We start from the raw sequence: 144,179 nt of genomic DNA on the forward strand, positions 1-144,179 counted from the left end.
TCATTCTCTTGATCCTCTGCATCACTCTCTTGAGCCTCTGCATCATTCTCTTGAGCCTCTGCATCCCTCACCTAAACCTCTACATCATTCTCTTGAGCCTCTGCATCCCTCTCTTGAGCCTCTGCATCACTCTCAAATGCCTCTGCATCTTTCTCTTGTGCCTCTGCATCACTCATTTTAGCCTCTGCATCCCTCTCTTGAGCCTCTGCATCACTCTCGTGATCCTCTGCATCACTCTTTTGAGCCTTAGCATCATTCTCTTGAGCCTCTGCATCCCTCTCTTAAGCCTCTGCATCACTCTCTTAAGGCTCTGCATCACTCTAGTAAGCCTCTAAATCACTCTCTTGAGCCTCTGCATCACTCTCTTGAGATTCCGCATCACTTTCTTGAGCCTCTACATCCCTCTCTTGAGCCTCTGCATCCCTCTCTTAAGCGTCTTCATTACTCTCTTCAGCCTCTGCATAACTCTCTTCAGCCTCTGCATCCCTCTCTTGAGCCTCTGCATCCCTCTCTTAAGCCGCTGCAACACTCTCTTCAGCCTCTGCATCACTCCCTTAAGCCTCTGCATCCCTCTCTTGATCATCTGCATCACTCTCGTAAGCCTCCGCATCACTCTCCTGAGCCTCTGCATAACTCTCTTGAGCCTCTGCATCACTCTCTAGAACCTCTGCATTACTCTCTTTAGCCTCTGCAACACTCTCTTCCGCCTCTGCATCACTCTCTTAAGCCTCTGAATCCCTCTCTTGAGGCCTCTGCATCACTCTTTCGAGCTTCTGCATCACTCTCTTGATCCTCTGCATCACTCTCTTGATCCTCTGCATCACTCTCTTGAGCCTCTGCATCACTCTCCTGATCCTCTGCATCACTCTTTTGAGCCTCTGCATCGCTCTCTTGAAGTCCTGCATCTCTCTCATGAGCCTCTGCATCCCTCTCTTCAGCCTCTGCATCACTCTAAAGAGCCTCTGCAACCCTCTCTTGTGCCTCTGCAGCACTCTAAAGAGCCTCTGCATTCTTCTCTTGTGCCTCTTCATCCCTCACTTGAGCCTCTGCATACCTCTCTTGAGCCTCTGCATCCCTCTCTTGAGCCTCTGCATCACTCTAAAGAGCCTCTGCATCCCTCTCTTGTGCCTCTGCATCCCTCACTCGAGCCTCTGCATCCCTCTCTTGAGCCTCGGCATCTCTCTCTTGGGCCACTGCATCCCTCTCTTGAGCCTCCGCATCTCTCTTTTAAGCCTCTGCATCACTCTGTTAAACCTCTGCATCACTCTCTTGAGCCTCTGTATAACTCTCTTGAGCCCCTGCATCCCTCTCTCAAATCTTTGCATCACTCTCTTGAGCCTCTGCATCACCCTCTTAAGCCTCTGCATTACTCTCATGAGCCTCTGCATCCCTCTCCTAAGCTTCTGCCTCACTCTCTTACGCCTCTGCATCACTCTCGTGAGCCCCTGCATCCCTCTCTTGATCCTCTGCATCAATCTTTTCATCCTCTTCATCCCTCTCTTGAGCCTCCGCAACACTCTCTTCAGCCTCTGCATCACTCTCGTAAGCCTCTGAATCACTCTCTCGAGCCGCTGAATCACTCTCTTGATCCTCTGCATCACTCTCTTGAGCCTCTTCATCACTCTCTAGATCCTCTGCATCACTCTCTTCAGCCTCTGCATCTCTCTCTTAAGCCTCTGCTTCCCTCTCTTGATCCTCTGCATCACTCTCCTAAGCCTCTGCATCACTCTCTTAAGCCTCTGCATCACTCTCGTAAACCTCTGAATCACTCTCTTGAGCCTCTCTATCACTCTCTTGAGCCCCTACATCCCTCTATTGAGCCTCTACCTCACTCTCTAGAGCCTCTGCATCACTCTCTTCAGCCTCTGCATCACTCTCGTAAGCCTCTGAATCACTCTCTCGAGCCCCTGATTCACTCTCTTGATCCTCTGCATCACTCTCTTGAGCCTCTTCATCACTCTCTAGATCCTCTGCATCACTCTCTTCAGCCTCTGCATCTCTCTCTTAAGCCTCTGCTTCCCTCTCTTGATCCTCTGCATCACTCTCCTAAGCCTCTGCATCACTCTCTTAAGCCTCTGCATCACTCTCGTAAGCCTCTGAATCACTCTCTTGAGCCTCTGCATTACTCTCCTGAGCCCCTGCATCCCTCTCTTGAGCCTCTTCATCACTCTCTTGAGCCTCTGCATCACCCTTTTAAGCCTCTGCATCCCTCTTTTGAGCCTCTGCATCACTTTCTTAAGCCTCTCTCCTGAGCCTCTGCATCACTCTCTTGAGCCTCTGCATTACTCTCTTAATCCTCTGCATCCCTCTCTTGATCCTCTGCATCACTCTCGTGAGCCTCTGCATTACTCTCTTGAGCCTCTGCATCACTGTCTAAAGCCTCTGCATCTCTCTCTTCAGCCTCTGCATCCCCTCTATTAAGCCTCTGCATCACTCTCTTAAACCTCTGCATCACTCTATTGAGCTTCTGCATCATTCTCTTGAGCCTCTGCATCCCTCTCTTAAGCCTCTACATCATTCTCTTGATCCTCTGCATCACTCTCTTGAGCCTCTGCATCATTCTCTTGAATCTCTGCATCCCTCACCTAAACCTCTACATCATTCTCTTGAGCCTCTGCATCCCTCTCTTGAGCCTCTGCATCACTCTCAAGTGCCTCTGCATCTTTCTCTTGTGCCTCTGCATCATTCACTTTAGCCTCTGCATCCCTCTCTTGAGCGTCTGCATCACTCTCGTGATCCTCTACACCACTCTTTTGAGCCTCTGCATCATTCTTTTGAGCCTTTGCATCCCTCTCTTAAGCCTATGCATCACACTCGTAAGCCTCTGAATCACTCTCTTGAGCCTCTCCATCCCTCTCTTCAGCCTCTGCATCACTCTCTTAAGCCTCTGCATCACTTTCGTAAGCCTCTGAATCACTCTCCTGAGCCTCTGCATCCCTCTCTTGAGCCTCTGCATCACTCTCTTGAGCCTCTGCATCCCTCTCTTGAGCCTCTGCATCACTCTCTTGAGATTCTGCATCACTTTCTTGAGCCTCTACATCCCTCTCTTGAGCCTCTGCATCCCTCTCTTAAGCCTCTGCATCACTCTCTTGAGCCTCTCTATCCCTCTCTTAAGCCGCTGCAACACTCTCTTCAGCCTCGGCATCACTCCCTTAAGCCTCTGCATCCCTCTCTTCATCATCTGCATCACTCTCGTAAGCCTCCGCATCACTCTCTTCAACCTCTGCATAACTCTCTTGAGCCTCTGCATCACTCTAAAGAGCCTCTGCATCCCTCTCTTGTGCCTCTGCATCCCTCACTCGAGCCTCTGCATCACTCTATTGAGCCTCTGAATCACTCACTTAAGCCTCTGCATCTCTCACATCAGCCTCTGCATCACACTCTTGAGCCACTAAATCACTCTCTTGAGCCTCTGCATCCCTCTCCTGAGCCTCTGCATCACTCTCTTCAGCCTCTGCATCCCTCTCTTGAGCCTCTGCATCATTCTCCTACGCCTCTGCATCACTCTCTTGAGCCTCTGCATCACTCTCTTGAGCCTCTCCATCCCTCTCTTGAGCCTCTGCATCACTCTCTTGATCCTCGGCATCCCTCTCTTAAGCCTCTGCATCACTATCTTGAGACTCTGCATCAATCTCTTAAGCCTCTGCATCCCTCTCTTGAGCCTCTGAATCCCTCTCTTGAGCCTCTGCATCACTCTCTCGAGCCTCTGCATCCCTCTCTTGAGCCTCTGCATTATTCTCCTAGGCCTCTGCATCACTCTCTTGAGCCTCTGCACCACTCTCTTGAGCCTCAGCATAACTCTCTTGAGTCTCTGCATCACTCTCTTGAGCCTCTGCATCCCTCTCTTGAGGCTCTGCATCACTCTCTTGAGCCTCTGCATCACCCTCTTAAGCCTCTGCATCCCAATTTTGAGCCTCTGCATCACTTTCTTAAGCCGCTGCGTCCCTTTCTTGAGGCTCTGCATCCCTCTCTTGAACTCCTGCATCCCTCTCATGAGCCTCTACATCCCTCTCTTGAGCCTTTGCATCACTCTCTTAAGCCTCTGCATCCCTCTCTTGAGCCTCTGCGTTACTCTCGTAAGCCTCTGCATCACTCTCTTGAGTCTCTGCAAAACTCTCTTGAGTCTCTGAATTACTCTCTTGAGCCTCTGCATCGCTGTCTTAAGCCTCTGCAACACTCTCTTCAGCCTTTGCATTACTCTCTTAAGCCTCTGAATCCCTCTCTTGAGCCTCTGAATCCCTCTTGAGGCTTAAGAGAGGGATGCAGAGGCTGAATAGAGTGATGCAGAGGCAGAGGAAAATGATGCATATGGTTAAAAGAGTGATGCAGAGGCTCAGGAGAGTGATGCAGAGGCTCAAGAGAGTGATGCAGAGGCTGAAAAGAATGATGCAGAGGCTTAAGTGAGTGATGCAGAGGATCAAGAGAGTGATGCAGAGGCTTAAGAGAGTGGTGCAGAGTCTTAATAGAGGGGATGCAGAGGCTCAAGAGAGTGATGCAGAGGCTGAAGAGAGTGATGCAGAGGCTTAAGAGAGGGACGCAGAGGTTCAAAAGAGGGATGCAGAGGCTCAAGAGAGGGATGTAGAGCCTCAAGAGAGTAATGCAGAGGCTCAAGAAAGTGATGCAGAGACCTAGGAGAATGATGCAGAGGTTCAAGAGAGTGATGCAGCGGCTCAAGAGAGGGATGCAGAGGCTCAAGAGAGTGATTTAGAGGCTGACGAGAGTGATGCAGAGGCTTAAGAGAGTGATGCAGAGGCTTAAGAGAGGGATTCAGGGGCTCAAGAGAAGGATGCAGAGGCTCAAGAGAGTGATGCAGAGGCGGAAGTGAAAGATGCAGAGGCTTAAAAAAGTGATGCAAAGGCTCAAAATGAGGATGCAGAGGCTTAAGAGGGTGATGCAGTGGCTCAAGAGAATGATGCAGAGGCTCAAGAGAGGGATGCAGAGGCTGAAGCGAGTGATGCAGAGGCTCAAGAGAGTGATGCAGAGGATGAAGAGAGGGTTGCAGAGGCTGAAGAGAGTGATGCAGAGACTCAAGAGAGTGATGCAGAGGCTCAAGAGAATGATGCATAGGCTCGAGAGAGGGATGCAGAGGCTCAAGAGAATGATGCAGAGGATGAAGAGAGTGATGCAGAGGCTTAAGAGAGTAATGCAGAGGCTCGAGAGAGTGATGCAGAGGATGAAGTAAGGGATTCAGAGGCTTAAGAGAGTAATGCAGAGGCTCTTGAGAGTGATGCAGAGGATGAAAAGAGGGCTGCAGAGGCTCAAGAGAATGATGCAGAAGGTCAAGAGAGTGATGCAGAGGGTGAAGAGAGGGATGCAGAGTTTCAAGAGAGTAATGCAGAGGCTCAAGAGAGTGATGCAGAGGATGAAGAGATGGATGCAGAGGATGAAGAGATGGATGCAGAGGATTAAGAGAGTAATGCAGAGGATTAAGAGAGTAATGCAGAGACTCAAGAGACGGATGCAGAGGCTCAAGCTAGGGATAAACAGGATCAGGAGAGTGATGCAGAGGCTCAAGAGAGTAATGCAGAGGCTCAAGAGAGTGATGCAGAGGATCAAGAGAGTGATGCAGAGGCTAAAGGGAGTGATGCAGAGTTTTAAGAGTGATGTAGAGGATCAAGAGAGTGATGCAGAGGCTCGAGAAATTGACGCAGAGGCTCATGAGAGGGATTCAGAGGCTCAGGAGAGGGATTCAGAGGCTTAAGAGAGTGATGCAGAGGCTGAAGAGAGTGTTGCAGAGGCTCAAGAGAGGGATGCAGAGGCTCAAGAGAGTGATGCAGAGGCTCAAGAGAGGGATTCAGAGGCACAGGACAGAGATGCAGATGCTTACGAGAGTGATGCAGAGGCTGAAGAGAGTGTTGAAAAGGCTGAAGAGAGGGATGCAGAGGCTCAAGAGAGTGATGCAGAGACTCAAGAGAGTTATGCAGAGGCTCAAGTGAGTGATGCAGAGGCTTACGAGACTGATGCAGAGGCTCAAGAGAGGGATTCAGAGGCTCAGGAGAGGTATGTAGCGGCTTACGAGAGTGATGCAGAGGCTGAAGAGAGTGTTGCAGAGGCTCAAGAGAGGGATGCAGAGGCTCAAGAGAGTGATGCAGAAGCTCAAAAGAGTGATGTAGAGGCTTAAGAGAGAGGTGCAGAGTCTTATTAGAGGGGATGCAGAGGCTCTAAAGAGTGATGCAGAGGCTGAAGAGAGTGATGCAGAGGCTTAAGAGAGGGATGCAGAGGTTCAAAAGAGGGATGCAGAGGCTCAAGAGAGGGATGCAGGGGCTCAGGAGAGGGATGCAGAGGCTCAAGAGAGGGATGCAGAGGCTCTTGAGAGTGATGCAGAGGCTCAAGAGAGGGATTCAGTGGCTTGAGAGAGTGTTGCAAAGGCTCAAGAGAGGGATGCAGAGGCTCAGAGAGAGGGATGCAGGAGTTCACGAGAGGGATGCAGAGGCTCAAGAGAGTGATGCAGAGGCTTAAGAGAGGGATGCAGAGGCTCAAGAGAGTGATGCAGAGGCTTAAGAGAGGAATGCAGAGGCTGAAGAGAATGATGCAGAGGCTGAAAAGAATGATGCAGAGGCTTAAGAGAATGATGCAGAGGCTTAAGAGAGTGATGCAGAGGCTGAAGAGAATGATGCAGAGGCTGAATTTTTGAGCCAAGTTCTGGCTGTCTGCACGTATTCGCAGTTTGAAATTACGACTTTTTATACCGAAAAAATGCCAATTACTGAGAGCGGCGATGGATCACATTTTGCCCAAACCCTCCCTGCAGTTTTCAAAATATCCAAAACATGCAAAAGTCGACGCTTGAGTCATATTTTGAAGCCAAATTCTGGCTCTCTGCACGAATTCGCAGTTTCAAATTACGACTTTTTATCCCGAAAATATGCTAATTACTGAAAGCGGCTATGGATCACATTCTGCCCAAAACCTAACTGCAGTTTTCAAAATATCCCAAACATAACAAATTCGACGCTTGAGCAATATTTTTTAGCCAAATTCAGGCTCTCTGCACGTATTCGCAGTTTGAAATTACGACTTTTTATACCGAAAATATGCCAATTGCTGAAAGCTGCGATGGATCACATTTTGCCCAAACACTCCCTGCAGTTTTTAAAATATCCCAAACATCCCAAATTCGACGCTTGAGTCATATTTTGGAGCCAAATTCTGGCACTCTGCACGAATTCGCTGTTTTAAAATACGAATTTTATACCGAAAACATTGCAATTACTGAAAATGCGATGGATCACATTTTGCCCAAACCCTCCCTGTAGTTTGCCAAATATCCCAATCATCCCAAATTCAACCCTTGATCCTAATTTTGTAGCCAAATTCTGACTCTCTACACGTATTCGCAGTTTGAAATTACGAATTTTTATCCTTAAAATATGCCAATAACTGAAAGCAGCGATAGGTCACATTTTGCCCAAACCCCCCTGCAGTTTTCAAAATATCCCAAACATCCCAAATTCGACCCTTGAGCTATATTTTGTAGCCAAATTGTGGCTCTCTGCACGCATTCGCTGTTTGAAATTACGAATTTTTATACCGAAGATATGCCAATTATTGAGCGCGGCGATGGATCACATTTTGGCCAAACCCTCCTTGCAATTTTCAAAATATCCAAAACATCCCAAATTCGACGCTTGAGCCATATTTTGGAGCCATATTCTGGCTCTCTGCACGTATTCGCAGTTTGATATTACGACTTTTTATACCGAAAATATGCCTATTACTGAAAGCGGCGATGGAATACATTCTGCCCAAACCCTCCCTGCAGTTTTCAAAATATCCCAAACATCCCAAATTAGACGCTTGAGCCATATTTTGGAGCCAAATTCTGGCTCTATGCACGTATTCGCAGTTTGAAATTACGACTTTTTATACTGAAAATATGACAATTACTGAAAGCAGCGATGGATCACATTTTGCCCAAACCCCCCTGCAGTTTTCAAAATATCCAAAACATACTAAATTCCACGCATGAGCTATATTTTTGAGCCAAATTCTGGCTTTCTGCACGTATTCGCAGTTTGAACTAACGAATTTTTATACCGAAAATATGTCAATTACTGAAAGCGGCGATGTTTCACATTTTGCCCAAACCGTCCCTGCAGTTTTAAAAATTTCCCAAACATCCCAAATTCGACACTTGAGCCATATTTTGGAGCCAAATTCTGGCTCTCTGCACGTATTCGCAGTTTGAAATTACGACTTTTTATACCGAAAATATGCCAATTACTGAGAGCGACGGTGGATCACATTTTGCCAAAACCCTCCCTGCAGTTTTCAAAATATCCCAAACATCCCAAATTCGACACTTAAGAATTATTTTGGAGCCAAATTCTGGCTCTCTGCACGTATTCGCAGTTTGAAATTACGACTTTTTATACTGAAAATATGCTATGACTGAAGCAGAGATGGGTCACATTTTGCCCAAACCCTCCCTGCAGTTTTCAAAATGTACCCAACATCCCAAATTCGACCCTTGAGAAATATTTTGGGGCCAAATTCTGGCTCTTTGCACATATTCGCAGGTTGAAATTACGACATTTTATACCGAAAATATGCAAATTACTGATAGCAGCGATGGGTCATATTTAGCCCAAACCACCCCCCCCCCCCTGCAGTTTTCAAAATATCCCAAACATCCCAAATTCGACGCTTGAGACATATTTTGAAGCCAAATTCTGGCTCTGCACGAATTCGCAGTTTCAAATTACGACTTTTTATACCGAAAATATGCTAATTACTGAAAGCGGCTATGGATCACATTCTGCCCAAAACCTAACTGCAGTTTTCAAAATATCCCAAACATAACAAATTCGACGCTTGAGCAATATTTTTTAGCCAAATTCAGGCTCTCTGCACGTATTCGCAGTTTGAAATTACGACTTTTTATACCGAAAATATGCCAATTACTGAAAGCTGCGATGGATCACATTTTGTCCAAACACTCCCTGCAGTTTTTAAAATATCCCAAACATCCCAAATTCGACGCTTGAGTCATATTTTGGAGCCAAATTCTGGCACTCTGCACGTATTCGCTGTTTGAAAATACGAATTTTATACCGAAAACATTCCAATTACTGAGAACGGCGATGGATCACATTTTGCCCAAATCCTCCCTGCAGTTTTCAAAATATCCCAAACATCCCAAATTCGACTCTTGAGCCTAATTTTGGAGCCAAATTCTGGCTCTCTGCACGTATTCGCAGTTTGAAATTACGACTTTTTTTGCTGTAAATATGCCAATTACTGAAAGCAACGATGGATCACATTTTGCCCAAACCATCCCTGCAGTTTTCAAAATATCCCAAACATCCCAAATTCGACACTTAAGAATTATTTTGGAGCCAAATTCTGGCTCTCTGCACGTATTCGCAGTTTGAAATTACGATTTTTATACTGAAAATATGCCAATTACTGAAGCAGCGATGGATCACATTTTGCCCAAACCCTCCCTGCAGTTTTCAAAATATCCCCAACATCCCAAATTCGACCCTTGAGAAATATTTTGGAGCCAAATTCTGGCTCTCTGCACATATTCGCAGGTTGAAATTACGACATTTTATACCGAAAATATGCACATTACTGATAGCAGCGATGGGTCATAATTAGCTCAAACCCCCCCCCCCCTGCAGTTTTCAAAATATCCCAAACATCCCCAATTGGACGCTTGAGACATATTTTGGAGCCAAATCGAGTTCTGTGCACGTATTCGCAGTTTGAAATAATTTCATTTTATAACGACAATATGCCAATTACTGAAATCAACGATGGGTCACATTTTGCCAAAACCCTCCATGCAGCTGCAAAATATCCCAAACTTCCCAAATTCGAACCATGAGCTGTATTTTGGAGCCAAATTTTGGCTGTCTGCTCGTATTCGCAGTTTGAAATTACGACTTTTTATACCGAAAAAATGCCATTTACTGAGAGCCGCGTTGGATCACATTTTGCCCAAACCCTCCCCCTGCAGTTTTCAAATTCTGGTTCTCTGCACGTATTCGCAGTTTGAAATTACGACTTTTTATACTGAAAATACGACAATTACTGAAAGCAGCGATGGGTCACATTTTGCCCAAATCCCCCTGCAGTTTTCAAAATATCCCAAACATAATAAATTCCACGCGTGAGCCATATTTTGGATCCAAATTCTGGCTTTCTGCGCGTATTCGCAGTTTGAACTCACGAATTTTTATACCGAAAATATGCCAATTACTGAAAGCGGCGATGTTTCACATTTTGCCCAAACCGTCCCTGGAGTTTTAAAAATATCCCAAATATCCCCAATTCGACACTTGAGCCATATTTTGGAGCCATATTCTGGCTCTCTGCACGTATTCGCAGTTTGAAATTACGACTTTTTATACCGAAAATAAGCCAATTACTGAGAGCGACGGTGGATCACATTTTGCCAAAACCATCCCTGCAGTTTTCAAAATATCCCAAACATCCCAAATTCGACCCTTGAGCCTAATTTTGGAGCCAAATTCTGGCTCTCTGCACGTATTCGCAGTTTGAAATTACGACTTTTTATACTGAAAATATGCCAATTACTGAAAGCAGCGATGGGTCACATTTTGCCCAAACCCCCCTGCAGTTTGCAAAATATCCCAAACATCCAAAAATCGACCTTTGAGTTATATTTTGAAACCAAATTCTTGCTTTCAGCACGTATTCGCAGATTGAAATTACGAATTTTTATACCGAACATATGACAATTACTGAAAGCGGCGATGTTTCACATTTTGCCCAAACCGTCCCTGCAGTTTTAAAAATATCCCAAACATCCAAAATTCGACCCTTAAGAATTATTTTGGAGCCAAATTCTGGCTCTCTGCACGTATTCGCAGTTTGAAATTACGACTTTTTATACTGAAAATATGCCAATTACTGAAGCAGCGATGGGTCACATTTTGCCTAAACCCTCCCTGCAGTTTTCAAAATATCCCCAACATCCCAAATTTGACCCTTGAGAAATATTTTGGAGCCAAATTCTGGCTCTCTGCACATATTCGCAGGTTGAAATTACGATATTTTATACCGAAAATATGCAAATTTCTGATAGCAGCGATGGGTCATATTTTGCCCAAACCCTCTCCCCCCTGCAGTTTTCAAAATATCCCAAACATCCCCAATTCGACGCTTGAGTCATATTTTGGAGCCAAAATCGGGTTCTGTGCACGTATTCGCAGTTTGAAATAATTTCATTTTATAACGATAATATGCCAATTACTGAAAGCAACGATGGGTCACATTTTGCCAAAACCCTCCCTGCAGCTGCAAAATATCCCAAACTTGCCAAATTCGACCCATGAGCTATATTTTGGAGCCAAATTCTGGCTGTCTGCACGTATTCGCAGTTTGAAATTACGACTTTTTATACCGAAAAAATGCCATTTACTGAGAGCGACGATGGATCACATTTTGTCCAAACCCTCCCTGCACTTTTCAAAATATCCAAAACATCCAAAAGTCGACCCTTGAGCCATATTTTGAAGCCAAATTCTGGCTCTCTGCACGTATTCGCAAATTGAAATTACGACTTTTTATATCGAAAAATATGCCAATTACTGAGAGCGGCGATGGATCACATTTTGCCCAAATCTTCCCTGCAGTTTTCAAAATATCCCAAACATCCCAAATTCGACCCTAGAGCCTAATTTTGGAGCCAAATTCTGACTCTCTGCACGTATTCGCAGTTAGAAATTACGACTTTTTATACTGAAAATATGCCAATTACTGAAAGCAGCGAAAGGTCACATTTTGCCCAAACCACCCTACAGTTTTCAAAATATCCCAACCATCCCAAATTCGACCCTTGAGCTATATTTTGGAGCCAAATTCTGGCTCTCTGCACTTATTCCCAGTTTGAAATGACGAATTTTTATACCAAAAATATGCCAATTACTGAGAGCGTCAATGGACCACATTTTGCCTAATCTCTCCCTGCAGTTTTCAAAATATCCCAAATATCCTAAATTCGACCTTTCAGCCTAATTTTGGAGGCAAATTCTGGCTCTCTGCACGTATTCGCAGTTTGAAATTACGACTTTTTATACTGAAAATATGCCAATCACTGAAAGCAGGGATGGGTCACATTTTGCCCAAACCCCCGTGCAGTTTTCAAAATATCCCAAATATCCCAAATTCGACCCTTGAGCCATATTTTGGAGTCAAATTCTGGCTCTCTGCACGTATTCGCAGTTTGAAATTACGACTTTTTATACCGAAAATATGCTAATTACTGAGAGCGGCGATGGATCACATTTTGCCCAAACACTATATAACATAAAGGAAAAGGTGATGATAAACGTCAACATATTTCTAAATTCAATGATTTTTAGTACAAAACAAAACTCAAGAAAACTTGCTTAAAAATGCAAAATTTGCGAAATTCTGAGATTTGAAGGCCAAATCACATATCGTGAGAAAACATGAAGTAGTATCGAAATATTGGTAAAAAGGAATACATTTACGTAATGTCACACTACATGAAAAACGTGAAAAAAAATCGTTATTTTACCAAATTTGAGGATTTTAACTTCAAATCATAAAGTGAGGTTTCGTATTATTTAGATTCTAGAAAAGACATATAAAGATGTTGTTTCCAATAGAAATGATAAAAATCAATGTGTTTTTATTAAAATACTCTAAAATGTTCCTGATTTTCCGTTTATATTACCGATTTAAGATGTATAAGTAAAACCGCTCTAATCCGGCTGAAACGTCGATATTTGCAATATATACATAACTTCTCGCCTTTTCAATATTTTTCTCAGTTTTTTTAACGAGAAAAAAATAGTTGATTGAAAATGAAGTATTTAATGTTAATTTCTAATCAATTATGTGTTTGCATCATTTTTATCGTATATATAATAAATTATTAACAATAAACTGAAAATTCACAAAAACGAGGAAAAACGGAAAAATATTGCCTAATTCGATGATATTTTGTTTATATCACATAAAGGAAAAGGGGATGATAAACGTCAAAATATTGCTATATTCGATAATTTTTAGTACGAAACAAAATGCAAGAAAACTTGCTTAAAATGCAATATTATGCGAAATTCTGATATTTAAAGGCCAAATCACATATCGTGATACTACATAAAATAGTATAGAAATATTTGTAAAAACGAATATATTCACGTGAGTCACACTACATAAAAAACGTGAACAAAATCGCTCTATTACCTTATTTAAGGATTTTAACTTCAAATCACAAAGCGAGGTTTCGTATTATTTAGATCCTAGAAAAGACATATAAAAATTGTTGTTTCCAATACAAATGATAAAAATCAATGTGTTTTTATTGGAATTAACTAAAATGTTCCTGATTTTCCGTTTATATTACTGATGGAAGATGTACAAGTAAAACCGCTCTAATCCCACTGAAACGTCGATATATTCAATAAAAACAGAACTTCTCCCCTTTTCAATATCTTACTCAGTATTTTAACGAGAAACAAATAGTTGATTGAAGATGAAGTATTTAAGTTTTTTTCTAATCAATTATGTGTTTGCATCATTTTTATCGTATATTTAATGAATTATTAACAATAAACTGAAAATTCACAAAAACGTGGAAAATCGGCAAAATATTGCCTAATTCGATGGCATTTTGTTTAAATCACATAAAGGAAAAGAGGATTATAAAAGTCAAAATATTGCTAAATTCAATGATTTTTAGTACGAAACAAAACGCAAGAAAACTTGCTTAAAAAATGCAAAATTTGCTAAATTCTGAGATTTGAAGGCCAAATCACATATCGTGAGAAAACATGAAGTAGTATCGAAATATTGGAAAAAAACGAATATATATACGTAATGTCACACTTCATGAAAAACGTGAAAAAAATCGCTATATTACCAAATTTGAGGATTTTAACTTCAAATCATAGAGCGAGGTTTCATATTATTTAGATCCTAGAAAAGACATATAAAGATATTGTTTCCAATACAAATGATAAAAATCAATGTGTTTTCATTACCTCACTTAAGGTAATCACATTATCTCACTTGAGGTAATTACCTCACTTTCATCCCTCACTTGAGCCTCTGCATCCCTCTCTTGAGCCTCTGCATCACTCTCTTGAACTTCTGCATCCCTCTCATGAGCCTCTGCATCCCTCTCTTGAGCCTCTGCATCCCTCTCTTAAGCCTCTGCATCACTCTCTTAAGCCTCTGCATCACTCTCGTAAGCCTCTGAATCACTCTCTTAAGCCTCTGCATCACTCTCGTTAACCTCTGAATCACTCTCTTGAGCCTCTCTATCACTCTCTTGAGCCTCTCTATCACTCTCTTGAGCCCCTGCATCCCTCTATTGAGTCTCTGCCTCACTCTCTAGAGCCTCTGCATCCCTCTCTTCAGCCTCTGCATCACTCTCTTAAGCCTCTGCATCACTCTTGTAAGCCTCTGAATCACTCTCTTGAGTCTCTGCATTACTCTCTTGAGCCCCTGCATCCCTCTCTTGAGCCTCTGCATCCCTCTCTTGAGCCTCTGAATCCCTCTCTTGAGCCTATGCATCCCTCTCTTAAGCCTCTGCATCACTCTCTTAAGCCTCTGCATCACTCTCGTAAGCCTCTGAATCACTCTGTTGAGCCTCTGCATCATTCTCCTACGCCTCTGCATCACTCTCTTCAGCCTCTGCATCACTTTCTTGATCCTCTGCATCCCCTGTATTAAGACTCTGCACCATTCTTTTAAGCCTCTGCATCACTCTCTTGATCCTCTGCACCACTCTTTTAAGCCTCTGCATCATTCTCTTCAGCCTCTGCATCACTCTCTTCAGCCTCTGCATCCCTCTCTTATGCATCTGCATCATTCTCTTCAGCCTCTGCATCCCTTTCTTAAGCCTCTGCATCATTCTCTTCAGCCTCTGCATCACTCTCTTAAGCCTCTGCATCCCCTCGCAGAGGCTTAAGAGAGGGATGCAGAGGCACAAGAGAATGATGCAGAGGCTCAAAAGAGTGATGCAGAGGATCACGAGAGTGATGCAGAGGCACAAGAGAAAGATGCAGAGGCACTTGAGAGTGATGCAGAGGCTCAAGAGAGGGATGCAGAGGCTCAAGAGAATGATGTAGAGGCTTAGGAGAGGGATGCAGAGGCTCAAGAGAATGATTCAGAGGCTCAAGTGAGTGATGCAGAGGATCAAGAGAGTGATGCAGAGGCTGAAGAGAGAGATGCAGAGGCTTAAGAGAGTGATGCAGAGGCTCAAGAGAGTGATGCAGGGGCTCAAGAGAGGGATGCAGAGGCTCAAGAGAGTGACGCTGAGGATCAAGAGAGGGAAGCAGAGGCTGAAGAGAATGATGCAGAGGCTTACGAGAGAGATGCAGAGGCTGAAGAGAATGATGCAGAGGCCTAAGAGAGGGATGCAGAGGCTTAAGAGAGTGATGGAGAGGCTCAAGAGAGTGATGCAGAGGCTCAACAGAGTTATTCAGATGCTTACGAGAGTGATGCAGATGATCAGGAGAGGGATGCAGAGGCTTAAGAGAGTGATGCAGAGGCTGAAGAGAGTGATCAAGAGAGGGATGTAGAGGTTCAAGAGAGTGATGCAGAGTCTCAAGAGAGTGATGCAGAGGCTCAAGAGAGTGATTCAGAGGCTTACGAGAGTGATGCAGAGGCTTAAGAAAGAAATGCAGAGGCTTAAGAGAGGGATGCAGAGGCACAAGAGAGGGAGGCAGGGGCTCAAGAGAGGGATGCAGATGCTCAAGTGTGGGATGCAGATTCTCAAGTGAGGGATGCAGAGGCTCAAAAGAGGGATGCAGAGGCTTAAGCGAGTGATGCAAAGGCTCAAGAGAGGGATGCAGAGGCTCATGAGAGCGATGCAGGGGCTCAAGAGAGTGATAGAGAGGCTTAAGAGAGTGATGCAGAGGCTTAACAGAGTGATTCAGAGGTTTAAGAGTGGGATGCAGACGCTCAAGCGAGGGATGCAGAGGCTCAAGAGAAAGATGCAGGGGCTCAAGAGAGGGATGCAGAGGCTCAAGTGAGGGATGCAAAGGCACAAGAGAGGAATGCAGAGGCTCAAGAGAGGGATGCAGGGGCTTAAGAGAGGGATGCAGAGGCTCAAGTGAATGAAGCAGAGGCACAAGAGAGGGATGCAGAGGCTCTTGAGAGTGACGTAGAGGCTCAAGAGAGGGATGCAGAGGCTTAGGAGAGTGTTGCAAAGGCTCAAGTGAGGGATGCAGAGGCTCATGAGAGAGATGCAGGAGTTCAAGAAAGTGATGCAGAGGCTCAGGAGAGGGATGCAGAGGCTCAAGAGAGTGATTCAGAGGCTTACGAGAGTGATGCAAAGGCTTAAGAGAGTGATGCAAAGGCTTAAGAAAGTGATGCAGAGGCTCAAAAGAGGGATGCAGAGGCTTAAAAGGGTGATGCAGAGGCTCAAGAGAGTGATGCAGAGGCTCAAGAGAGGGATGCAGGGGCTCAAGAGAGTGATGCAGAGGCTCAAGAGAGTGATTCAGAGGCTTACGAGAGTGATGCAGAGGCTTAAGAGAGTGATAAAGAGGCTCATGAGAGTGATGCAGAGGATCAAGAGAGGGAAGCAGAGGCTTAAAAGAGTGATGCAGAGGCTGAAGGGAGTGATGCAGAGGCTCTAGAGAGTGATGCAGAGGCTCAAGAGAGTGATACAGAGGTTCAAGAGAGTGATGCAGAGGAACAAGAGAGTGATGCAGAGGCTCGAGAGAGTGATTCACAGGCTTACGGGAGTGATGCAAAGAATCAAGAGAGTGATGCAGAGGCTCGAGAGGGTTATGCAGAGGCCTCAAGAGACGGATTCAGAGGCTTAAGAGAGTGATGCAGAGGCTGAAGAGAGTGTTGCAGACGCTCAAGAGAGGAATGAAGAGACTGCAGAGAGTGATGCAGAGGCTCAAGAGAGGGATACAGAGGCTCAAGAGAGTGAGGCAGAGGCTTAGGTGAGGGATGCAGATGCTCGAGAGAGTAATGCAGAGGCTCAAGAGAGGGATGCAGAGGCCCAAGAGAGTGATGCAGAGGCTTAAGAGAGTCATGCAGAGGCTTTAGAGAGAGATGCAGAGGCTCAAGAGAGGGATGCAGAGGCCCAAGAGAGGGATGCAGAGGCTTAAGAGAGGGGTGCAGAGGCTCAGAAGAGTGATGCAGAGGCTTGAGAGAGGAACATTCTAATGAAAACACATTGATTTTTATCATTTGTATTGGAAACAACATTGTCATATGTCTTTTCTTTAATCTAAATAAAACGAAACCTCGCTTTATGATTCAAAGTTAAAATCCTTAAATTTGGTTTAATAGTGACTTTTTTCACGTTTTTCATGTAATTTGATATTACGTAAATATATTGATTTTTACCAATATTTCGATACTGTTTCATGTAGTATCACGATATGTGATTTGGCCTACATATCTCAGATTTTCGCATAATATTGCATTTTAAGCAAGTTTTCTTGCATTTTGTTTCGTACTAAACATCACCGAATTCAGCAATATTATGGCGTTTATCATCCCCTTTTCTTTTATGTGATTTAAACAAAATATCATCGAATTAGGCAATATTTTGCCGTTTTTCAACGTTTATGTGAATTTCCAGTTTTTTGGTATTAATTCATTAAATATGCCATAAAAATGGTACAAACACATAATTGGTTAGATAATAACCTTAAATACTTCATTTTCAATCATCTATTTGTTTCTCGTTGAAATACTGAGTAAGATATTGAAAAGGGGAGAAGTTCGGTTTTTATTGCATATATCGACGTTTCAGCCGGAATAGAGCGGTTTTACGTGTACATCTTCCATCGGAAATGTAAACGGAAAATCAGGAACATTTTAGTTCATTCTAATGAAAACACATTGATTTTTATCATTTGTATTGGAAGCAACATTGTCATATGTCTTTTCTTTGATCTAAATAATAGGAAACCTCGCTTTATGATTCGAAGTTAAAATCCTTAAATTTGGTTTAATTGTGGCTTTTTTCACGTTTTTCATGTAGTTTGATATTACGTAAATATATTAATTTTACCAATATTTCGATACTATTTCATGTAGTATCACTATATGTGATTTGGCCATTAAATCTCAGAATTTCGCATAATATTGCATTTTAAGCGAGTTTTCTTGCATTTTCTTCCATACTAAACATTATCGAATTAAGTAATATTTTGACGTTTATCATCTCCCTTTTCCTTTATGTGATATAAACAAAATATCATCGAATTAGGCAATATTTTGCTGTTTTTCCACGTTTTTGTGAATTTCCAGTTTATTGGTATTAATTCATTAAAAATACGATAAAAATGGTACAAACACATAATTGATTAGATAATAACCTTGAATACTTCATTTTCAATCATCTGTTTGGTTCTCGATGAAGTACTGAGTATGATATTGAAAAGAGGAGAAGTTCGGTTTTTATTGCATATATCGACGTTTCAGCCGGAATTGTGCGGTTTTACGTGTACATCTTCCGTCGGTAATATAAACGGAATATCAGGAACATTTTAGTTCATTCTAATGAAAACACATTGATTTTTATCATTTGTATTGGAAACAACATTGTCATATGTCTTTTCTTGGATCTAAATAATACGAAACTTCGCTTTATGGTTCGAAGTTAAAATCCTTAAATTTGGTTTAATAGTGACTTTTTTCACGTTTTTCATGTAGTTTGATATTACGTAAATATATTCATTTTTACCAATATTTTGATACTATTTCATGTAATATCACGATATGTGATTTGGCCTTCATATCTCAGATTTTCGCATAATATTGCATTTTAAGCAAGTTTTCTTGCATTTTGTTTCGTACTAAACATCACCGAATTTAGCAATATCAACCACCTTTTCCTTTATGTGATATAAACAAAATATCATCGAATTAGGCAATAATTTGCTGTTTTTCAACGGTTTTGTGAATTTCCAGTTTATTGATATTAATTCGTTAAATAAACGAAAAATGATACAAACACATAATTGATTAGATAATAACCTTAAATACTTCATTTTCAATCATCTATTTGTTTCTCGTTGAAATACTGAGTAAGATATTGAAAAGGGGAGAAGTTCGGTTTTTATTACATATATTGACGTTTCAGCCGGAATTGTGCGGTTTTACGTGTCCATGTTTCATCGGTAATAGAAACGGAAAATCAGGAACATTTTAGTTCATTCTAATGAAAACACATCGATTTTTATCATTTGTATTGGCAACATCATTGTCATATGTGTTTTCTTTGATCTAAATAATACGAAACCTCGCTTTATGATTCGACGTTAAAATCCTTAAATTTGGTTTAATAGTTACTTTTTTCACGTTTTTCATGTAGTTTGATATTACGTAAATATATTCATTTTTACCAATATTTCGATACTGTTTCATGTAGTATCACGATATGTGATTTGGCCTACATATCTCAGATTTTCGCATAATATTGCATTTTAAGCAAGTTTTCTTGCATTTTGTTTCGTACTAAACATCACCGAATTCAGCAATATTATGACGTTCATCATCCCCTTTTCTTTTATGTGATTTAAACAAAATATCATCGAATTAGGCAATATTTTGCCGTTTTTCAACGTTTATGTGAATTTCCAGTTTGTTGGTATTAATTCATTAAATATGCCATAAAAATGGTACAAACACATAATTGGTTAGATAATAACCTTAAATACTTCATTTTCAATCATCTATTTGTTTCTCGTTGAAATACTGAGTAAGATATTGAAAAGGGGAGAAGTTCGGTTTTTATTGCATATATCGACGTTTCAGCCGGAATAGAGCGGTTTTACGTGTACATCTTCCATCGGAAATGTAAACGGAAAATCAGGAACATTTTAGTTCATTCTAATGAAAACACATTGATTTTTATCATTTGTATTGGAAGCAACATTGTCATATGTCTTTTCTTTGATCTAAATAATAGGAAACCTCGCTTTATGATTCGAAGTTAAAATCCTTAAATTTGGTTTAATAGTGGCTTTTTTCACGTTTTTCATGTAGTTTGATATTACGTAAATATATTAATTTTACCAATATTTCGATACTATTTCATGTAGTGTCACTATATGTGATTTGGCCATCAAATCTCAGAATTTCGCATAATATTGCATTTTAAGCGAGTTTTCTTGCATTTTCTTCCATACTAAACATTATCGAATTAAGTAATATTTTGACGTTTATCATCTCCCTTTTCCTTTATCTGATATAAACAAAATATCATCGAATTAGGCAATATTTTGCTGTTTTTCCACGTTTTTGTGAATTTCCAGTTTATTGGTATTAATTCATTAAAAATACGATAAAAATGGTACAAACACATAATTGATTAGATAATAACCTTGAATACTTCATTTTCAATCATCTGTTTGGTTCTCGATGAAGTACTGAGTATGATATTGAAAAGAGGAGAAGTTCGGTTTTTATTGCATATATCGACGTTTCAGCCGGAATTGTGCGGTTTTACGTGTACATCTTCCGTCGGTAATATAAACGGAATATCAGGAACATTTTAGTTCATTCTAATGAAAACACATTGATTTTTATCATTTGTATTGGAAACAACATTGTCATTTGTCTTTTCTTGGATCAAAATAATACGAAACTTCGCTTTATGGTTCGAAGTTAAAATCCTTAAATTTTGTTTAATAGTGACTTTTTTCACGTTTTTCATGTAGTTTGATATTACGTAAATATATTCATTTTTACCAATATTTTGATACTATTTCATGTAATATCACGATATGTGATTTGGCCTTCATATCTCAGATTTTCGCATAATATTGCATTTTAAGCAAGTTTTCTTGCATTTTGTTTCGTACTAAACATCACCGAATTTAGCAATATCAACTACCTTTTCCTTTATGTGATATAAACAAAATATCATCGAATTAGGCAATAATTTGCTGTTTTTCAACGGTTTTGTGAATTTCCAGTTTATTGATATTAATTCGTTAAATAAACGATAAAAATGATACAAACACATAATTGATTAGATAATAACCTTAAATACTTCATTTTCAATCATCTATTTGTTTCTCGTTGAAATACTGAGTAAGATATTGAAAAGGGGAGAAGTTCGGTTTTTATTACATATATTGACGTTTCAGCCGGAATTGTGCGGTTTTACGTGTCCATGTTTCATCGGTAATAGAAACGGAAAATCAGGAACATTTTAGTTCATTCTAATGAAAACACATCGATTTTTATCATTTGTATTGGCAACATCATTGTCATATGTGTTTTCTTTGATCTAAATAATACGAAACCTCGCTTTATGATTCGACGTTAAAATCCTTAAATTTGGTTTAATAGTTACTTTTTTCACGTTTTTCATGTAGTTTGATATTACGTAAATATATTCATTTTTACCAATATTTCGATACTGTTTCATGTAGTATCACGATATGTGATTTGGCCTACATATCTCAGATTTTCGCATAATATTGCATTTTAAGCGAGTTTTCTTGCGTTTTGTTTCGTACTAAACATCACCGAATTCAGCAACATTATGACGTTTATCATCCCCTTTTCTTTTATGTGATTTAAACAAAATTTCATCGAATTAGGCAATATTTTGCCGTTTTTCAACGTTTTTGTGAATTTCCTGTTTTTTGGTATTAATTCATTAAATATGCGATAAAAATGGTACAAACACATAATTGGTTAGATAATAACCTTAAATACTTCATTTTCAATCATCTATTTGTTTCTCGTTGAAATACTGAGTAAGATATTGAAAAGGGGAGAAGTTCGGTTTTTATTGCATATATCGACGTTTCAGCCGGAATAGAGCGGTTTTACGTGTACATCTTCCATCGGTAATATAAACGGAATGCCAGGAACATTCTAATGAAAAGTTCATTCTAATGAAAACACATTGATTTTTATCATTTGTATTGGAAACATCATTGTCATATGTCTTTTCTTGGATCTATATAATACGAAACCTCGCTTTATGATTCAAAGTTAAAATCCTTAAATTTGGTTTAATAGTGACTTTTTTCACGTTTTTCATGTAGTTTGATATTACGTAAATATATTCATTTTTACCAATATTTCGATACTATTTCATGTAGTATCACGATATGTGATTTGGCCTTCATATCTCAGATTTTCGCATATTATTGCATTTTAATCAGGTTTTCTTGCATTTTGTTTCGTACTAAACATCACCGAATTATCAGTATTTTGACGTTTATCATCCTCCTTTTCCTTTATGTGATATAAACAAAATATCATCGAATTAGGCAATATTTTGCAGTTTTTCCACGTTTTTTGAGTTTCCAGTTTATTGGTATTAATTCAATAAATATACGATAAAAATGATACAAACACAAAATTGATTATATAATAACCTTAAATACTTTATTTTCAATCATCTATTTGTTTCTCGTTGAAATACTGAGTAAGATATTGAAAAGGGGAGAAGTTCGGTTCTTATTGCATATATCGACGTTTCAGCCGGAATACAGCGGTTTTACGTGTACATCTTCCATCGGTAATATAAACGAAAAATCAGGTACATTTTAGTTAATTCTAATGAAAACAAATTGATTTTTATCATTTGTATTGGAAACAACATTGTCAAATGTCTTTTCTTGGATCTAAATAATACGAAACCTCGCTCTATAATTCGACGTTAAAATCCTCAAATTTGGAATAATATTGACTTTTTTCACGTTTTTCATGTAGTTTGATATTACGTAACTATATTCATTTTAACCAATATTTTGATACTATTTCATGTAGTATCACGATATGTGATTTGGCCTTCATATCTCAGATTTTCGAATAAACTTGCATTTTAAGCAAATTTCTTGCATTTTGTTTCGTACTAAACATCACCGAATTATCAGTATTTTGACGTTTATCATCCTCCTTTTCCTTTATGTGATATAAACAAAATATCATCGAATTAGGCAATATTTTGTTGTTTTTCCATGTTTTTGTGAATTTCCAGTTTATTGGTATAAATTCATTTAATATACGATAAAAATGATACAAACACATAATTGATTAGATAATAACCTTAAATACTTCATTTTCAATCATCTATTTGTTTCTCGTTGAAATACTGAGTATGATATTGAAAAGAGGAGAAGTTCGGTTTTTATTGCATATATCGACGTTTCAGCCGGAATTGTGCGGTTTTACGTGTACACCTTCCATCGGTAGTATAAACGGAAAATCAGGAACATTTTAGTTCATTTGAATGAAAACACATTGATTTTTATCATTTGTATTGGAAACAACATTTTCATATGTCTTTTCTTTGATCTAAATAATACGAAACCTCGCTTTATGATTCGAAGTTAAAATCCTTAAATTTGGTTTAATAGTGACTTTTTTCACGTTTTTCATGTAGTTTGATATTACGTAAATATATTCATTTTTACCAATATTTCGATACTATTTCATGTAGTATCACGATATGTGATTTGGCCTTCAAATCTCAGAATTTCGCATAATATTGCATTTTAAGCAAGTTTTCTTGCATTTTCTTCCGTACTAAAAATCATCGAATTTAGTAATATTTTGACGTTTATCATCTCCCTATTCCTTTATGTGATATAAACAAAATATCATCGAATTAGGCAATATTTTGCTGTTTTTCCACGTTTTTGTGAATTTCCAGTTTATTGGTATTAATTCATTAAATATACGATAAAAATGATACAAACACATAATTGATTAGATAATAACCTTAAATACTTCATTTTCAATCATCTATTTGTTTCTCGTTGAAGTACTGAGTAAGATATTGAAAAGAGGAGAAGTTCGGTTTTTATTGCATATATCGACGTTACAGCCGGAGTTGTGCGATTTTACGTGTACATCTTCCATCGGTAATATAAACGGAATATCAGGAACATTTTAGTTCATTCTAATGAAAACACATTGATTTTTATCATTTGTATTGGAAACAACATTGTCATATGTCTTTTTTTGGATCTAAATAATACGAAACCTCGCTTTATGGTTCGAAGTTAAAATCCTTAAATTTGGTTTAATAGTGACTTTTTTCACGTTTTTCATGTAGTTTGATATTACGTAAATATATTCATTTTTACCAATATTTCGATACTATTTCATGTAGTGTCACGATATGTGATTTGGCCTTCATATCTCAGATTTTCGCATAATATTGCATTTTAAGCAAGTTTTCTTGCATTTTCTTTTGTACTGAAAATCATCGAATTTAGTAATACTTTGACGTTTATCATCTCCCTTTTCCTTTATGTGATATAAACAAAATATCATCGAATTAGGCAATATTTTGCAGTTTTTCCACGTTTTTTGAGTTTCCAGTTTATTGGTATTAATTCAATAAATATACGATAAAAATGATACAAACACAAAATTGATTATATAATAACTTAAATACTTTATTTTCAATCATCTATTTGTTTCTCGTTGAAATACTGAGTAAGATATTGAAAAGGGGAGAAGTTCGGTTCTTATTGCATATATCGACGTTTCAGCCGGAATACAGCGGTTTTACGTGTACATCTTCCATCGGTAATATAAACGAAAAATCAGGTACATTTTAGTTAATTCTAATGAAAACAAATTGATTTTTATCATTTGTATTGGAAACAACATTGTCAAATGTCTTTTCTTGGATCTAAATAATACGAAACCTCGCTCTATAATTCGACGTTAAAATCCTCAAATTTGGAATAATATTGACTTTTTTCACGTTTTTCATGTAGTTTGATATAACTTAAATATATTCATTTTTACCAATATTTTGATACTATTTCATGTAGTATCACGATATGTGATTTGTACTTCATATCTCAGATTTTCGCATAATATTGCATTTTAAGCAAGTTTTCTTGCATTTTGTTTCGTACTAAACATCACCGAATTTAGCAATATTTTGACGTTCATCAACCCCTTTTTCCTTTATGTGATATAAACAAAATATCATCGAATTAGGCAATATTTTGCTGTTTTTCAACGGTTTTGTGAATTTCCAGTTTATTGTTATTAATTCGTTAAATAAACGATAAAAATTATACAAACACATAATTGATTAGATACCTCAAATACTTCATTTTCAATCATCTATTTGTTTCTCGTTGAAATACTGAGTAAGATATTGAAAAGGGGAGAAGTTCGGTTTTTATTGCATATATCGACGTTTCAGCCGGAATTGTGCGGTTTTACGTGTACATCTTCCATCGGTAATATAAACGGAAAATCAGGAACATTTTAGTTCATTTGAATGAAAACACATTGATTTTTATCATTTGTATTGGAAACAACATTTTCATATGTCTTTTCTTTGATCTAAATAATACGAAACCTCGCTTTATGATTCGAAGTTAAAATCCTTAAATTTGGTTTAATAGTGACGTTTTTCACGTTTTTCATGTAGTTTGATATTACGTAAATATATTCATTTTTACCAATATTTCGATACTATTTCATGTAGTATCACGATATGTGATTTGGCCTTCAAATCTCAGAATTTCGCATAATATTGCATTTTAAGCAAGTTTTCTTGCATTTTCTTCCGTACTAAAAATCATCGAATTTAGTAATATTTTGACGTTTATCATCTCCCTATTCCTTTATGTGATATAAGCAAAATATCATCGAATTAGGCAATATTTTGCTGTTTTTCCGCGTTTTTGTGAATTTCCAGCTTATTGGTATTAATTCATTAAATATACGATAAAAATGATACAAACACATAATTGATTAGATAATAACCTTAAATACTTCATTTTCAATCATCTATTTGTTTCTCGTTGAAGTACTGAGTAAGATATTGAAAAGGGGAGAAGTTCGGTTTTTATTGCATTTATCGACGTTTCTGCCTGAATAGAGCGGTTTTACGTGTACATCTTCCGTCGGTAATATAAACGAAAAATCAGGAACATTTTAATTAATTCTAATGAAAACACATTGATTTTTATCATTTGTATTGGAAACAGCATTGTAAAATGTCTTTTCTTTGATCTTAATAATACGAAACCTGGCTCTATGATTCGACGTTAAAATCCTGAAATTTGGAATAATATTTATTTTTTTCACGTTTTTCATGTAGTTTGATATTACGTAAATATATTCATTTTTACCAATATTTCGATACTATTTCATGTAGTATCACGATATGTGATTTGGCCTTCATATCTCAGATTTTCGAATAATATTGCATTTTAATCAAGTTTTCTTGCGTTTTCTTCCGTACTAAAAATCGTTGAATTTAGTAATATTTTGACGTTTATCATCTCCCTTTTCCCTTTATGTGATATAAACAAAATATCATCGAATTAGGCAATATTTTGCTGTTTTTCCACGTTTTTGTGAATTTCCAGTTTATTGGTATTAATTCATTAAAAATACGATAAAAATGGTACAAACACATAATTGATAAGATAATAATCTTGAATACTTCATTTCAATCATCTATTTGTTTCTCGATGAAGTACTGAGTAAGATATTGAAAAGAGGAGTAGTTCGGTTTTTATTGCATATATCGACGTTTCAGCCGGAATTGTGCGGTTTTACGTGTACATCTTCCATCGGTAATATAAACGGAATGCCAGGAACATTCTAATGAAAAGTTCATTCTAATGAAAACACATTGATTTTTATCATTTGTATTGGAAACATCATTGTCATATGTCTTTTCTTGGATCTAAATAATACGAAACCTCGCTTTATGATTCAAAGTTAAAATCCTTAAATTTAGTTTAATAATGACTTTTTTCACGTTTTTTATGTAGTTTGATATTACGTAAATATATTCATTTTTACCAATATTTCGATACTATTTCATGTATTATCACGATATGTGATTTGGCCTTCGTTGACGATAGTATCACGATATGTGATTTGGCCTTCAAGAGATTGATGCAGAGGCTCAAGAGAGTGATGAAGAGGCTCAAGAGAGTGTTGCAGAGGATCAAGAGAGTGATGCAGAGGCTCGAGAGAGTGATGCAGAGGCCTCAAGAGAGGGATTCAGAGGCTTAAGAGAGTGATGCAGAGGCGAAAGAGAGTGTTGCAGAGGCTCAAGAGAGGGATGCAGAGGCTCTAGAGAGTCATGCAGAGGCTCAAGAGAGTTATGCAGAGGATGAAGAGAGTGATGCGGAGGCTTACGAGAGTGATGCAGATGATCAAGAGAGCGATGCAGAGGCTTAAGGGAGTGATGCAGAAGCTGAAGAGAGTGTTGAAGAGGCTTAAGAGAGGGATGCAGAGGCTCAAGAGAGTGATGCAGAGGCCTAAGAGAGGGATGCAGAGGCTCAAGAGAGGGATGTAGAGGCTCAAAAAAGTGATGCAGAATCTCAAGAGAGTGATGCAGAGGCTCAAGAGATTCTGCATCACTCTCTTGAGCTTCTACATCTTTCTCTTGAGCCTCTGCATCCCTCTCTTAAGCCTCTGCATCACTCTCTTGAGCCTCTGCATCCCTCTCTTAAGCCTCTGCAACACTCTCTTCAGCTTCTGCATCACTCCCTTAAGCCTCTGCATCCCTCTCTTGATAATCCCCTTTTCTTTTATGTGATTTAAACAAAATATCATCGAATTAGGCAATATTTTGCCGTTTTTCAACGTTTTTGTGAATTTCCAGTTTTTTGGAATTAATTCATTAAATATGCGATAAAAATGGTACAAACACATAATTGGTTAGATAATAACCTTAAATACTTCATTTTCAATCATCTATTTGTTTCTCGTTGAAATACTGAGTAAGATATTGAAAAGGGGAGAAGTTCGGTTTTTATTGCATATATCGACGTTTCAGCCGGAATAGAGCGGTTTTACGTGTACATCTTCCATCGGTAATGTAAACGGAAAATCAGGAACATTTTAGTTCATTCTAATATAAACACATTGATTTTTATCATTTGTATTGGAAACAACATTGTCATATGTCTTTTCTTTGATCTAAATAATACGAAACCTCGCTTTATGATTCGAAGTTAAAATCCTTAAATTTGGTTTAATAGTGACTTTTTTCACTTTTTCATGTAGTTTGATATTACGTAAATATATTCATTTTTACCAATATTTTGATACTATTTCATGTAATATCATGATATGTGATTTGGCCTTCATATCTCAGATTTTCGCATAATATTGCATTTTAAGCAAGTTTTCTTGCATTTTGTTTCGTACTAAACATCACCGAATTTAGCAATATTTTGACGTTTATCAACCCCCTTTTCCTTTATGTGATATAAACAAAATATCATCGAATTAGGCAATATTTTGCTGTTTTTCAACGGTTTTGTAAATTTCCAGTTTATTGTTATTAATTCGTTAAATAAACGTTAAAAATGATACAAACACATAATTGATTAGATAATAACCTTAAATACTTCATTTTCAATCATCTATTTGTTTCTCGTAGAAATACTGAGTAAGATATTGAAAAGGGGAGAATTACGGTTTTTATTGCATATATCGACGTTTCAGCCGGAATTGTGCGGTTTTATATGTACATGTTCCATCGGTAATAGAAACGGAAAATCAGGAACATTTTAGTTCATTCTAATGAAAACACATCGATTTTTATCATTTGTATTGCCAACAACATTTGTCATATGTCTTTTCTTGAATCTAAATAATACGAAACCTCGCTTTATGATTCGAAGTTAAAATCCTTAAATTTGGTTTAATAGTGACTTTTTTCACGTTTTTCATGTAGTTTGATATTACGTAAATATATTCATTTTTACCAATATTTCGATACTATTTATGTAGTATCACGATATGTGATTTGGCCTTCAAATCTCAGAATTTAGCATAATATTGCATTTTAAGCAAGTTTTCTTGCATTTTCTTCCGTACTAAAAATCATCGAATTTAGTAATATTTTGACGTTTATCATATCCCTTTTCCTTTATGTGATATAAACAAAATATCATCGAATTAGGCAATATTTTGCTGTTTTTCCACGTTTTTGTGAATTTCCAGTTTATTGGTATTAATTCATTAAATATACGATAAAAATGATACAAACACATAATTGATTAGATAATAACCTTAAATTCTTCATTTTCAATCATCTATTTGTTTCTTGTTGAAGTACTGAGTAAGATATTGAAAAGAGGAGAAGTTCGGTTTTTATTGCATATATCGACGTTTTAGCCGGAGATGTGCGGTTTTACGTGTACATCTTCCATCGGTAATATAAACGGAATATCACGAACATTTTAGTTCATTCTAATGAAAACACATTGATTTTTATCATTTGTATTGGAAACAACATTGTCATATGTCTTTTCTATGATCTACATAATACGAAACCTCGCTTTATGATTCGAAGTTAAAATCCTTAAATTTGGTTTAATAGTGACTTTTTTCACGTTTTTCATGTAGTTTGATATTACGTAAATATATTCATTTTTACTAATATTTCGATACTTTTTCATGTAGTATCACGATATATGATTTCGCTTTCAAATCTCAGAATTTCGCATAATATTGCATTTTAAGCAAGTTTTCTTGCATTTTGTTTCGTACTATAAATCATCGAATTTAGTAATATTTTGACGTTTATCATCCCCCTTTTCCTTTATGTGATTTAAACAAAATATCTTCGAATTAGTCAATATTTTGCTGTTTTTCCACGTTTTCATGAATTTCCAGTTTATTGTTATTAATTCATTAAATATACGATTAAAATGATACAAACACATAATTAATTAGATAATAACCATAAATACTTCATTTTTAATCATCTATTTGTTTCTCGTTGAAATACTGAGTAAGATATTGAAAAGGGGAGAAGTTCGGTTTTTATTGCATATATCAACGTTTCAGCCGGAATAGAGCGGTTTTACGTGTACATCTTCCATCGGTAATATAAACGGAAAATCAGGAACATTTTAGTTAATTCTAATGAAAACACATTGATTTTTATCATTTGTATTGGAAACAACATTGTCATGTCTTTTCTTGGATCTAAATAATACGAAACCTCGCTTTATGATTCGAAGTTAAAATCCACAAATTTGGAATAATAGTGACTTTTTCACGTTTTTCATGTAGTTTGATTTTACGTAAATATATTCATTTTTACCAATATTTCGATACCATTTCATGTAGTATCACGATATGTGATTTGGCCTTCATATCTCAGATTTTCGCATAATATTGCATTTTAAGCAAGTTTTCTTGCATTTTGTTTCATACTAAACATCATCGAATTTAGTAATATTTTGACGTTTATCATCCCCTTTTTCATTTATGTGATATAAACAAAATATCATCGAATTAGGCAATATTTTGCCGTTTTTCAACGTTTTTGTGAATTTTCAGTTTATTGTTATTAATACATTAAATATACGATAAAAATGATGCAAACACGTAATTGATTAGAAATTAATCTTAAATACGTCATTTTCAATCAACTATTTGTTTCTCGTTAAAATACTGAGTAAGATATTGAAAAGGGGAGAAGTTCGGTTTTTATTGCATATATCGACGTTTCAGCTGGAATTGAACGATTTTACGTGTACATCTTCCGTCGGTAATATAAACGGAAAATCAGGAACATTTTAGGTAATTCTAACGAAAACACATTGATTTTTATAACTTGTATTGGAAACAACATTGTCATATGTCTTTTCTTGGATCTAAATAATACGAAACCTCGCTTTATGATTCCAAGTTAAAATCCTTAAATTTGGTTTAATAGTGACTTTTTTCACGTTTTTCATGTAGTTTGATATTAAGTAAATATATTCATTTTTATCAATATTTCGATACTTTTTCATGTAGTATCACGATATGTGATTTCGCCTTCAAATCTCAGAATTTGGCATAATATTGCATTTTAAGCAAGTTTTCTTGCATTTTGTTTCGTACTATAAATCATCGAATTTAGTAATATTTTGACGTTTATCATCCCCCTTTTCCTTTATGTGATTTAAACAAAATATCTTCGAATTAGGCATATATTTTGCTGTTTTTCCACGTTTTCGTGAATTTCCAGTTTATTGTTATCGTCATTAAATATACGATTAAAATGATACAAACACATAATTGATTAGATAATAACCATAAATACTTCATTTTCAATCATCTATTTGTTTCTCGTTGAAATACTGAGTAAGATATTGAAAAGGGGAGAAGTTCGGTTTTTATTGCATATATCAACGTTTCAGCCGGAATAGAGCGGTTTTACGTGTACATCTTCCATCGGTAATATAAACGGAAAATCAGGAACATTTTAGTTAATTCTAATGAAAACACATTGATTTTTATAATTTGTATTGGAAACAACATTGTCATATGTCTTTTCTATGATCTACATAATACGAAACCTCGCTTTATGATTCGAAGTTAAAATCCTTAAATTTGGTTGAATAGTGACTTTTTTCACGTTTTTCATGTAGTTTGATATTACGTAAATATATTCATTTTTACTAATATATCGATACTTTTTCATGTAGTATAACGATATATGATTTCGCTTTCAAATCTCAGAATTTCGCATAATATTGCATTTTAAGCAAGTTTTCTTGCATTTTGTTTCGTACTATAAATCATCGAATTTAGTAATATTTTGACGTTTATCATCCCCCTTTTCCTTTATGTGATATAAACAAAATATCATCGAATTAGGCAATATTTTGCTGTTTTTCCACGTTTTCGTGAATTTCCAGTTTATTGTTATTTATTCATTAAATATACGATAAAAATGATACAAACACATGATTGATTAGATAATAACCTTAAATACTTCCTTTTCAATCATCTATTTGTTTCTCGCTGAAATACTGAGTAAGATATTGAAAAGGGGAGAAGTTCGGTTTTAATATTGCATATATCAAGGTTTCAGTCGGAATAGAGCGGTTTTACGTGCACATCTTCCATCGGTAATATAAACGGAAAATCGGGAACATTTTAGTTAATTCTAATGAAAACACATTAATGTTTATCATTTGTATTGGAAACAACGTTGACATATGTCTTTCCTTGGATCTAAATAATGCGAAACCTCGCTTTGTGATTCGTAGTTAAAATCCACAAATTTGGAATAATAGTGACTTTTTCACGTTTTTCATGTAGTTTGATATTACGTAAATATATTCATTTTTACGAATATTTCGATACTATTTCATGTAGTATCACGATATGTGATTTGGCCTTCATATATCAGATTCTCGCGTAATATTGCATTTTAAGCAAGTTTTGTTGCATTTTGTTTCATACTAAACATCATCGAATTTAGTAATATTTTGACGTTTATCATCCCCTTTTTCCTTTATGTGATATAAACAAAATATCATCGAATTAGGCAATATTTTGCCGTTTTTCAACGTTTTTGTGAATTTTCAGTTTATTGTTATTAATACATTAAATATACGATAAAAATGATGCAAACACGTAATTGATTAGAAATTAATCTTAAATACGTCATTTTCAATCAACTATTTGTTTCTCGTTAAAACACTGAGTAAGATATTGAAAAGGGGAGAAGGTCGGTTTTTATTGCATATATCGACGTTTCAGCTGGAATTTAACGGTTTTACGTGTAAATCTTCCGTCGGTAATATAATCGGAAAATCAGGAACATTTTAGGTAATTCTAACGAAAACACATTGATTTTTATCACTTGTATTGGAAACAACATTGTCATATGTCTTTTCTTGGATCTAAATAATACGAAACCTCGCTTTATGATTCGAAGTTAAAATCCTTAAATTTGGTTTAATAGTGACTTTTTTCACGTTTTTCATGTAGTTTGATATTACGTAAATATATTCATTTTTACCAATATTTCGATACTTTTTCATGTAGTATCACGATATTTGATTTCGCCTTCAAATCTCAGAATTTCGCATAATATTGCATTTTAAGCAAGTTTTCTTGCATATTGTTTCGTACTATAAATCATCGAATTTAGTTATATTTTCACGTTTATCACCCCCCTTTTCCTTTATGTGATATATACAAAATATCATCGAATTAGGCAAAATTTTGCCGTATTTCCAAGTTTTTGTGAATATCCAGTTTATTGTTATTAATTCATTAAATATACGATAAAAATGATACAAACACATAATTGATTAGATAATAACCTTAAATACTTCCTTTTCAATCATCTATTTGTTTCTCGTTGAAATACTGAGTAAGATATTGAAAAGGGGAGAAGTTCGGTTTTTATTGCATATATCGAAGTTTCAACCGGAATTGTGCGGTTTTACGTGTACATCTTCCATCGGTAATATAAACAGAAAATCAGGAACATTTTAGTTCATTCTAATGAAAACACATTGATTTTTATCATTTGTATTGGAAACAACATTGTCATATGTCTTTTCTTGGGTTTAAATAATACGAAACCTCGCTTTATGATTCGAAGTTAAAATCCTTAAATTTGGTTTAATAGTGACTTTTTTCACGTTTTTCATGTAGTTTGATATTACGTAAATATATTAATTTTTAATAATATTTCGATACTTTTTCATGTAGTATCACGATATATGATTTCGCTTTCAAATCTCAGAATTTCGCATAATATTGCATTTTAAGCAAGTTTTCTTGCATTTTGTCTCGCACTATAAATCATCGAATTTAGTAATATTTTGACGTTTATCATCCCCCTTTTCCTTTGTGATATAAACAAAATATCAGTGAATTAGGCAATATTTTGCTGTTTTTCCACGTTATCGTGAATTTCCAGTTTATTGTTATTAATTCATTAAATATACGATAAAAATGATACAAACACATAATTGATTAGATAATAACCTTAAATACTTCCTTTTCAATCATCTATTTGTTTCTCGTTGAAATACTGAGTAAGATATTGAAAAGGGGAGAAGTTCGGTTTATATTGCATATATCGACGTTTTAGCTGGGATTTAACGGTTTTACGTGTACATGTTCCGTTGGTAATATAAACGGAAAATCAGGAACATTTTAGGTAATTCTAATGAAAACACATTGATTTTTATCATTTGTATTGAAAACAACATTGTCATATGTCTTTTCGTGGATCTAAATAATGCGAAACCTCGCTTTATGATTCGAAGTTAAAATCCACAAATTTGGAATAATAGTGACTTTTTTACGTTTTTCATGTAGTTTGATTATACGTAAATATATTAATTTTTACCAATATTTCGATACTATTTCATGTAGTATCACGATATGTGATTTGGCCTTCATATCTCAGATTGTCGCATAATATTGCATTTTAAGCAAGTTTTCTTGCATTTTGTTTCATACGAAAAATCATCGAATTTAGTAATATTTTGACGTTTATCATCCCCGTTTTCCTTTATGTGATATAAACAAAATATCATCGAATTAGACAATATTTTGCTGTTTTTCCACGTTTTCGTGAATTTCCAGTTTATTGTTATTAATTCATTAAATATACGATAAAAATGCTACAAACATATAATTGATTAGATAATAACCTTAAATACGTCATTTTCAATCATCTATTTGTTTCTCGTTGAAATACTGAGTAAGATATTGAAAAGGGGAGAAGTTTGGTTTTTATAGCATATATCGACGTTTCAGCCGGAATAGAGCGGTTTTACGTGTACATCTTCCATCGGTAATATAAACGGAAAATCAGGAACATTTTAGTTAATTCTAATGAAAACACATTGATTTTTATCATTTGTATTGGAAACAACATTGTCATATGTCTTTTCTATGATCTACATAATACGAAACCTCGCTTTATGATTCGAAGTTAAAATCCTTAAATTTGGTTTAATAGTGACTTTTTTCACGTTTTTCATGTAGTTTAATATTACGTAAATATATTCATTTTTACTAATATTTCGATACTTTTTCATGTAGTATCACGATATATGATTTCGCTTTCAAATCTCAGAATTTCGCATAATATTGCATTTTAAGCAAGTTTTCTTGCATTTTGTTTCGTACTATAAATCATCGAATTAAGTAATATTTTGACGTTTATCATCCCCCTTTTCCTTTATGTGATATAAACAAAATATCATCGAATTAGGCAATATTTTGCCGTTTTTCAACGTTTTTGTGAATTTTCAGTTTATTGTTATTAATACATTAAATATACGATAAAAATTATGCAAACACGTAATTGATTAGAAATTAATCTTAAATACGTCATTTTCAATCAACTATTTGTTTCTCGTTAAAATACTGAGTAAGATATTGAAAATGGGAGAAGTTCGGTTTTTATTGCATATATCGACGTTTTAGCTTGGATTTAACTGTTTTACGTGTACATGTTCCGTTGGTAATATAAACGGAAAATCAGGAACATTTTAGGTAATTCTAATGAAAACACATTGATTTTTATCATTTGTATTGAAAACAACATTGTCATATGTCTTTTCTTGGATCTAAATAATACGAAACCTCGCTTTATGATTCGAAGTTAAAATCCTTAAATTTGGTTTAATAGTGACTTTTTTCACGTTTTTCATGTATTTTGATATTACATAAATATATTCATTTCTACTAATATTTCGATACTTTTTTTTGTAGTGTCACGATATATGATTTCGCTTACAAATCTCAGAATTTCGCATAATATTGCATTTTCAAGCAAGTTTTCTTGCATTTTGTTTCGTACTATAAATCATCGAATTTAGTAATATTTTGACGTTTATCATCCCCCTTTTCCTTTATGTGATTTAAACAAAATATCTTCGAATTAGGCAAGATTTTGCTGTTTTTCCACGTTTTCATGAATTTCCAGTTTATTGTTATTAATTCATTAAATATACGATTAAAATGATACAAACACATAATTAATTAGATAATAACCATAAATACTTCATTTTCAATCATCTATTTGTTTCTCGTTGAAATACTGAGTAAGATATTGAAAAGGGGAGAAGTTCGGTTTTTATTGCATATATCAACGTTTCAGCCGGAATAGAGCAGTTTTACGTGTACATCTTCCATCGGTAATATAAACGGAAAATCAGGAACATTTTAGTTAATTCTAATGAAAACACATTGATTTTTATCATTTGTATTGGAAACAACATTGTCATATGTCTTTTCTTGGATCTAAATAATACGAAACCTCGCTTTATGATTCGAAGTTAAAATCCACAAATTTGGAATAATAGTGACTTTTTCACGTTTTTCATGTAGTTTGATTTTACGTAAATATATTCATTTTTACCAATATTTCGATACCATTTCATGTAGTATCACGATATGTGATTTGGCCTTCTTATCTCAGATTTTCGCATAATATTGCATTTTAAGCAAGTTTTCTTGCATTTTGTTTCATACTAAACATCATCGAATTTAGTAATATTTTGACGTTTATCATCCCCTTTTTCCTTTATGTGATATAAACAAAATATCATCGAATTAGGCAATATTTTGCCGTTTTTCAACGTTTTTGTGAATTTTCAGTTTATTGTTATTAATACATTAAATATACGATAAAAATGATGCAAACACGTAATTGATTAGAAATTAATCTTAAATACGTCATTTTCAATCAACTATTTGTTTCTCGTTAAAATACTGAGTAAGATATTGAAAAGGGGAGAAGTTCGGTTTTTATTGCATATATCGACGTTTCAGCTGGAATTGAACGGTTTTACGTGTACATCTTCCGTCGGTAATATATACGGAAAATCAGGAACATTTTAGGTAATTCTAACGAAAACACATTGATTTTTATAACTTGTATTGGAAACAACATTGTCATATGTCTTTTCTTGGATCTAAATAATACGAAACCTCGCTTTATGATTCCAAGTTAAAATCCTTAAATTTGGTTTAATAGTGACTTTTTTCACGTTTTTCATGTAGTTTGATATTACGTAAATATATTCATTTTTACCAATATTTCGATACTTTTTCATGTAGTATCACGATATGTGATTTCGCCTTCAAATCTCAGAATTTGGCATAATATTGCATTTTAAGCAAGTTTTCTTGCATTTTGTTTCGTACTATAAATCATCGAATTTAGTAATATTTTGACGTTTATCATCCCCCTTTTCCTTTATGTGATTTAAACAAAATATCTTCGAATTAGGCATATATTTTGCTGTTTTTCCACGTTTTCGTGAATTTCCAGTTTATTGTTATCGTCATTAAATATACGATTAAAATGATACAAACACATAATTGATTAGATAATAACCATAAATACTTCATTTTCAATCATCTATTTGTTTCTCGTTGAAATACTGAGTAAGATATTGAAAAGGGGAGAAGTTCGGTTTTTATTGCATATATCAACGTTTCAGCCGGAATAGAGCGGTTTTACGTGTACATCTTCCATCGGTAATATAAACGGAAAATCAGGAACATTTTAGTTAATTCTAATGAAAACACATTGATTTTTATCATTTGTATTGGAAACAACATTGTCATATGTCTTTTCTATGATCTACATAATACGAAACCTCGCTTTATGATTCGAAGTTAAAATCCTTAAATTTGGTTTAATAGTGACTTTTTTCACGTTTTTCATGTAGTTTGATATTACGTAAATATATTCATTTTTACTAATATATCGATACTTTTTCATGTAGTATAACGATATATGATTTCGCTTTCAAATCTCAGAATTTCGCATAATATTGCATTTTAAGCAAGTTTTCTTGCATTTTGTTTCGTACTATAAATCATCGAATTTAGTAATATTTTGACGTTTATCATCCCCCTTTTCCTTTATGTGATATAAACAAAATATCATCGAATTAGGCAATATTTTGCTGTTTTTCCACGTTTTCGTGAATTTCCAGTTTATTGTTATTTATTCATTAAATATACGATAAAAATGATACAAACACATGATTGATTAGATAATAACCTTAAATACTTCCTTTTCAATCATCTATTTGTTTCTCGCTGAAATACTGAGTAAGATATTGAAAAGGGGAGAAGTTCGGTTTTAATATTGCATATATCAAGGTTTCAGTCGGAATAGAGCGGTTTTACGTGCACATCTTCCATCGGTAATATAAACGGAAAATCGGGAACATTTTAGTTAATTCTAATGAAAACACATTAATGTTTATCATTTGTATTGGAAACAACGTTGACATATGTCTTTCCTTGGATCTAAATAATGCGAAACCTCGCTTTGTGATTCGTAGTTAAAATCCACAAATTTGGAATAATAGTGACTTTTTCACGTTTTTCATGTAGTTTGATATTACGTAAATATATTCATTTTTACGAATATTTCGATACTATTTCATGTAGTATCACGATATGTGATTTGGCCTTCATATATCAGATTCTCGCGTAATATTGCATTTTAAGCAAGTTTTGTTGCATTTTGTTTCATACTAAACATCATCGAATTTAGTAATATTTTGACGTTTATCATCCCCTTTTTCCTTTATGTGATATAAACAAAATATCATCGAATTAGGCAATATTTTGCCGTTTTTCAACGTTTTTGTGAATTTTCAGTTTATTGTTATTAATACATTAAATATACGATAAAAATGATGCAAACACGTAATTGATTAGAAATTAATCTTAAATACGTCATTTTCAATCAACTATTTGTTTCTCGTTAAAACACTGAGTAAGATATTGAAAAGGGGAGAAGGTCGGTTTTTATTGCATATATCGACGTTTCAGCTGGAATTTAACGGTTTTACGTGTAAATCTTCCGTCGGTAATATAATCGGAAAATCAGGAACATTTTAGGTAATTCTAACGAAAACACATTGATTTTTATCACTTGTATTGGAAACAACATTGTCATATGTCTTTTCTTGGATCTAAATAATACGAAACCTCGCTTTATGATTCGAAGTTAAAATCCTTAAATTTGGTTTAATAGTGACTTTTTTCACGTTTTTCATGTAGTTTGATATTACGTAAATATATTCATTTTTACCAATATTTCGATACTTTTTCATGTAGTATCACGATATTTGATTTCGCCTTCAAATCTCAGAATTTCGCATAATATTGCATTTTAAGCAAGTTTTCTTGCATATTGTTTCGTACTATAAATCATCGAATTTAGTTATATTTTGACGTTTATCACCCCCCTTTTCCTTTATGTGATATATACAAAATATCATCGAATTAGGCAAAATTTTGCCGTATTTCCAAGTTTTTGTGAATATCCAGTTTATTGTTATTAATTCATTAAATATACGATAAAAATGATACAAACACATAATTGATTAGATAATAACCTTAAATACTTCCTTTTCAATCATCTATTTGTTTCTCGTTGAAATACTGAGTAAGATATTGAAAAGGGGAGAAGTTCGGTTTTAATATTGCATATATCAAGGTTTCAGCCGGAATAGAGCGGTTTTACGTGCACATCTTCCATCGGTAATATAAACGGAAAATCGGGAACATTTTAGTTAATTCTAATGAAAACACATTAATGTTTATCATTTGTAATGGAAACAACGTTGACATATGTCTTTCCTTGGATCTAAATAATGCGAAACCTCGCTTTGTGATTCGTAGTTAAAATCCACAAATTTGGAATAATAGTGACTTTTTCACGTTTTTCATGTAGTTTGATATTACGTAAATATATTCATTTTTACGAATATTTCGATACTATTTCATGTAGTATCACGATATGTGATTTGGCCTTCATATATCAGATTCTCGCATAATATTGCATTTTAAGCAAGTTTTGTTGCATTTTGTTTCATACTAAACATCATCGAATTTAGTAATATTTTGACGTTTATCATCCCCTTTTTCCTTTATGTGATATAAACAAAATATCATCGAATTAGGCAATATTTTGCCATTTTTCAACGTTTTTGTGAATTTTCAGTTTATTGTTATTAATACATTAAATATACGATAAAAATGATGCAAACACGTAATTGATTAGAAATTAATCTTAAATACGTCATTTTCAATCAACTATTTGTTTCTCGTTAAAACACTGAGTAAGATATTGAAAAGGGGAGAAGGTCGGTTTTTATTGCATATATCGACGTTTCAGCTGGAATTTAACGGTTTTACGTGTACATCTTCCGTCGGTAATATAAACGGAAAATCAGGAACATTTTAGGTAATTCTAACGAAAACACATTGATTTTTATCACTTGTATTGGAAACAACATTGTCATATGTCTTTTCTTGGATCTAAATAATACGAAACCTCGCTTTATGATTCGAAGTTAAAATCCTTTTCATGTAGTTTGATATTACGTAAATATATTCATTTTTACTAATATATCGATACTTTTTCAAGTAGTATCACGATATATGATTTCGCTTTCAAATCTCAGAATTTCGCATAATATTGTATTTTAAGCAAGTTTTCTTGCATTTTGTTTCGTACTATAAATCATCGAATTTAGTAATATTTTGACGTTTATCATCCCCCTTTTCCTTTACCTTTACTTAAACCTAAGTCCTTTACGTTAAAAAAATTAAAGAATCTAATTTATATAAAACAATTTAAATGATAACGCAACTAACGCGCAGCACTCGTGATGGATTAATAAAGAATATTTACTGTACTTGAATACTAAGCGCGCTTGAAGTGAGCAGCGTGGCCACTGATGACTGATGGAGCGGGACCAGCTGCGCTGAAAAAACTAAGTCCCGCGCTTTTTCGCTTAAACGCTGAAAAATCAAAATTTTTGTTCTGAAGGAAAATAACTAGTTTTACGTTAATAAACCGCTCTAGCGATTAATATAGACACCCAGGATATACATATGCTTATCAAAAATTGAATTTCTATAAAAAACTGCGTTTTTACTCAATTGCTAGACTCTGCCAATTTTCCTGACTCCGAGGGAAAAATATTCTATCACCCCAAATATCACAAAACTCGTTTAATTCACAAAAAATTTGGGTTTCTCGTTTCCAGATATAAATACGTTATTATTTACTACTGACGTTGTATACAGAACAATACTAACACTTCGGGCGGTTTCAACACTCACTAATTCGAATTTTCGTCAAAATCAGAGATTTTCACCTCAAATGGACTCTGACAAAATTACGACACGATTTTCTCGAAAAATAACTAAATTCGGCAAAAATGTAATTATCACTGTTTAATGTTTTACGAACAGAATTACGTCCCTTGCGCGCACTAGAGAGTAATACTGACCCCAGAATATACACGAAACATGAAAATTAGAATTTCCGCCAAAAAGTCAGATTCTAGCCCAAGCTGGACTTAGAAAATTTTCCACCTACGTTTCTACTGAAAACAGAATTCTAAGTCTACAAACACAATTCTACCGTCTTACTGGTAAAAACTAGAAAATATCACTCGCATCGACTGGGGAATCCTAATGATACCCAGATCATACACGTGACCCATGAATACAAATTAATTACAGTTAACGACTTTCCGACATCGACTTAGCCGAAAACTTATCCCAAAATACTTAGAAATATTCCCCGGACTCTATTAAGCATTTACACGCAACTTACTATCCCTTAAACCCTTCACTTACTATAGTGACCGACCAATAGCCCTAAGTCCAGAGGATTAACTACACTCTAGCAACAACGCCTCTGACTTAGACTAATACAACAGGGAATAACAAAACTTAACGTACGCACTTAGCCTAATATGCAAGAAAACGCTAAACACTTGGGAAAATTTTTAACCGGGGATTGAATTTAGGGGAAAAAAAAATAATCTCTAGAACAACGAAAATAAACGGAAATTACTTTATAAATTGAAGTATACTTAATTCAAAAATGCACTCGACTTAATCTTATAATTGCTCCTACCGGCTCGCCGTACCACACCTAGCCTAGGGGCCACACCCTCTAGGTTCCAACAGAGCGACACGCAGCTTTCAGCAACAATTATGACTAGGGACGACTCAACCTCCACTAAGTGTGCGATCACTTAGTTGTTGAATCGCTGCTAGGTAGGTTACTAGTCCGTCCCTCGGAGGCCGCAACGCCCTTCACGGATTACGTTTTTCCTAGCGTTTTGGGTCGTCTAATAACGCCCTCGGACTATCTACTGGCGTCCCATAGATATATCCGCCCCCGACAGCCCTCAAGGAACTGCTGTTGAGAGTATGGCGGCTCCCAACACCTCTGAATTAATTGCAATGGGTCGAGTATGGTACCCAGTCCAATCAACTCGGAGCGGTCTCCTTTTCAATAAATCTATTTTAACAGCCTAATCTTACTAACTAAACCTTAATCATATCAGCCCGCATGACCCAAGATTCGCCAATCCCCACTCAAACGCACTTGTGGGGCGCACTGCTAATCCTGGCCCGCGGCTGTCTCCTTAGCATCCGCGCACGTGTTCGAACGGCTAGACGCGTGAGCCTTTCAACAATTTCAAACAAAATTGTTGAAACCACCGCTGTGCACCATTGTAACACGGGTTTGGGTTCCTCTCTCTTTACTTCTCTACCTTCTACTCCCTCTACCCGTATTCTTACTTTTTATTCTCTACCAAGGGACTCCAAAACTTTTACCAAAGCTAACTCCACGCCACGTGGTCCTAAGACGATTGACCGACTTAGGATTCTACACCCAGTATGACGTGACCTAGGCTTTGAACAAAACTCTAGAGTCGCCTCTACGCTGCCACCACCAGACCAGTAAAAAGAAGAGCAATGATCGAGGTCTGGATCGATCACGCTAATTAATCAACCTAGGGGCTTGATCCCCACTATATACGATGACCTTGAGTGTGGAATAAATTACACGGTAATGATAATTCCGATTCGATGTTAGAATCGGCGCCCAATACAACTCTGCCTCGTGTGGACCACGTGACCAGGACAAGTATACACATAACCAAATGGAAACAATGAAATGCAAAATATTAACAAATTTAATTTATTAAAAGAAAACTAAAACAAAATCTAAAAATGTTCACTCCCTATCACTTTAACACTCCCTACTTGACCTGAGTGGCAAATGAGACTATTTCTATACATAACCATAGCAACTATACCTCTATATTTTCCAGCTAAGATGTTGGGCTGGTCTCGGGGAGAGGTAAGATGTTTGACCTCTCCCAGCTGCTTCCGTGACCACACTGATTTTTTCCTTGTCTGGACTACCCCAGACAGAGTATTGTATCCTTCCGCCTAGTCAAAGTCCTACCCAGTTACTAGCAAGGTTTAAGTTATAACAATTAACCTCTGTTTGTACTGAATTGATCCAGACTGGTTGAATTATTTTACTGAAATAAATTACACAAGCCTCTAACGGCAGAGCTGTTCCCGATCCCCAAAATGGTTAATTGAACTTTGAGAAATACTAGACATGTCAACCCTGTTGACCTATGACCGCCGGTCACTCCGCCTTAAAAGTTAGATCTGATTCGTGACGTCACTGATGGTGACTTAAACTCAATAATTAGAATACTCTTGATATTGTATCCAGTACTATTATACAATACAATTTTAATGCAAAATGAATAAAGGCTAATTTTCTCTAAATTACTGAATACTATAGGATGATACATTATACGCAGCTATGAACAAAGCGTCGGTTATTTCCACCGCGAATCCCCCTGGGGGTCAGGTCATCATGCGGCTCAGCTTCCCATTCTCTTTTGTCGATAAACCACTCTGGATAATTCTTACAACAGCCTAGTTTGTTACATTGTGTTTGTATCATTTTTATCGTATATTTAATGAATTAATACCAATAAACTGGAAATTCACAAAAACGTTGAAAAACAGCAAAATATTGCCTAATTCGATGATATTTTGTTTATATCACATAAAGGAAAAGAGGGATGATAAACGTCAAAATACTGCTAAATTCGGTGATGTTTAGTACGAAACAAAATTGAAGAAAACTTGCTTAAAATGCAATATTATGCGAAATTCTGAGATTTGAAGGCCAAATCACATATCGTGATAATACATGAAATAGTATCAAAATATTGGTATAAATGAATATAGTTACGTAATATCAAACTACATGAAAAACGTGAAAAAAGTCACAATCAAACCAAATTTAAGGATTTTAACTTCGAATCATAAAGCGAGGTTTCGTATTATTTAGATTAAAGAAAAGACATATGACAATGTTGTTTCCAATACAAATGATAAAAATCAATGTGTTTTCATTAGAATGAACTAAAATGTTCTTGATTTTCCGTTTATATTACCGATGGAAGATGTACACGTAAAACCGCACAATTCCGGCTGAAACGTCGATATATGCAATAAAAACCGAACTTCTCCTCTTTTCAATATCTTACTCAGTATTTCAACGAGAAACAAATAGATGATTGAAAATGAAGTATTCAAGGTTATTATCTAATCAATTTTGTGTTTGTATCATTTTTATCGTATATTTAATGAATTAATACCAATAAACTGGAAATTCACAAAAACGTGTAAAAACAGCAAAATATTGCCTAATTCGATGATATTTTGTTTATATCACATAAAGAAAAAGGGAGATGATAAACGTCAAAATATTACTAAATTCGATGATTTTTAGTACGGAAGCAAATGCAAGAAAGCTTGCTTAAAATGCAATATTATGCAAAATTCTGAGATTTGAAGGCCAAATCACATATCGTGATACTACATGAAATAGTATCGAAATATTGTAAAAATGAATATATTTACGCAATATCAAACTACATGAAAAACGTGAAAAAAGTAACTATTAAACCAAATTTAAGGATTTTAGCTTCGAATCATAAAGCGAGGTTTCGTATTATTTAGATCAAAGAAAAGACATATGGCAATGTTGTTTCCAATACAAATGATAAAAATCAGTGTTTTCATTAGAATGAACTAAAATGTTCCTGATTTTCCGTTTATATTACCGATGGAAGGTGTGCACGTAAAACCGCACAATTCCGGCTGAAACGTCGATATATGCATTAAAAACCGAACTTTTCCTCTTTTCAATATCTTAGTATTTCAATGAGAAACAAATAAATGATTGTAAATGAAGTATTTAAGGTTATTATCTAATCAATTATGTGTTTGTATCATTTTTATCGTATATTTAATGAATTAATACCAATAAACTGGAAATTCACAAAAACGTGGAAAAACAGCAAAATATAGCCTAATTCGATGATATTTTGTTTATATCACATAAAGGAAAAGGGGGATGATAAACGTCAAAATACTGCTAAATTCGGTGATGTTTAGTACGAAACAAAATGCAAGAAAACTTGCGTAAAATCCAATATTATGCGAAAATCTGAGATATGAAGGCTAAATCACATATCGTGATACTACATGAAATAGTATCGAAATATTGGTAAAAATTAATATATTTACGTAATATCAAACTACATGAAAAACGTGAAAAAAGTCACTATTAAACCAAATTTAAGGATTTTAACTTCGAACCATAAAGCGAGGTTTCGTATTATTTAGATCCAAGAAAAGACATATGACAATGTTGTTTCCAATACAAATGATAAAAATCAATGTGTTTTCATTGGAATGAACTGAAATGTTCCTGATATTACCGATGGAAGATTGACACGTAAAACCGCACAATTCCGCCTGAAACGTCGATATATGCAATAAAAACCGAACTTTTCCTCTTTTCAATATCTTAATCAGTTCTTCAACGAGAAACAAATAGATGATTGAAAATGAATTTTTTCAGGTTATTATCTAATCAATTATGTGTTTGTATCATTTTTATCGTATATCTAATGAATTAGTACCAATAAACTTGAAATTCACAAAAACGTGTAAAACAGCAAAATATTGCCTAATTCGATGATATTTTGTTTATATCACATAAAGAAAAAGGGAGATGATAAACGTCAAAATATTACTAAATTCGATGATTTTTAGTACGGAAGAAAATGCAAGAAAACTTGCTTAAAATGCAATATTATGAGAAAATCTGAGATGTGAAGGCCAAATCACATATCGTGATACTACATGAAATAGTATCGAAATATTGGTAAAAATGAATATATTTATGTAATATCAAACTACGTGAAAAACGTGAAAAAAGTCACTACTAAACCAAATTTAAGGATTTTAACTTCGAATCATAGAGCGAGGTTTCGTATTATTTAGATAAAAGAAAAGACATATGACAATGTTGTTTCCAATACAAATGATAAAAATCAATGTGTTTTCATTAGAATGAACTAAAATGTTCTTGATTTTCCGTTTATATTACCGACGGAAGATGTACACGTAAAACCGCACAATTCCGGCTGAAACGTCGATATATGCAATAAAAACCGAACTTTTCCTCTTTTCAAAATCTTACTCAGTATTTCAACGAGAAACAAATAGATGATTGAAAATGAAGTATTTAAGGTTATTATCTAATCAATTTTGTGTTTGTATCATTTTTATCGTATATTTAATGAATTAATACCAATAAACTGGAAATTCACAAAAACGTGGAAAAACAGCAAAATATTGCCTAATTCGATGATATTTTGTTAATATCACATAAAGGAAAAGGGGGATGATAAACGTCAAAATACTGCTAAATTCGGTGATGTTTAGTACGAAACAAAATGCAAGAAAACTTGCTTAAAATGCAATATTTTGCGAAATTCTGAGATTTGAAGGCCAAATCACATATCGTGATACTACATGAAATAGTATCGAAATATTGGTAAAAATGAATATATTTACGTAATATCAAAGTACATGAGAAACTTGAAAAAAGTCACTATTAAACCAAATTTAAGGATTTTAACTTCGAACCATAAAGCGAGGTTTCGTATTATTTAGATCCAAGAAAAGACATATGACAATGTTGTTTCCAATACAAATGATAAAAATCAATGTGTTTTCATTAGAATGAACTAAAATGTTCCTGATATTCCGTTTATATTACCGATGGAAGATGTACACGTAAAACCGCACAATTCCGGCTGAAACGTCGATATATGCAATAAAAACCGAACTTCTCCCCTTTTCAATACCTTACTCAGTATTTCAACGAGAAACAAATAGATGATTGAAAATGAAGTATTTAAGGTTATTATCTAATCAATTTTGTGTTTGTATCATTTTATCGTATATTTAATGAATTAATACCAATAAACTGGAAATTCACAAAAACGTGGAAAAACAGCGAAATATTGCCTAATTCGATGATATTTTGTTTATATCACATAAAGGAAAAGGGGGATGATAAACGTCAAAATATTACTAAATTCGATGATTTTTAGTACGGAAGAAAATGCAAGAAAACTTGCTTAAAATGCAATATTATGCGAAAACCTGAGATATGAAGGCCAAATCACATATCGTGATACTACATGAAATAGTATCGAAATATTGGTAAAAATGAATATATTTATGTAATATCAAACTACGTGAAAAACGTGAAAAACGTGAAAAAAGTCACTACTAAACCAAATTTAAGGATTTTAACTTCGAATCATAGAGCGAGGTTTCCTATTATTTAGATAAAAGAAAAGACATATGACAATGTTGTTTCCAATAAAAATGATAAAAATCAATGTGTTTTCATTAGAATGAACTAAAATGTTCCTGATATTACCGATGGAAGATTGACATGTAAAACCGCACAATTCCGGCTGAAACGTCGATATATGCAATAAAAACCGAACTTTTCCTTTTTTCAATATTTTACTCAGTATTTCAACGAGAAACAAATAGATGATTGAAAATGAAGTATTTAAGGTTATTATCTAATCAATTTTGTGTTTGTATTATTTTTATCGTATATTTAATGAATTAATACCAATAAACTGGAAATTCACAAAAACGTGGAAAAACAGCAAAATATTGCCTAATTCGATGATATTTTGTTTATATCACATAAAGTAAAAGGGGGATGATAAACGTCAAAATACTGCTAAATTCGGTGATGTTTAGTACGAAACAAAATTGAAGAAAACTTGCTTAAAATGCAATATTATGCGAAATTCTGAGATTTGAAGGCCAAATCACATATCGTGATAATACATGAAATAGTATCAAAATATTGGTATAAATGAATATAGTTACGTAATATCAAACTACATGAAAAACGTGAAAAAAGTCACTATAAAACCAAATTTAAGGATTTTAACTTCGAATCATAAAGCGAGGTTTCGTATTATTTAGATTAAAGAAAAGACATATGACAATGTTGTTTCCAATACAAATAATAAAAATCAATTTGTTTTCATTAGAAATAACTAAAATGTTCCTGATATTTCGTTTATGTTACCGATGGAAGATGTACACGTAAAACCGCTCTATTCCGGCTGAAACGTCGATATATGCAATAAAAACCGAACTTCTCCCCTTTTCAATACCTTACTCAGTATTTCAACGAGAAACAAATAGATGATTGAAAATGAAGTATTTAAGGTTATTATCTAATCAATTATGTGTTTGTATCATTTTTATCGTATATTTAATGAGTTTTTACCAATAAACTGGAAATTCACAAAAACGTGGAAAAACAGCAAAAAATTGCCTAATTCGATGATATTTTGTTTATATCACATAAAGGAAAAGGGGGATGATAAACGTCAAAATATTACTAAATTCAATGATTTTTAGTACGGAAGAAAATGCAAGAAAACTTGCTTAAAATGCAAAATTATGCGAAAATCTGAGATATGAAGGCCAAATCACATATCGTGATACTACATGAAATAGTATCGAAATATTGGTAAAAATGAATATATTTATGTAATATCAAACTACGTGAAAAACGTGAAAAAAGTCACTACTAAACCAAATTTTAGGATTTTAACTTCGAATCATAGAGCGAGGTTTCGTATTATTTAGATAAAAGAAAAGACATATGACAATGTTGTTTCCAATACAAATGATAAAAATCAATGTGTTTTCATTAGAATGAACTAAAATGTTCTTGATTTTCCGTTTATATTACCGACGGAAGATGTACACGTAAAACCGCACAATTCCGGCTGAAACGTCGATATATGCAATAAAAACCGAACTTCTCCTCTTTTCAATGTTTCTCAGTATTTCAACGAGAAACAAATAGATGATTGAAAATGAAGTATTTAAGGTTATTATCTAATCAATTTTGTGTTTGTATCATTTTTATCGTATATTTAATGAATTAATACCAATAAACTGGAAATTCACAAAAACGTGGAAAAACAGCAAAATATTGCCTAATTCGATGATATTTTGTTTATATCACATAAAGGAAAAGGGGGATGATAAACGTCAAAATACTGCTAAATTCGGTGATGTTTAGTACGAAACAAAATTGAAGAAAACTTGCTTAAAATGCAATATTATGCGAAATTCTGAGATTTGAAGGCCAAATCACATATCGTGATAATACATGAAATAGTATCAAAATATTGGTATAAATGAATATAGTTACGTAATATCAAACTACATGAAAAACGTGAAAAAAGTCACTATCAAACCAAATTTAAGGATTTTAACTTCGAATCATAAAGCGAAGTTTCGTATTATTTAGATTAAAGAAAAGACATATGACAATGTTGTTTCCAATACAAATAATAAAAATCAATTTGTTTTCATTAGAAATAACTAAAATGTTCCTGATATTTCGTTTATGTTACCGATGGAAGATGTACACGTAAAACCGCTCTATTCCGGCTGAAACGTCGATATATGCAATAAAAACCGAACTTCTCCCCTTTTCAATACCTTACTCAGTATTTCAACGAGAAACAAATAGATGATTGAAAATGAAGTATTTAAGGTTATTATCTAATCAATTATGTGTTTGTATCATTTTTATCGTATATTTAATGAGTTTTTACCAATAAACTGGAAATTCACAAAAACGTGGAAAAACAGCAAAATATTGCCTAATTCGATGATATTTTGTTTATATCACATAAAGGAAAAGGGGGATGATAAACGTCAAAATATTACTAAATTCGATGATTTTTAGTACGGAAGAAAATGCAAGAAAACTTGCTTAAGATGCAAAATTATGCGAAAATCTGAGATATGAAGGCCAAATCACATATCGTGATACTACATGAAATAGTATCGAAATATTGGTAAAATGAATATATTTATGTAATATCAAACTACGTGAAAAACGTGAAAAAAGTCACTACTAAACCAAATTTTAGGATTTTAACTTCGAATCATAGAGCGAGGTTTCGTATTATTTATATAAAAGAAAAGACATATGACAATGTTGTTTCCAATACAAATGATAAAAATCAATGTGTTTTCATTAGAATGAACTAAAATGTTCTTGATTTTCCGTTTATATTACCGACGGAAGATGTACACGTAAAACCGCACAATTCCGGCTGAAACGTCGATATATGCAATAAAAACCGAACTTCTCCTCTTTTCAATGTTTCTCAGTATTTCAACGAGAAACAAATAGATGATTGAAAATGAAGTATTTAAGGTTATTATCTAATCAATTTTGTGTTTGTATAATTTTTATCGTATATTTAATGAATTAATACCAATAAACTGGAAATTCACAAAAACGTGGAAAAACAGCAAAATATTGCCTAATTCAATATTTTGTTTATATCACATAGAGTCAATATATTAATATATTATTCAATATTTTGTTAATATCACATAAAGGAAAAGGGGGATGATAAACGTCAAAATACTGCTAAATTCGGTGATGTTTAGTACGAACAAAATGGAAGAAAACTTGCTAAAAATGCAATATTATGCGAAATTCTGAGATTTGAAGGCCAAATCACATATCGTGACACTACATGAAATAGTATCGAAATAATGGTAAAAATGAATATATTTACGTAATATCAAACTACATGAAAAACGTGAAAAAAGTCACTATTAAACCAAATTTAAGGATTTTAACTTCGAACCATAAAGCGAGGTTTCGTATTATTTAGATCCAAGAAAAGACATATGACAATGTTGTTTCCAATACAAATGTTAAAAATCAATGTGTTTTCATTAGAATGAACTAAAATGTTCCTGATATTACCGATGGAAGATTGACACGTAAAACCGCACAATTCCGGCTGAAACGTCGATATATGCAATAAAAACCGAACTTTTCCTCTTTTCAATATCTTAATCAGTACTTACAGAGAAACAATAAGATGATTGTAAATGAATTTTTTCAGGTTATTATCTAATCAATTATGTGTTTGTATCATTTTTATCGTATATCTAATGAATTAATACCAATAAACTGGAAATTCACAAAAACGTGTAAAAACAGCAAAATATTGCCTAATTCGATGATATTTTGTTTATATCACATAAAGAAAAAGGGAGATGATAAACGTCAAAATATTACTAAATTCGATGATTTTTAGTACGGAAGAAAATGCAAGAAAACTTGCTTAAAATGCAATATTATGCGAAAATCTGAGATATGAAGGCCAAATCACATATCGTGATACTACATGAAATAGTATCGAAATATTGGTAAAAATGAATATATTTATGTAATATCAAACTACGTGAAAAACGTGAAAAATTCACTACTAAACCAAATTTAAGGATTTTAACTTCGAATCATAGAGCGAGGTTTCGTATTATTTAGATAAAAGAAAAGACATATGACAATGTTGTTTCCAATACAAATGATAAAAATCAATGTGTTTTCATTAGAATGAACTAAAATGTTCTTGATTTTCCGTTTATATTACCGACGGAAGATGTACACGTAAAACCGCACAATTCCGGCTGAAACGTCGATATATGCAATAAAAACCGAACTTCTCCTCTTTTCAAAATCTTACTCAGTATTTCAACGAGAAACAAATAGATGATTGAAAATGAAGTATTTAAGGTTATTATCTAATCAATTATGTGTTTGTATCATTTTTATCGTATATTTAATGAGTTTTTACCAATAAACTGGAAATTCACAAAAACGTGGAAAAACAGCAAATTATTGCCTAATTCGATGATATTTTGTTTATATCACATAAAGGAAAAGGGAGATGATAAACGTCAAAATATTACTAAATTCGATGATTTTTAGTACGGGAGAAAATGCAAGAAAACTTGCTTAAAATGCTATATTATGCGAAATTCTGAGATTTGAAGGCCAAATCACATATCGTGATACTACATGAAATAGTATCGAAATATTGGTAAAAATGAATATATTTACGTAATATCAAACTACATGAAAAACGTGAAAAAAGTCACTATTAAACCAAATTTAAGGATTTTAACTTCGAAACATAAAGCGAGGTTTCGTATTATTTAGATCCAAGAAAAGACATATGACAATGTTGTTTCCAATACAAATGATAAAAATCAATGTGTTTTCATTAGAATGAACTAAAATGTTCCTGATATTACCGATGGAAGATTGACACGTAAAACCGCACAATTCCGGCTGAAACGTCGATATATGCAATAAAAACCGAACTTTTCCTCTTTTCAATATCTTAATCAGTACTTACAGAGAAACAAATAGATGATTGTAAATGAATTTTTTCAGGTTATTATCCAATCAATTATGTGTTTGTATCATTTTTATCGTATATCTAATGAATTAATACCAATAAACTGGAAATTCACAAAAACGTGTAAAAACTGCAAAATATTGCCTAATTCGATGATATTTTGTTTATATCACATAAAGAAAAAGGGAGATGATAAACGTCAAAATATTATTAAATTCGATGATTTTTAGTACGGAAGAAAATGCAAGAAAACTTGCTTAAAATGCAATATTATGCGAAAATCTGAGATATGAAGGCCAAATCACATATCGTGATACTACATGAAATAGTATCGAAATATTGGTAAAAATGAATATATTTATGTAATATCAAACTACGTGAAAAACGTGAAAAAAGTCACTACTAAACCAAATTTATGGATTTTAACTTCGAATCATAGAGCGAGGTTTCGTATTATTTAGATAAAAGAAAAGAAATATGACAATGTTGTTTCCAATACAAATGATAAAAATCAATGTGTTTTCATTAGAATGAACTAAAATGTTCTTGATTTTCCGTTTATATTACCGACGGAAGATGTACACGTAAAACCGCACAATTCCGGCTGAAACGTCGATATATGCAATAAAAACCGAACTTTTCCTCTTTTCAAAATCTTACTCAGTATTTCAACGAGAAACAAATAGATGATTGAAAATGAAGTATTTAAGGTTATTATCTAATCAATTTTGTGTTTGTATCATTTTTATCGTATATTTAATGAATTAATACCAATAAACTGGAAATTCACAAAAACGTGGAAAAAAAGGAAAATATTGCCTAATTCGATGATATTTTGTTTATATCACATAAAGGAAAAGGGGGATGATAAACGTCAAAATACTGCTAAATTCGGTGATGTTTAGTACGAAACAAAATGCAAGAAAACTTGCTTTAAATGCAATATTTTGCGAAATTCTGAGATTTGAAGGCCAAATCACATATCGTGATACTACATGAAATAGTATCGAAATATTGGTAAAAATGAATATATTTACGTAATATCAAACTACATGAAAAACGTGAAAAAAGTCACTATTAAACCAAATTTAAGGATTTTAACTTCGAACCATAAAGCGAGGTTTCGTATTATTTAGATCCAAGAAAAGACATATGACAATGTTGTTTCCAATACAAATGATAAAAATCAATGTGTTTTCATTAGAATGAACTAAAATGTTCCTGATATTACCGATGGAAGAAAAAACACGTAAAACCGCACAATTCCGGCTGAAACGTCGATATATGCAATAAAAACCGAACTTTTCCACTTTTCAATATCTTAATCAGTACTTACAGAGAAACAAATAGATGATTGTAAATGAATTTTTTCAGGTTATTATCCAATCAATTATGTGTTTGTATCATTTTTATCGTATATCTAATGAATTAATACCAATAAACTGGAAATTCACAAAAACGTGTAAAAACAGCAAAATATTGCCTAATTCGATGATATTTTGTTTATATCACATAAAGAAAAAGGGAGATGATAAACGTCAAAATATTACTAAATTCGATGATTTTTAGTACAGAAGAAAATGCAAGAAAACTTGCTTAAAATGCAATATTATGCGAAAATCTGAGATTTGAAGGCCAAATCACATATCGTGATACTACATGAAATAGTATCGAAATATTGGTAAAAATGAATATATTTATGTAATATCAAACTACGTGAAAAACGTGAAAAATTCACTACTAAACCAAATTTAAGGATTTTAACTTCGAATCATAGAGCGAGGTTTCGTATTATTTAGGTAAAAGAAAAGACATATGACAATGTTGTTTCCAATACAAATGATAAAAATCAATGTGTTTTCATTAGAATGAACTAAAATGTTCTTGATTTTCCGTTTATATTACCGACGGAAGATGTACACGTAAAACCGCACAATTCCGGCTGAAACGTCGATATATGCAATAAAAACCGAACTTCTCCTCTTTTCAAAATCTTACTCAGTATTTCAACGAGAAACAAATAGATGATTGAAAATGAAGTATTTAAGGTTATTATCTAATCAATTATGTGTTTGTATCATTTTTATCGTATATTTAATGAGTTTTTACCAATAAACTGGAAATTCACAAAAACATGGAAAAACAGCAAAATATTGCCTAATTCGATGATATTTTGTTTATATCACATAAAGGAAAAGGGGGATGATAAACGTCAAAATACTGCTAAATTCGGTGATGTTTAGTACGAAACAAAATGCAAGAAAACTTGCTTTAAATGCAATATTTTGCGAAATTCTGAGATTTGAAGGCCAAATCACATATCGTGATACTACATGAAATAGTATCGAAATATTGGTAAAAATGAATATATTTACGTAATATCAAACTACATGAAAAACGTGAAAAAAGTCACTATTAAACCAAATTTAAGGATTTTAACTTCGAACCATAAAGCGAGGTTTCGTATTGTTTAGATCCAAGAAAAGACATATGACAATGTTGTTTCCAATACAAATGATAAAAATCAATGTGTTTTCATTAGAATGAACTAAAATGTTCCTGATATTCCGTTTATATTACCGATGGAAGATGTACACGTAAAACCGCACAATTCCGGCTGAAACGTCGATATATGCAATAAAAACCGAACTTCTCCTCATTTCAATATCTTACTCAGTACTTCAACGAGAAACAAATAGATGATTGAAAATGAAGTATTTAAGGTTATTATCTAATCAATTATGTGTTTGTATCATTTTTATCGTATATTTAATGAGTTTTTACCAATAAAGTGGAAATTCACAAAAACGTGGAAAAACAGCAAATTATTGCCTAATTCGATGATATTTTGTTTATATCACATAAAGGAAAAGGGAGATGATAAACGTCAAAATATTACTAAATTCGATGATTTTTAGTACGGGAGAAAATGCAAGAAAACTTGCTTAAAATGCTATATTATGCGAAATTCTGAGATTTGAAGGCCAAATCACATATCGTGATACTACATGAAATAGTATCGAAATATTGGTAAAAATGAATATATTTACGTAATATCAAACTACATGAAAAACGTGAAAAAAGTCACTATTAAACCAAATTTAAGGATTTTAACTTCGAAACATAAAGCGAGGTTTCGTATTATTTAGATCCAAGAAAAGACATATGACAATGTTGTTTCCAATACAAATGATAAAAATCAATGTGTTTTCATTAGAATGAACTAAAATGTTCCTGATATTACCGATGGAAGATTGACACGTAAAACCGCCCAATTCCGGCTGAAACGTCGATATATGCAATAAAAACCGAACTTTTCCTCTTTTCAATATCTTAATCAGTACTTACAGAGAAACAAATAGATGATTGTAAATGAATTTTTTCAGGTTATTGTCCAATCAATTATGTGTTTGTATCATTTTTATCGTATATCTAATGAATTAATACCAATAAACTGGAAATTCACAAAAACGTGTAAAAACAGCAAAATATTGCCTAATTCGATGATATTTTGTTTATATCACATAAAGGAAAAGGGAGATGACAAACGTCAAAATATTACTAAATTCGATGATTTTTAGTACGGAAGAAAATGCAAGAAAACTTGCTTAAAATGCAATATTATGCGAAATTCTGAGATTTGAAGGCCAAATCACAAATCGTGATACTACATGAAATAGTATCGAAATATTGGTAAAAATGAATATATTTACGTAATATCAAACTACATGAAAAACGTGAAAAAAGTCACTATTAAACCAAATTTAAGGATTTTAACTTCGAAACATAAAGCGAGGTTTCGTATTATTTAGATCCAAGAAAAGACATATGACAATGTTGTCTCCAATACAAATGATAAAAATCAATGTGTTTTCATTAGAATGAACTAAAATGTTCCTGATATTACCGATGGAAGATTGACACGTAAAACCGCACTATTCCGGCTGAAACGTCGATATATGCAATAAAAACCGAACTTTTCCTCTTTTCAATATCTTAATCAGTACTTACAGAGAAACAAATAGATGATTGTAAATGAATTTTTTCAGGTTATTGTCCAATCAATTATGTGTTTGTATCATTTTTATCGTATATCTAATGAATTAATACCAATAAACTGGAAATTCACAAAAACGTGTAAAAACAGCAAAATATTGCCTAATTCGATGATATTTTGTTTATATCACATAAAGAAAAAGGGAGATGATAAACGTCAAAATATTACTAAATTCGATGATTTTTAGTACGGAAGAAAATGCAAGAAAACTTGCTTAAAATGCAATATTATGCGAAAATCTGAGATATGAAGGCCAAATCACATATCGTGATACTACATGAAATAGTATCGAAATATTGGTAAAAATGAATATATTTATGTAATATCAAACTACGTGAAAAACGTGAAAAATTCACTACTAAACCAAATTTAAGGATTTTAACTTCGAATCATAGAGCGAGGTTTCGTATTATTTAGATAAAAGAAAAGACATATGACAATGTTGTTTCCAATACAAATGATAAAAATCAATGTGTTTTCATTAGAATGAACTAAAATGTTCTTGATTTTCCGTTTATATTACCGACGGAAGATGTACACGTAAAACCGCAAAATTCCGGCTGAAACGTCGATATATGCAATAAAAACCGAACTTCTCCTCTTTTCAATATCTTACTCAGTATTTCAACGAGAAACAAATAGATGATTGAAAATGAAGTATTTAAGGTTATTATCTAATCAATTTTGTGTTTGTATAATTTTTATCGTATATTTAATGAATTAATACCAATAAACTGGAAATTCACAAAAACGTGGAAAAACAGCAAAATATTGCCTAATTCAATATTTTGTTTATATCACATAAAGTCAATTTAATAATATATTATTCAATATTTTGTTAATATCACATAAAGGAAAAGGGGGATGATAAACGTCAAAATACTGCTAAATTCGGTGATGTTTAGTACGAACAAAATGGAAGAAAACTTGCTAAAAATGCAATATTATGCGAAATTCTGAGATTTGAAGGCCAAATCACATATCGTGATAATACATGAAATAGTATCAAAATATTGGTATAAATGAATATAGTTACGTAATATCAGACTACATGAAAAACGTGAAAAAAGTCATTATCAAACCAAATTTAAGGATTTTAACTTCGAATCATTAGGCGAGGTTTCGTATTATTTAGATTAAAGAAAAGACATATGACAATGTTGTTTCCAATACAAATGATAAAAATCAATTTGTTTTCATTAGAAATAACTAAAATGTTCCTGATATTTCGTTTATATTACCGATGGAAGATGTACACGTAAAACCGCTCTATTCCGGCTGAAACGTCGGTATATGCAATAAAAACCGAACTTCTCCCCTTTTCAATACCTTTCTTAGTATTTCAACGAGAAACAAATAGATGATTGAAAATGAAGTATTTAAGGTTATTATCTAATCAATTATGTGTTTGTATCATTTTTATCGTATATTTAATGAGTTTTTACCAATTAACTGGAAATTCACAAAAACGTGGAAAAATAGCAAAATATTGCCTAATTCGATGATATTTTGTTTATATCACATAAAGGAAAAGGGGGATGATAAACGTCAAAATACTGCTAAATTCGGTGATGTTTAGTACGAAACAAAATGCAAGAAAACTTGCTTAAAATGCAATATTTTGCGAAATTCTGAGATTTGAAGGCCAAATCACATATCGTGATACTACATGAAATAGTATCGAAATATTGGTAAAAATGAATATATTTACGTAATATCAAACTACATGAAAAACGTGAAAAAAGTCACTATTAAACCAAATTTAAGGATTTTAACTTCGAACCATAAAGCGAGGTTTCGTATTATTTAGATCCAAGAAAAGTCATATGACAATGTTGTTTCCAATACAAATGATAAAAATCAATGTGTTTTCATTAGAATGAACTAAAATGTTCCTGATATTCTGTTTATATTACCGATGGAAGATGTACACGTAAAACCGCACAATTCCGGCTGAAACGTCGATATATGCAATAAAAACTGAACTTCTCCTCATTTCAATATCTTACTCAGTACTTCAACGAGAAACAAATAGATGATTGAAAATGAAGTACTTAAGGTTATTATCTAATCAATTATGTGTTTGTATCATTTTTATCGTATATTGAATGAATTAATACCAATAAACTGGAAATTCACAAAACGTGGAAAAACAGCAAAATATTGCCTAATTATATGATATTTTGTTTATATCACATAAAGGAAAAGGGAGATGACAAACGTCAAAATATTACTAAATTCGATGATTTTTAGTACGGAAGAAAATGCAAGAAAACTTGCTTAAAATGCAATATTATGCGAAATTCTGAGATTTGAAGGCCAAATCACATATCGTGACACTACATGAAATAGTATCGAAATAATGGTAAAAATGAATATATTTACGTAATATCAAACTACATGAAAAACGTGAAAAAAGTCACTATTAAACCAAATTTAAGGATTTTAACTTCGAACCATAAAGCGAGGTTTCGTATTATTTAGATCCAAGAAAAGACATATGACAATGTTGTTTCCAATACAAATGATAAAAATCAATGTGTTTTCATTAGAATGAACTAAAATGTTCCTGATATTACCGATGGAAGATTGACACGTAAAACCGCACAATTCCGGCTGAAACGTCGATATATGCAATAAAAACCGAACTTTTCCTCTTTTCAATATCTTAATCAGTACTTACAGAGAAACAATAAGATGATTGTAAATGAATTTTTTCAGGTTATTATCTAATCAATTATGTGTTTGTATCATTTTTATCGTATATCTAATGAATTAATACCAATAAACTGGAAATTCACAAAAACGTGTAAAAACAGCAAAATATTGCCTAATTCGATGATATTTTGTTTATATCACATAAAGAAAAAGGGAGATGATAAACGTCAAAATATTACTAAATTCGATGATTTTTAGTACGGAAGAAAATGCAAGAAAACTTGCTTAAAATGCAATATTATGCGAAAATCTGAGATATGAAGGCCAAATCACATATCGTGATACTACATGAAATAGTATCGAAATATTGGTAAAAATGAATATATTTATGTAATATCAAACTACGTGAAAAACGTGAAAAATTCACTACTAAACCAAATTTAAGGATTTTAACTTCGAATCATAGAGCGAGGTTTCGTATTATTTAGATAAAAGAAAAGACATATGACAATGTTGTTTCCAATACAAATGATAAAAATCAATGTGTTTTCATTAGAATGAACTAAAATGTTCTTGATTTTCCGTTTATATTACCGACGGAAGATGTACACGTAAAACCGCACAATTCCGGCTGAAACGTCGATATATGCAATAAAAACCGAACTTCTCCTCTTTTCAAAATCTTACTCAGTATTTCAACGAGAAACAAATAGATGATTGAAAATGAAGTATTTAAGGTTATTATCTAATCAATTATGTGTTTGTATCATTTTTATCGTATATTTAATGAGTTTTTACCAATAAACTGGAAATTCACAAAAACGTGGAAAAACAGCAAATTATTGCCTAATTCGATGATATTTTGTTTATATCACATAAAGGAAAAGGGAGATGATAAACGTCAAAATATTACTAAATTCGATGATTTTTAGTACGGGAGAAAATGCAAGAAAACTTGCTTAAAATGCTATATTATGCGAAATTCTGAGATTTGAAGGCCAAATCACATATCGTGATACTACATGAAATAGTATCGAAATATTGGTAAAAATGAATATATTTACGTAATATCAAACTACATGAAAAACGTGAAAAAAGTCACTATTAAACCAAATTTAAGGATTTTAACTTCGAAACATAAAGCGAGGTTTCGTATTATTTAGATCCAAGAAAAGACATATGACAATGTTGTTTCCAATACAAATGATAAAAATCAATGTGTTTTCATTAGAATGAACTAAAATGTTCCTGATATTACCGATGGAAGATTGACACGTAAAACCGCACAATTCCGGCTGAAACGTCGATATATGCAATAAAAACCGAACTTTTCCTCTTTTCAATATCTTAATCAGTACTTACAGAGAAACAAATAGATGATTGTAAATGAATTTTTTCAGGTTATTATCCAATCAATTATGTGTTTGTATCATTTTTATCGTATATCTAATGAATTAATACCAATAAACTGGAAATTCACAAAAACGTGTAAAAACTGCAAAATATTGCCTAATTCGATGATATTTTGTTTATATCACATAAAGAAAAAGGGAGATGATAAACGTCAAAATATTACTAAATTCGATGATTTTTAGTACGGAAGAAAATGCAAGAAAACTTGCTTAAAATGCAATATTATGCGAAAATCTGAGATATGAAGGCCAAATCACATATCGTGATACTACATGAAATAGTATCGAAATATTGGTAAAAATGAATATATTTATGTAATATCAAACTACGTGAAAAACGTGAAAAAAGTCACTACTAAACCAAATTTATGGATTTTAACTTCGAATCATAGAGCGAGGTTTCGTATTATTTAGATAAAAGAAAAGACATATGACAATGTTGTTTCCAATACAAATGATAAAAATCAATGTGTTTTCATTAGAATGAACTAAAATGTTCTTGATTTTCCGTTTATATTACCGACGGAAGATGTACACGTAAAACCGCACAATTCCGGCTGAAACGTCGATATATGCAAAAAAAACCGAACTTTTCCTCTTTTCAAAATCTTACTCAGTATTTCAACGAGAAACAAATAGATGATTGAAAATGAAGTATTTAAGGTTATTATCTAATCAATTTTGTGTTTGTATCATTTTTATCGTATATTTAATGAATTAATACCAATAAACTGGAAATTCACAAAAACGTGGAAAAACAGCAAAATATTGCCTAATTCGATGATATTTTGTTTATATCACATAAAGGAAAAGGGGGATGATAAACGTCAAAATACTGCTAAATTCGGTGATGTTTAGTACGAAACAAAATGCAAGAAAACTTGCTTTAAATGCAATATTTTGCGAAATTCTGAGATTTGAAGGCCAAATCACATATCGTGATACTACATGAAATAGTATCGAAATATTGGTAAAAATGAATATATTTACGTAATATCAAACTACATGAAAAACGTGAAAAAAGTCACTATTAAACCAAATTTAAGGATTTTAACTTCGAACCATAAAGCGAGGTTTCGTATTATTTAGATCCAAGAAAAGACATATGACAATGTTGTTTCCAATACAAATGATAAAAATCAATGTGTTTTCATTAGAATGAACTAAAATGTTCCTGATATTACCGATGGAAGATTGACACGTAAAACCGCACAATTCCGGCTGAAACGTCGATATATGCAATAAAAACCGAACTTTTCCTCTTTTCAATATCTTAATCAGTACTTACAGAGAAACAAATAGATGATTGTAAATGAATTTTTTCAGGTTATTATCCAATCAATTATGTGTTTGTATCATTTTTATCGTATATCTAATGAATTAATACCAATAAACTGGAAATTCACAAAAACGTGTAAAAACAGCAAAATATTGCCTAATTCGATGATATTTTGTTTATATCACATAAAGAAAAAGGGAGATGATAAACGTCAAAATATTACTAAATTCGATGATTTTTAGTACGGAAGAAAATGCAAGAAAACTTGCTTAAAATGCAATATTATGCGAAAATCTGAGATATGAAGGCCAAATCACATATCGTGATACTACATGAAATAGTATCGAAATATTGGTAAAAATGAATATATTTATGTAATATCAAACTACGTGAAAAACGTGAAAAAAGTCACTACTAAACCAAATTTAAGGATTTTAAACTTCGAATCATAGAGCGAGGTTTCGTATTATTTAGATAAAAGAAAAGACATATGACAATGTTGTTTCCAATACAAATGATAAAAATCAATGTGTTTTCATTAGAATGAACTAAAATGTTCTTGATTTTCCGTTTATATTACCGACGGAAGATGTACACGTAAAACCGCACAATTCCGGCTGAAACGTCGATATATGCAATAAAAACCGAACTTTTCCTCTTTTCAAAATCTTACTCAGTATTTCAACGAGAAACAAATAGATGATTGAAAATGAAGTATTTAAGGTTATTATCTAATCAATTTTGTGTTTGTATCATTTTTATCGTATATTTAATGAATTAATACCAATAAACTGGAAATTCACAAAAACGTGGAAAAACAGCAAAATATTGCCTAATTCGATGATATTTTGTTTATATCACATAATGGAAAAGAGTGATGATAAACGTCAAAATACTGCTAAATTCGGTGATGTTTAGTACGAAACAAAATGCAAGAAAACTTGCTTTAAATGCAATATTTTGCGAAATTCTGAGATTTGAAGGCCAAATCACATATCGTGATACTACATGAAATAGTATCGAAATATTGGTAAAAATGAATATATTTACGTAATATCAAACTACATGAAAAACGTGAAAAAAGTCACTATTAAACCAAATTTAAGGATTTTAACTTCGAACCATAAAGCGAGGTTTCGTATTATTTAGATCCAAGAAAAGACATATGACAATGTTGTTTCCAATACAAATGATAAAAATCAATGTGTTTTCATTAGAATGAACTAAAATGTTCCTGATATTCCGTTTATATTACCGATGGAAGATGTACACGTAAAACCGCACAATTCCGGCTGAAACGTCGATATATGCAATAAAAACCGAACTTCTCCTCATTTCAATATCTTACTCAGTACTTCAACGAGAAACAAATAGATGATTGAAAATGAAGTATTTAAGGTTATTATCTAATCAATTATGTGTTTGTATCATTTTTATCGTATATTTAATGAGTTTTTTCCAATAAAGTGGAAATTCACAAAAACGTGGAAAAACAGCAAATTATTGCCTAATTCGATGATATTTTGTTTATATCACATAAAGGAAAAGGGAGATGATAAACGTCAAAATATTACTAAATTCGATGATTTTTAGTACGGAAGAAAATGCAAGAAAACTTGCTTAAAATGCAATATTATGCGAAATTCTGAGATTTGAAGGCCAAATCACATATCGTGATACTACATGAAATAGTATCGAAATATTGGTAAAAATGAATATATTTACGTAATATCAAACTACATGAAAAACGTGAAAAAAGTCACTATTAAACCAAATTTAAGGATTTTAACTTCGAAACATAAAGCGAGGTTTCGTATTATTTAGATCCAAGAAAAGACATATGACAATGTTGTTTCCAATACAAATGATAAAAATCAATGTGTTTTCATTAGAATGAACTAAAATGTTCCTGATATTACCGATGGAAGATTGACACGTAAAACCGCACAATTCCCCCTGAAACGTCGATATATGCAATAAAAACCGAACTTTTCCTCTTTTCAATATCTTAATCAGTACTTACAGAGAAACAAATAGATGATTGTAAATGAATTTTTTCAGGTTATTATCCAATCAATTATGTGTTTGTATCATTTTTATCGTATATCTAAGGAATTAATACCAATAAACTGGAAATTCACAAAAACGTGTAAAAACAGCAAAATATTGCCTTATTCGATGATATTTTGTTTATATCACATAAAGAAAAAGGGAGATGATAAACGTCAAAATATTACTAAATTCGATGATTTTTAGTACGGAAGAAAATGCAAGAAAACTTGCTTAAAATGCAATATTATGCGAAAATCTGAGATATGAAGGCCAAATCACATATCGTGATACTACATGAAATAGTATCGAAATATTGGTAAAAATGAATATATTTATGTAATATCAAACTACGTGAAAAACGTGAAAAAAGTCACTACTAAACCAAATTTATGGATTTTAACTTCGAATCATAGAGCGAGGTTTCGTATTATTTAGATAAAAGAAAAGACATATGACAATGTTGTTTCCAATACAAATGATAAAAATCAATGTGTTTTCATTAGAATGAACTAAAATGTTCTTGATTTTCCGTTTATATTACCGACGGAAGATGTACACGTAAAACCGCACAATTCCGGCTGAAACGTCGATATATGCAAAAAAAACCGAACTTTTCCTCTTTTCAAAATCTTACTCAGTATTTCAACGAGAAACAAATAGATGATTGAAAATGAAGTATTTAAGGTTATTATCTAATCAATTTTGTGTTTGTATCATTTTTATCGTATATTTAATGAATTAATACCAATAAACTGGAAATTCACAAAAACGTGGAAAAACAGCAAAATATTGCCTAATTCGATGATATTTTGTTTATATCACATAAAGGAAAAGGGGGATGATAAACGTCAAAATACTGCTAAATTCGGTGATGTTTAGTACGAAACAAAATGCAAGAAAACTTGCTTTAAATGCAATATTTTGCGAAATTCTGAGATTTGAAGGCCAAATCACATATCGTGATACTACATGAAATAGTATCGAAATATTGGTAAAAATGAATATATTTACGTAATATCAAACTACATGAAAAACGTGAAAAAAGTCACTATTAAACCAAATTTAAGGATTTTAACTTCGAATCATAAAGCGAGGTTTCGTATTATTTAGATCCAAGAAAAGACATATGACAATGTTGTTTCCAATACAAATGATAAAAATCAATGTGTTTTCATTAGAATTAACTAAAATGTTCCTGATATTCCGTTTATATTACCGATGGATGATGTACACGTAAAACCGCACAATTCCGGCTGAAACGTCGATATATGCAATAAAAACCGAACTTCTCCTCATTTCAATATCTTACTCACTACTTCAACGAGAAACAAATAGATGATTGAAAGTGAAGTATTTAAGGTTATTATCTAATCAATTATGTGTTTGTATCATTTTTATCGTATATTTAATGAGTTTTTACCAATAAACTGGAAATTCACAAAAACGTGGAAAAACAGCAAATTATTGCCTAATTCGATGATATTTTGTTTATATCACATAAAGGAAAAGGGAGATGATAAACGTCAAAATATTACTAAATTCGATGATTTTTAGTACGGAAGAAAATGCAAGAAAACTTGCTTAAAATGCAATATTATGCGAAATTCTGAGATTTGAAGGCCAAATCACATATCGTGATACTACATGAAATAGTATCGAAATATTGGTAAAAATGAATATATTTACGTAATATCAAACTACGTGAAAAACGTGAAAAAAGTCACTATTAAACCAAATTTAAGGATTTTAACTTCGAAACATAAAGCGAGGTTTCGTATTATTTAGATCCAAGAAAAGACATATGACAATGTTGTTTCCAATACAAATGATAAAAATCAATGTGTTTTCATTAGAATGAACTAAAATGTTCCTGATATTACCGATGGAAGATTGACACGTAAAACCGCACAATTCCGGCTGAAACGTCGATATATGCAATAAAAACCGAACTTTTCCTCTTTTCAATATCTTAATCAGTACTTAAAGAGAAACAAATAGATGATTATAAATGAATTTTTTCAGGTTATTATCCAATCAATTATGTGTTTGTATCATTTTTATCGTATATCTAATGAATTAATACCAATAAACTGGAAATTCACAAAAACGTGTAAAAACAGCAAAATATTGCCTAATTCGATGATATTTTGTTTATATCACATAAAGAAAAAGGGAGATGATAAACGTCAAAATATTACTAAATTCGATGATTTTTAGTACGGAAGAAAATGCAAGAAAACTTGCTTAAAATGCAATATTATGCGAAAATCTGAGATATGAAGGCCAAATCACATATCGTGATACTACATGAAATAGTATCGAAATATTGGTAAAAATGAATATATTTCTGTAATATCAAACTACGTGAAAAACGTGAAAAAAGTCACTACTAAACCAAATTTAAGGATTTTACCTTCGAATCATAGAGCGAGGTTTCGTATTATTTAGATAAAAGAAAAGACATATGACAATGTTGTTTCCAATACAAATGATAAAAATCAATGTGTTTTCATTAGAATGAACTAAAATGTTCTTGATTTTCCGTTTATATTACCGACGGAAGATATACACGTAAAACCGCACAATTCCGGCTGAAACGTCGATATATGCAATAAAAACCGAACTTCTCCTCTTTTCAAAATCTTACTCAGTATTTCAACGAGAAACAAATAGATGATTGAAAATGAAGTATTTAAGGTTATTATCTAATCAATTTGTGTTTGTATCATTTTTATCGTATATTTAATGAATTAATACCAATAAACTGGAAATTCACAAAAACGTGGAAAAACAGCAAAATATTGCCTAATTCGATGATATTTTGTTTATATCACATAAAGGAAAAGGGGGATGATAAACGTCAAAATACTGCTAAATTCGGTGATGTTTAGAACGAAACAAAATGCAAGAAAACTTGCTTAAAATGCAATATTTTGCGAAATTCTGAGATTTGAAGGCCAAATCACATATCGTGATACTACATGAAATAGTATCGAAATATTGGTAAAAATGAATATATTTACGTAATATCAAACTACATGAAAAACGTGAAAAAAGTCATTATCAAACCAAATTTAAGGATTTTAACTTCGAATTATAAAGCGAGGTTTCGTATTATTTAGATTAAAGAAAAGACATATGACAATGTTGTTTCCAATACAAATGATAAAAATCAATTTGTTTTCATTAGAAATAACTAAAATGTTCCTGATATTTCGTTTATATCACCGATGGAAGATGTACACGTAAAACCGCTCTATTCCGGCTGAAACGTCGATATATGCAATAAAAACCGAACTTCTCCCCTTTTCAATGCCTTTCTCAGTTTTTCAACGAGAAACAAATAGATGATTGAAAATGAAGTATTTAAGGTTATTATCTAATGAATTATGTGTTTGTATCATTTTTATCGTATATTTAATGAGTTTTTACCAATAAACTGGAAATTCACAAAAACGTGGAAAAACAGCAAATTATTGCCTAATTCGATGATATTTTGTTTATATCACATAAAGGAAAAGGGAGATGATAAACGTCAAAATATTACAAAATTCGATGATTTTTAGTACGAAAGAAAATGCAAGAAAACTTGCTTAAAATGCAATATTTTGCGAAATTCTGAGATTTGAAGGCCAAATCACATATCGTGATACTACATGAAATAGTATCGAAATATTGGTAAAAATGAATATATTTACGTAATATCAAACTACATGAAAAACGTGAAAAAAGTCACTATTAAACCAAATTTAAGGATTTTAACTTCGAACCATAAAGCGAGGTTTCGTATTATTTAGATCCAAGAAAAGACATATGACAATGTTGTTTCCAATACAAATGATAAAAATCAATGTGTTTTCATTAGAATGAACTAAAATGTTCCTGATATTCCGTTTATATTACCGATGGAAGATGTACATGTAAAACCGCACAATTCCGGCTGAAACGTCGATATATGCAATAAAAACAGAACTTCTCCTCATTTCAATATCTTACTCAGTACTTCAACGAGAAACAAATAGATGATTGAAAATGAAGTATTTAAGGTTATTATCTAATCAATTATGTGTTTGTATCATTTTTATCGTATATTGAATGAATTAATACCAATAAACTGGAAATTCACAAAACGTGGAAAAACAGCAAAATATTGCCTAATTCGATGATATTTTGTTTATATCACATAAAGGAAAAGGGAGATGACAAACGTCAAAATATTACTAAATTCGATGATTTTCAGTACGGAAGAAAATGCAAGAAAACTTGCATAAAATGCAATATTATGCGAAATTCTGAGATTTGAAGGCCAAATCACATATCGTGATACTACATGAAATAGTATCGAAATATTGGTAAAAATGAATATATTTACGTAATATCAAACTACATGAAAAACGTGAAAAAAGTCACTATTAAACCTAATTTAAGGATTTTAACTTCGAACCATAAAGCGAGGTTTCGTATTATTTAGATCCAAGAAAAGACATATGACAATGTTGTTTCCAATACAAATGATAAAAATCAATGTGTTTTCATTAGAATGAACTAAAATGTTCCTGATATTCCGTTTATATTACCGATGGAAGATGTACAAGTAAAACCGCACAATTCCGGCTGAAACGTCGATATATGCAATAAAAACCGAACTTCTCCTCATTTCAATATCTTACTCACTACTTCAACGAGAAACAAATAGATGATTGAAAATGAAGTATTTAAGGTTATTATCTAATCAATTATGTGTTTGTATAATTTTTATCGTATATTTAATGAGTATTTACCAATAAACTGGAAATTCACAAAAACGTGGAAAAACAGCAAATTATTGCCTAATTCGATGATATTTTGTTTATATCACATAAAGGAAAAGGGAGATGATAAACGTCAAAATATTACTAAATTCGATGATTTTTAGTACGGAAGAGAATGCAAGAAAACTTGCTTAAAATGCAATATTATGCGAAATTCTGAGATTTGAAGGCCAAATCACATATCGTGATACTACATGAAATAGTATCGAAATATTGGTAAAAATGAATATATTTACGTAATATCAAACTACATGAAAAACGTGAAAAAAGTCACTATTAAACCAAATTTAAGGATTTTAACTTCGAAACATAAAGCGAGGTTTCGTATTATTTAGATCCAAGAAAAGACATATGACAATGTTGTTTCCAATACAAATGATAAAAATCAATGTGTTTTCATTAGAATGAACTAAAATGTTCCTGATATTACCGATGGAAGATTGACACGTAAAACCGCACAATTCCGGCTGAAACGTCGATATATGCAATAAAAACCGAACTTTTCCTCTTTTCAATATCTTAATCAGTACTTACAGAGAAACAAATAGATGATTGTAAATGAATTTTTTCAGGTTATTATCCAATCAATTATGTGTTTGTATCATTTTTATCGTATATCTAATGAATTAATACCAATAAACTGGAAATTCACAAAAACGTGTAAAAACTGCAAAATATTGCCTAATTCGATGATATTTTGTTTATATCACATAAAGAAAAAGGGAGATGATAAACGTCAAAATATTACTAAATTCGATGATTTTTAGTACGGAAGAAAATGCAAGAAAACTTGCTTAAAATGCAATATTATGCGAAAATCTGAGATATGAAGGCCAAATCACATATCGTGATACTACATGAAATAGTATCGAAATATTGGTAAAAATGAATATATTTATGTAATATCAAACTACGTGAAAAACGTGAAAAAAGTCACTATTAAACCAAATTTAAGGATTTTAACTTCGAACCATAAAGCGAGGTTTCGTATTATTTAGATCCAAGAAAAGACATATGACAATGTTGTTTCCAATACAAATGATAAAAATCAATTTGTTTTCATTAGAAATAACTAAAATGTTCCTGATATTTCGTTTATATCACCGATGGAAGATGTACACGTAAAACCGCTCTATTCCGGCTGAAACGTCGATATATGCAATAAAAACCGAACTTCTCCCCTTTTCAATGCCTTTCTCAGTTTTTCAACGAGAAACAAATAGATGATTGAAAATGAAGTATTTAAGGTTATTATCTAATGAATTATGTGTTTGTATCATTTTTATCGTATATTTAATGAGTTTTTACCAATAAACTGGAAATTCACAAAAACGTGGAAAAACAGCAAATTATTGCCTAATTCGATGATATTTTGTTTATATCACATAAAGGAAAAGGGAGATGATAAACGTCAAAATATTACAAAATTCGATGATTTTTAGTACGAAAGAAAATGCAAGAAAACTTGCTTAAAATGCAATATTTTGCGAAATTCTGAGATTTGAAGGCCAAATCAATTATCGTGATACTACATGAAGTAGTATCGAAATATTGGTAAAAATGAATATATTTACGTAATATCAAACTACATGAAAAACGTGAAAAAAGTCACTATTAAACCAAATTTAAGGATTTTAACTTCGAACCATAAAGCGAGGTTTCGTATTATTTAGATCCAAGAAAAGACATATGACAATGTTGTTTCCAATACAAATGATAAAAATCAATGTGTTTTCATTAGAATGAACTAAAATGTTCCTGATATTCCGTTTATATTACCGATGGAAGATGTACATGTAAAACCGCACAATTCCGGCTGAAACGTCGATATATGCAATAAAAACAGAACTTCTCCTCATTTCAATATCTTACTCAGTACTTCAACGAGAAACAAATAGATGATTGAAAATGAAGTATTTAAGGTTATTATCTAATCAATTATGTGTTTGTATCATTTTTATCGTATATTGAATGAATTAATACCAATAAACTGGAAATTCACAAAACGTGGAAAAACAGCAAAATATTGCCTAATTCGATGATATTTTGTTTATATCACATAAAGGAAAAGGGAGATGACAAACGTCAAAATATTACTAAATTCGATGATTTTCAGTACGGAAGAAAATGCAAGAAAACTTGCATAAAATGCAATATTATGCGAAATTCTGAGATTTGAAGGCCAAATCACATATCGTGATACTACATGAAATAGTATCGAAATATTGGTAAAAATGAATATATTTACGTAATATCAAACTACATGAAAAACGTGAAAAAAGTCACTATTAAACCTAATTTAAGGATTTTAACTTCGAACCATAAAGCGAGGTTTCGTATTATTTAGATCCAAGAAAAGACATATGACAATGTTGTTTCCAATACAAATGATAAAAATCAATGTGTTTTCATTAGAATGAACTAAAATGTTCCTGATATTCCGTTTATATTACCGATGGAAGATGTACAAGTAAAACCGCACAATTCCGGCTGAAACGTCGATATATGCAATAAAAACCGAACTTCTCCTCATTTCAATATCTTACTCACTACTTCAACGAGAAACAAATAGATGATTGAAAATGAAGTATTTAAGGTTATTATCTAATCAATTATGTGTTTGTATAATTTTTATCGTATATTTAATGAGTATTTACCAATAAACTGGAAATTCACAAAAACGTGGAAAAACAGCAAATTATTGCCTAATTCGATGATATTTTGTTTATATCACATAAAGGAAAAGGGAGATGATAAACGTCAAAATATTACTAAATTCGATGATTTTTAGTACGGAAGAGAATGCAAGAAAACTTGCTTAAAATGCAATATTATGCGAAATTCTGAGATTTGAAGGCCAAATCACATATCGTGATACTACATGAAATAGTATCGAAATATTGGTAAAAATGAATATATTTACGTAATATCAAACTACATGAAAAACGTGAAAAAAGTCACTATTAAACCAAATTTAAGGATTTTAACTTCGAAACATAAAGCGAGGTTTCGTATTATTTAGATCCAAGAAAAGACATATGACAATGTTGTTTCCAATACAAATGATAAAAATCAATGTGTTTTCATTAGAATGAACTAAAATGTTCCTGATATTACCGATGGAAGATTGACACGTAAAACCGCACAATTCCGGCTGAAACGTCGATATATGCAATAAAAACCGAACTTTTCCTCTTTTCAATATCTTAATCAGTACTTACAGAGAAACAAATAGATGATTGTAAATGAATTTTTTCAGGTTATTATCCAATCAATTATGTGTTTGTATCATTTTTATCGTATATCTAATGAATTAATACCAATAAACTGGAAATTCACAAAAACGTGTAAAAACTGCAAAATATTGCCTAATTCGATGATATTTTGTTTATATCACATAAAGAAAAAGGGAGATGATAAACGTCAAAATATTACTAAATTCGATGATTTTTAGTACGGAAGAAAATGCAAGAAAACTTGCTTAAAATGCAATATTATGCGAAAATCTGAGATATGAAGGCCAAATCACATATCGTGATACTACATGAAATAGTATCGAAATATTGGTAAAAATGAATATATTTATGTAATATCAAACTACGTGAAAAACGTGAAAAAAGTCACTACTAAACCAAATTTATGGATTTTAACTTCGAATCATAGAGCGAGGTTTCGTATTATTTAGATAAAAGAAAAGACATATGACAATGTTGTTTCCAATACAAATGATAAAAATCAATGTGTTTTCATTAGAATGAACTAAAATGTTCTTGATTTTCCGTTTATATTACCGACGGAAGATGTACACGTAAAACCGCACAATTCCGGCTGAAACGTCGATATATGCAATAAAAACCGAACTTTTCCTCTTTTCAAAATCTTACTCAGTATTTCAACGAGAAACAAATAGATGATTGAAAATGAAGTATTTAAGGTTATTATCTAATCAATTTTGTGTTTGTATCATTTTTATCGTATATTTAATGAATTAATACCAATAAACTGGAAATTCACAAAAACGTGGAAAAACAGCAAAATATTGCCTAATTCGATGATATTTTGTTTATATCACATAAAGGAAAAGGGGGATGATAAACGTCAAAATACTGCTAAATTCGGTGATGTTTAGTACGAAACAAAATGCAAGAAAACTTGCTTTAAATGCAATATTTTGCGAAATTCTGAGATTTGAAGGCCAAATCACATATCGTGATACTACATGAAATAGTATCGAAATATTGGTAAAAATGAATATATTTACGTAATATCAAACTACATGAAAAACGTGAAAAAAGTCATTATCAAACCAAATTTAAGGATTTTAACTTCGAATTATAAAGCGAGGTTTCGTATTATTTAGATTAAAGAAAAGACATATGACAATGTTGTTTCCAATACAAATGATAAAAATCAATTTGTTTTCATTAGAAATAACTAAAATGTTCCTGATATTTCGTTTATATCACCGATGGAAGATGTACACGTAAAACCGCTCTATTCCGGCTGAAACGTCGATATATGCAATAAAAACCGAACTTCTCCCCTTTTCAATGCCTTTCTCAGTTTTTCAACGAGAAACAAATAGATGATTGAAAATGAAGTATTTAAGGTTATTATCTAATGAATTATGTGTTTGTATCATTTTTATCGTATATTTAATGAGTTTTTACCAATAAACTGGAAATTCACAAAAACGTGGAAAAACAGCAAATTATTGCCTAATTCGATGATATTTTGTTTATATCACATAAAGGAAAAGGGAGATGATAAACGTCAAAATATTACAAAATTCGATGATTTTTAGTACGAAAGAAAATGCAAGAAAACTTGCTTAAAATGCAATATTTTGCGAAATTCTGAGATTTGAAGGCCAAATCAATTATCGTGATACTACATGAAGTAGTATCGAAATATTGGTAAAAATGAATATATTTACGTAATATCAAACTACATGAAAAACGTGAAAAAAGTCACTATTAAACCAAATTTAAGGATTTTAACTTCGAACCATAAAGCGAGGTTTCGTATTATTTAGATCCAAGAAAAGACATATGACAATGTTGTTTCCAATACAAATGATAAAAATCAATGTGTTTTCATTAGAATGAACTAAAATGTTCCTGATATTCCGTTTATATTACCGATGGAAGATGTACATGTAAAACCGCACAATTCCGGCTGAAACGTCGATATATGCAATAAAAACAGAACTTCTCCTCATATCAATATCTTACTCAGTACTTCAACGAGAAACAAATAGATGATTGAAAATGAAGTATTTAAGGTTATTATCTAATCAATTATGTGTTTGTATCATTTTTATCGTATATTGAATGAATTAATACCAATAAACTGGAAATTCACAAAACGTGGAAAAACAGCAAAATATTGCCTAATTCGATGATATTTTGTTTATATCACATAAAGGAAAAGGGAGATGACAAACGTCAAAATATTACTAAATTCGATGATTTTCAGTACGGAAGAAAATGCAAGAAAACTTGCATAAAATGCAATATTATGCGAAATTCTGAGATTTGAAGGCCAAATCACATATCGTGATACTACATGAAATAGTATCGAAATATTGGTAAAAATGAATATATTTACGTAATATCAAACTACATGAAAAACGTGAAAAAAGTCACTATTAAACCTAATTTAAGGATTTTAACTTCGAACCATAAAGCGAGGTTTCGTATTATTTAGATCCAAGAAAAGACCTATGACAATGTTGTTTCCAATACAAATGATAAAAATCAATGTGTTTTCATTAGAATGAACTAAAATGTTCCTGATATTCCGTTTATATTACCGATGGAAGATGTACAAGTAAAACCGCACAATTCCGGCTGAAACGTCGATATATGCAATAAAAACCGAACTTCTCCTCATTTCAATATCTTACTCACTACTTCAACGAGAAACAAATAGATGATTGAAAATGAAGTATTTAAGGTTATTATCTAATCAATTATGTGTTTGTATAATTTTTATCGTATATTTAATGAGTATTTACCAATAAACTGGAAATTCACAAAAACGTGGAAAAACAGCAAATTATTGCCTAATTCGATGATATTTTGTTTATATCACATAAAGGAAAAGGGAGATGATAAACGTCAAAATATTACTAAATTCGATGATTTTTAGTACGGAAGAGAATGCAAGAAAACTTGCTTAAAATGCAATATTATGCGAAATTCTGAGATTTGAAGGCCAAATCACATATCGTGATACTACATGAAATAGTATCGAAATATTGGTAAAAATGAATATATTTACGTAATATCAAACTACATGAAAAACGTGAAAAAAGTCACTATTAAACCAAATTTAAGGATTTTAACTTCGAAACATAAAGCGAGGTTTCGTATTATTTAGATCCAAGAAAAGACATATGACAATGTTGTTTCCAATACAAATGATAAAAATCAATGTGTTTTCATTAGAATGAACTAAAATGTTCCTGATATTACCGATGGAAGATTGACACGTAAAACCGCACAATTCCGGCTGAAACGTCGATATATGCAATAAAAACCGAACTTTTCCTCTTTTCAATATCTTAATCAGTACTTACAGAGAAACAAATAGATGATTGTAAATGAATTTTTTCAGGTTATTATCCAATCAATTATGTGTTTGTATCATTTTTATCGTATATCTAATGAATTAATACCAATAAACTGGAAATTCACAAAAACGTGTAAAAACTGCAAAATATTGCCTAATTCGATGATATTTTGTTTATATCACATAAAGAAAAAGGGAGATGATAAACGTCAAAATATTACTAAATTCGATGATTTTTAGTACGGAAGAAAATGCAAGAAAACTTGCTTAAAATGCAATATTATGCGAAAATCTGAGATATGAAGGCCAAATCACATATCGTGATACTACATGAAATAGTATCGAAATATTGGTAAAAATGAATATATTTATGTAATATCAAACTACGTGAAAAACGTGAAAAAAGTCACTACTAAACCAAATTTATGGATTTTAACTTCGAATCATAGAGCGAGGTTTCGTATTATTTAGATAAAAGAAAAGACATATGACAATGTTGTTTCCAATACAAATGATAAAAATCAATGTGTTTTCATTAGAATGAACTAAAATGTTCTAGATTTTCCGTTTATATTACCGACGGAAGATGTACACGTAAAACCGCACAATTCCGGCTGAAACGTCGATATATGCAATAAAAACCGAACTTTTCCTCTTTTCAAAATCTTACTCAGTATTTCAACGAGAAACAAATAGATGATTGAAAATGAAGTATTTAAGGTTATTATCTAATCAATTTTGTGTTTGTATCATTTTTATCGTATATTTAATGAATTAATACCAATAAACTGGAAATTCACAAAAACGTGGAAAAACAGCAAAATATTGCCTAATTCGATGATATTTTGTTTATATCACATAAAAGAAAAGGTAGATGATAAACGTCAAAATATTACTAAATTCGATGATTTTTAGTACGGAAGAAAATGCAAGAAAACTTGCTTAAAATGCAATATTATGCGAAATTCTGAGATTTGAAGGCCAAATCACAAATCGTGATACTACATGAAATAGTATCGAAATATTGGTAAAAATGAATATATTTACGTAATATCAAACTACATGAAAAACGTGAAAAAAGTCACTATTAAACCAAATTTAAGGATTTTAACTTCGAAACATAAAGCGAGGTTTCGTATTATTTAGATCCAAGAAAAGACATATGACAATGTTGTCTCCAATACAAATGATAAAAATCAATGTGTTTTCATTAGAATGAACTAAAATGTTCCTGATATTACCGATGGAAGATTGACACGTAAAACCGCACTATTCCGGCTGAAACGTCGATATATGCAATAAAAACCGAACTTTTCCTCTTTTCAATATCTTAATCAGTACTTACAGAGAAACAAATAGATGATTGTAAATGAATTTTTTCAGGTTATTGTCCAATCAATTATGTGTTTGTATCATTTTTATCGTATATCTAATGAATTAATACCAATAAACTGGAAATTCACAAAAACGTGTAAAAACAGCAAAATATTGCCTAATTCGATGATATTTTGTTTATATCACATAAAGAAAAAGGGAGATGATAAACGTCAAAATATTACTAAATTCGATGATTTTTAGTACGGAAGAAAATGCAAGAAAACTTGCTTAAAATGCAATATTATGCGAAAATCTGAGATATGAAGGCCAAATCACATATCGTGATACTACATGAAATAGTATCGAAATATTGGTAAAAATGAATATATTTATGTAATATCAAACTACGTGAAAAACGTGAAAAATTCACTACTAAACCAAATTTAAGGATTTTAACTTCGAATCATAGAGCGAGGTTTCGTATTATTTAGATAAAAGAAAAGACATATGACAATGTTGTTTCCAATACAAATGATAAAAATCAATGTGTTTTCATTAGAATGAACTAAAATGTTCTTGATTTTCCGTTTATATTACCGACGGAAGATGTACACGTAAAACCGCAAAATTCCGGCTGAAACGTCGATATATGCAATAAAAACCGAACTTCTCCTCTTTTCAATATCTTACTCAGTATTTCAACGAGAAACAAATAGATGATTGAAAATGAAGTATTTAAGGTTATTATCTAATCAATTTTGTGTTTGTATAATTTTTATCGTATATTTAATGAATTAATACCAATAAACTGGAAATTCACAAAAACGTGGAAAAACAGCAAAATATTGCCTAATTCAATATTTTGTTTATATCACATAAAGTCAATTTAATAATATATTATTCAATATTTTGTTAATATCACATAAAGGAAAAGGGGGATGATAAACGTCAAAATACTGCTAAATTCGGTGATGTTTAGTACGAACAAAATGGAAGAAAACTTGCTAAAAATGCAATATTATGCGAAATTCTGAGATTTGAAGGCCAAATCACATATCGTGATAATACATGAAATAGTATCAAAATATTGGTATAAATGAATATAGTTACGTAATATCAGACTACATGAAAAACGTGAAAAAAGTCATTATCAAACCAAATTTAAGGATTTTAACTTCGAATCATTAGGCGAGGTTTCGTATTATTTAGATTAAAGAAAAGACATATGACAATGTTGTTTCCAATACAAATGATAAAAATCAATTTGTTTTCATTAGAAATAACTAAAATGTTCCTGATATTTCGTTTATATTACCGATGGAAGATGTACACGTAAAACCGCTCTATTCCGGCTGAAACGTCGGTATATGCAATAAAAACCGAACTTCTCCCCTTTTCAATACCTTTCTTAGTATTTCAACGAGAAACAAATAGATGATTGAAAATGAAGTATTTAAGGTTATTATCTAATCAATTATGTGTTTGTATCATTTTTATCGTATATTTAATGAGTTTTTACCAATAAACTGGAAATTCACAAAAACGTGGAAAAATAGCAAAATATTGCCTAATTCGATGATATTTTGTTTATATCACATAAAGGAAAAGGGGGATGATAAACGTCAAAATACTGCTAAATTCGGTGATGTTTAGTATGAAACAAAATGCAAGAAAACTTGCTTAAAATGCAATATTTTGCGAAATTCTGAGATTTGAAGGCCAAATCACATATCGTGATACTACATGAAATAGTATCGAAATATTGGTAAAAATGAATATATTTACGTAATATCAAACTACATGAAAAACGTGAAAAAAGTCACTATTAAACCAAATTTAAGGATTTTAACTTCGAACCATAAAGCGAGGTTTCGTATTATTTAGATCCAAGAAAAGTCATATGACAATGTTGTTTCCAATACAAATGATAAAAATCAATGTGTTTTCATTAGAATGAACTAAAATGTTCCTGATATTCTGTTTATATTACCGATGGAAGATGTACACGTAAAACCGCACAATTCCGGCTGAAACGTCGATATATGCAATAAAAACTGAACTTCTCTTCATTTCAATATCTTACTCAGTACTTCAACGAGAAACAAATAGATGATTGAAAATGAAGTACTTAAGGTTATTATCTAATCAATTATGTGTTTGTATCATTTTTATCGTATATTGAATGAATTAATACCAATAAACTGGAAATTCACAAAACGTGGAAAAACAGCAAAATATTGCCTAATTATATGATATTTTGTTTATATCACATAAAGGAAAAGGGAGATGACAAACGTCAAAATATTACTAAATTCGATGATTTTTAGTACGGAAGAAAATGCAAGAAAACTTGCTTAAAATGCAATATTATGCGAAATTCTGAGATTTGAAGGCCAAATCACATATCGTGACACTACATGAAATAGTATCGAAATAATGGTAAAAATGAATATATTTACGTAATATCAAACTACATGAAAAACGTGAAAAAAGTCACTATTAAACCAAATTTAAGGATTTTAACTTCGAACCATAAAGCGAGGTTTCGTATTATTTAGATCCAAGAAAAGACATATGACAATGTTGTTTCCAATACAAATGATAAAAATCAATGTGTTTTCATTAGAATGAACTAAAATGTTCCTGATATTACCGATGGAAGATTGACACGTAAAACCGCACAATTCCGGCTGAAACGTCGATATATGCAATAAAAACCGAACTTTTCCTCTTTTCAATATCTTAATCAGTACTTACAGAGAAACAATAAGATGATTGTAAATGAATTTTTTCAGGTTATTATCTAATCAATTATGTGTTTGTATCATTTTTATCGAATATCTAATGAATTAATACCAATAAACTGGAAATTCACAAAAACGTGTAAAAACAGCAAAATATTGCCTAATTCGATGATATTTTGTTTATATCACATAAAGAAAAAGGGAGATGATAAACGTCAAAATATTACTAAATTCGATGATTTTTAGTACGGAAGAAAATGCAAGAAAACTTGCTTAAAATGCAATATTATGCGAAAATCTGAGATATGAAGGCCAAATCACATATCGTGATACTACATGAAATAGTATCGAAATATTGGTAAAAATGAATATATTTATGTAATATCAAACTACGTGAAAAACGTGAAAAATTCACTACTAAACCAAATTTAAGGATTTTAACTTCGAATCATAGAGCGAGGTTTCGTATTATTTAGATAAAAGAAAAGACATATGACAATGTTGTTTCCAATACAAATGATAAAAATCAATGTGTTTTCATTAGAATGAACTAAAATGTTCTTGATTTTCCGTTTATATTACCGACGGAAGATGTACACGTAAAACCGCACAATTCCGGCTGAAACGTCGATATATGCAATAAAAACCGAACTTCTCCTCTTTTCAAAATCTTACTCAGTATTTCAACGAGAAACAAATAGATGATTGAAAATGAAGTATTTAAGGTTATTATCTAATCAATTATGTGTTTGTATCATTTTTATCGTATATTTAATGAGTTTTTACCAATAAACTGGAAATTCACAAAAACGTGGAAAAACAGCAAATTATTGCCTAATTCGATGATATTTTGTTTATATCACATAAAGGAAAAGGGAGATGATAAACGTCAAAATATTACTAAATTCGATGATTTTTAGTACGGGAGAAAATGCAAGAAAACTTGCTTAAAATGCTATATTATGCGAAATTCTGAGATTTGAAGGCCAAATCACATATCGTGATACTACATGAAATAGTATCGAAATATTGGTAAAAATGAATATATTTACGTAATATCAAACTACATGAAAAACGTGAAAAAAGTCACTATTAAACCAAATTTAAGGATTTTAACTTCGAAACATAAAGCGAGGTTTCGTATTATTTAGATCCAAGAAAAGACATATGACAATGTTGTTTCCAATACAAATGATAAAAATCAATGTGTTTTCATTAGAATGAACTAAAATGTTCCTGATATTACCGATGGAAGATTGACACGTAAAACCGCACAATTCCGGCTGAAACGTCGATATATGCAATAAAAACCGAACTTTTCGTCTTTTCAATATCTTAATCAGTACTTACAGAGAAACAAATAGATGATTGTAAATGAATTTTTTCAGGTTATTATCCAATCAATTATGTGTTTGTATCATTTTTATCGTATATCTAATGAATTAATACCAATAAACTGGAAATTCACAAAAACGTGTAAAAACTGCAAAATATTGCCTAATTCGATGATATTTTGTTTATATCACATAAAGAAAAAGGGAGATGATAAACGTCAAAATATTACTAAATTCGATGATTTTTAGTACGGAAGAAAATGCAAGAAAACTTGCTTAAAATGCAATATTATGCGAAAATCTGAGATATGAAGGCCAAATCACATATCGTGATACTACATGAAATAGTATCGAAATATTGGTAAAAATGAATATATTTATGTAATATCAAACTACGTGAAAAACGTGAAAAAAGTCACTACTAAACCAAATTTATGGATTTTAACTTCGAATCATAGAGCGAGGTTTCGTATTATTTAGATAAAAGAAAAGACATATGACAATGTTGTTTCCAATACAAATGATAAAAATCAATGTGTTTTCATTAGAATGAACTAAAATGTTCTTGATTTTCCGTTTATATTACCGACGGAAGATGTACACGTAAAACCGCACAATTCCGGCTGAAACGTCGATATATGCAAAAAAAACCGAACTTTTCCTCTTTTCAAAATCTTACTCAGTATTTCAACGAGAAACAAATAGATGATTGAAAATGAAGTATTTAAGGTTATTATCTAATCAATTTTGTGTTTGTATCATTTTTATCGTATATTTAATGAATTAATACCAATAAACTGGAAATTCACAAAAACGTGGAAAAACAGCAAAATATTGCCTAATTCGATGATATTTTGTTTATATCACATAAAGGAAAAGGGGGATGATAAACGTCAAAATACTGCTAAATTCGGTGATGTTTAGTACGAAACAAAATGCAAGAAAACTTGCTTTAAATGCAATATTTTGCGAAATTCTGAGATTTGAAGGCCAAATCACATATCGTGATACTACATGAAATAGTATCGAAATATTGGTAAAAATGAATATATTTACGTAATATCAAACTACATGAAAAACGTGAAAAAAGTCACTATTAAACCAAATTTAAGGATTTTAACTTCGAACCATAAAGCGAGGTTTCGTATTATTTAGATCCAAGAAAAGACATATGACAATGTTGTTTCCAATACAAATGATAAAAATCAATGTGTTTTCATTAGAATGAACTAAAATGTTCCTGATATTACCGATTGAAGATTGACACGTAAAACCGCACAATTCCGGCTGAAACGTCGATATATGCAATAAAAACCGAACTTTTCCTCTTTTCAATATCTTAATCAGTACTTACAGAGAAACAAATAGATGATTGTAAATGAATTTTTTCAGGTTATTATCCAATCAATTATGTGTTTGTATCATTTTTATCGTATATCTAATGAATTAATACCAATAAACTGGAAATTCACAAAAACGTGTAAAAACAGCAAAATATTGCCTAATTCGATGATATTTTGTTTATATCACATAAAGAAAAAGGGAGATGATAAACGTCAAAATATTACTAAATTCGATGATTTTTAGTACGGAAGAAAATGCAAGAAAACTTGCTTAAAATGCAATATTATGCGAAAATCTGAGATATGAAGGCCAAATCACATATCGTGATACTACATGAAATAGTATCGAAATATTGGTAAAAATAAATATATTTATGTAATATCAAACTACGTGAAAAACGTGAAAAAAGTCACTACTAAACCAAATTTAAGGATTTTAAACTTCGAATCATAGAGCGAGGTTTCGTATTATTTAGATAAAAGAAAAGACATATGACAATGTTGTTTCCAATACAAATGATAAAAATCAATGTGTTTTCATTAGAATGAACTAAAATGTTCTTGATTTTCCGTTTATATTACCGACGGAAGATGTACACGTAAAACCGCACAATTCCGGCTGAAACGTCGATATATGCAATAAAAACCGAACTTTTCCTCTTTTCAAAATCTTACTCAGTATTTCAACGAGAAACAAATAGATGATTGAAAATGAAGTATTTAAGGTTATTATCTAATCAATTTTGTGTTTGTATCATTTTTATCGTATATTTAATGAATTAATACCAATAAACTGGAAATTCACAAAAACGTGGAAAAACAGCAAAATATTGCCTAATTCGATGATATTTTGTTTATATCACATAAAGGAAAAGAGTGATGATAAACGTCAAAATACTGCTAAATTCGGTGATGTTTAGTACGAAACAAAATGCAAGAAAACTTGCTTTAAATGCAATATTTTGCGAAATTCTGAGATTTGAAGGCCAAATCACATATCGTGATACTACATGAAATAGTATCGAAATATTGGTAAAAATGAATATATTTACGTAATATCAAACTACATGAAAAACGTGAAAAAAGTCACTATTAAACCAAATTTAAGGATTTTAACTTCGAACCATAAAGCGAGGTTTCGTATTATTTAGATCCAAGAAAAGACATATGACAATGTTGTTTCCAATACAAATGATAAAAATCAATGTGTTTTCATTAGAATGAACTAAAATGTTCCTGATATTCCGTTTATATTACCGATGGAAGATGTACACGTAAAACCGCACAATTCCGGCTGAAACGTCGATATATGCAATAAAAACCGAACTTCTCCTCATTTCAATATCTTACTCAGTACTTCAACGAGAAACAAATAGATGATTGAAAATGAAGTATTTAAGGTTATTATCTAATCAATTATGTGTTTGTATCATTTTTATCGTATATTTAATGAGTTTTTACCAATAAAGTGGAAATTCACAAAAACGTGGAAAAACAGCAAATTATTGCCTAATTCGATGATATTTTGTTTATATCACATAAAGGAAAAGGGAGATGATAAACGTCAAAATATTACTAAATTCGATGATTTTTAGTACGGAAGAAAATGCAAGAAAACTTGCTTAAAATGCAATATTATGCGAAATTCTGAGATTTGAAGGCCAAATCACATATCGTGATACTACATGAAATAGTATCGAAATATTGGTAAAAATGAATATATTTACGTAATATCAAACTACATGAAAAACGTGAAAAAAGTCACTATTAAACCAAATTTAAGGATTTTAACTTCGAAACATAAAGCGAGGTTTCGTATTATTTAGATCCAAGAAAAGACATATGACAATGTTGTTTCCAATACAAATGATAAAAATCAATGTGTTTTCATTAGAATGAACTAAAATGTTCCTGATATTACCGATGGAAGATTGACACGTAAAACCGCACAATTCCCCCTGAAACGTCGATATATGCAATAAAAACCGAACTTTTCCTCTTTTCAATATCTTAATCAGTACTTACAGAGAAACAAATAGATGATTGTAAATGAATTTTTTCAGGTTATTATCCAATCAATTATGTGTTTGTATCATTTTTATCGTATATCTAATGAATTAATACCAATAAACTGGAAATTCACAAAAACGTGTAAAAACTGCAAAATATTGCCTAATTCGATGATATTTTGTTTATATCACATAAAGAAAAAGGGAGATGATAAACGTCAAAATATTACTAAATTCGATGATTTTTAGTACGGAAGAAAATGCAAGAAAACTTGCTTAAAATGCAATATTATGCGAAAATCTGAGATATGAAGGCCAAATCACATATCGTGATACTACATGAAATAGTATCGAAATATTGGTAAAAATGAATATATTTATGTAATATCAAACTACGTGAAAAACGTGAAAAAAGTCACTACTAAACCAAATTTATGGATTTTAACTTCGAATCATAGAGCGAGGTTTCGTATTATTTAGATAAAAGAAAAGACATATGACAATGTTGTTTCCAATACAAATGATAAAAATCAATGTGTTTTCATTAGAATGAACTAAAATGTTCTTGATTTTCCGTTTATATTACCGACGGAAGATGTACACGTAAAACCGCACAATTCCGGCTGAAACGTCGATATATGCAAAAAAAACCGAACTTTTCCTCTTTTCAAAATCTTACTCAGTATTTCAACGAGAAACAAATAGATGATTGAAAATGAAGTATTTAAGGTTATTATCTAATCAATTTTGTGTTTGTATCATTTTTATCGTATATTTAATGAATTAATACCAATAAACTGGAAATTCACAAAAACGTGGAAAAACAGCAAAATATTGCCTAATTCGATGATATTTTGTTTATATCACATAAAGGAAAAGGGGGATGATAAACGTCAAAATACTGCTAAATTCGGTGATGTTTAGTACGAAACAAAATGCAAGAAAACTTGCTTTAAATGCAATATTTTGCGAAATTCTGAGATTTGAAGGCCAAATCACATATCGTGATACTACATGAAATAGTATCGAAATATTGGTAAAAATGAATATATTTACGTAATATCAAACTACATGAAAAACGTGAAAAAAGTCACTATTAAACCAAATTTAAGGATTTTAACTTCGAACCATAAAGCGAGGTTTCGTATTATTTAGATCCAAGAAAAGACATATGACAATGTTGTTTCCAATACAAATGATAAAAATCAATGTGTTTTCATTAGAATGAACTAAAATGTTCCTGATATTACCGATGGAAGATTGACACGTAAAACCGCACAATTCCGGCTGAAACGTCGATATATGCAATAAAAACCGAACTTTTCCTCTTTTCAATATCTTAATCAGTACTTACAGAGAAACAAATAGATGATTGTAAATGAATTTTTTCAGGTTATTATCCAATCAATTATGTGTTTGTATCATTTTTATCGTATATCTAATGAATTAATACCAATAAACTGGAAATTCACAAAAACGTGTAAAAACAGCAAAATATTGCCTAATTCGATGATATTTTGTTTATATCACATAAAGAAAAAGGGAGATGATAAACGTCAAAATATTACTAAATTCGATGATTTTTAGTACGGAAGAAAATGCAAGAAAACTTGCTTAAAATGCAATATTATGCGAAAATCTGAGATATGAAGGCCAAATCACATATCGTGATACTACATGAAATAGTATCGAAATATTGGTAAAAATAAATATATTTATGTAATATCAAACTACGTGAAAAACGTGAAAAAAGTCACTACTAAACCAAATTTAAGGATTTTAAACTTCGAATCATAGAGCGAGGTTTCGTATTATTTAGATAAAAGAAAAGACATATGACAATGTTGTTTCCAATACAAATGATAAAAATCAATGTGTTTTCATTAGAATGAACTAAAATGTTCTTGATTTTCCGTTTATATTACCGACGGAAGATGTACACGTAAAACCGCACAATTCCGGCTGAAACGTCGATATATGCAATAAAAACCGAACTTTTCCTCTTTTCAAAATCTTACTCAGTATTTCAACGAGAAACAAATAGATGATTGAAAATGAAGTATTTAAGGTTATTATCTAATCAATTTTGTGTTTGTATCATTTTTATCGTATATTTAATGAATTAATACCAATAAACTGGAAATTCACAAAAACGTGGAAAAACAGCAAAATATTGCCTAATTCGATGATATTTTGTTTATATCACATAAAGGAAAAGAGTGATGATAAACGTCAAAATACTGCTAAATTCGGTGATGTTTAGTACGAAACAAAATGCAAGAAAACTTGCTTTAAATGCAATATTTTGCGAAATTCTGAGATTTGAAGGCCAAATCACATATCGTGATACTACATGAAATAGTATCGAAATATTGGTAAAAATGAATATATTTACGTAATATCAAACTACATGAAAAACGTGAAAAAAGTCACTATTAAACCAAATTTAAGGATTTTAACTTCGAACCATAAAGCGAGGTTTCGTATTATTTAGATCCAAGAAAAGACATATGACAATGTTGTTTCCAATACAAATGATAAAAATCAATGTGTTTTCATTAGAATGAACTAAAATGTTCCTGATATTCCGTTTATATTACCGATGGAAGATGTACACGTAAAACCGCACAATTCCGGCTGAAACGTCGATATATGCAATAAAAACCGAACTTCTCCTCATTTCAATATCTTACTCAGTACTTCAACGAGAAACAAATAGATGATTGAAAATGAAGTATTTAAGGTTATTATCTAATCAATTATGTGTTTGTATCATTTTTATCGTATATTTAATGAGTTTTTACCAATAAAGTGGAAATTCACAAAAACGTGGAAAAACAGCAAATTATTGCCTAATTCGATGATATTTTGTTTATATCACATAAAGGAAAAGGGAGATGATAAACGTCAAAATATTACTAAATTCGATGATTTTTAGTACGGAAGAAAATGCAAGAAAACTTGCTTAAAATGCAATATTATGCGAAATTCTGAGATTTGAAGGCCAAATCACATATCGTGATACTACATGAAATAGTATCGAAATATTGGTAAAAATGAATATATTTACGTAATATCAAACTACATGAAAAACGTGAAAAAAGTCACTATTAAACCAAATTTAAGGATTTTAACTTCGAAACATAAAGCGAGGTTTCGTATTATTTAGATCCAAGAAAAGACATATGACAATGTTGTTTCCAATACAAATGATAAAAATCAATGTGTTTTCATTAGAATGAACTAAAATGTTCCTGATATTACCGATGGAAGATTGACACGTAAAACCGCACAATTCCCCCTGAAACGTCGATATATGCAATAAAAACCGAACTTTTCCTCTTTTCAATATCTTAATCAGTACTTACAGAGAAACAAATAGATGATTGTAAATGAATTTTTTCAGGTTATTATCCAATCAATTATGTGTTTGTATCATTTTTATCGTATATCTAAGGAATTAATACCAATAAACTGGAAATTCACAAAAACGTGTAAAAACAGCAAAATATTGCCTAATTCGATGATATTTTGTTTATATCACATAAAGAAAAAGGGAGATGATAAACGTCAAAATATTACTAAATTCGATGATTTTTAGTACGGAAGAAAATGCAAGAAAACTTGCTTAAAATGCAATATTATGCGAAAATCTGAGATATGAAGGCCAAATCACATATCGTGATACTACATGAAATAGTATCGAAATATTGGTAAAAATGAATATATTTATGTAATATCAAACTACGTGAAAAACGTGAAAAAAGTCACTACTAAACCAAATTTATGGATTTTAACTTCGAATCATAGAGCGAGGTTTCGTATTATTTAGATAAAAGAAAAGACATATGACAATGTTGTTTCCAATACAAATGATAAAAATCAATGTGTTTTCATTAGAATGAACTAAAATGTTCTTGATTTTCCGTTTATATTACCGACGGAAGATGTACACGTAAAACCGCACAATTCCGGCTGAAACGTCGATATATGCAAAAAAAAACGAACTTTTCCTCTTTTCAAAATCTTACTCAGTATTTCAACGAGAAACAAATAGATGATTGAAAATGAAGTATTTAAGGTTATTATCTAATCAATTTTGTGTTTGTATCATTTTTATCGTATATTTAATGAATTAATACCAATAAACTGGAAATTCACAAAAACGTGGAAAAACAGCAAAATATTGCCTAATTCGATGATATTTTGTTTATATCACATAAAGGAAAAGGGGGATGATAAACGTCAAAATACTGCTAAATTCGGTGATGTTTAGTACGAAACAAAATGCAAGAAAACTTGCTTTAAATGCAATATTTTGCGAAATTCTGAGATTTGAAGGCCAAATCACATATCGTGATACTACATGAAATAGTATCGAAATATTGGTAAAAATGAATATATTTACGTAATATCAAACTACATGAAAAACGTGAAAAAAGTCACTATTAAACCAAATTTAAGGATTTTAACTTCGAACCATAAAGCGAGGTTTCGTATTATTTAGATCCAAGAAAAGACATATGACAATGTTGTTTCCAATACAAATGATAAAAATCAATGTGTTTTCATTAGAATGAACTAAAATGTTCCTGATATTACCGATGGAAGATTGACACGTAAAACCGCACAATTCCGGCTGAAACGTCGATATATGCAATAAAAACCGAACTTTTCCTCTTTTCAATATCTTAATCAGTACTTACAGAGAAACAAATAGATGATTGTAAATGAATTTTTTCAGGTTATTATCCAATCAATTATGTGTTTGTATCATTTTTATCGTATATCTAATGAATTAATACCAATAAACTGGAAATTCACAAAAACGTGTAAAAACAGCAAAATATTGCCTAATTCGATGATATTTTGTTTATATCACATAAAGAAAAAGTGAGATGATAAACGTCAAAATATTACTAAATTCGATGATTTTTAGTACGGAAGAAAATGCAAGAAAACTTGCTTAAAATGCAATATTATGCGAAAATCTGAGATATGAAGGCCAAATCACATATCGTGATACTACATGAAATAGTATCGAAATATTGGTAAAAATAAATATATTTATGTAATATCAAACTACGTGAAAAACGTGAAAAAAGTCACTACTAAACCAAATTTAAGGATTTTAAACTTCGAATCATAGAGCGAGGTTTCGTATTATTTAGATAAAAGAAAAGACATATGACAATGTTGTTTCCAATACAAATGATAAAAATCAATGTGTTTTCATTAGAATGAACTAAAATGTTCTTGATTTTCCGTTTATATTACCGACGGAAGATGTACACGTAAAACCGCACAATTCCGGCTGAAACGTCGATATATGCAATAAAAACCGAACTTTTCCTCTTTTCAAAATCTTACTCAGTATTTCAACGAGAAACAAATAGATGATTGAAAATGAAGTATTTAAGGTTATTATCTAATCAATTTTGTGTTTGTATCATTTTTATCGTATATTTAATGAATTAATACCAATAAACTGGAAATTCACAAAAACGTGGAAAAACAGCAAAATATTGCCTAATTCGATGATATTTTGTTTATATCACATAAAGGAAAAGAGTGATGATAAACGTCAAAATACTGCTAAATTCGGTGATGTTTAGTACGAAACAAAATGCAAGAAAACTTGCTTTAAATGCAATATTTTGCGAAATTCTGAGATTTGAAGGCCAAATCACATATCGTGATACTACATGAAATAGTATCGAAATATTGGTAAAAATGAATATATTTACGTAATATCAAACTACATGAAAAACGTGAAAAAAGTCACTATTAAACCAAATTTAAGGATTTTAACTTCGAACCATAAAGCGAGGTTTCGTATTATTTAGATCCAAGAAAAGACATATGACAATGTTGTTTCCAATACAAATGATAAAAATCAATGTGTTTTCATTAGAATGAACTAAAATGTTCCTGATATTCCGTTTATATTACCGATGGAAGATGTACACGTAAAACCGCACAATTCCGGCTGAAACGTCGATATATGCAATAAAAACCGAACTTCTCCTCATTTCAATATCTTACTCAGTACTTCAACGAGAAACAAATAGATGATTGAAAATGAAGTATTTAAGGTTATTATCTAATCAATTATGTGTTTGTATCATTTTTATCGTATATTTAATGAGTTTTTACCAATAAAGTGGAAATTCACAAAAACGTGGAAAAACAGCAAATTATTGCCTAATTCGATGATATTTTGTTTATATCACATAAAGGAAAAGGGAGATGATAAACGTCAAAATATTACTAAATTCGATGATTTTTAGTACGGAAGAAAATGCAAGAAAACTTGCTTAAAATGCAATATTATGCGAAATTCTGAGATTTGAAGGCCAAATCACATATCGTGATACTACATGAAATAGTATCGAAATATTGGTAAAAATGAATATATTTACGTAATATCAAACTACATGAAAAACGTGAAAAAAGTCACTATTAAACCAAATTTAAGGATTTTAACTTCGAAACATAAAGCGAGGTTTCGTATTATTTAGATCCAAGAAAAGACATATGACAATGTTGTTTCCAATACAAATGATAAAAATCAATGTGTTTTCATTAGAATGAACTAAAATGTTCCTGATATTACCGATGGAAGATTGACACGTAAAACCGCACAATTCCCCCTGAAACGTCGATATATGCAATAAAAACCGAACTTTTCCTCTTTTCAATATCTTAATCAGTACTTACAGAGAAACAAATAGATGATTGTAAATGAATTTTTTCAGGTTATTATCCAATCAATTATGTGTTTGTATCATTTTTATCGTATATCTAAGGAATTAATACCAATAAACTGGAAATTCACAAAACGTGTAAAAACAGCAAAATATTGCCTAATTCGATGATATTTTGTTTATATCACATAAAGAAAAAGGGAGATGATAAACGTCAAAATATTACTAAATTCGATGATTTTTAGTACGGAAGAAAATGCAAGAAAACTTGCTTAAAATGCAATATTATGCGAAAATCTGAGATATGAAGGCCAAATCACATATCGTGATACTACATGAAATAGTATCGAAATATTGGTAAAAATGAATATATTTATGTAATATCAAACTACGTGAAAAACGTGAAAAAAGTCACTACTAAACCAAATTTATGGATTTTAACTTCGAATCATAGAGCGAGGTTTCGTATTATTTAGATAAAAGAAAAGACATATGACAATGTTGTTTCCAATACAAATGGTAAAAATCAATGTGTTTTCATTAGAATGAACTAAAATGTTCTTGATTTTCCGTTTATATTACCGACGGAAGATGTACACGTAAAACCGCACAATTCCGGCTGAAACGTCGATATATGCAAAAAAAAACCGAACTTTTCCTCTTTTCAAAATCTTACTCAGTATTTCAACGAGAAACAAATAGATGATTGAAAATGAAGTATTTAAGGTTATTATCTAATCAATTTTGTGTTTGTATCATTTTTATCGTATATTTAATGAATTAATACCAATAAACTGGAAATTCACAAAAACGTGGAAAAACAGCAAAATATTGCCTAATTCGATGATATTTTGTTTATATCACATAAAGGAAAAGGGGGATGATAAACGTCAAAATACTGCTAAATTCGGTGATGTTTAGTACGAAACAAAATGCAAGAAAACTTGCTTTAAATGCAATATTTTGCGAAATTCTGAGATTTGAAGGCCAAATCACATATCGTGATACTACATGAAAATAGTATCGAAATATTGGTAAAAATGAATATATTTACGTAATATCAAACTACATGAAAAACGTGAAAAAAGTCACTATTAAACCAAATTTAAGGATTTTAACTTCGAACCATAAAGCGAGGTTTCGTATTATTTAGATCCAAGAAAAGACATATGACAATGTTGTTTCCAATACAAATGATAAAAATCAATGTGTTTTCATTAGAATGAACTAAAATGTTCCTGATATTACCGATGGAAGATTGACACGTAAAACCGCACAATTCCGGCTGAAACGTCGATATATGCAATAAAAACCGAACTTTTCCTCTTTTCAATATCTTAATCAGTACTTACAGAGAAACAAATAGATGATTGTAAATGAATTTTTTCAGGTTATTATCCAATCAATTATGTGTTTGTATCATTTTTATCGTATATCTAATGAATTAATACCAATAAACTGGAAATTCACAAAAACGTGTAAAAACAGCAAAATATTGCCTAATTCGATGATATTTTGTTTATATCACATAAAGAAAAAGGGAGATGATAAACGTCAAAATATTACTAAATTCGATGATTTTTAGTACGGAAGAAAATGCAAGAAAACTTGCTTAAAATGCAATATTATGCGAAAATCTGAGATATGAAGGCCAAATCACATATCGTGATACTACATGAAATAGTATCGAAATATTGGTAAAAATGAATATATTTACGTAATATCAAACTACATGAAAAACGTGAAAAAGTCACTATTAAACCAAATTTAAGGATTTTAACTTCGAACCATAAAGCGAGGTTTCGTATTATTTAGATCAAGAAAAGACATATGACAATGTTGTTTCCAATACAAATGATAAAAATCAATGTGTTTTCATTAGAATGAACTAAAATGTTCCTGATATTCCGTTTATATTACCGATGGAAGATGTACACGTAAAACCGCACAATTCCGGCTGAAACGTCGATATATGCAATAAAAACCGAACTTCTCCTCATTTCAATATCTTACTCAGTACTTCAACGAGAAACAAATAGATGATTGAAAATGAAGTATTTAAGGTTATTATCTAATCAATTATGTGTTTGTATCATTTTTATCGTATATTTAATGAGTTTTTACCAATAAAGTGGAAATTCACAAAACGTGGAAAAACAGCAAATTATTGCCTAATTCGATGATATTTTGTTTATATCACATAAAGGAAAAGGGAGATGATAAACGTCAAATATTACTAAATTCGATGATTTTTAGTACGGAAGAAAATGCAAGAAAACTTGCTTAAAATGCCAATATTATGCGAAATTCTGAGATTTGAAGGCCAAATCACATATCGTGATACTACATGAAATAGTATCGAAATATTGGTAAAAATGAATATAGTTACGTAATATCAAACTACATGAAAAACGTGAAAAAAGTCACTATTAAACCAAATTTAAGGATTTTAACTTCGAAATAAAGCGAGGTTTCGTATTATTAGATCCAAGAAACAGACATATGACAATGTTGTTTCCAATACAAAGATAAAATCAATGTGTTTTCATTAGAATGAACTAAAATGTTCCTGATATTACCGATGGAAGATTGACACGTAAAACCGCACAATTCCCCCTGAAACGTCGATATATGCAATAAAAACCGAACTTTTCCTCTTTCAATATCTTAATCAGTACTTACAGAGAAACAAATAGATGATTGTAAATGAATTTTTTCAGGTTATTATCCAATCAATTATGTGTTTGTATCATTTTTTATCGTATATCTAAGGAATTAATACCAATAAACTGGAAATTCACAAAAACGAGTAAAAACAGCAAAATATTGCCTAATTCGATGATATTTTGTTTATATCACATAAAGAAAAAGGGAGATGATAAACGTCAAAATATTACTAAATTCGATGATTTTTAGTACGGAAGAAAATGCAAGAAAACTTGCTTAAATGCAATATTATGCGAAAATCTGAGATATGAAGGCCAAATCACATATCGTGATACTACATGAAATAGTATCGAAATATTGGTAAAATGAATATATTTATGTAATATCAAACTACGTGAAAAACGTGAAAAAAGTCACTACTAAACCAAATTTAGGGATTTTAACTTCGAATCATAGAGCGAGGTTTTCGTATTATTTAGATAAAAGAAAAGACATATGACAATGTTGTTTCCAATACAAATGATAAAAATCAATGTGTTTTCCATTAGAATGAACTAAAATGTTCTTGATTTTCCGTTTACATTACCGACGGAAGATGTACACGTAAAACCGCACAATTCCGGCTGAAACGTCGTTATATGCAATAAAAACCGAACTTCTCTTTTCAAAATCTTACTCAGTATTTCAACGAGAACAAATAGATGATTGAAAATGAAGTATTTAAGGTTATTATCTAATCAATTTTGTGTTTGTATCATTTTTATCGTATATTTAATGAATTAATACCAATAAACTGGAAATTCACAAAAACGTGGAAAAACAGCAAAATATTGCCTAATTCGATGATATTTTGTTTATATCACATAAAGGAAAAGGGGGATGATAAACGTCAAAATACTGCTAAATTCGGTGATGTTTAGTACGAAACAAAATGCAAGAAAACTTGCTTTAAATGCAATATTTTGCGAAATTCTGAGAAATGAAGGCCAAATCACATATCGTGATACTACATGAAATAGTATCGAAATATTGGTAAAAATGAATATATTTACGTAATATCAAACTACATGAAAAACGTGAAAAAAGTCACTATTAAACCAAATTTAAGGATTTTAACTTCGAATCATAAAGCGAGGTTTCGTATTATTTAGATCCAAGAAAGACATATGACAATGTTGTTTCCAATACAAATGATAAAAATCAATGTGTTTTCATTAGAATTAACTAAAATGTTCCTGATATTCCGTTTATATTACCGATGGATGATGTACACGTAAAACCGCACAATTCCGGCTGAAACGTCGATATATGCAATAAAAACCGAACTTCTCCTCATTTCAATATCTTACTCACTACTTCAACGAGAAACAAATAGATGATTGAAATGAAGTATTTAAGGTTATTATCTAATCAATTATGTGTTTGTATCATTTTTATCGTATATTTAATGAGTTTTTACCAATAAACTGGAAATTCACAAAAACGTGGAAAAACATCAAATTATTGCCTAATTCGATGATATTTTGTTTATATCACATAAAGGAAAAGGGAGATGATAAACGTCAAAATATTACTAAATTCGATGATTTTTAGTACGGAAGAAAATGCAAGAAAACTTGCTTAAATGCAATATTATGCGAAATTCTGAGATTTGAAGGCCAAATCACATATCGTGATACTACATGAAATAGTATCGAAATATTGGTAAAAATGAATATATTTACGTAATATCAAACTACGTGAAAAACGTGAAAAAAGTCACTATTAAACCAAATTTAAGGATTTTAACTTCGAAACATAAAGCGAGGTTTCGTATTATTTAGATCCAAGAAAAGACATATGACAATGTTGTTTCCAATACAAATGATAAAAATCAATGTGTTTTCATTAGAATGAACTAAAATGTTCCTGATATTACCGATGGAAGATTGACACGTAAAACCGCACAATTCCGGCTGAAACGTCGATATATGCAATAAAAACCGAACTTTTCCTCTTTTCAATATCTTAATCAGTACTTAAAGAAACAAATAGATGATTGTAAATGAATTTTTTCAGGTTATTATCCAATCAATTATGTGTTTGTATCATTTTTATCGTATATCTAATGAATTAATACCAATAAACTGGAAATTCACAAAAACGTGTAAAAACAGCAAAATATTGCCTAATTCGATGATATTTTGTTTATATCACATAAAGAAAAAGGGAGATGATAAACGTCAAAATATTACTAAATTCGATGATTTTTAGTACGGAAGAAAATGCAAGAAAACTTGCTTAAAATGCAATATTATGCGAAATCTGAGATTGAAGGCCAAATCACATATCGTGATACTACATGAAATAGTATCGAAATATTGGTAAAAATGAATATATTTATGTAATATCAAACTACGTGAAAAACGTGAAAAAAGTCACTACTAAACCAAATTTAAGGATTTTAACTTCGAATCATAGAGCGAGGTTTCGTATTATTTAGATAAAAGAAAAGACATATGACAATGTTGTTTCCAATACAAATGATAAAAATCAATGTGTTTTCATTAGAATGAACTAAAATGTTCTGATTTTCCGTTTATATTACCGACGGAAGATGTACACGTAAAACCGCACAATTCCGGCTGAAACGTCGATATATGCAATAAAAACCGAACTTTTCCTCTTTTCAAATCTTACTCAGTATTTCAACGAGAAACAAATAGATGATTGAAAATGAAGTATTTAAGGTTATTATCTAATCAATTTGTGTTTGTATCATTTTTATCGTATATTTAATGAATTAATACCAATAAACTGGAAATTCACAAAAACGTGGAAAAACAGCAAAATATTGCCTAATTCGATGATATTTTGTTTATATCACATAAAGAAAAGGAGATGATAAACGTCAAAATATTACTAAATTCGATGATTTTTAGTACGGAAGAAAATGCAAGAAAACTTGCTTAAAATGCAATATTATGCGAAATTCTGAGATTTGAAGGCCAAATCACATATCGTGATACTACATGAAATAGTATCGAAATATTGGTAAAAATGAATATATTTACGTAATATCAAACTACATGAAAAACGTGAAAAAAGTCACTATTAAACCAAATTTAAGGATTTTAACTTCGAAACATAAGCGAGGTTTCGTATTATTTAGATCCAAGAAAAGACATATGACAATGTTGTTTCCAATACAAATGATAAAAATCAATGTGTTTTCATTAGAATGAACTAAAATGTTCCTGATATTACCGATGGAAGATTGACACGTAAAACCGCACATTCCGGCTGAAACGTCGATATATGCAATAAAAACCGAACTTTCCTCTTTTCAATATCTTAATCAGTACTTACAGAGAAACAAATAGATGATTGAAATGAATTTTTTCAGGTTATTGTCCAATCAATTATGTGTTTGTATCATTTTTATCGTATATCTAATGAATTAATACCAATAAACTGGAAATTCACAAAAACGTGTAAAAACAGCAAATATTGCCTAATTCGATGATATTTTGTTTATATCACATAAAGAAAAGGGAGATGATAAACGTCAAAATATTACTAAATTCGATGATTTTTAGTACGGAAGAAAATGCAAGAAAACTTGCTTAAAATGCAATATTATGCGAAATTCTGAGATGAAGGCCAAATCACATATCGTGATACTACATGAAATAGTATCGAAATATTGGTAAAAATGAATATATTTATGTAATATCAAACTACGTGAAAAACGTGAAAAATCACTACTAAACCAAATTTAAGGATTTTAACTTCGAATCATAGCGAGGTTTCGTATTATTTAGATAAAAGAAAAGACATATGACAATGTTGTTTCCAATACAAATGATAAAAATCAATGTGTTTTCATTAGAATGAACTAAAATGTTCTTGATTTTCCGTTTATATTACCGACGGAAGATGTACACGTAAAACCGCACAATTCCGGCTGAAACGTCGATATATGCAATAAAAACCGAACTTCTCCTCTTTTCAATATCTTACTCAGTATTTCAACGAGAAACAAATAGATGATTGAAAATGAAGTATTTAAGGTTATTATCTAATCAATTTGTGTTTGTATCATTTTTATCGTATATTTAATGAATTAATACCAATAAACTGGAAATTCACAAAAACGTGGAAAAACAGCAAAATATTGCCTAATTCAATATTTGATATCACATATTTTAATAATATATTATTCAGTTATATCACATAAAGGAAAAGGGGATGATAAACGTCAAAATACTGCTAAATTCGGTGATGTTTAGTACGAACAAAATGCAAGAAAACTTGCTAAAATGCAATATTATGCGAAATTCTGAGATTTGAAGGCCAAATCACATATCGTGATACTACATGAAATAGTATCAAATATTGGTAAAATGAATATATTTACGTAATATCAACTACATGAAAAACGTGAAAAAAGTCATATCAAACCAAATTTAAGGATTTTAACTTCGAATCATAGGCGAGGTTTCGTATTATTTAGATTAAAGAAAAGACATATGACAATGTTGTTTCCAATACAAATGATAAAAATCAATTGTTTTCATTAGAATAACTAAAATGTTCCTGATATTTCGTTTATATTACCGATGGAAGATGTACACGTAAAACCGCTCATTCCGGCTGAAACGTCGATATATGCAATAAAAACCGAACTTCTCCCTTTTCAATACTTTCAGTATTTCAACGAGAAACAAATAGATGATTGAAAATGAAGTATTTAAGGTTATTATCTAATCAATTATGTGTTTGTATCATTTTTATCGTATATTTAATGAGTTTTTACCAATAAACTGGAAATTCACAAAAACGTGGAAAAATAGCAAAATATTGCCTAATTCGATGATATTTTGTTTATATCACATAAAGGAAAAGGGGGATGATAAACGTCAAAATACTGCTAAATTCGGTGATGTTTAGTACGAAACAAAATGCAAGAAAACTTGCTTAAAATGCAATATTTGCGAAATTCTGAGATTTGAAGGCCAAATCACATATCGTGATACTACATGAAATAGTATCGAAATATTGGTAAAAATGAATATATTTACGTAATATCAAACTACATGAAAAACGTGAAAAAAGTCACTATTAAACCAAATTTAAGGATTTTAACTTCGAACCATAAAGCGAGGTTTCGTATTATTTAGATCCAAGAAAAGTCATATGACAATGTTGTTTCCAATACAAATGATAAAAATCAATGTGTTTTCATTAGAATGAACTAAAATGTTCCTGATATTCGTTTATATTACCGATGGAAGATGTACACGTAAAACCGCACAATTCCGGCTGAAACGTCGATATATGCAATAAAAACCGAACTTCTCTTCATTTCAATATCTTACTCAGTACTTCAACGAGAAACAAATAGATGATTGAAAATGAAGTACTTAAGGTTATTATCTAATCAATTATGTGTTTGTATCATTTTTATCGTATATTGAATGAATTAATACCAATAAACTGGAAATTCACAAAACGTGGAAAAACAGCAAAATATTGCCTAATTATGATATTTTGTTTATATCACATAAAGGAAAAGGGAGATGATAAACGTCAAAATATTACTAAATTCGATGATTTTTAGTACGGAAGAAAATGCAAGAAAACTTGCTTAAAATGCAATATTATGCGAAATTCTGAGATTTGAAGGCCAAATCACATATCGTGATACTACATGAAATAGTATCGAAATATGGTAAAAATGAATATATTTACGTAATATCAAACTACATGAAAAACGTGAAAAAAGTCACTATTAAACCAAATTTAAGGATTTTAACTTCGAACATAAAGCGAGGTTTCGTATTATTTAGATCCAAGAAAAGACATATGACAATGTTGTTTCCAATACAAATGATAAAAATCAATGTGTTTTCATTAGAATGAACTAAAATGTTCCTGATATTACCGATGGAAGATTACACGTAAAACCGCACAATTCCGGCTGAAACGTCGATATATGCAATAAAAACCGAACTTTTCCTCTTTTCAATATCTTAATCAGTACTTACAGAGAAACAATAGATGATTGTAAATGAATTTTAGGTTATTATCTAATCAATTATGTGTTTGTATCATTTTTATCGTATATCTAATGAATTAATACCAATAAACTGGAAATTCACAAAAACGTGTAAAAACAGCAAAATATTGCCTAATTCGATGATATTTTGTTTATATCACATAAAGAAAAAGGGAGATGATAAACGTCAAAATATTACTAAATTCGATGATTTTTAGTACGAAGAAAATGCAAGAAAACTTGCTTAAAATGCAATATTATGCGAAATCTGAGATTGAAGGCCAAATCACATATCGTGATACTACATGAAATAGTATCGAAATATTGGTAAAAATGAATATATTTATGTAATATCAAACTACGTGAAAAACGTGAAAAATCACTACTAAACCAAATTTAAGGATTTTAACTTCGAATCATGAGCGAGGTTTCGTATTATTTAGATAAAAGAAAAGACATATGACAATGTTGTTTCCAATACAAATGATAAAAATCAATGTGTTTTCATTAGAATGAACTAAAATGTTCTTGATTTTCCGTTTATATTACCGACGGAAGATGTACACGTAAAACCGCACAATTCCGGCTGAAACGTCGATATATGCAATAAAAACCGAACTTCTCCTCTTTTCAAATCTTACTCAGTATTCAACGAGAAACAAATAGATGATTGAAAATGAAGTATTTAAGGTTATTATCTAATCAATTATGTGTTTGTATCATTTTTATCGTATATTTAATGAGTTTTTACCAATAAACTGGAAATTCACAAAAACGTGGAAAAACAGCAAATTATTGCCTAATTCGATGATATTTTGTTTATATCACATAAAGGAAAAGGGAGATGATAAACGTCAAAATATTACTAAATTCGATGATTTTTAGTACGGAGAAAATGCAAGAAAACTTGCTTAAAATGCATATTATGCGAAATTCTGAGATTTGAAGGCCAAATCACATATCGTGATACTACATGAAATAGTATCGAAATATTGGTAAAAATGAATATATTTACGTAATATCAAACTACATGAAAAACGTGAAAAAAGTCACTATTAAACCAAATTTAAGGATTTTAACTTCGAAACATAAAGCGAGGTTTCGTATTATTTAGATCCAAGAAAAGACATATGACAATGTTGTTTCCAATACAAATGATAAAAATCAATGTGTTTTCATTAGAATGAACTAAAATGTTCCTGATATTACCGATGGAAGATTGACACGTAAAACCGCACAATTCCGGCTGAAACGTCGATATATGCAATAAAAACCGAACTTTTCCTCTTTTCAATATCTTAATCAGTACTTACAGAGAAACAAATAGATGATTGTAAATGAATTTTTTCAGGTTATTATCCAATCAATTATGTGTTTGTATCATTTTTATCGTATATCTAATGAATTAATACCAATAAACTGGAAATTCACAAAAACGTGTAAAAACTGCAAAATATTGCCTAATTCGATGATATTTTGTTTATATCACATAAAGAAAAAGGGAGATGATAAACGTCAAAATATTACTAAATTCGATGATTTTTAGTACGGAAGAAAATGCAAGAAAACTTGCTTAAAATGCAATATTATGCGAAAATCTGAGATATGAAGGCCAAATCACATATCGTGATACTACATGAAATAGTATCGAAATATTGGTAAAAATGAATATATTTATGTAATATCAAACTACGTGAAAAACGTGAAAAAAGTCACTACTAAACCAAATTTATGGATTTTAACTTCGAATCATAGAGCGAGGTTTCGTATTATTTAGATAAAAAAAAGACATATGACAATGTTGTTTCCAATACAAATGATAAAAATCAATGTGTTTTCATTAGAATGAACTAAAATGTTCTTGATTTTCCGTTTATATTACCGACGGAAGATGTACACGTAAAACCGCACAATTCCGGCTGAAACGTCGATATATGCAAAAAAACCGAACTTTTCCTCTTTTCAAAATCTTACTCAGTATTTCAACGAGAAACAAATAGATGATTGAAAATGAAGTATTTAAGGTTATTATCTAATCAATTTTGTGTTTGTATCATTTTTATCGTATATTTAATGAATTAATACCAATAAACTGGAAATTCACAAAAACGTGGAAAAACAGCAAAATATTGCCTAATTCGATGATATTTTGTTTATATCACATAAAGGAAAAGGGGGATGATAAACGTCAAAATACTGCTAAATTCGGTGATGTTTAGTACGAAACAAAATGCAAGAAAACTTGCTTTAAATGCAATATTTTGCGAAATTCTGAGATTTGAAGGCCAAATCACATATCGTGATACTACATGAAATAGTATCGAAATATTGGTAAAAATGAATATATTTACGTAATATCAAACTACATGAAAAACGTGAAAAAAGTCACTATTAAACCAAATTTAAGGATTTTAACTTCGAACCATAAAGCGAGGTTTCGTATTATTTAGATCCAAGAAAAGACATATGACAATGTTGTTTCCAATACAAATGATAAAAATCAATGTGTTTTCATTAGAATGAACTAAAATGTTCCTGATATTACCGATGGAAGATTGACACGTAAAACCGCACAATTCCGGCTGAAACGTCGATATATGCAATAAAAACCGAACTTTTCCTCTTTTCAATATCTTAATCAGTACTTACAGAGAAACAAATAGATGATTGTAAATGAATTTTTTCAGGTTATTATCCAATCAATTATGTGTTTGTATCATTTTTATCGTATATCTAATGAATTAATACCAATAAACTGGAAATTCACAAAAACGTGTAAAAACAGCAAAATATTGCCTAATTCGATGATATTTTGTTTATATCACATAAAGAAAAGGGAGATGATAAACGTCAAAATATTACTAAATTCGATGATTTTTAGTACGGAAGAAAATGCAAGAAAACTTGCTTAAAATGCAATATTATGCGAAAATCTGAGATATGAAGGCCAAATCACATATCGTGATACTACATGAAATAGTATCGAAATATTGGTAAAAATGAATATATTTATGTAATATCAAACTACGTGAAAAACGTGAAAAAAGTCACTACTAAACCAAATTTAAGGATTTTAACTTCGAATCATAGAGCGAGGTTTCGTATTATTTAGATAAAAAAAAGACATATGACAATGTTGTTTCCAATACAAATGATAAAAATCAATGTGTTTTCATTAGAATGAACTAAAATGTTCTTGATTTTCCGTTTATATTACCGACGGAAGATGTACACGTAAAACCGCACAATTCCGGCTGAAACGTCGATATATGCAATAAAAACCGAACTTTTCCTCTTTTCAAAATCTTACTCAGTATTTCAACGAGAAACAAATAGATGATTGAAAATGAAGTATTTAAGGTTATTATCTAATCAATTTTGTGTTTGTATCATTTTTATCGTATATTTAATGAATTAATACCAATAAACTGGAAATTCACAAAAACGTGGAAAAACAGCAAAATATTGCCTAATTCGATGATATTTTGTTTATATCACATAAAGGAAAAGAGTGATGATAAACGTCAAAATACTGCTAAATTCGGTGATGTTTAGTACGAAACAAAATGCAAGAAAACTTGCTTTAAATGCAATATTTGCGAAATTCTGAGATTTGAAGGCCAAATCACATATCGTGATACTACATGAAATAGTATCGAAATATTGGTAAAAATGAATATATTTACGTAATATCAAACTACATGAAAAACGTGAAAAAGTCACTATTAAACCAAATTTAAGGATTTTAACTTCGAACCATAAAGCGAGGTTTCGTATTATTTAGATCCAAGAAAAGACATATGACAATGTTGTTTCCAATACAAATGATAAAAATCAATGTGTTTTCATTAGAATGAACTAAAATGTTCCTGATATTCCGTTTATATTACCGATGGAAGATGTACACGTAAAACCGCACAATTCCGGCTGAAACGTCGATATATGCAATAAAAACCGAACTTCTCCTCATTTCAATATCTTACTCAGTACTTCAACGAGAAACAAATAGATGATTGAAAATGAAGTATTTAAGGTTATTATCTAATCAATTATGTGTTTGTATCATTTTTATCGTATATTTAATGAGTTTTTACCAATAAAGTGGAAATTCACAAAAACGTGGAAAAACAGCAAATTATTGCCTAATTCGATGATATTTTGTTTATATCACATAAAGGAAAAGGGAGATGATAAACGTCAAAATATTACTAAATTCGATGATTTTTAGTACGGAAGAAAATGCAAGAAAACTTGCTTAAAATGCAATATTATGCGAAATTCTGAGATTTGAAGGCCAAATCACATATCGTGATACTACATGAAATAGTATCGAAATATTGGTAAAAATGAATATATTTACGTAATATCAAACTACATGAAAAACGTGAAAAAAGTCACTATTAAACCAAATTTAAGGATTTTAACTTCGAAACATAAAGCGAGGTTTCGTATTATTTAGATCCAAGAAAAGACATATGACAATGTTGTTTCCAATACAAATGATAAAAATCAATGTGTTTTCATTAGAATGAACTAAAATGTTCCTGATATTACCGATGGAAGATTGACACGTAAAACCGCACAATTCCCTGAAACGTCGATATATGCAATAAAAACCGAACTTTTCCTCTTTTCAATATCTTAATCAGTACTTACAGAGAAACAAATAGATGATTGTAAATGAATTTTTTCAGGTTATTATCCAATCAATTATGTGTTTGTATCATTTTTATCGTATATCTAATGAATTAATACCAATAAACTGGAAATTCACAAAAACGTGTAAAAACAGCAAAATATTGCCTAATTCGATGATATTTTGTTTATATCACATAAAGAAAAAGGGAGATGATAAACGTCAAAATATTACTAAATTCGATGATTTTTAGTACGGAAGAAAATGCAAGAAAACTTGCTTAAAATGCAATATTATGCGAAAATCTGAGATATGAAGGCCAAATCACATATCGTGATACTACATGAAATAGTATCGAAATATTGGTAAAAATGAATATATTTATGTAATATCAAACTACGTGAAAAACGTGAAAAAAGTCACTACTAAACCAAATTTATGGATTTTAACTTCGAATCATAGAGCGAGGTTTCGTATTATTTAGATAAAAGAAAAGACATATGACAATGTTGTTTCCAATACAAATGATAAAAATCAATGTGTTTTCATTAGAATGAACTAAAATGTTCTTGATTTTCCGTTTATATTACCGACGGAAGATGTACACGTAAAACCGCACAATTCCGGCTGAAACGTCGATATATGCAAAAAAAACCGAACTTTTCCTCTTTTCAAAATCTTACTCAGTATTTCAACGAGAAACAAATAGATGATTGAAAATGAAGTATTTAAGGTTATTATCTAATCAATTTTGTGTTTGTATCATTTTTATCGTATATTTAATGAATTAATACCAATAAACTGGAAATTCACAAAAACGTGGAAAAACAGCAAAATATTGCCTAATTCGATGATATTTTGTTTATATCACATAAAGGAAAAGGGGGATGATAAACGTCAAAATACTGCTAAATTCGGTGATGTTTAGTACGAAACAAAATGCAAGAAAACTTGCTTTAAATGCAATATTTTGCGAAATTCTGAGATTTGAAGGCCAAATCACATATCGTGATACTACATGAAATAGTATCGAAATATTGGTAAAAATGAATATATTTACGTAATATCAAACTACATGAAAAACGTGAAAAAAGTCACTATTAAACCAAATTTAAGGATTTTAACTTCGAACCATAAAGCGAGGTTTCGTATTATTTAGATCCAAGAAAAGACATATGACAATGTTGTTTCCAATACAAATGATAAAAATCAATGTGTTTTCATTAGAATGAACTAAAATGTTCCTGATATTACCGATGGAAGATTGACACGTAAAACCGCACAATTCCGGCTGAAACGTCGATATATGCAATAAAAACCGAACTTTTCCTCTTTTCAATATCTTAATCAGTACTTACAGAGAAACAAATAGATGATTGTAAATGAATTTTTCAGGTTATTATCCAATCAATTATGTGTTTGTATCATTTTTATCGTATATCTAATGAATTAATACCAATAAACTGGAAATTCACAAAAACGTGTAAAAACAGCAAAATATTGCCTAATTCGATGATATTTTGTTTATATCACATAAAGAAAAAGGGAGATGATAAACGTCAAAATATTACTAAATTCGATGATTTTTAGTACGGAAGAAAATGCAAGAAAACTTGCTTAAAATGCAATATTATGCGAAATCTGAGATATGAAGGCCAAATCACATATCGTGATACTACATGAAATAGTATCGAAATATTGGTAAAAATAATATATTTATGTAATATCAAACTACGTGAAAAACGTGAAAAAAGTCACTACTAAACCAAATTTAAGGATTTTAAACTTCGAATCATAGAGCGAGGTTTCGTATTATTTAGATAAAAGAAAAGACATATGACAATGTTGTTTCCAATACAAATGATAAAAATCAATGTGTTTTCATTAGAATGAACTAAAATGTTCTTGATTTTCCGTTTATATTACCGACGGAAGATGTACACGTAAAACCGCACAATTCCGGCTGAAACGTCGATATATGCAATAAAAACCGAACTTTCCTCTTTTCAAAATCTTACTCAGTATTTCAACGAGAAACAAATAGATGATTGAAAATGAAGTATTTAAGGTTATTATCTAATCAATTTTGTTTGTATCATTTTTATCGTATATTTAATGAATTAATACCAATAAACTGGAAATTCACAAAAACGTGGAAAACAGCAAAATATTGCCTAATTCGATGATATTTTGTTTATATCACATAAAGGAAAAGAGTGATGATAAACGTCAAAATACTGCTAAATTCGGTGATTTTTAGTACGGAAGAAAATGCAAGAAAACTTGCTTAAAATGCAATATTATGCGAAAATCTGAGATATGAAGGCCAAATCACATATCGTGATACTACATGAAATAGTATCGAAATATTGGTAAAAATGAATATATTTATGTAATATCAAACTACGTGAAAAACGTGAAAAAAGTCACTACTAAACCAAATTTAAGGATTTTAACTTCGAATCATAGAGCGAGGTTTCGTATTATTTAGATAAAAGAAAAGACATATGACAATGTTGTTTCCAATACAAATGATAAAAATCAATGTGTTTTCATTAGAATGAACTAAAATGTTCTTGATTTCCGTTTATATTACCGACGGAAGATACACGTAAAACCGCACAATTCCGGCTGAAACGTCGATATATGCAATAAAAACCGAACTTCTCCTCTTTTCAAATCTTACTCAGTATTTCAACGAGAAACAAATAGATGATTGAAAATGAAGTATTTAAGGTTATTATCTAATCAATTTGTGTTTGTATCATTTTTATCGTATATTTAATGAATTAATACCAATAAACTGGAAATTCACAAAAACGTGGAAAAACAGCAAAATATTGCCTAATTCGATGATATTTTGTTTATATCACATAAAGGAAAAGGGGGATGATAAACGTCAAAATACTGCTAAATTCGGTGATGTTTAGAACGAAACAAAATGCAAGAAAACTTGCTTAAAATGCAATATTTTGCGAAATTCTGAGATTTGAAGGCCAAATCACATATCGTGATACTACATGAAATAGTATCGAAATATTGGTAAAAATGAATATATTTACGTAATATCAAACTACATGAAAAACGTGAAAAAAGTCACTATCAAACCAAATTTAAGGATTTTAACTTCGAATATAAGCGAGGTTTCGTATTATTTAGATTAAAGAAAAGACATATGACAATGTTGTTTCCAATACAAATGATAAAATCAATTTGTTTTCATTAGAAATAACTAAAATGTTCCTGATATTTCGTTTATATACCGATGGAAGATGTACACGTAAAACCGCTCTATTCCGGCTGAAACGTCGATATATGCAATAAAAAACCGAACTTCTCCCTTTTCAATGCCTTTCTCAGTTTTCAACGAGAAACAAATAGATGATTGAAAATGAAGTATTTAAGGTTATTATCTAATGAATTATGTGTTTGTATCATTTTTATCGTATTTAATGAGTTTTTACCAATAAACTGGAAATTCACAAAAACGTGGAAAAACAGCAAAATTATTGCCTAATTCGATGATATTTTGTTTATATCACATAAAGGAAAAGGGAGATGATAAACGTCAAAATATTACAAAATTCGATGATTTTTAGTACGAAAGAAAATGCAAGAAAACTTGCTTAAAATGCAATATTTTGCGAAATTCTGAGATTGAAGGCCCAAATCAACATATCGTGATACTACTATGAAATAGTATCGAATATTGGTAAAAATGAATATATTTACGTAATATCAAACTACATGAAAAACGTGAAAAAAGTCACTATTAAACCAAATTTAAGGATTTAACTTCGAACCATTAAAGCGAGGTTTCGTATTATTTAGATCCAAGAAAAGACATATGGACAATGTTGTTTCCAATACAAATGATAAAAATCAATGGTTTTTCATTAGAATGAACTAAAATGTTCCTGATATTCCGTTTATATTACCGATGGAAGATGTACATGTAAAACCGCACAATTCCGGCTGAAACGTCGATATATGCAATAAAAACAGAACTTCTCCTCATTTCAATATCTACTCAGTTACTTCAACGAGAAACAAATAGATGATTGAAAATGAAGTATTTAAGGTTATTATCTAATCAATTATGTGTTTGTATTCATTTTTATCGTATATTGAAATGAATTAATACCAATAAACTGGAAATTCACAAAACGTGGAAAAACAGCAAAATATTGCCTAATTCGATTTGATATTTTGTTTATATCACATTAAAGGAAAAGGGAGATGACAAACGTCAAAATATTACTAAATTCGATGATTTTCCAGTACGGAAGAAAATGCAAGAAAACTTGCATAAAATGCAATATTATGCGAAATTCTGAGATTTGAAGGCCAAATCACATATCGTGATACTACATGAAATAGTATCGAAATATTGGTAAAAATGAATATATTTACGTAATATCAAACTACATGAAAAAACGTGAAAAAAGTCATCTATTAAACCTAATTTAAGGATTTTAACTTCGAACCATAAAGCGAGGTTTCGTATATTTAGATCCAAGAAACGACATATGACAATGTGTTTTCCAATACAAATGATACAAACTCAATGTGTTTTCATTTAGAATGAACTAAAATGTTCCTGATATTCCGTTATATTACCCGATGGAAGATGTACAAGTAAACCGCACAATTCCGGCTGAACGTCGATATATGCAATAAAAACCGAACTTCTCCTCATTTCAATATCTTACTCACTACTTCAACGGAAGAAACAAATAGATGATTGAAACTGAAGTATTAAGGTTATTATCTAATCAATTATGTGTTTGTATAATTTTTATCGTATATTTAATGAGTATTTACCAATAAACTGGAAATTCACAAAAACGTGGAAAAAACAGCAAATATTGCTAATTTCGATGATATGTTGTTATATCACATAAAGGAAAAGGGAGATGAATAAACGTCAAAATATTACTAAATTCGATGATTTTTAGTACGGAAGAGGATGCAAGAAACTTGCTTAAAATGCAATATTATGCGAAATTCTGAGATTTGAAGGCCAAATCACATATCGTGATACTACATGAAATAGTATCGAAATATTGGTAAAAATGAATATATTTACGAATATCAAACTACATGAAAAACCGTGAAAAAAGTCACTATTAAACCAAATTTAAGGATTTTTAACTTCGAAACATTAAAGCGAGGTTTCGTATTATTTAGATCAAGAAAAGACATATGACAATGTTGTTTCCAATACAAATGATAAAAATCAATGTGTTTTCATTAGAATGAACTAAAATGTTCCTGATATTACGAGGAAGACTGACACGTAAAACCGCACAATTCCGGCTGAAACGTCGATATATGCAATAAAAACCGAACTTTTCCTCTTTTCAATATTTAATCAGTACTTACAGAGAAACAAATAGATGATTGTAAATGAATTTTTTCAGGTATTATCCAATCAATTATGTGTTTGTATCATTTTTATCGTATATCCTAATCGAATTAATACCAATAAACTGGAAATTCACAAAAACGTGTAAAAACTGCAAAATATTGCCCTAAGTCCGATGATATTTTGTTTTATATCACATAAAGAAAAAGGGAGATGATAAACGTCAAAATATTACTAAATACGATGATTTTTAGTACGGAAGAAAATGCAAGAACAACTTGCTTAAAATGCAATATTATGCGAAAATCTGAGATATGAAGGCCAAATCACATATCGTGATACTACATGAAATAGTATCGAAATATGGTATAAAATGAATATATTTATGTAATATCAAACTACGTGAAGAAAACGTGAAAAAAGTCACTATTAAACAAATTTAAGGATTTTAACTTCGAACCATTAAAGCGAGGTTTCGTATTATTTAGATTCCAAGGAATAAGACATATGACAATGTTGTTTCAATACAAATGATAAAAATCAATTTGTTTTCATTAGAAATAACTAAAATGTTCCTGATATTTCGTTTTATATCACGATGGAAGATGTACACGTAAAACCGCTTATTCCGGCTGAAACGTCGATATATGCACTAAAAACCGAACTTCTCCACTTTTCAATGCCTTTCTCAGTTTTTTCAACGAGAAACAAATAGATGATTGAAATGAAGTATTTAAGGTTATTATCTAATGAATTATGTGTTGTATCATTTTTATCCGTATATTTAATGAGTTTTTACCAATAAACTGGAAATTCACAAAACGTGGAAAAACAGCAAATTATTGCCTAACTTCGATGATATTTTTGTTTATATCCATAAAGGAAAAGGGGAGATGATTAAACGTCAAAATATTACAAATTCGATGATTTTTAGTACGAAAGAAAATGCAAGAAAACTTGCTTTAAAATGCAATATTTTGCGAAATTCTGAGATTTGAAGGCCAAATCAATTATCGTGATACTACATGAAGTAGTATCGAAATATGGTAAAAATGAATATATTTACGTAATATCAAACTACATGAAAAACGTTGAAAAAAGTCACTATTAAACCAAATTTAAGGATTTTTAACTTCGAACCATAAAGCGAGGTTTCGTATTATTTAGATCCAGAAAAGACATATGACAATGTTGTTTCCAATACAAATGATTAAAAATCAATGTGTTTTCATTAGAATGAACTAAAATGTTCCTGATATTCCGTTTATATTACCGATGGAAGATGTACATGTAAAACCGCACAATTCCGGCTGAAACGTCGATATATGCAATAAAAACAGAACTTCTCCTCATTTTCAATATCTTACTCAGTACTTCAACGAGAAACAAATAGATGATTGAAAATGAAGTATTTAAGGTTATTATCTAATCAATTATGTGTTTGTATCATTTTTATCGTATATTGAATGAATTAATACCAATAAACTGGAAATTCACAAAACGTGGAAAAACAGCAAAATATTGCCTAATTCGATGATATTTTGTTTATATCACATAAAGGAAAAGGGAGATGACAAACGTCAAAATATTACTAAATTCGATGATTTTCAGTACGGAAGAAAATGCAAGAAAACTTGCATAAAATGCAATATTATGCGAAATTCTGAGATTTGAAGGCCAAATCACATATCGTGATACTACATGAAATAGTATCGAAATATTGGTAAAATGAATATATTTACGTAATATCAAACTACATGAAAAACGTGAAAAAAAGTCACTATTAAACCTAATTTAAGGATTTTACTTCGAACCATAAAGCGAGGTTTCGTATTATTTAGATCCAAGAAAAGACATATGACAATGTTGTTTCCAATACAAATGATAAAAACAATGTGTTTTCATTAGAATGAACTAAAATGTTCCTGATATTCCGTTTATATTACCGATGGAAGATGTACAAGTAAAACCGCCCAATTTCCGGCTGAAACGTCGATATATGCAATAAAAACCGAACTTCTCCTCATTTCAATATCTTACTCACTACTCAACGAGAAACAAATAGATGATTGAAAATGATAGTATTTAAGGTTATTATCTAATCAATTATGTGTTTGTATAATTTTTATCGTCTATTTAATGAGTATTTACCAATAAACTGGAAATTCACAAAAACGTGGAAAAAACAGCAAATTATTGCCTAATTCGATGATATTTTGTTTATATCACATAAAGAAAAGGGAGATGATAAACGTCAAAATATTACTAAATTCGATGATTTTAGTACGGAAGGAAGATGCAAGAAAACTTGCTTAAAATGCAATATTATGCGAAATTCTGAGATTTGAAGGCCAAATCACATATCGTGATACTACATGAAATAGTATCGAAATATTGGTAAAAATGAATATATTTACGTAATATCAAACTACATGAAAAACGTGAAAAAAGTCACTATTAAACCAAATTTAAGGATTTTAACTTCGAAACATAAAGCGAGGTTTCGTATTATTTAGATCCAAGAAAAGACATATGACAATGTGTTTCCAATACAAATGATAAAAATCAATGTGTTTTCATTGAATGAACTAAAATGTTCCTGATATTACCGATGGAAGATTGACACGTAAAACCGCACAATTCCGGCTGAAACGTCGATATATGCAATAAAAACCGAACTTTCCTCTTTCAATATCTTAATCAGTACTTACAGAGAAAACAAATAGATGATTGTAAATGAATTTTTTCAGGTTATTATCCAATCAATTATGTGTTTGTATCATTTTTATCGTATATCTAATGAATTAATACCAAAAACTGGAAATTCACAAAAACGTGTAAAACTGCAAAATATTGCCTAATTCGATGATATTTGTTTATATCACATAAAGAAAAAGGGAGATGATAAACGTCAAAATATTACTAAATTCGATGATTTTTAGTACGGAAGAAGAAAATGCAAGAAAACTTGCTTAAAAATGCAATATTATGCGAAAATCTGAGATATGAAGGCCAAATCACATATCGTGATACTACATGAAATAGTATCGAAATATTGGTAAAAATGAATATATTTATGTAATATCAAAACTACGTGAAAAACGTGAAAAAAAGTCACTACTAAACCAAATTTATGGATTTTAACTTCGAATCATAGAGCGAGGTTTCGTATTATTTAGATAAAAGAAAAGACATATGACAATGTTGTTTCCAATACAAAATGATAAAAATCAATGTGTTTTCATTAGAATGAACTAAAATGTTCTTGATTTTCCGTTTATTACCGACGGAAGATGTACACGTAAAACCGCACAATTCCGGCTGAAACGTCGATATATGCAATAAAAACCGAACTTTTCCTCTTTTCAAAAATCTTACTCAGTATTTCAACGAGAAACAAATAGATGATTGAAAATGAAGTATTTAAGGTTATTATCTAATCAATTTTGTGTTGTATCATTTTTTATCGTATATTTAATGAATTAATACCAAAAACTGGAAATTCACAAAAACGTGGAAAAACAGCAAAATATTGCCTAATTCGATGATATTTTGTTTATATCACATAAAGGAAAAGGGGGATGATAAACGTCAAAATACTGCTAAATTCGGTGATGTTTAGTACGAAACAAAATGCAAGAAAACTTGCTTTAAATGCAATATTTTGCGAAATTCTGAGATTTGAAGGCCAAATCACATATCGTGATACTACATGAAATAGTATCGAAATATTGGTAAAAATGAATATATTTACGTAATATCAAACTACATGAAAAACGTGAAAAAAGTCAATATCAAACCAAATTTAAGGATTTTAACTTCGAATTATAAAGCGAGGTTTCGTATTATTAGATTAAAGAAAAGACATATGACAATGTTGTTTCCAATACAAATGATAAAAATCAATTTGTTTTCATTAGAAAATAAAAAATGTTCCTGATATTTCGTTTATAGCACGATGGAAGATGTACACGTATAAACCGCTCTATTCGGCTGAAACGTCGATATATGCAATAAAAACCGAACTTCTCCCCTTTTCAATGCCTTTCTCAGTTTTTCAACGAGAAACAAATAGATGATTGAAAATGAAGTATTTAAGGTTATTATCTAATGAATTATGTGTTTGTATCATTTTTATCGTATATTTAATGAGTTTTTACCAATAAAACTGGAAATTCACAAAAACGTGGAAAAAGAAAAACAGCAAATTATTGCCTAATTCGATGATATTTTGTTATATCACATAAAGGAAAAGGGAGATGATAAACGTCAAAAATTACAAAATTCGATGATTTTTAGTACGAAAGAAAATGCAAGAAAACTTGCTTAAAATGCAATATTTTGCGAAATTCTGAGATTGAAGGCCAAATCAATTATCGTGATACTACATGAAGTAGTATCGAAATATTGGTAAAAATGAAATATATTTACGTAATATCAAACTACATGAAAAACGTGAAAAAAGTCACTATTAAACCAAATTTAAGGATTTTAACTTCGAACCATAAAGCGAGGTTTCGTATATTTAGATCCAAGAAAAGACATATGACAATGTTGTTTCCAATACAAATGATAAAAATCAATGTGTTTTCATTAGAATGAACTAAAATGTTCCTGATATTCCTTATATTACCGATGGAAGATGTACATGTAAAACCGCACAATTCGGCTGAAAACGTCGATATATGCAATAAAAACAGAACTTCTCCATCATATCAATATCTTACTCAGTACTTCAAACGAGAAACAAATAGATGATTGAAAATGAAGTATTTAAGGTTATTATCTAATCAATTATGTGTTTGTATCATTTTTATCGTATATTGAATGAATAATACCAATAAACTGGAAATTCACAAAACGTGGAAAAACAGCAAAATATTGCCTAATTCGATGATATTTGTTTATATCACATAAAGGAAAAGGGAGATGACAAACGTCAAAATATTACTAAATTCGATGATTTTCAGTACGGAAGAAAATGCAAGAAAACTTGCATAAAATGCAAATTATGCGAAATTCTGAGATTTGAAGGCCAAATCACATATCGTGATACTACAGAAATAGTATCGAAATATTGGTTAAAAATGATATATTTACGTAATATCAAACTACATGAAAAACGTGAAAAAAGTCACTATTAAACCTAATTTAAGGATTTAACTTCGAACCATAAAGCGAGGTTTCGTATTATTTAGATCCAAGAAAAGACCTATGACAATGTTGTTTCCAATACAAATGATAAAAATCAATGTGTTTTCATTAGAATGAACTAAAATGTTCCTGATATTCCGTTTATATTACCGATGGAAGATGTACAAGTAAAAACCGCACAATTCCGGCTGAACGTCGATATATGCAATAATAAAACCGAACTTCTCCTCATTTCAATATCTTACTCACTACTTCAACGAGAAACAAATAGATGATTGAAAATGAAGTATTTAAGGTTATTATCTAATCAATTATGTGTTTGTATAATTTTTATCGTATATTTAATGAGTATTTACCAATAAACTGGAAATTCACAAAAACGTGGAAAAACAGCAAATTATTGCCTAATTCGATGATATTTTGTTTATATCACATAAAGGAAAAAGGGAGATGATAAACGTCAAAATATTACTAAATTCGATGATTTTTAGTACGGAAGAGAATGCAAGAAAACTTGCTTAAAATGCAATATTATGCGAAATTCTGAGATTTGAAGGCCAAATCATATCGTGATACTACATGAAATAGTATCGAAATATTGGTAAAAATGAATATATTTACGTAATATCAAACTACAGAAAAACGTGAAAAAAGTCACTATTAAAACCAAATTTAAGGATTTTAACTTCGAAACATAAAGCGAGGTTTCGTATTATTTAGATCCAAGAAAAGACATATGACAATGTTGTTTCCAATACAAATGATAAAAATCAATGTGTTTTCATTAGAATGAACTAAAATGTTCCTGATATTACCGATGGAAGATTGACACGTAAAACGCACAATTCCGGCTGAAACGTCGATATATGCAATAAAAACCGAACTTTTCCTCTTTTCAATATCTTAATCAGTACTTACAGAGAAACAATAGATGATTGTAAATGAATTTTTTCAGGTTATTATCCAATCAATTATGTGTTTGTATCATTTTTATCGTATATCTAATGAATTAAACCAATAAACTGGAAATTCACAAAAACGTGTAAAAACTGCAAAATATTGCCTAATTCGATGATATTTGTTTATACACATAAAGAAAAAGGGAGATGATAAACGTCAAAATATTACTAAATTCGATGATTTTTAGTACGGAAGAAAATGCAAGAAAACTTGCTTAAAATGCAATATTATGCGAAAATCTGAGATATGAAGGCCAAATCAATATCGTGATACTACATGAAATAGTATCGAAATATGGTAAAAATGAATATATTTATGTAATATCAAACTACGTGAAAAACGTGAAAAAAGTCACTACTAAACCAAATTTAAGGATTTTAACTTCGAATCATAGAGCGAGGTTTCGTATTATTTAGATAAAAGAAAAGACATATGACAATGTTGTTTCCAATACAAATGATAAAAATCAATGTGTTTTCATTAGAATGAACTAAAATGTTCTGATTTTCCGTTTATATTACCGACGGAAGATGTACACGTAAAACCGCACAATTCCGGCTGAAACGTCGATATATGCAATAAAAACCGAACTTTTCCTCTTTTCAAATCTTACTCAGTATTTCAACGAGAAACAAATAGATGATTGAAAATGAAGTATTTAAGGTTATTATCTAATCAATTTTGTGTTTGTATCATTTTTATCGTATATTTAATGAATTAATACCAATAAACTGGAAATTCACAAAAACGTGGAAAAACAGCAAAATATTGCCTAATTCGATGATATTTTGTTTATATCACATAAAGAAAAGGAGATGATAAACGTCAAAATATTACTAAATTCGATGATTTTTAGTACGGAAGAAAATGCAAGAAAACTTGCTTAAAATGCAATATTATGCGAAATTCTGAGATTTGAAGGCCAAATCAAATCGTGATACTACATGAAATAGTATCGAAATATTGGTAAAAATGAATATATTTACGTAATATCAAACTACATGAAAAACGTGAAAAAAGTCACTATTAAACCAAATTTAAGGATTTTAACTTCGAACATAAAGCGAGGTTTCGTATTATTTAGATCCAAGAAAAGACATATGACAATGTTGTCCAATACAAATGATAAAAATCAATGTGTTTTCATTAGAATGAACTAAAATGTTCCTGATATTACCGATGGAAGATGACACGTAAAACCGCACTATTCCGGCTGAAACGTCGATATATGCAATAAAAACCGAACTTTCCTCTTTTCAATATCTTAATCAGTACTTACAGAGAAACAAATAGATGATTGTAAATGAATTTTTTCAGGTTATTGTCAATCAATTATGTGTTTGTATCATTTTTATCGTATATCTAATGAATTAATACCAATAAACTGGAAATTCACAAAAACGTGAAAAACAGCAAAATATTGCCTAATTCGATGATATTTTGTTTATATCACATAAAGAAAAAGGGAGATGATAAACGTCAAAATATTACTAAATTCGATGATTTTTAGTACGGAAGAAAATGCAAGAAAACTTGCTTAAAATGCAATATTATGCGAAATCTGAGATATGAAGGCCAAATCACATATCGTGATACTACATGAAATAGTATCGAAATATTGGTAAAAATGAATATATTTATGTAATATCAAACTACGTGAAAAACGTGAAAAAGTCACTACTAAACCAAATTTAAGGATTTTAACTTCGAATCATAGAGCGAGGTTTCGTATTATTTAGATAAAAGAAAAGACATATGACAATGTTGTTTCCAATACAAATGATAAAAATCAATGTGTTTTCATTAGAATGAACTAAAATGTTCTTGATTTTCCGTTTATATTACCGACGGAAGATGTACACGTAAAACCGCAAATTCCGGCTGAAACGTCGATATATGCAATAAAAACCGAACTTCCTCTTTTCAATATCTTACTCAGTATTTCAACGAGAAACAAATAGATGATTGAAAATGAAGTATTTAAGGTTATTATCTAATCAATTTTGTGTTTGTATCATTTTTATCGTATATTTAATGAATTAATACCAATAAACTGGAAATTCACAAAAACGTGGAAAAACAGCAAAATATTGCCTAATTCAATATTTGTTTATATCACATAAAGTCAATTTAATAATATATTATTTATTTTGTTATATCACATAAAGGAAAAGGGGGATGATAAACGTCAAAATACTGCTAAATTCGGTGATGTTTAGTACGAACAAAATGAAGAAAACTTGCTAAAATGCAATATTATGCGAAATTCTGAGATTTGAAGGCCAAATCACATATCGTGATAATACATGAAATAGTATCAAAATATTGGTATAAATGAATATAGTTACGTAATATCAACTACATGAAAAACGTGAAAAAAGTCATTATCAAACCAAATTTAAGGATTTTAACTTCGAATCATAGGCGAGGTTTCGTATTATTTAGATTAAAGAAAAGACATATGACAATGTTGTTTCCAATACAAATGATAAAAATCAATTTGTTTTCATTAGAAATAACTAAAATGTTCCTGATATTTCGTTTATATTACCGATGGAAGATGTACACGTAAAACCGCTCTATTCCGGCTGAAACGTCGTATATGCAATAAAAACCGAACTTCTCCCTTTTCAATACCTTCTTAGTATTTCAACGAGAAACAAATAGATGATTGAAAATGAAGTATTTAAGGTTATTATCTAATCAATTATGTGTTTGTATCATTTTTATCGTATATTTAATGAGTTTTTACCAATAAACTGGAAATTCACAAAAACGTGGAAAAATAGCAAAATATTGCCTAATTCGATGATATTTTGTTTATATCACATAAAGGAAAAGGGGATGATAAACGTCAAAATACTGCTAAATTCGGTGATGTTTAGTACGAAACAAAATGCAAGAAAACTTGCTTAAAATGCAATATTTTGCGAAATTCTGAGATTTGAAGGCCAAATCACATATCGTGATACTACATGAAATAGTATCGAAATATTGGTAAAAATGAATATATTTACGTAATATCAAACTACATGAAAAACGTGAAAAAAGTCACTATTAAACCAAATTTAAGGATTTTAACTTCGAACCATAAAGCGAGGTTTCGTATTATTTAGATCCAAGAAAAGTCATATGACAATGTTGTTTCCAATACAAATGATAAAAATCAATGTGTTTTCATTAGAATGAACTAAAATGTTCCTGATATTCGTTTATATTACCGATGGAAGATGTACACGTAAAACCGCACAATTCCGGCTGAAACGTCGATATATGCAATAAAAACTGAACTTCTCTCATTTCAATATCTTACTCAGTACTTCAACGAGAAACAAATAGATGATTGAAAATGAAGTACTTAAGGTTATTATCTAATCAATTATGTGTTTGTATCATTTTTATCGTATATTGAATGAATTAATACCAATAAACTGGAAATTCACAAAACGTGGAAAAACAGCAAAATATTGCCTAATTCGATGATATTTTGTTTATATCACATAAAGGAAAAGGGAGATGACAAACGTCAAAATATTACTAAATTCGATGATTTTTAGTACGGAAGAAAATGCAAGAAAACTTGCTTAAAATGCAATATTATGCGAAATTCTGAGATTTGAAGGCCAAATCACATATCGTGACACTACATGAAATAGTATCGAAATATGGTAAAAATGAATATATTTACGTAATATCAAACTACATGAAAAACGTGAAAAAAGTCACTATTAAACCAAATTTAAGGATTTTAACTTCGAACCATAAAGCGAGGTTTCGTATTATTTAGATCCAAGAAAAGACATATGACAATGTTGTTTCCAATACAAATGATAAAAATCAATGTGTTTTCATTAGAATGAACTAAAATGTTCCTGATATTACCGATGGAAGATTGACACGTAAAACCGCACAATTCCGGCTGAAACGTCGATATATGCAATAAAAACCGAACTTTTCCTCTTTTCAATATCTTAATCAGTACTTACAGAGAAACAATAGATGATTGTAAATGAATTTTTCAGGTTATTATCTAATCAATTATGTGTTTGTATCATTTTTATCGTATATCTAATGAATTAATACCAATAAACTGGAAATTCACAAAAACGTGAAAAACAGCAAAATATTGCCTAATTCGATGATATTTTGTTTATATCACATAAAGAAAAAGGGAGATGATAAACGTCAAAATATTACTAAATTCGATGATTTTTAGTACGGAAGAAAATGCAAGAAAACTTGCTTAAAATGCAATATTATGCGAAATCTGAGATATGAAGGCCAAATCACATATCGTGATACTACATGAAATAGTATCGAAATATTGGTAAAAATGAATATATTTATGTAATATCAAACTACGTGAAAAACGTGAAAAATTCACTACTAAACCAAATTTAAGGATTTTAACTTCGAATCATAGAGCGAGGTTTCGTATTATTTAGATAAAAGAAAAGACATATGACAATGTTGTTTCCAATACAAATGATAAAAATCAATGTGTTTTCATTAGAATGAACTAAAATGTTCTTGATTTTCCGTTTATATTACCGACGGAAGATGTACACGTAAAACCGCACAATTCCGGCTGAAACGTCGATATATGCAATAAAAACCGAACTTCTCCTCTTTTCAAAATCTTACTCAGTATTTCAACGAGAAACAAATAGATGATTGAAAATGAAGTATTTAAGGTTATTATCTAATCAATTATGTGTTTGTATCATTTTTATCGTATATTTAATGAGTTTTTACCAATAAACTGGAAATTCACAAAAACGTGGAAAAACAGCAAATTATTGCCTAATTCGATGATATTTTGTTTATATCACATAAAGGAAAAGGGAGATGATAAACGTCAAAATATTACTAAATTCGATGATTTTTAGTACGGAGAAAATGCAAGAAAACTTGCTTAAAATGCTATATTATGCGAAATTCTGAGATTTGAAGGCCAAATCACATATCGTGATACTACATGAAATAGTATCGAAATATTGGTAAAAATGAATATATTTACGTAATATCAAACTACATGAAAAACGTGAAAAAAGTCACTATTAAACCAAATTTAAGGATTTTAACTTCGAAACATAAAGCGAGGTTTCGTATTATTTAGATCCAAGAAAAGACATATGACAATGTTGTTTCCAATACAAATGATAAAAATCAATGTGTTTTCATTAGAATGAACTAAAATGTTCCTGATATTACCGATGGAAGATTGACACGTAAAACCGCACAATTCCGGCTGAAACGTCGATATATGCAATAAAAACCGAACTTTTCCTCTTTTCAATATCTTAATCAGTACTTACAGAGAAACAAATAGATGATTGTAAATGAATTTTTTCAGGTTATTATCCAATCAATTATGTGTTTGTATCATTTTTATCGTATATCTAATGAATTAATACCAATAAACTGGAAATTCACAAAAACGTGTAAAAACTGCAAAATATTGCCTAATTCGATGATATTTTGTTTATATCACATAAAGAAAAAGGGAGATGATAAACGTCAAAATATTACTAAATTCGATGATTTTTAGTACGGAAGAAAATGCAAGAAAACTTGCTTAAAATGCAATATTATGCGAAAATCTGAGATATGAAGGCCAAATCACATATCGTGATACTACATGAAATAGTATCGAAATATTGGTAAAAATGAATATATTTATGTAATATCAAACTACGTGAAAAACGTGAAAAAAGTCACTACTAAACCAAATTTATGGATTTTAACTTCGAATCATAGAGCGAGGTTTCGTATTATTTAGATAAAAGAAAAGACATATGACAATGTTGTTTCCAATACAAATGATAAAAATCAATGTGTTTTCATTAGAATGAACTAAAATGTTCTTGATTTTCCGTTTATATTACCGACGGAAGATGTACACGTAAAACCGCACAATTCCGGCTGAAACGTCGATATATGCAAAAAAACCGAACTTTTCCTCTTTTCAAAATCTTACTCAGTATTTCAACGAGAAACAAATAGATGATTGAAAATGAAGTATTTAAGGTTATTATCTAATCAATTTTGTGTTTGTATCATTTTTATCGTATATTTAATGAATTAATACCAATAAACTGGAAATTCACAAAAACGTGGAAAAACAGCAAAATATTGCCTAATTCGATGATATTTTGTTTATATCACATAAAGGAAAAGGGGATGATAAACGTCAAAATACTGCTAAATTCGGTGATGTTTAGTACGAAACAAAATGCAAGAAAACTTTTAAATGCAATATTTTGCGAAATTCTGAGATTTGAAGGCCAAATCACATATCGTGATACTACATGAAATAGTATCGAAATATTGGTAAAAATGAATATATTTACGTAATATCAAACTACATGAAAAACGTGAAAAAAGTCACTATTAAACCAAATTTAAGGATTTTAACTTCGAACCATAAAGCGAGGTTTCGTATTATTTAGATCCAAGAAAAGACATATGACAATGTTGTTTCCAATACAAATGATAAAAATCAATGTGTTTTCATTAGAATGAACTAAAATGTTCCTGATATTACCGATGAAGATTGACACGTAAAACCGCACAATTCCGGCTGAAACGTCGATATATGCAATAAAAACCGAACTTTTCCTCTTTTCAATATCTTAATCAGTACTTACAGAGAAACAAATAGATGATTGTAAATGAATTTTTTCAGGTTATTATCCAATCAATTATGTGTTTGTATCATTTTTATCGTATATCTAATGAATTAATACCAATAAACTGGAAATTCACAAAAACGTGTAAAAACAGCAAAATATTGCCTAATTCGATGATATTTTGTTTATATCACATAAAGAAAAAGGGAGATGATAAACGTCAAAATATTACTAAATTCGATGATTTTTAGTACGGAAGAAAATGCAAGAAAACTTGCTTAAAATGCAATATTATGCGAAAATCTGAGATATGAAGGCCAAATCACATATCGTGATACTACATGAAATAGTATCGAAATATTGGTAAAAATGAATATATTTATGTAATATCAAACTACGTGAAAAACGTGAAAAAAGTCACTACTAAACCAAATTTAAGGATTTTAAACTTCGAATCATAGAGCGAGGTTTCGTATTATTTAGATAAAAGAAAAGACATATGACAATGTTGTTTCCAATACAAATGATAAAAATCAATGTGTTTTCATTAGAATGAACTAAAATGTTCTTGATTTTCCGTTTATATTACCGACGGAAGATGTACACGTAAAACCGCACAATTCCGGCTGAAACGTCGATATATGCAATAAAAACCGAACTTTTCCTCTTTTCAAAATCTTACTCAGTATTTCAACGAGAAACAAATAGATGATTGAAAATGAAGTATTTAAGGTTATTATCTAATCAATTTTGTGTTTGTATCATTTTTATCGTATATTTAATGAATTAATACCAATAAACTGGAAATTCACAAAAACGTGGAAAAACAGCAAAATATTGCCTAATTCGATGATATTTTGTTTATATCACATAAAGGAAAAGAGTGATGATAAACGTCAAAATACTGCTAAATTCGGTGATGTTTAGTACGAAACAAAATGCAAGAAAACTTGCTTTAAATGCAATATTTTGCGAAATTCTGAGATTTGAAGGCCAAATCACATATCGTGATACTACATGAAATAGTATCGAAATATTGGTAAAAATGAATATATTTACGTAATATCAAACTACATGAAAAACGTGAAAAAAGTCACTATTAAACCAAATTTAAGGATTTTAACTTCGAACCATAAAGCGAGGTTTCGTATTATTTAGATCCAAGAAAAGACATATGACAATGTTGTTTCCAATACAAATGATAAAAATCAATGTGTTTTCATTAGAATGAACTAAAATGTTCCTGATATTCCGTTTATATTACCGATGGAAGATGTACACGTAAAACCGCACAATTCCGGCTGAAACGTCGATATATGCAATAAAAACCGAACTTCTCCTCATTTCAATATCTTACTCAGTACTTCAACGAGAAACAAATAGATGATTGAAAATGAAGTATTTAAGGTTATTATCTAATCAATTATGTGTTTGTATCATTTTTATCGTATATTTAATGAGTTTTTACCAATAAAGTGGAAATTCACAAAAACGTGGAAAAACAGCAAATTATTGCCTAATTCGATGATATTTTGTTTATATCACATAAAGGAAAAGGGAGATGATAAACGTCAAAATATTACTAAATTCGATGATTTTTAGTACGGAAGAAAATGCAAGAAAACTTGCTTAAAATGCAATATTATGCGAAATTCTGAGATTTGAAGGCCAAATCACATATCGTGATACTACATGAAATAGTATCGAAATATTGGTAAAAATGAATATATTTACGTAATATCAAACTACATGAAAAACGTGAAAAAAGTCACTATTAAACCAAATTTAAGGATTTTAACTTCGAAACATAAAGCGAGGTTTCGTATTATTTAGATCCAAGAAAAGACATATGACAATGTTGTTTCCAATACAAATGATAAAAATCAATGTGTTTTCATTAGAATGAACTAAAATGTTCCTGATATTACCGATGGAAGATTGACACGTAAAACCGCACAATTCCCTGAAACGTCGATATATGCAATAAAAACCGAACTTTTCCTCTTTTCAATATCTTAATCAGTACTTACAGAAAACAAATAGATGATTGTAAATGAATTTTTTCAGGTTATTATCCAATCAATTATGTGTTTGTATCATTTTTATCGTATATCTAATGAATTAATACCAATAAACTGGAAATTCACAAAAACGTGTAAAAACAGCAAAATATTGCCTAATTCGATGATATTTTGTTTATATCACATAAAGAAAAAGGGAGATGATAAACGTCAAAATATTACTAAATTCGATGATTTTTAGTACGGAAGAAAATGCAAGAAAACTTGCTTAAAATGCAATATTATGCGAAAATCTGAGATATGAAGGCCAAATCACATATCGTGATACTACATGAAATAGTATCGAAATATTGGTAAAAATGAATATATTTATGTAATATCAAACTACGTGAAAAACGTGAAAAAAGTCACTACTAAACCAAATTTATGGATTTTAACTTCGAATCATAGAGCGAGGTTTCGTATTATTTAGATAAAAGAAAAGACATATGACAATGTTGTTTCCAATACAAATGATAAAAATCAATGTGTTTTCATTAGAATGAACTAAAATGTTCTTGATTTTCCGTTTATATTACCGACGGAAGATGTACACGTAAAACCGCACAATTCCGGCTGAAACGTCGATATATGCAAAAAAACCGAACTTTTCCTCTTTTCAAAATCTTACTCAGTATTTCAACGAGAAACAAATAGATGATTGAAAATGAAGTATTTAAGGTTATTATCTAATCAATTTTGTGTTTGTATCATTTTTATCGTATATTTAATGAATTAATACCAATAAACTGGAAATTCACAAAAACGTGGAAAAACAGCAAAATATTGCCTAATTCGATGATATTTTGTTTATATCACATAAAGGAAAAGGGGGATGATAAACGTCAAAATACTGCTAAATTCGGTGATGTTTAGTACGAAACAAAATGCAAGAAAAACTTTAAATGCAATATTTTGCGAAATTCTGAGATTTGAAGGCCAAATCACATATCGTGATACTACATGAAATAGTATCGAAATATTGGTAAAAATGAATATATTTACGTAATATCAAACTACATGAAAAACGTGAAAAAAGTCACTATTAAACCAAATTTAAGGATTTTAACTTCGAACCATAAAGCGAGGTTTCGTATTATTTAGATCCAAGAAAAGACATATGACAATGTTGTTTCCAATACAAATGATAAAAATCAATGTGTTTTCATTAGAATGAACTAAAATGTTCCTGATATTACCGATGGAAGATGACACGTAAAACCGCACAATTCCGGCTGAAACGTCGATATATGCAATAAAAACCGAACTTTCCCTTTTCAATATCTTAATCAGTACTTACAGAGAAACAAATAGATGATTGTAAATGAAGTTTTCAGGTTATTATCAATCAATTATGTGTTTGTATCATTTTTATCGTATATCTAATGAATTAATACCAATAAACTGGAAATTCACAAAAACGTGTAAAAACAGCAAAATATTGCCTAATTCGATGATATTTTGTTTATATCACATAAAGAAAAAGGGAGATGATAAACGTCAAAATATTACTAAATTCGATGATTTTTAGTACGGAAGAAAATGCAAGAAAACTTGCTTAAAATGCAATATTATGCGAAATCTGAGATTGAAGGCCAAATCACATATCGTGATACTACATGAAATAGTATCGAAATATTGGTAAAAATAAATATATTTACGTAATATCAAACTACGTGAAAAACGTGAAAAAAGTCACTATTAAACCAAATTTAAGGATTTTAACTTCGAATCATAAAGCGAGGTTTCGTATTATTTAGATAAAAGAAAAGACATATGACAATGTTGTTTCCAATACAAATGATAAAAATCAATGTGTTTTCATTAGAATGAACTAAAATGTTCTTGATTTCCGTTTATATTACCGACGGAAGATGTACACGTAAAACCGCACAATTCCGGCTGAAACGTCGATATATGCAATAAAAACCGAACTTTCCTCTTTTCAATATCTTACTCAGTACTTCAACGAGAAACAAATAGATGATTGAAAATGAAGTATTTAAGGTTATTATCTAATCAATTTGTGTTTGTATCATTTTTATCGTATATTAATGAATTAATACCAATAAACTGGAAATTCACAAAAACGTGGAAAAACAGCAAAATATGCCTAATTCGATGATATTTTGTTTATATCACATAAAGGAAAAGAGTGATGATAAACGTCAAAATACTGCTAAATTCGGTGATGTTTAGTACGAAACAAAATGCAAGAAAACTTGCTTAAAATGCAATATTATGCGAAAATCTGAGATATGAAGGCCAAATCACATATCGTGATACTACATGAAATAGTATCGAAATATTGGTAAAAATGAATATATTTCGTAATATCAAACTACGTGAAAAACGTGAAAAAAGTCACTACTAAACCAAATTTAAGGATTTTACTTCGAATCATAGAGCGAGGTTTCGTATTATTTAGATAAAAGAAAAGACATATGACAATGTTGTTTCCAATACAAATGATAAAAATCAATGTGTTTTCATTAGAATGAACTAAAATGTTCTGATTTCCGTTTATATTACCGACGGAAGATATACACGTAAAACCGCACAATTCCGGCTGAAACGTCGATATATGCAATAAAAACCGAACTTCTCTCTTTTCAAAATCTTACTCAGTTTCAACGAGAAACAAATAGATGATTGAAAATGAAGTATTTAAGGTTATTATCTAATCAATTTGTGTTTGTATCATTTTTATCGTATATTTAATGAATTAATACCAATAAACTGGAAATTCACAAAAACGTGGAAAAACAGCAAAATATTGCCTAATTCGATGATATTTTGTTTATATCACATAAAGGAAAAGGGGATGATAAACGTCAAAATACTGCTAAATTCGTGATGTTTAGAACGAACAAAATGCAAGAAAACTTGCTTAAAATGCAATATTTGCGAAATTCTGAGATTTGAAGGCCAAATCACATATCGTGATACTACATGAAATAGTATCGAAATATTGGTAAAAATGAATATATTTACGTAATATCAAACTACATGAAAAACGTGAAAAAAGTCACTATCAAACCAAATTTAAGGATTTTAACTTCGAATATAAAGCGAGGTTTCGTATTATTTAGATAAAGAAAAGACATATGACAATGTTGTTTCCAATACAAATGATAAAAATCAATGTGTTTTCATTAGAATGAACTAAAATGTTCCTGATATTTCGTTTATATACCGATGGAAGATGTACACGTAAAACCGCACAATTCCGGCTGAAACGTCGATATATGCAATAAAAACCGAACTTCTCCCTTTTCAATTTCTCAGTTTTCAACGAGAAACAAATAGATGATTGAAAATGAAGTATTTAAGGTTATTATCTAATCAATTATGTGTTTGTATCATTTTTATCGTATATTTAATGAATTTACCAATAAACTGGAAATTCACAAAAACGTGGAAAAACAGCAAATATTGCCTAATTCGATGATATTTTGTTTATATCACATAAAGGAAAAGGGAGATGATAAACGTCAAAATATTACTAAATTCGATGATTTTTAGTACGAAAGAAAATGCAAGAAAACTTGCTTAAAATGCAATATTTGCGAAATTCTGAGATTTGAAGGCCAAATCACATATCGTGATACTACATGAAATAGTATCGAAATATTGGTAAAAATGAATATATTTACGTAATATCAAACTACATGAAAAACGTGAAAAAAGTCACTATTAAACCAAATTTAAGGATTTTAACTTCGAACCATAAAGCGAGGTTTCGTATTATTTAGATCCAAGAAAAGACATATGACAATGTTGTTTCCAATACAAATGATAAAAATCAATGTGTTTTCATTAGAATGAACTAAAATGTTCCTGATATTCCGTTTATATTACCGATGGAAGATGTACACGTAAAACCGCACAATTCCGGCTGAAACGTCGATATATGCAATAAAAACGAACTTCTCCTCATTTCAATATCTTACTCAGTACTTCAACGAGAAACAAATAGATGATTGAAAATGAAGTATTTAAGGTTATTATCTAATCAATTATGTGTTTGTATCATTTTTATCGTATATTGAATGAATTAATACCAATAAACTGGAAATTCACAAAAACGTGGAAAAACAGCAAAATATTGCCTAATTCGATGATATTTTGTTTATATCACATAAAGGAAAAGGGAGATGACAAACGTCAAAATATTACTAAATTCGATGATTTTAGTACGGAAGAAAATGCAAGAAAACTTGCTTAAAATGCAATATTATGCGAAATTCTGAGATTTGAAGGCCAAATCACATATCGTGATACTACATGAAATAGTATCGAATATTGGTTAAAAATGAAATATATTTACGTAATATCAAACTACATGAAAAACGTGAAAAAAGTCACTATTAAACCAAATTTAAGGATTTTAACTTCGAACATAAAGCGAGGTTTCGTATTATTTAGATCCAAGAAAAGACATATGACAATGTTGTTTCCAATACAAATGATAAAATCAATGTGTTTTCATTAGAATGAACTAAAATGTTCCTGATATTCCGTTTATATTACCGATGGAAGATGAACGTAAAACCGCACAATTCCGGCTGAAACGTCGATATATGCAATAAAAACCGAATTTCTCATTTCAATATCTTACTCATACTTCAACGAAACAAATAGATGATTGAAAATGAAGTATTAAGGTTATTATCTAATCAATTATGTGTTTGTATTTTTATCGTATATTAATGAATTTACCAATAAACTGGAAATTCACAAAAAACGTGGAAAAACAGCAAATATTGCCTAATTCGATGATATTTTGTTTATATCACATAAAGAAAAGGGAGATGATAAACGTCAAAATATTACTAAATTCGATGATTTTTAGTACGGAAGAAAATGCAAGAAAACTTGCTTAAAATGCATATTATGCGAAATTCTGAGATTTGAAGGCCAAATCACATATCGTGATACTACATGAAATAGTATCGAAATATTGGTAAAAATGAATATATTTACGTAATATCAAACTACATGAAAAACGTGAAAAAAGTCACTATTAAACCAAATTTAAGGATTTTAACTTCGAACCATAAAGCGAGGTTTCGTATTATTTAGATCCAAGAAAAGACATATGACAATGTTGTTTCCAATACAAATGATAAAAATCAATGTGTTTTCATTAGAATGAACTAAAATGTATTCCTGATATTACCGATGGAAGATTGACACGTAAAACCGCACAATTCCGGCTGAAACGTCGATATATGCAATAAAAACCGAACTTTTCCTCTTTTCAATATCTTATCAGTACTTACAGAGAAACAAATAGATGATTGTAAATGAATTTTTCAGGTTATTATCAATCAATTATGTGTTTGTATCATTTTTATCGTATATCTAATGAATTAATACCAATAAACTGGAAATTCACAAAAACGTGAAAAACAGCAAAATATTGCCTAATTCGATGATATTTTGTTATATCACATAAAGAAAAGGGAGATGATAAACGTCAAAATATTACTAAATTCGATGATTTTAGTACGGAAGAAAATGCAAGAAAACTTGCTTAAAATGCAATATTATGCGAAAATCTGAGATTTGAAGGCCAAATCACATATCGTGATACTACATGAAATAGTATCGAAATATTGGTAAAAATGAAATATTTATGTAATATCAAACTACGTGAAAAACGTGAAAAAAAGTCACTATAAACCAAATTTAAGGATTTTAACTTCGAACAATAAAGCGAGGTTTCGTATTATTTAGATAAAGAAAAGACATATGACAATGTTGTTTCCATACAAATGATAAAAATCAATTGTTTTCATTAGAAAACTAAAATGTTCTGATATTTCGTTATATCACCGATGGAAGATGTACACGTAAAACCGCTCTATTCCGGCTGAAACGTCGATATATGCAATAAAAACCGAACTTCTCCCTTTTCAATGCCTTCTCAGTTTTCAACGAGAAACAAATAGATGATTGAAAATGAAGTTTAAGGTTATTATCTAATGAATTATGTGTTTGTATCATTTTTATCGTATATTTAATGAGTTTTACCAAAAACTGGAAATTCACAAAAACGTGAAAAACAGCAAAAATTATTGCCTAATTCGATGATATTTTGTTTATATCACATAAAGGAAAAGGGAGATGATAAACGTCAAAATATACTAAATTCGATGATTTTTAGTACGAAAGAAAATGCAAGAAAACTTGCTTAAAATGCAATATTTTGCGAAATTCTGAGATTTGAAGGCCAAATCAATTATCGTGATACTACATGAAATAGTATCGAAATATTGGTAAAAATGAATATTTACGTAATATCAAACTACATGAAAAACGTGAAAAAAGTCACTATTAAACCAAATTTAAGGATTTTAACTTCGAACCATAAAGCGAGGTTTCGTATTATTTAGATCCAAGAAAAGACATATGACAATGTTGTTTCCAATACAAATGATAAAATCAATGTGTTTTCATTAGAATGAACTAAAATGTTCCTGATATTCCGTTTATATTACCGATGGAAGATGTACATGTAAAACCGCACAATTCCGGCTGAAACGTCGATATATGCAATAAAAACGAACTTCTCCTCATTTCAATATCTTACTCAGTACTTCAACGAGAAACAAATAGATGATTGAAAATGAAGTATTTAAGGTTATTATCTAATCAATTATGTGTTTGTATCATTTTTATCGTATATTGAATGAATTAATACCAATAAACTGGAAATTCACAAAACGTGGAAAAACAGCAAAATATTGCCTAATTCGATGATATTTTGTTTATATCACATAAAGGAAAAGGGAGATGACAAACGTCAAAATATTACTAAATTCGATGATTTTCAGTACGGAAGAAAATGCAAGAAAACTTGCATAAAATGCAATATTATGCGAAATTCTGAGATTTGAAGGCCAAATCACATATCGTGATACTACATGAAATAGTATCGAAATATTGGTAAAAATGAATATATTTACGTAATATCAAACTACATGAAAAACGTGAAAAAAGTCACTATTAAACCAAATTTAAGGATTTTAACTTCGAACCATAAAGCGAGGTTTCGATTATTTAGATCCAAGAAAAGACATATGACAATGTTGTTTCCAATACAAATGATAAAAATCAATGTGTTTCATTAGAATGAACTAAAATGTTCTGATATTCCGTTTATATTACCGATGGAAGATGTACACGTAAAACCGCACAATTCCGGCTGAAACGTCGATATATGCAATAAAAACCGAACTTCTCCTCATTTCAATATCTTACTCAGTACTTCAACGAGAAACAAATAGATGATTGAAAATGAAGTATTTAAGGTTATTATCTAATCAATTATGTGTTTGTATCATTTTATCGTATATTTAATGAGTATTTACCAATAAACTGGAAATTCACAAAAACGTGGAAAAACAGCAAATATTGCCTAATTCGATGATATTTTGTTTATATCACATAAAGGAAAAGGAGATGATAAACGTCAAAATATTACTAAATTCGATGATTTTAGTACGGAAGAGAATGCAAGAAAACTTGCTTAAAATGCAATATTATGCGAAATTCTGAGATTTGAAGGCCAAATCACATATCGTGATACTACATGAAATAGTATCGAAATATTGGTAAAAATGAATATATTTACGTAATATCAAACTACATGAAAAACGTGAAAAAAGTCACTATTAAACCAAATTTAAGGATTTTAACTTCGAAACATAAAGCGAGGTTTCGTATTATTTAGATCCAAGAAAAGACATATGACAATGTTGTTTCCAATACAAATGATAAAAATCAATGTGTTTTCATTAGAATGAACTAAAATGTTCCTGATATTACCGATGGAAGATTGACACGTAAAACCGCACAATTCCGGCTGAAACGTCGATATATGCAATAAAAACCGAACTTTTCCTCTTTTCAATATCTTAATCAGTACTTACAGAGAAACAAATAGATGATTGTAAATGAATTTTTTCAGGTTATTATCAATCAATTATGTGTTTGTATCATTTTTATCGTATATCTAATGAATTAATACCAATAAACTGGAAATTCACAAAACGTGTAAAAAACAGCAAAATATTGCCTAATTCGATGATATTTTGTTTATATCACATAAAGAAAAGGGAGATGATAAACGTCAAAATATTACTAAATTCGATGATTTTTAGTACGGAAGAAAATGCAAGAAAACTTGCTTAAAATGCAATATTATGCGAAAATTCTGAGATATGAAGGCCAAATCACATATCGTGATACTACATGAAATAGTATCGAAATATTGGTAAAAATGAATATATTTATGTAATATCAAACTACGTGAAAAACGTGAAAAAAGTCACTACTAAAACCAAATTTAAGGATTTTAACTTCGAATCATAGAGCGAGGTTTCGTATTATTTAGATAAAAGAAAAGACATATGACAATGTTGTTTCCAATACAAATGATAAAAATCAATGTGTTTTCATTAGAATGAACTAAAATGTTCTTGATTTTCCGTTTATATTACCGACGGAAGATGTACACGTAAAACCGCACAATTCCGGCTGAAACGTCGATATATGCAATAAAAACCGAACTTTTCCTCTTTCAAAATCTTACTCAGTATTTCAACGAGAAACAAATAGATGATTGAAAATGAAGTATTTAAGGTTATTATCTAATCAATTTGTGTTTGTATCATTTTTATCGTATATTTAATGAATTAATACCAAAAACTGGAAATTCACAAAAACGTGGAAAAAACAGCAAAATATTGCCTAATTCGATGATATTTTGTTTATATCACATAAAGGAAAAAGGGGATGATAAACGTCAAAATACTGCTAAATTCGGTGATGTTTAGTACGAAACAAAATGCAAGAAAACTTGCTTTAAAATGCAATATTTGCGAAATTCTGAGATTTGAAGGCCAAATCACATATCGTGATACTACATGAAATAGTATCGAAATATTGGTAAAAATGAATATATTTACGTAATATCAAACTACATGAAAAACGTGAAAAAGTCATTATCAAACCAAATTTAAGGATTTAACTTCGAATATAAAGCGAGGTTTCGTATTATTTAGATTAAAGAAAAGACATATGACAATGTTGTTTCCAATACAAATGATAAAAATCAAATTGTTTTCATTAGAAATAACTAAAATGTTCCTGATATTTCGTTTATAACCGATGGAAGATGTACACGTAAAACCGCTCTATTCCGGCTGAAACGTCGATATATGCAATAAAAACCGAACTTCTTCCCCTTTTCAATCTTCTCAGTATTTCAACGAGAAACAAATAGATGATTGAAAATGAAGTATTTAAGGTTATTATCTAATCAATTATGTGTTTGTATCATTTTATCGTATATTTAATGAGTTTTTACAATAAACTGGAAATTCACAAAAACGTGGAAAAAACAGCAAATTATTGCCTAATTCGATGATATTTTGTTTATATCACATAAAGGAAAAGGGAGATGATAAACGTCAAAATATTACAAAATTCGATGATTTTTAGTACGAAAGAAAAATGCAAGAAAACTTGCTTAAAATGCAATATTTGCGAAATTCTGAGATTTGAAGGCCAAATCAATATCGTGATACTACATGAAAGTAGTATCGAAATATTGGTTAAAAATGAATATATTTACGTAATATCAAACTACATGAAAAACGTGAAAAAAGTCACTATTAAACCAAATTTAAGGATTTTAACTTCGAATCATAAGCGAGGTTTCGTATTATTTAGATAAAAGAAAAGACATATGACAATGTTGTTTCCAATACAAATGATAAAAATCAATGTGTTTCATTAGAATGAACTAAAATGTTCCTGATATCGTTTATATTACCGATGGAAGATGTACACGTAAAACCGCACAATTCCGGCTGAAACGTCGATATATGCAATAAAAACGAACTTCTCCTCTTTTCAATATCTTACTCAGTATTTCAACGAGAAACAAATAGATGATTGAAAATGAAGTATTTAAGGTTATTATCTAATCAATTATTGTGTTTGTATCATTTTTATCGTATATTTAATGAATTAATACCAATAAACTGGAAATTCACAAAAAACGTGGAAAAACAGCAAAATATTGCCTAATTCGATGATATTTTGTTTATATCACATAAAGGAAAAGGGAGATGATAAACGTCAAAATATTACTAAATTCGATGTTTAGTACGGAAAAAATGCAAGAAAACTTGCTTAAAATGCAATATGCGAAATTCTGAGATTTGAAGGCCAAATCACATATCGTGATACTACATGAAATAGTATCGAAATATTGGTAAAATGAATATATTTACGTAATATCAAACTACATGAAAAACGTGAAAAAAGTCACTATTAAACCAAATTTAAGGATTTTAACTTCGAACCATAAAGCGAGGTTTCGTATTATTTAGATCCAAGAAAAGACTATGACAATGTTGTTTCCAATACAAATGATAAAAATCAATGTGTTTTCATTAGAATGAACTAAAATGTTCCTGATATTCGTTTATATTACCGATGGAAGATGTACAGACATTTAAACCGCACAATTCCGGCTGAAACGTCGATATATGCAATAAAAACCGAACTTCTCCTCATTTCAATATCTTACTCAGTACTTCAACGAGAAACAAATAGATGATTGAAAATGAAGTATTTAAGGTTATTATCTAATCAATTATGTGTTTGTAATTTTTATCGTATATTTAATGAGTATTTACCAATAAACTGGAAATTCACAAAAACGTGGAAAAAACAGCAAATATTGCCTAATTCGATGATATTTTGTTTATATCACATAAAGGAAAAGGGAGATGATAAACGTCAAAATATTACTAAATTCGATGATTTTAGTACGGAAGAAATGCAAGAAAACTTGCTTAAAATGCAATATTATGCGAAATTCTGAGATTTGAAGGCCAAATCACATATCGTGATACTACATGAAATAGTATCGAAATATTGGTAAAAATGAATATATTTACGTAATATCAAACTACATGAAAAACGTGAAAAAAGTCACTATTAAACCAAATTTAAGGATTTTAACTTCGAACATAAAGCGAGGTTTCGTATTATTTAGATCCAAGAAAAGACATATGACAATGTTGTTTCCAATACAAATGATAAAAATCAATGTGTTTTCATTAGAATGAACTAAAATGTTCCTGATATTACCGATGGAAGATGACACGTAAAACCGCACAATTCCGGCTGAAACGTCGATATATGCAATAAAAACCGAACTTTTCCTCTTTTCAATATCTTATCAGTACTTACAGAGAAACAAATAGATGATTGAAATGAATTTTTTAAGGTTATTATCTAATCAATTATGTGTTTGTATCATTTTTATCGTATATCTAATGATTAATACCAATAAACTGGAAATTCACAAAAACGTGTAAAAACAGCAAATATTGCCTAATTCGATGATATTTTGTTTATATCACATAAAGAAAAGGGAGATGATAAACGTCAAAATATTACTAAATTCGATGATTTTTAGTACGGAAGAAAATGCAAGAAAACTTGCTTAAAATGCAATATTATGCGAAATCTGAGATATGAAGGCCAAATCACATATCGTGATACTACATGAAATAGTATCGAAATATTGGTAAAAATGAATATTTATGTAATATCAAACTACGTGAAAAACGTGAAAAAAGTCACTACTAAACAAATTTAGGATTTTAACTTCGAATCATAGCGAGGTTTCGTATTATTTAGATAAAAGAAAAGACATATGACAATGTTGTTTCCAATACAAATGATAAAAATCAATGTGTTTTCATTAGAATGAACTAAAATGTTCTGATTTTCCGTTTATTACCGACGGAAGATGTACACGTAAAACCGCACAATTCCGGCTGAAACGTCGATATATGCAATAAAAACCGAACTTTTCCTCTTTTCAAAATCTTACTCAGTACTTCAACGAGAAACAAATAGATGATTGAAAATGAAGTTTAAGGTTATTATCTAATCAATTTGTGTTTGTATCATTTTTATCGTATATTAATGAATTAATACCAATAAACTGGAAATTCACAAAAACGTGGAAAAACAGCAAAATATTGCCTAATTCGATGATATTTTGTTTATATCACAAAAGGAAAAGGTAGATGATAAACGTCAAAATATTACTAAATTCGATGATTTTTAGTACGGAAGAAAATGCAAGAAAACTTGCTTAAAATGCAATATTATGCGAAATTCTGAGATTTGAAGGCCAAATCACAAATCGTGATACTACATGAAATAGTATCGAAATATTGGTAAAAATGAATATATTTACGTAATATCAAACTACATGAAAAACGTGAAAAAAGTCACTATTAAACCAAATTTAAGGATTTTAACTTCGAAACATAAAGCGAGGTTTCGTATTATTTAGATCCAAGAAAAGACATATGACAATGTTGTCTCCAATACAAATGATAAAAATCAATGTGTTTTCATTAGAATGAACTAAAATGTTCCTGATATTACCGATGGAAGATTGACACGTAAAACCGCACTATTCCGGCTGAAACGTCGATATATGCAATAAAAACCGAACTTTTCCTCTTTTCAATATCTTAATCAGTACTTACAGAGAAACAAATAGATGATTGTAAATGAATTTTTTCAGGTTATTGTCCAATCAATTATGTGTTTGTATCATTTTTATCGTATATCTAATGAATTAATACCAATAAACTGGAAATTCACAAAAACGTGTAAAAACAGCAAAATATTGCCTAATTCGATGATATTTTGTTTATATCACATAAAGAAAAAGGGAGATGATAAACGTCAAAATATTACTAAATTCGATGATTTTTAGTACGGAAGAAAATGCAAGAAAACTTGCTTAAAATGCAATATTATGCGAAAATCTGAGATATGAAGGCCAAATCACATATCGTGATACTACATGAAATAGTATCGAAATATTGGTAAAAATGAATATATTTATGTAATATCAAACTACGTGAAAAACGTGAAAAATTCACTACTAAACCAAATTTAAGGATTTTAACTTCGAATCATAGAGCGAGGTTTCGTATTATTTAGATAAAAGAAAAGACATATGACAATGTTGTTTCCAATACAAATGATAAAAATCAATGTGTTTTCATTAGAATGAACTAAAATGTTCTTGATTTTCCGTTTATATTACCGACGGAAGATGTACACGTAAAACCGCAAAATTCCGGCTGAAACGTCGATATATGCAATAAAAACCGAACTTCTCCTCTTTTCAATATCTTACTCAGTATTTCAACGAGAAACAAATAGATGATTGAAAATGAAGTATTTAAGGTTATTATCTAATCAATTTTGTGTTTGTATAATTTTTATCGTATATTTAATGAATTAATACCAATAAACTGGAAATTCACAAAAACGTGGAAAAACAGCAAAATATTGCCTAATTCAATATTTTGTTTATATCACATAAAGTCAATTTAATAATATATTATTCAAATTTTGTTAATATCACATAAAGGAAAAGGGGGATGATAAACGTCAAAATACTGCTAAATTCGGTGATGTTTAGTACGAACAAAATGGAAGAAAACTTGCTAAAAATGCAATATTATGCGAAATTCTGAGATTTGAAGGCCAAATCACATATCGTGATAATACATGAAATAGTATCAAAATATTGGTATAAATGAATATAGTTACGTAATATCAGACTACATGAAAAACGTGAAAAAAGTCATTATCAAACCAAATTTAAGGATTTTAACTTCGAATCATTAGGCGAGGTTTCGTATTATTTAGATTAAAGAAAAGACATATGACAATGTTGTTTCCAATACAAATGATAAAAATCAATTTGTTTTCATTAGAAATAACTAAAATGTTCCTGATATTTCGTTTATATTACCGATGGAAGATGTACACGTAAAACCGCTCTATTCCGGCTGAAACGTCGGTATATGCAATAAAAACCGAACTTCTCCCCTTTTCAATACCTTTCTTAGTATTTCAACGAGAAACAAATAGATGATTGAAAATGAAGTATTTAAGGTTATTATCTAATCAATTATGTGTTTGTATCATTTTTATCGTATATTTAATGAGTTTTTACCAATAAACTGGAAATTCACAAAAACGTGGAAAAATAGCAAAATATTGCCTAATTCGATGATATTTTGTTTATATCACATAAAGGAAAAGGGGGATGATAAACGTCAAAATACTGCTAAATTCGGTGATGTTTAGTACGAAACAAAATGCAAGAAAACTTGCTTAAAATGCAATATTTTGCGAAATTCTGAGATTTGAAGGCCAAATCACATATCGTGATACTACATGAAATAGTATCGAAATATTGGTAAAAATGAATATATTTACGTAATATCAAACTACATGAAAAACGTGAAAAAAGTCACTATTAAACCAAATTTAAGGATTTTAACTTCGAACCATAAAGCGAGGTTTCGTATTATTTAGATCCAAGAAAAGTCATATGACAATGTTGTTTCCAATACAAATGATAAAAATCAATGTGTTTTCATTAGAATGAACTAAAATGTTCCTGATATTCTGTTTATATTACCGATGGAAGATGTACACGTAAAACCGCACAATTCCGGCTGAAACGTCGATATATGCAATAAAAACTGAACTTCTCTCATTTCAATATCTTACTCAGTACTTCAACGAGAAACAAATAGATGATTGAAAATGAAGTACTTAAGGTTATTATCTAATCAATTATGTGTTTGTATCATTTTTATCGTATATTGAATGAATTAATACCAATAAACTGGAAATTCACAAAACGTGGAAAAACAGCAAAATATTGCCTAATTATATGATATTTTGTTTATATCACATAAAGGAAAAGGGAGATGACAAACGTCAAAATATTACTAAATTCGATGATTTTTAGTACGGAAGAAAATGCAAGAAAACTTGCTTAAAATGCAATATTATGCGAAATTCTGAGATTTGAAGGCCAAATCACATATCGTGACACTACATGAAATAGTATCGAAATAATGGTAAAAATGAATATATTTACGTAATATCAAACTACATGAAAAACGTGAAAAAAGTCACTATTAAACCAAATTTAAGGATTTTAACTTCGAACCATAAAGCGAGGTTTCGTATTATTTAGATCCAAGAAAAGACATATGACAATGTTGTTTCCAATACAAATGATAAAAATCAATGTGTTTTCATTAGAATGAACTAAAATGTTCCTGATATTACCGATGGAAGATTGACACGTAAAACCGCACAATTCCGGCTGAAACGTCGATATATGCAATAAAAACCGAACTTTTCCTCTTTTCAATATCTTAATCAGTACTTACAGAGAAACAATAAGATGATTGTAAATGAATTTTTTCAGGTTATTATCTAATCAATTATGTGTTTGTATCATTTTTATCGTATATCTAATGAATTAATACCAATAAACTGGAAATTCACAAAAACGTGTAAAAACAGCAAAATATTGCCTAATTCGATGATATTTTGTTTATATCACATAAAGAAAAAGGGAGATGATAAACGTCAAAATATTACTAAATTCGATGATTTTTAGTACGGAAGAAAATGCAAGAAAACTTGCTTAAAATGCAATATTATGCGAAAATCTGAGATATGAAGGCCAAATCACATATCGTGATACTACATGAAATAGTATCGAAATATTGGTAAAAATGAATATATTTATGTAATATCAAACTACGTGAAAAACGTGAAAAATTCACTACTAAACCAAATTTAAGGATTTTAACTTCGAATCATAGAGCGAGGTTTCGTATTATTTAGATAAAAGAAAAGACATATGACAATGTTGTTTCCAATACAAATGATAAAAATCAATGTGTTTTCATTAGAATGAACTAAAATGTTCTTGATTTTCCGTTTATATTACCGACGGAAGATGTACACGTAAAACCGCACAATTCCGGCTGAAACGTCGATATATGCAATAAAAACCGAACTTCTCCTCTTTTCAAAATCTTACTCAGTATTTCAACGAGAAACAAATAGATGATTGAAAATGAAGTATTTAAGGTTATTATCTAATCAATTATGTGTTTGTATCATTTTTATCGTATATTTAATGAGTTTTTACCAATAAACTGGAAATTCACAAAAACGTGGAAAAACAGCAAATTATTGCCTAATTCGATGATATTTTGTTTATATCACATAAAGGAAAAGGGAGATGATAAACGTCAAAATATTACTAAATTCGATGATTTTTAGTACGGGAGAAAATGCAAGAAAACTTGCTTAAAATGCTATATTATGCGAAATTCTGAGATTTGAAGGCCAAATCACATATCGTGATACTACATGAAATAGTATCGAAATATTGGTAAAAATGAATATATTTACGTAATATCAAACTACATGAAAAACGTGAAAAAAGTCACTATTAAACCAAATTTAAGGATTTTAACTTCGAAACATAAAGCGAGGTTTCGTATTATTTAGATCCAAGAAAAGACATATGACAATGTTGTTTCCAATACAAATGATAAAAATCAATGTGTTTTCATTAGAATGAACTAAAATGTTCCTGATATTACCGATGGAAGATTGACACGTAAAACCGCACAATTCCGGCTGAAACGTCGATATATGCAATAAAAACCGAACTTTTCTCTTTTCAATATCTTAATCAGTACTTACAGAGAAACAAATAGATGATTGTAAATGAATTTTTTCAGGTTATTATCCAATCAATTATGTGTTTGTATCATTTTTATCGTATATCTAATGAATTAATACCAATAAACTGGAAATTCACAAAAACGTGTAAAAACTGCAAAATATTGCCTAATTCGATGATATTTTGTTTATATCACATAAAGAAAAAGGGAGATGATAAACGTCAAAATATTACTAAATTCGATGATTTTTAGTACGGAAGAAAATGCAAGAAAACTTGCTTAAAATGCAATATTATGCGAAAATCTGAGATATGAAGGCCAAATCACATATCGTGATACTACATGAAATAGTATCGAAATATTGGTAAAAATGAATATATTTATGTAATATCAAACTACGTGAAAAACGTGAAAAAAGTCACTACTAAACCAAATTTATGGATTTTAACTTCGAATCATAGAGCGAGGTTTCGTATTATTTAGATAAAAGAAAAGACATATGACAATGTTGTTTCCAATACAAATGATAAAAATCAATGTGTTTTCATTAGAATGAACTAAAATGTTCTTGATTTTCCGTTTATATTACCGACGGAAGATGTACACGTAAAACCGCACAATTCCGGCTGAAACGTCGATATATGCAAAAAAACCGAACTTTTCCTCTTTTCAAAATCTTACTCAGTATTTCAACGAGAAACAAATAGATGATTGAAAATGAAGTATTTAAGGTTATTATCTAATCAATTTTGTGTTTGTATCATTTTTATCGTATATTTAATGAATTAATACCAATAAACTGGAAATTCACAAAAACGTGGAAAAACAGCAAAATATTGCCTAATTCGATGATATTTTGTTTATATCACATAAAGGAAAAGGGGGATGATAAACGTCAAAATACTGCTAAATTCGGTGATGTTTAGTACGAAACAAAATGCAAGAAAACTTGCTTTAAATGCAATATTTTGCGAAATTCTGAGATTTGAAGGCCAAATCACATATCGTGATACTACATGAAATAGTATCGAAATATTGGTAAAAATGAATATATTTACGTAATATCAAACTACATGAAAAACGTGAAAAAAGTCACTATTAAACCAAATTTAAGGATTTTAACTTCGAACCATAAAGCGAGGTTTCGTATTATTTAGATCCAAGAAAAGACATATGACAATGTTGTTTCCAATACAAATGATAAAAATCAATGTGTTTTCATTAGAATGAACTAAAATGTTCCTGATATTACCGATGGAAGATTGACACGTAAAACCGCACAATTCCGGCTGAAACGTCGATATATGCAATAAAAACCGAACTTTTCCTCTTTTCAATATCTTAATCAGTACTTACAGAGAAACAAATAGATGATTGTAAATGAATTTTTTCAGGTTATTATCCAATCAATTATGTGTTTGTATCATTTTTATCGTATATCTAATGAATTAATACCAATAAACTGGAAATTCACAAAAACGTGTAAAAACAGCAAAATATTGCCTAATTCGATGATATTTTGTTTATATCACATAAAGAAAAAGGGAGATGATAAACGTCAAAATATTACTAAATTCGATGATTTTTAGTACGGAAGAAAATGCAAGAAAACTTGCTTAAAATGCAATATTATGCGAAAATCTGAGATATGAAGGCCAAATCACATATCGTGATACTACATGAAATAGTATCGAAATATTGGTAAAAATGAATATATTTATGTAATATCAAACTACGTGAAAAACGTGAAAAAAGTCACTACTAAACCAAATTTAAGGATTTTAAACTTCGAATCATAGAGCGAGGTTTCGTATTATTTAGATAAAAGAAAAGACATATGACAATGTTGTTTCCAATACAAATGATAAAAATCAATGTGTTTTCATTAGAATGAACTAAAATGTTCTTGATTTTCCGTTTATATTACCGACGGAAGATGTACACGTAAAACCGCACAATTCCGGCTGAAACGTCGATATATGCAATAAAAACCGAACTTTTCCTCTTTTCAAAATCTTACTCAGTATTTCAACGAGAAACAAATAGATGATTGAAAATGAAGTATTTAAGGTTATTATCTAATCAATTTTGTGTTTGTATCATTTTTATCGTATATTTAATGAATTAATACCAATAAACTGGAAATTCACAAAAACGTGGAAAAACAGCAAAATATTGCCTAATTCGATGATATTTTGTTTATATCACATAAAGGAAAAGAGTGATGATAAACGTCAAAATACTGCTAAATTCGGTGATGTTTAGTACGAAACAAAATGCAAGAAAACTTGCTTTAAATGCAATATTTTGCGAAATTCTGAGATTTGAAGGCCAAATCACATATCGTGATACTACATGAAATAGTATCGAAATATTGGTAAAAATGAATATATTTACGTAATATCAAACTACATGAAAAACGTGAAAAAAGTCACTATTAAACCAAATTTAAGGATTTTAACTTCGAACCATAAAGCGAGGTTTCGTATTATTTAGATCCAAGAAAAGACATATGACAATGTTGTTTCCAATACAAATGATAAAAATCAATGTGTTTTCATTAGAATGAACTAAAATGTTCCTGATATTCCGTTTATATTACCGATGGAAGATGTACACGTAAAACCGCACAATTCCGGCTGAAACGTCGATATATGCAATAAAAACCGAACTTCTCCTCATTTCAATATCTTACTCAGTACTTCAACGAGAAACAAATAGATGATTGAAAATGAAGTATTTAAGGTTATTATCTAATCAATTATGTGTTTGTATCATTTTTATCGTATATTTAATGAGTTTTTACCAATAAAGTGGAAATTCACAAAAACGTGGAAAAACAGCAAATTATTGCCTAATTCGATGATATTTTGTTTATATCACATAAAGGAAAAGGGAGATGATAAACGTCAAAATATTACTAAATTCGATGATTTTTAGTACGGAAGAAAATGCAAGAAAACTTGCTTAAAATGCAATATTATGCGAAATTCTGAGATTTGAAGGCCAAATCACATATCGTGATACTACATGAAATAGTATCGAAATATTGGTAAAAATGAATATATTTACGTAATATCAAACTACATGAAAAACGTGAAAAAAGTCACTATTAAACCAAATTTAAGGATTTTAACTTCGAAACATAAAGCGAGGTTTCGTATTATTTAGATCCAAGAAAAGACATATGACAATGTTGTTTCCAATACAAATGATAAAAATCAATGTGTTTTCATTAGAATGAACTAAAATGTTCCTGATATTACCGATGGAAGATTGACACGTAAAACCGCACAATTCCCCCTGAAACGTCGATATATGCAATAAAAACCGAACTTTTCCTCTTTTCAATATCTTAATCAGTACTTACAGAGAAACAAATAGATGATTGTAAATGAATTTTTTCAGGTTATTATCCAATCAATTATGTGTTTGTATCATTTTTATCGTATATCTAATGAATTAATACCAATAAACTGGAAATTCACAAAAACGTGTAAAAACAGCAAAATATTGCCTAATTCGATGATATTTTG

Source organism: Procambarus clarkii, chromosome 7 (assembly GCF_040958095.1).
Source record: "Procambarus clarkii isolate CNS0578487 chromosome 7, FALCON_Pclarkii_2.0, whole genome shotgun sequence".
NCBI lineage: Eukaryota > Metazoa > Arthropoda > Malacostraca > Decapoda > Cambaridae > Procambarus > Procambarus clarkii.